The sequence below is a fragment of the Procambarus clarkii genome, chromosome 24 (genome assembly GCF_040958095.1).
Source record: "Procambarus clarkii isolate CNS0578487 chromosome 24, FALCON_Pclarkii_2.0, whole genome shotgun sequence".
NCBI classification, from domain to species: domain Eukaryota; kingdom Metazoa; phylum Arthropoda; class Malacostraca; order Decapoda; family Cambaridae; genus Procambarus; species Procambarus clarkii.
The window spans coordinates 4,846,160-4,968,055 of record NC_091173.1 but is presented as its reverse complement, the minus strand read 5'-3'; the positions used below and the strand labels follow the sequence as shown (position 1 = coordinate 4,968,055).

At 42.6% G+C, this 121,896-nt stretch overlaps 1 protein-coding gene across 3 annotated transcripts; it reads right to left on the bottom strand.

The window, feature by feature from the left end:
• Positions 1-18,662: 18,662 nt before the first annotated feature.
• Oga (O-GlcNAcase) lies at positions 18,663-97,047 on the bottom strand. 3 transcript variants are annotated; one of them, XM_069330495.1, is made up of 13 exons: positions 96,593-96,730; positions 85,738-85,789; positions 85,499-85,529; positions 66,320-66,836; positions 62,507-62,762; positions 59,014-59,822; positions 44,538-44,712; positions 42,185-42,238; positions 41,124-41,209; positions 40,261-40,457; positions 39,895-40,072; positions 20,470-20,668; positions 18,663-19,302 (listed from the first exon to the last, which is right to left on the bottom strand). In XM_069330495.1, the coding sequence occupies exons 2-13, from the start codon at positions 85,781-85,783 to the stop codon at positions 19,178-19,180; spliced, it is 2,673 nt and encodes an 890-aa protein (XP_069186596.1). In that variant the 5' UTR covers positions 85,784-85,789; positions 96,593-96,730; the 3' UTR covers positions 18,663-19,177. The 3 variants fall into 3 exon arrangements, with proteins under 3 accessions (XP_069186596.1, XP_045603949.1, XP_045603950.1); XM_045747993.2 differs by lacking the exon at positions 85,499-85,529 and having other exon boundaries at positions 96,593-97,047; XM_045747994.2 differs by lacking the exons at positions 42,185-42,238; positions 85,499-85,529 and having other exon boundaries at positions 96,593-97,047.
• Positions 97,048-121,896: the final 24,849 nt, after the last annotated feature.

Here is a 121,896-nt window from a genome sequence, read left to right as displayed (position 1 = left end):
TACCTCGAATCCTACCTTACTGACAGGCTCCAATTTGTTTCTGTGAATAATACAATTTCTCCCACCCTACTCATCAACATTGGTGTTCCCCAGGGCAGCATACTTGGCCCTCTCCTCTTTCTCATCTACATTAATGACCTTCCAAATGCCTCCCAACACCTCAAACCAATTCTATTTGCTGACGACACAACCTTCATTTACTCCAGTCCTGATCCCCTTGCTCTAAATGCCACAGTAAATACTGAGCTAAATAAAGTCCATCTGTGGCTAACTGCCAACAAACTCACCCTTAACATTGACAAAACTTTCTATATTCTGTTTGGCAATAAATCCTCTAATCAAATAAATCTCAAAATAAACAATACCCAAATTTGTAACAAATTAGATGGCAAATTCCTTGGCATTCTCATCGACCACAAGCTGAATTTCCAGGGACACATTCTAAACATATCAAAAAAAGTTTCAAAAACTGTGGGCATTCTTTCTAAGATCAGATATTATTTACCACGCCCTGCCCTGGTGACTCTCTATTACTCCCTTATCTATCCATATCTCAACTATGGTATTTGTGCTTGGGGCTCTACTACCCAAAATCACTTACGTCCTCTAATTACTCAACACAAAGCTGCTATTAGGACAATATCCAATTCTGGCCCCAGACATCACTCGGTACCCCTACTCAAATCTCTGAATATGTTAGACATTAAGTCACTGCACATTCTCTCATGTGTATTATACATATATAAAACGCTAAACTATAATGCCAATCCTGATCTCAAAAGCTTCATAGAAGGTTGTAACAGAACCCATGAGCATCACACCAGAAATAAATACAGTTTTGATGTTCCTAGGTACGACTTAATCAAACTAGAAATGCTCTACAAATCAAGGGGCCCAGAATGTGGAATGACCTTCCCAACCATGTTAAAGACTGTACCTCTCTCAACCAGTTTAAGTTAAAAACGAAGCTATACCTAATAAATTCCCTGTAACCTACCTTACCCTTCTATTGTCAACCAATGTCTGTTTTTCTTTAAAGAGCGCTGTTTGTCGACATAATTGTATTTACTTGACTCTGAAACTGGCGAAGATATACTCCCCATAGCAGTCTCTAGTTCTAATTATTTTTAAGCATGTTAGTTCTTGGTGGTAGTAAAGAGCAGTGCCACCACCTCTCTGCATTTGACGACAGTTGTGAATTGCCGAGTAGTTAGGCATGTTAAAGAGTTGAGTAGTATCCTCTTTCAACCAAAGGTTGGTATTTCATCCAAGTACACATTTTACTGTTGAGTTAAACAGAGGCTACAGTTAAGGATTTGCGCCCAGTAAATCCTCCCCGGCCAGGATACGAAACCATGCCATAGCGCTCGCGGAACGCCAGTCTTACCACTACACCACGGAGACTGGTAATTGATAGCACATAAAAGAAGACAGCAATGATCACAATGGTAAGGTTATTTGGATTAGGTACATAAGATTGGGAGATTGGGTAGCACTAGCTACAGTGCAATTTTAAAGCAACAAAGTAGGCAACTATGAAAATGAAATTAGGTACTTTTTAGTTTGTTTTTTTTGAATGACGCAAAAGTTGGACAGCTTTTCAATTCAATAGGGAGTGAGTTCCATAGACTGGGTCCCATTATTTGCATAGAGTGTTTACACAGATTAAGTTTGACTCTGGGGATATCAGAGATATTTATTTCTGGTGTGGTGATAATAGGTCCTATTATATCTGTCCAGGGAGAGTTTCAGAGCAGGATTTGCATTTAAGAACAAGGTTTTGTATATGTAGTTGACACAAGAGAATGTGTGGAGTGAGATTATGTTTAGCATGTTTAGGTAGTTAAACAAGGGGGGCTGAGTATTGTCTGAAAGCAGAATTTCTTATAATTCTGATAGCAGATTTTTGCTTGGTGATGATGGACTTGAGGTGGTTTGCAGTGGTTGAACCCTATGCACAGATACCATAATTAAGATAGGGATAGATTAGTGCATAAAATAGCCTCTGATTTGAAATACAAATCGGAGATGTTTCTGAAGAGGGGGACAAAGAAACAGTTGTGCAGTGCGCCCCGCGCAGATGCGCGGGAAGTCTGGGGCCATATAAATTCTGGGGCAGAGAGGGGCTCTCTCTCACTCCGCCCGACCGTCGCAGTACTCGAAACTGCGCCGCGCTGCGCCTCAATGACACGTGGACCAGTACTCAGTCCTGCATTCATCAGTCTGTCGATCAATACATGTTTTTGTATCATGGGGCTGGCTGCAGACTCCGCACCTCACTGGGCGTTGGCAGCCATCTTTGTGATGCCCAAATCTCTGACATCTAAAGCATACTCTTTCAAGGCAAACCACCCTGTTCAGGCAAAATGCCCAAATTGTTCCAAGGCACATCATGCCTGGAACTTGAAATGCCCTGAAAGGCTCAAAAGGCTTCAAACGAACCCCACCACGCCAACAGCGGAGCCGAAACCCCCACCAAAACGAATACCAGCTCCCATGCCCACTAAAACCGCGTGGGGTCTACCCATTCAGGAAGAGGGGGCACACGGCCCTTCACCATCGGCCATGGTGAAGGGTGAGAAGACAGTACAGGACAAAAAGAAAGATGGAGGACACAAGACTCATGTTCAAAGCAGTCGGCCTCCCATTTCATCCAGCAAGCACACTGGGGCCAATAGGAGTAGCAATTCCAGTGTCAAAGTTACCACCGAGAAGGGTCTAAAAGCCACTAGGCCCTCAACCTGCACAACATTAAATAGTGCTCCCACTGAACTGAACGCTCTCTGGCCAATGCTCAAAACTTTGGTCACTGAGTTAATCGAAAGTCTGCTGTCTTCACATGGAATCAAGCAAACCACAGAGACTCGGAAGACAATTGAGCACAAGCTCAAAAAATTCGAAGATGTAATATCCACACCGTCAAGACAGCAGGGCAAGAGGCACCCCCATAAAAAGCAGATAGAGTCCAGGTCGTCGGAAAGCGACATTGATGAGGCAATTTCAGGACCACTAAGAACCTATACCCCAATTGCAACTTCCATGGCGTGTTCATCAGACTCCATGGATACCACGGAATTATCAGCACATTCCAAGAACCTAGAATTCTAAAGATCCTGCAATGGAATGCGCAAGGACTGCGCACTAAATTGCAACACTTGCAATGCATAGCAGCAACCAAAGGCATAGACATCCTGATACTACAGGAGAGCTTGCTTCGAGCCGGATTAGAACCTAAAATCTCAGGCTATCGAGGCTTCTTCCTTCCATGGATCAATGGGCAATCCAGGGGATGTGCAATCTATGTAAAATGTGACCTGATCTCCAAATCCATAACCAGCCCACCCAATTGTGGAGCAGGGACAGAGGTAATGGGAGTCACCATTGAGCTAAGGCAAGACAAACTTGAAGTGTTCAATGTGTACAGGTCTCCACAAGCCGAAATGGATCTCTCTGTGTTATTTGGACACGCGACAACAACAAACACAATCATTTGTGGAGATTTTAATGCCCATCATCGATTGGCACTGGGCTCGAACAAAACAAATGAAGCCGGCATACACATTACACATCTACTGGACCAGCTTCCAGAAATACAAATCCTAAACAAGAATGAACCTATCCACATCCAAGGAGGCAGATTAGACCTAACCTTCGTGTCAGCCTCCCTAAGAGATGCAGCAACATGGTCAGTTGAGCCCACACTCACAAGCGACCACTATGGGGTCCAAATTGATCTTCAGTTAGACCTACCCACCCCACCTCCGCCTCCATCTGAAGCCTGGAACTTTGCTTTAGCAAACTGGGACCGATTTCAAAACCTCATTTCAGAGTGGCAAAGAAACTATGATCTTCCCGAAGACATTAATCAGGCAGAACAAGAATTTGTCAAAGCGATTCAAAGTGCAGCCAACCACTCAATCCCACTGAAAAAACAGTCCACCGGACACCATAAAGATCATTGGTACTATTGCGAACGTGTCAAAGAACTCAACCATAGACTCAATAGAACAAGAAAGCTATACAAAAAGCAGCCAAGTGACCGCAACAGGATCTTACTTTGTGAGGTCAAGGAACATGTACATCGAGAGACCAGACAAATAAAAGAACAAAAGTGGCTAGAATGGTGTTCACACCTGAATGAACACACCTCTCTCGGGGAGATGTGGCAGCAAATTCACCGAGCCAAAGGGAATAAAACACCTAAAGCTCCACACCCCAAGGATCCTCAACAGGAAGCCGAAGTACTAGCAACCAGGTTTGCAGAGAGAGCAGCCAGCAATCAACTTCCACCAGATGTATTAGCAGTACAGACCGGACTAGAGGAAGAAAGGTGGCACAGAATCCTTACAGCATGTGAAGAAGTCTCTGACACTAATGCCCCCTTCACACTGGATGAGCTCAATCGGGCTAAGAAAAACTCCAAGGATACATCCCCTGGAGCCGACAAAATAACCTATAAAATGATTAGAAACCTCGGCCCAGAGGGAGACGCTGCATACCTAAGGTTAATTAATTTAGCCTGGACTTCTCAAACTAGACCTTCTGCTTGGAATAGAGCAGACATAGTGCCGATCCCAAAACCCAAAGATCCAGCTAATCCCAGGCTCATCTCTCTCCAAAGCTGTGCAGCCAAGACGGCTGACAGAATGGCACTCAACAGACTGGAGTGGAAAATGCCTAAACTGCACCATGATATGTATGCCTATAGAAGAGGGGTTGGCACAGTGGAATGTATTACAACTCTGTTAGCCCACTTGAATGACAGACCAGGAATGCTGATATTCCTGGACCTCGAAAAAGCCTTTGAACTGGCTAGCGCCCCAGCTATTCTCTGCTGCCTCATTGACAAAGAGGTCAGAGGCAACCTGCTCTCCTGGACCAAAAACTGTCTCATAAACAGAGAAGCAAGAGTAAAACTTCATGGCACAGTCTCTGAGTACAAAAGACATGAAAATGGTACACCGCAAGGGGGTATTCTCAGCCCTCTTCTCTTCAACTGTTTAATGGAAAGAATAATGAGGTTGAAACTCCCACATCACTGCAGGCTGCTAAACTACGCGGACGACTTTGTCATCATCATAAAAGGAAGGGATGCGGCGCGCCTTGCACCCAAATGCTTAGACTGCATCAGTAAAGAGGCAGAACAGATTGGGATCAAACTCAACCCCTCAAAGTCAAAGGCCAAGGCCATGCCCATAAAAATAGCGAAGCCCAACATCCAACTCACAGTACAGGGTCAACCAATAGAATGGGTCGACACCTATCAGTATCTAGGAATCATCCTGGACACACACATGAATTTTAATGCTGAGGTCACATACTTGAGAGAGCGAACTGCGGCCCGGACGGCAATCCTCAGGTCGCTAACCTCCCTTTCTGGAGGAGCCAATCTGCAAGTCCTTCGCACATACTATGTACAGGCAGTCAGATCAGTGATCGATTATGCCGCACCTGCACTCACAAATCTATCACACCAACAGTGGAAAAAGCTTGAAGTTGCCCAAAACAATGCTATGAGAGCTGCACTGGGAGCCCCCATGTGGACCAGGCTTGAAACTCTTAGACTGGAGACGGGTTTGCCCTCTCTACAAGAAAGAATATCACAAAGGACAGCTACAATTATCAGTAAGATAATTATTTCTTCTGATCCAATCCCAGTACGGCAGGCTTTGGTGGTTGGACTAGGCCAAAACAATGGAAACTCTTGGGTTGCAAGAGCAGGAAAAGTCCTGAACAGACTACATTTAAAAAATATGATTCTTGATAGAGAGGGTGATCATCCACACCCAAATTACACTCCTTCCGCGCCGTGGGAAGAGCCTACTTTCAAAATAGTCTCCCAATGAAAAAGGCTGCCTATGATCCGACAATCCTAAGGCGCATAATAGAAGAGCAAATGTATAGCATAGCAGTAGCAGGAACCACCCACATCTTCACAGACGGATCGGTGGACACAGAAAATGAGAGTGCTGGCGCTGCTCTTTGCACGACCAGCGTTCAGGCATATTGGAGACTGGGAGGACTAGTATCATCAACCCAAACTGAGCTGTTCGCCATACAACAGGCATTCGCATATGTGATTGCACAAAACACTCAAAATGCAATCATACACACAGACTCAAAAGCTGCACTTCAAATACTAGGACAAAAACAGTGGAAAGATAATGTGGAAATAATTACCACCATTTTGTATCAAGGAGCAGTCGCTAAAGGGAAAGGACTCAACATAACTTTAAACTGGATCCCATCCCATATTGGAATCACATTAAATGAAAAAGCCGATGAAATTGCTAAATTGGCAACTCGTCATCCAGTGATACATAAAACAATTCAACCCAGCCTAGAGAACAAAAAAAAACATCATCACCAAAAAACTCTCACATCTCAACAAAGCCTACCTGCACCAGAGAATAGCTGAAGGTTCGCCATCTGCAACATGGTATCTTCAGGCAACCAAATTAGAAAGGTTAAATATCCCAAAAGGAATCCACAGGGAAATAGCAGTTAGGCTATATAGACTACGTCTAGGTTACAGATGCAACTGGAAGATTGGTGAACCCCGACAGAGAGAGTGCATCTTCTGCCAAACTGTCACAGAAAAGCCATTACTTCACTATCTTCTGGAATGTGAAGCAACCAATGACCTTAGAAGAGCTTTAAGAGTTCCTGAATCATGCAGTGGCCACCCTGAAGCCATCAACACAGCCACTCTCCTGGTCAACAAAGGTGTCCAGCAGCTGGACACCCTCATAAAGACTGTGAAGCAGTATCCTCCCCCACGATAACAGCTTGATGGTTAAATGCAACCTCAGAACACTGGGGAAAAAAAATTGTACCACTTACGGGCTATTCATGCCCGTGCCACCTCTTGGGTGGCTTAATCTTTATCAATCAATCAGTCTGTCGATACGGCAGGGGCCCCTGCCCTACTCATCCTACTCTAAGGTAATGTAAAAATGTTCTGTTAAAGTTTAGTCAGGACTGTCCAGTGTTTGGCGTGTGTTGGCGCCTTTCCCTCGCGGTCCGTGTGGGCCGCCTTAGTTCCCTAGTGCCTTCTGCACGTTCGCCTGTCTTGAGGTATGCAGGCGCGTCTTTCAGTCTGTCCCAGGTGCTGCAGCGGCTGCTTTTTGCTGCTGCCACAATGCCCCGGGTCGGCGTGTGTTTACGCCGTGTCCCGAGTGAACCGCCCTGGTAGTGTTATCTCCCAGGCGTGCACTATGAGCACTGGTCAGCTGTGTTCCCTCTGGGTGCGCCTAGGGGCCCCGGTTCGTGCCCCGCTCGGACGTGCCTGCCTGGCCGGGCCCCCTGCGAGCGGCCCGGCGTCGCCCTTGGAGGCGCCCCCACGTGGACAGGTTGCTGTGGTCCTATGCCAAGGGCCATGGTGCGTGCCGCACCCGGACGTGCGTGCACGGCGGGCTCCCTGTGAGCGGCCTGGCGGCCGCCAAAGAATACCTGATCAACCAGGCTGTGACTTATACGTCAGGCTACGAGCAGCCGCGTCCAACAGCCTGGTTGATCAGTCCGGCTACCAGGAGGCTTGGTCGACGACCGGGCCGCGGGGACGCTAAGCCCCGGAAGCACCTCAAGGTAGGCCCTTGGCGGGGGCGCCACGTGGTCAGGTTGCAGTGGCCTATGCTCCTTGGGCCCGACCTTTGGGGCCCATGCCCGGTCGGTGTCGCCCTCGTGTCATGGCGCTCAGAGGAGCGCTTCCCCTGGGTTGTGTCTCGCTTCCTTCCTGTCCCTCTTGGGTGCTAAGCCACGCGGATTAGCGGCGTGGTCTTCCCCGGGGCGGGGGTTTGTCTGCATTCATGTCGTACCCGGGCGTGCCCGCTTGTGGGGGGCCTGCCTCACGCCCACGGGCTGGAGACGCCCACGCCTGGCGGCGGTGTCCCGGTCGGCAGGCCCTGAGGCTTCTTTGCCTAGGGGCTGCCTCGACGTCAGGTTGGGCTTAGCCGCGTGCCTCCCCGTCCCCTGCTGTTTTGGCCCAGGCTATCCACCGTTCTATGGTCCGTTCTGTTCTATGGTCCCCTGTTCTGTTTGGGGGTGTCTTGGTGAGCCAGGGCGCGCTCAGGCGTGTTTTCCGTTCATCAGGTATGCAGGTATGTTTGTATGGTAGGTATGGTAACATACCTGCAGGTATGTTTGTCTCCAGACGTCTCGTCTGGCCGGTTTAGCCCGGCACGTTCGTACCCAGATGTTTTCGCCTAGCCGGTTTAGCCGGCACGTTTGTACCCAGACGTTGTCGTCTGTCCAGTGTAGCCCTGTATATTTGTTCCCAGACGTTTCGTCCGGCTGGTATAGCCGGCACGTTCGTACCCAGACGTTTTCGTCTGGCCGGTGTAGCCCGGTACGTCAATTCCACCACATTTTGTTCGAACGCTGTAGCACAGTACTCCCGTGGTTTTTCCTCGGTTGCGTGTAAATGTTGAGTAGCAAATTTGCCGATGATACGAAAATCGGTAGGGAAATTAATTCGGAGGAGGACTCACTATCACTTCAAGTTGATCTAGATAGGGTTTTGAAATGGTCAAAGGATTGGCAGATGCAGTTTAATGCTGATAAATGTAAAGTTCTGAGGTTAGGTAATGATGATAGAGTTACAAGATACGAGCTAGATGGTGTTGAGATTGCGAAGTCGGATTGCGAAAGGGATCTGGGAGTTATGATTAGTAAGAATTTAAAACAAAAGGATCAATGCATAAATGTTCGTAATAAGGCAAATCGGACACTTGGATTTATTAATCGCAGCGTTAGTAACAAGACACCTGGTGTGGTTCTCAAGCTATATCTTGCTCTAGTTAGGCCCCATTTAGATTATGCAGTTCACTTTTGGTCGCCATATTATAGAATGGATATAAATTCACTTGAACGTGTCCAGCGTAGGATGACTAAGTTAATTCCCCAAATTAGAAATCTTTCATATGAAGAAAGATTAACAAAGCTTAAGTTGCATTCACTGGAAAGGCGAAGAGTTAGGGGTGACATGATAGAGGTTTACAAGTGGGTGAATGGACATAACAAAGAGGATATTAAAAGTATCAACACAAGACAGAACACGAAACAATGGGTATAAATTGGATAAGTTTAGATTTAGGAAAGACTTGGGTAAATACTGGTTCAGTAACAGGGTTGTTGATTTGTGGAACCAATTGCCGCGTAACATTGTGGAGGTGGGGTCCCTCGATTGTTTCAAGCGCGGGTTGGACATGTATATGAGTGGGATTGGGTGGTTATAAATAGGAGCTGCCTCGTATGGGCCAATAGGCCTTCTGCAGTTGCCTTTGTTCTTATGTTCTTATTTGTTTCTGGTGTGGTGCTCATGGGATCTGTTACAACCTTCTAGGAAGCTTTTAAGGTCAGGATTGACATTGCAGTTCAGCGTTTTATATATGTAAAATACGCATGAGAGGATGTGCAGGGACTTAATATCTAACATATTCAGAGATTTGAGTAAGAGTACCGAATTAAATGAATTAAATATAGGTCAAGATACCCTAATGGGTGAGCGTGGAAGTGGGGATAGGGGAAGAATTAGAATAGGGGGTATAGATAGATATACTAATAGAATAAGAATAGGGGGTACTTAGCTGCCAGAAGGCAGCTAAGTACCCAGTGACCTAAATGTGACCGAAATATTCGACAAAACCTAACCTACTACCTCATCTCGACCTCATTAGTGTTGCTCCCTGGAGGAAGCTAACCTGACGTTTGCTGCTGCCATATCAACAAGTCTACCCCATCTGCTGCATACATCTCTGCTGCTACCATGCTAAACAATTCTAAGCTCGGCAAGGCCGTAAAGAATGATAGCACACCTATCAGGATGAACCCAACCAGCCAAGCTAGCAACAGGAATAATGCGGCTGTCTCCCCCTTAGGGGCTACCGGGGGGAGTACCGACCCTCCCTGCGTCAACAATAACAAACCTTCCCAGCTGATTGAAGCGTCGTCACTGACTCGAGCCTTACAACAGTTATGTAACCATATGGAGCAACTTAAACGAGCTGCCTCCCCATGTACTGACTTTAAGCGTCCCGCTGATAATCCATGGCTCAGATTATTGACTCAAATACATGATGACCAAAAGTCTATAATCCGAGAGCAGTCGGACCTGATAATGAAGCTTCAGAGTGATGCTTTGGCAATGCACAAGGCTAACCAAGATCTGTCTGCCAGAGTCGGCCACCTCGAACATGAATTAAGCTCTCTTCAGATCTCGGTTACTAACTTTAAACCAGCAGAAACCTCTAAGAAGCAAGAAGAGATGTTACAAAAGTTAGAGAATCACTTTAACTCCCTACAACAGCAACACACTGCAACCCAAGACGAATCAGACCAACTTAAGCTCCTTGATTCTGTCATCATCTCATCACAGGATTTTCCCCATGAAACTGACAGAGAAGACTGTACTGCCATCGTGATCCAGGAATTGCGTACTAAGTTGAATTATTCAATCGAAGCAAGAGACATTAAGTCAGCTTATAGAGTGGGTACCAAATCATCTGGTGCAAACAACAGAAGGATACGCGTGAAGTTAGATAGCTGCTCCCGCAAGTCAGACCTTATCACTGCTGCAGTCGCTAGGAAATCCAAGGTTTATGTGAACGAATGTCTTACCAGATTCAGACAAAATCTCTGATTTAAACTACGTGGAATTCGCAATAGATCCACTGTTATTAAACATTGTTTTGTGCGCGATGGTAAAATAATAGCTAGGAAGACTGACTCTGGAAAAACTTATGTCATAACCACTGAAGCACACCTCACTTCTTTCCTGGATGACTGTGGGATATCAGCTGAATAACCAGAACATAATTTGTAGTCTCACATACAACCAAAGTGTACTTAAGCTCTGCCTTTCCTTTCCAAAGGTGTTTATTTTTATTTTTATTTTAATTTTTACTTTATTTTTTGTTTGTCATCTTTGCCTGTTTTATACTCTTAATTATTTGTTCTTAGTTAATCCCCTTGTCACTAAACCTAGGGCTTTTATTACCCTGTTAATTAACCATTACTAAGCTAATTATCTTCAAGATCATTTTTTTATGATTATTATTTTTCTTATTATTTTTTATTTTACATTTATATTGTCAGTCTCTACTGATTTTTTGTGTTTTATTTTATGTAACTTCTGTGTCCTCCCTGGCTATCTATTGGATCTTTATTTTACTTCTAAATTGTTACTATCTGCTCTTATTCTTGTGTTTTGCCTTATCGTGTATCTTGTATCGTGATCCCTCTGCATCTCTATGCACACTGATATTGATCCTGATCAAAATCTTCTGTCTCATATCTATACCAACCAGCACATTGATCATCATTATTGTAAGTATTTCACAGCACACCAGGCTAAAAACAAACTCCAAAATAGCACCTATCTATCAGTTTATAACCAAAATGTTAGATCACTTGGTAAACATTTTGACGATTTAAATGCACTACTCACAGCACTAGGTACTAACCTATCGTTCATTATTTTAACAGAAACCTGGCTAAATAAAGACTATACCCAACTCTACAACTTAGCTGGTTATAAAGCCATTCATAACTGTAGGCCTAATAAAAAAGGTGGTGGCACAGCTATATATTACCGAGATACATTTATCTGCAACAGTGTTATTAGTGACAGAGATGACTACTGTGAATATACTTTTGCTCAGTTTACAATTAAATCCCTTAAATCCTCTTTGACTGTTGGAGCCATCTATAGATTTCCCAATACTAACATAGTTTCTTTCTCAGACAACCTAAGGAATCTTATTATAAACAACAATCTCAACAAAAACCACATCATTCTGGGAGGAGACTTTAATATTGACCTGGGTCAACAAAATTGCTCTCAAGTTGACTATTTCCTTAACAGCATGAACTCCTGTATGCTAATCCCCACTATCACCAAACCTACCCGAGTCACTCAAACATCAGCCACTACCTTGGACCACATATGGACAAACATAACAGCTCCCCTTGTATCTGGTATAATCTACGACAGAACAACTGACCACTATCCTACCTTTCTCATAGCGAACATGGACATAACACCACCAAAAAGCAAGAAACTTTCATTTAGGCTACACAGTGAATCAGCTTTAGACAATCTTACAGAGGCACTTCACAATATTAACTGGGATTCTGAATTCAATAATACCCATGATATAAATTCATTAGCTAACCTCTTCCTCTCCAAAACTCTAAGCCTCTACAACCTTCATTGTCCCCTTCTTACAAAGCAAGTAACTGACAAAAGATTAAACAATCCATGGCTCACAAGTGGCATTCTCAACTCAATCAACAAGAAACATGAATATGAAAAGAAAGTTAGGATTGGCCTAGTTTCAAAGGAAGTAGCTAAAAGGTACTCATCAATGCTTACCAGTATCATAAGAAAGGCAAAACTTGCATATTATGTGAATAGATTCAATGAAGCAAAAGGCAACATGAAAAACACTTGGAAAACTATCTCTAGTATCCTAGGAACTAAACAACACTCACATAACCAAATAAAACTCTACAAGGATGGGGGTATACCGTCAACTGATTTAGAAATGGCAAATGAATTTAATAGTTTCTTTTCATCGGTTGGTGCTAATCTTGCCAGTAAAATCCCACAGACTCAGACACATATTAACACATATCTCTCAGGCAGCTATCCAAACTCTCTTCTCCTTTCACCAATCAGCCCGGCAGATGTTGTGTCCATCATACACTCTCTAAAAACCAAGGCAGGGAACACCAGTGAAATTCCGTCCATTGTGTACAAGAGAGCCTCCCATGCCCTTGCCCCACCCATAGCACTACTGTTCAACAAATCTATAGAGTGTCACACCTTCCCTCATATCCTCAAAAAAGCAAGAGTAACGCCAGTCCATAAAGGAGGCAATCCGGCGGACATAAACAATTATAGACCAATATCAAATCTACCCATTCTATCAAAAATATTTGAAAAAATTATTTACAAACAGCTCTATTCCTACCTCGTAAAATTCGACATACTCAGCCCCTGCCAGTTTGGCTTCCGGTCCCAAAAGAGTACCAATGATGCAATCATTAGTCTCCTTGACATTATCTACTCAGCCCTTGACAAAAATGAGTTTCCGATTGGACTCTTCATTGACCTAAGAAAAGCCTTTGATACTGTTAATCACAACTACCTCTTACTTAAACTCCAGCATTATGGAATCCGAGGCCTTGCCCTTGACTACATCCGATCCTATCTTAGTGACAGACACCAATATGTAACCATCAATGATACAACTTCTTCCACTCTACCAATTACCGTTGGAGTGCCACAGGGCAGCATCTTAGGACCTCTTCTATTTCTTATATATATAAACTATCTGCCTAATGTCTCTAATATTCTCAAACCTATATTGTTTGCTGACGATACTACCCTTATCTACTCAAACCTCAACCCACATACACTAAATAATGTTGTGAATAATGAATTAAAAAAAGTCCACTTATGGATGTCAACGAACAAACTAACATTAAACATCGAAAAGACTTACTACATCTTATTTGGAAGCAAATCATCAAATGCAATTCAGCTACAGATAGACAACATTAACATCAGTAATAAAAATGATGGCAAGTTTCTTGGCCTATTCCTAGACAAGAGACTCAACTTCAGCACCCACATTCAACACATAACCAAGAAAGTCTCTAAGACAGTTGGTATACTCTCCAAAATCAGATATTATGTTCCTAACTCTGCTCTCCTCTCACTATATTATGCACTAATCTACCCCTATCTTAACTATGGTATCTGTGCATGGGGGTCTACCACTGCAAACCACCTTAAGCCCATCATCACACAGCAAAAATCTGCTATCAGAATAATAACAAACTCTGCTTTCAGACAACACTCAGCTCCCTTGTTTAAATCTCTAAACTTGCTAAATATTAACTCGCTCCACACATTCTCTTGTGTCAACTACATTTACAAAACCCTGTTCTTAAATGCAAACCATGCTCTGAAACTCTCCCTGGACAGATGTAATAGGACCCATTATCACCACACCAGAAATAAATATATCTTTGATATCCCCAGGGTCAAACTTAATCTGTGTAAACACTCTATGCAAATTAAAGGACCTAGTCTATGGAACTCACTCCCTAGTGAATTGAAAAACTGTAAAACTCTTGCCTTATTTAAAAGCAAAACCAAAAAGTACCTAACTTCATCTATTTAGTTTCCTACACTGAGCTTTAAATTTGCTCTGTACCTAGTGTTACCCAATCTCCTAATTTTTATGTAATATCAAACAACCTTATCATTGTGTTCATTGCTGTCTTCTTTTATGTGCTAGCCATATGCTGTATTGTGACTACCAATTTTTGTCAACTACCATTCAAGCTGTCATTGCAATCAATCTTATATTGTTTCTGCTGTATTGTGCCTACCAATTTGTTGTCAACTACCATTTTAAACTGTCATTGAAATTGAAATTGAAATTGAAATAAGTTTATTAAAAAAAAACTGTCATTGCAATCAATCATAGCTACCTATGTGCTTTAATATACTGTACCTATAATTTTCTCTCATCTTTTTTTTTCATTCCATGTAATCTGTTATCATTTTTTTGTCTATAAATTTTGCAAGTATTTACCTCCTTAAAATTTTCTTAGATTAAGGACCTGCCCGAAACGCTGCGCGTGCTAGTGGCTTTACAAGACTGTAATTACCATATTTGTATCCTCACATTCCTTATGTACATTCTTGTATATGCATAAATAAATAAATAAATAAATAAATAAATAAATAAATAAATAAATAAATAAATAAATAAATAAATAAATAAATAAATAAATAAATAAATAAATAAATAAAGTGCCAGGGCTAGACCCAGCTGCATGGCATTGAAATCGTTATGACCAGACTAGGCAATGAAGGCAAGGAATCGGATCTTTGTGACAACATTTCGTCTTTCTGAGCACCCACGGAGACAGAAGCCCTCAGCTGGGTGTGCCCTGGAGGCTCACACCAGATGTGGTCTTAGATTCGCTAATCAGCATCGTGCCCCACCCAAGGCACCAGAAAACGGGAGCTATCTGGTCCCCCCCACTTCCTAAAGAGGGGGGAGAAGAGTTAGGAGGCTATAGTTGGAAGTTTGGTGATTTGAGTAGTGGTATATTAGAGGAGAGGGGTTATGTAAAGGACGGAGCAGGAGGTGGATCGTCGATCAGGTTAAAGAGGTTGTGTGTATGTCTGGGTCTGCTTAGGACGTTTCTGAGGAACGCGTCGTAGTTGTCATGATAGGTGAGAATTCTATTAATCTGTTTCTTCCCCATAGTATCCCAGGTTATGTTCAGAGGTGGGATGTTCGCCCACTCATGCAGGGACTCACAGTGGTGAAATCCTGCCAATGGGTATCGAACACCCATCTCAGAGCCCTGTTCTGGGTACGCTGGAGTTTCTTCCTATTTGTTGGTGCTGCAAGTGAGAGTGGGATCGGTGCATATGTTAGGAGTGGGAGAATAAGTGTTTTGTATAGATAGAGCTTGGTGGCTTGGGAGGCATGTTTGAGTGGGAAGAGTTTTGATAGAGCGTTTGAGGCTATAGCTTTCTTGGGTGTTATATGTGTGTGAAAGCGAAGGTTAAAGTCTAATGTGAGTCCAAGTACTGTGATGTTGTTGACTCTTGGGATCTGGGTTGCATCTGGTGATTAAGAGTAGAGTTTTACTGGGTCAGGGTTACGTCGTTTGTTGTAGAAGAAGTATGTAATTTTAGATTTGTTGCGGTTTGTTTTTATTCGCCAGTCGTGTTCCCAGAGGGTGACTGTCTATTTCTTGCTGTGCTTTCCGTGTGAGGGCGTTAATCGTATAGTCCGAGATCAGTTGGGTTACGTCGTCAGCGTAGCAAAGGGTCATTGATGTCCAGTATATTGGGTCAGGAATGTCGTTTATATAGAGTATGTATAAGGTTGGTGAGAGAACTGAGCCCTGGGGGACCGAGTGATGTCTAGGGCCAGAGTGAGTGTTGGGATTGAGTACTATAGATGTTGGAGGTAGCATGTTTGGAGCAGATGCTCTTTTGTTTATGATCTTGTTAATAATATTTGATGTACCTGATAATTGTTTTGTCGTTGTTACTGGCGGAGAATAAAACCATGTGGACGAAGATTGTTTCTCTTACCACAACCATAACAGTGGCGACGAGGATTAAACATCTCCGGCAGAGAGCCTGGGTACGAGACGTGGTGTGAGGATCAAGAGAGAGCAGGGTACGTCGTGTGGACGCTTCGCATTTTATCATTTTATCATTTAGGACAGTGAAGAAGAGGTGCCGACGTGGTGAAGAGGCCCTCCTGTGAGAGAATGTGGGACTCCTGTCTTTCTGCCCAGTTGAAGGAGTGTTGGAGGTCGTGGAAGAAGAAGAGGCTGACGATCTCCAGACTTATTATCCTTATTTTCATATTCGTGTATTACTTGTGATTGTATGTGTGTTCATGTAATTTGTGTCAGTAAATTCACACATTTTATCATTGTGTTTAAGTGTGCCTCCATTTATAATATTTCTCTATGAGCATACACGAAGGTTATCATAGTACCACCTAGGAAACACCACGTTCTCTATAGAGGTTCTTATTGCCTGGAGAATGGTAAAAACAGCACAGACTTATATAAAAGTGTACCCTCAGCCATCCGAGGGGACTACGTCTAGGTTACAGATGCAACTGGGAGATTGGTGAACCCCGACAGAGAGAGTGCATCTTCTGCCAAACTGTCACAGAAAAGCCATTACTTCACTATCTTCTGGAATGTGAAGCAACCAATGACCTTAGAAGAGTTTTAAGAGTTCCTGAATCATGCAGTGGCCACCCTGAAGCCATCAACACAGCCACTCTCCTGGTCAACAAAGGTGTCCAGCAGCTGGACACCCTCATAAAGACTGTGAAGCAGTATCCTCCCTCGTGATAACAGCTTGATGGTTAAATGCAACCTCAGAATACTGAGAAAAAAAATTGTACCACTTACGGGCTATTCATGCCCGTGCCACCTCTTGGGTGGCTTAATCTTTATCAATCAATCATCATCCAATCAGTATCAGTGCCTGAATGGTGGCAACTAGTAACGTAGTGGCTAGTGAGAGGTAAAGCCGCACAGACCTTCCTGGGAGAGTACCCTGGGCCGACAGTCTAATAGCAAATCTATGGGAGTAGCAACCTTCTGGCAACAAACAATATATAATACACCCACTGAACTGCATCGCTGGGGTGCAGATATAATAACCCAGCTGGCGACCTTGTTTAGAAGAAGATAGAGAAGACAGGCGGGAAAGGACTTCCTGCAACCTTTTTGTCTGGCAGGCAAGACTCAGGGAGGTTATGGTTATAAGGTAAGTCTAATGTGTCTTCCTTCACTCCTCCACAGGTCTAGGCCGAAACTGTTAACAGTAGTTTCCCCGTGTTTGACTGAAGGGCTTCCAGGGTGAATCAGTAGCACCCCCTTTTGTGGTGGAAGCAAAGACCTGCGGAGGTGGGCATTATTGGTCCTCTCCTATGTGACCAAGGAGATTCCAGTGAATCCCGGGAGTCGGAGGGTCTGAGTATTCAGCCTTTTGAGCCCCTAGCGGCTGAGTGCTAGCAGAGCCCCGGCCCACCCCCCCCGTGACAGTATCCAAAGAGTTGCATCTTTCAATTTATAATTTGAAGGTATATACTGCCCAAACTGAGATACTGTACCTGCTTGATGGGGTTCTGGGAGTTCTACTCCCCAAGCCCGACCGAGGCCAGGCTCGACTTGTGAGTTTGGTCCACCAGGCTGTTGCTTGGAGTAGCCCGCAGGCCCACATACCCACCACAGCCCGGTTGGTCCTGCACTTCTCTTAGAAAACAGTCCAGTTTTCTCTTGATGTCCACGGTTGTTCCGACAATATTTCTTATAGTCGCTGGGAGGACGTTGAACAACCGCGGACCTCTGATTGTGCCTATGGCACCTCTGCTCTTCACTGGTTCTATTCTGTATTTTCTTCCATATCGTTCACTCCAGTACATTGTTATTTTACTGTGTAGTTTTGGGACCTGGACATCCAGTATTTTCCAGGTGTATATTATTTGGTATCTCTCTCGTCCTCTTTCTAGAGAGTACATTTGGAGAACTTTGAGACGATCCCAATAATTCAGGTGTTTTATCTCATCTATGCGTGCTGTATATGTTCTCTGTATTCCTTCTATTTCAGCAATCTCTCCTGCTCTGAAGGGGGAAGTGAGTACTGAGCAGTACTCAAGATGGGACAACACAAGTGACTTGAAGAGTACAACCATTGTGATGGGATCCCTGGATTTGAAAGTTCTCGTAATCCATCCTATCATTTTTTCTGGCTGACGCAATACTGTATTTGCTTGGTTATGCTCCCTAAACGTTAGATCGTCGGACATCATTATTTCCAAATCCTTGACATGCTGTTTTCTATGGGAAGATTCGATTGTGTTTTGTACCCTGTATAATGTTTCAGATCCTCATTTTTGCCATACCTGAGTACCTGTACAGTAAAGTATGTTCATAGCCATTAAAATACTTTTTTCAGTACTCAGTTTTCAGTACTTTTTCAGTACTATTAAAATGATAATGCATTAAGAAAATATTACAATTATTGTGTTTATTAAGAATATGAGTCATTAATCCAATACTTTATTAATTTAAGGTGAGAGAGAGAACAATCATAGAATAATTTTATTGATAAAAAGATTTGCAACTATACATGACTACATATATTCAAACATACTCTCTTATATGTACGACTAAAAATAAAAGTAAACAAATTGTTGGCAAAGAATAATTGATGAAAAGAAAACTTTCATATTCCATCATCAGGAACGATGACTGAAATTTGCTAACAACTTGTCAACATATCACATTTACCAGCTGCAATAGCTTAAACTGAATGAAGACAGCCTCAAGATTGATCACTCAAATCCAACCTCAGACCATTGTCCAATGGTCACCAGACCATGGTGACCATTGGCACCAAAGACTATTTGAAAGTTTGTTAAAATTAGTACTCTGAAACCATTGAACACAGTCTATTGCCAAAGACCACAAAATGCCCTGGGTAATTGATTTCATATCAAAGATAACCCTAGCATGTAGCCTGGGATGAGTTTTCGGTCTCAAGAGGCTGCAACACAGCAGGTACTGGCAGCGCCTGACATTCAATGTAAGGCAGATGAGGTCATCAGAAGGATCTTCCCAAGAACAGTGTTGTACTCTGTGTTGTCACTTCAAGGAACCCATGACGACTGTAGAGTTCTAAATAATTCTTTTCTCCTACATTTACACTGCAGTGTCCACCAAATATACCTGAAATATTATTCAAACGTTAACAATTGCTCTCACACACACACGAACAAATTTAAGAAGAATCAATTTATAATTTTTTTGCAGTCAAACTTCAATTCAGCAAGCTACGTGGGACCAATCGCACTTTATTATAACCATAGATACCTTTAGGAGGCATTTGTATGATGTTTTTTATTTAACCTGCAATAATCGTCTGTGATAATCGCAGATTATCGGCTGCGATTATCGTCTACTGACGATCCCTAAGACACTGCAGTTATCAAAAGACGATTTAAACCATTTCTCTCTGGGTTTTACACGTATGATGCAAATATGAATATAATAGCTCTCTGGATTAAATAAAGAAAAAACAAGGAATAAAACAACCAGTGAAACATCCAAGGATAAAACAGGAATCATTAGCAGTCAAGCACCAGGCAATGAACAAGTGCCAAACGCAGCCTTGCTGAGAGCCTCCACCATGCGAAATGATAAATATTTACTAATTTGTGTGTTTTCTTACATTTTGCATACAAATTAATACAGTAATTCAATAATGAACATTTTTATTTTTGTGTGTGTGCATAGTCAGATATGACTATTTCTCCATAGCAGATATCAACAAAGCTTAAGAGTAAACTGCACTGCTATGCTTGTTTCTTTTAGGGTTATATTCACTTATGAATATAAATTAAAAAAGCGATTGGAGCCATTTTTAAAGTTATCATTCTTTAATACTGTATTTCCCACACTCTAGGGCAAATTTCTTTAACATTTTAATTTTAACTGATCATAAGATAACCTACTACTTTCCACAGGTTTGTGAACTCTGGCTCCTGCAGCCTAAGCAAAGCTGCACATTACCCCTTTGCCAAACACTTGTTTGGCAAAAAGAGCAAGTAAATCTGTCCTAAAACATGTGCAATGCAACCGGTGATTCACCATATTGAAGTTGCATGTTTGTGTTATTTCTTCCATGATTATCTATTCATGAAAAGATAAAGTAACAAGGCATATACTAAGTAAATTTAAATGACAAGCTATTAACTAAAAGGAATTATAATTGCATAGGCAATTAAGTGGAAGCTTTGGAGAAAAAAAGGCAGGTAAAAGTTTCAACAAGACAGAATCGGGTACCACTTTGGAAATGTTTCCAAACAGCAGACTCGATATACAATTCAAACTTACCACGAGCTCTGACTGATGCTAGCATGCAAGTTAGCAGTCTCTTGCTAATAGATTCATCAGTAACAGAGAGAAGGCAGGCGAGAGAGACATTGGCAGGGTGAGAGGCAACAAGCATTTTGGGTGGAGACTGAGGTTCGGAAGCCAATGATATTAGAAGCTCTTCACATGGTGTCAGCATCATCCCTTCTTCTCGAATGACCTGAAAGTATTACACATTTTAGTATTGAACAATTCAAATAAATAAATAAGTACAGTACAGAGGAACTTTGAATATCTAGTTGAATATCGGGAGGGAACAAAAGCACAGAGGAGCCTCGCTTGATGAATGCCCCCTCTATGAATTTTTCGGTACACGTAGTCAATTTCCTAGTAAAATACAACTACTGTATTCAAAGTTTGCCTCAGTTTTCGAGTTGATACTGTACACGTATGGGTCGACGAACGAGTGGTTCTGCTGGGCACGGGGCGAGGCGTGCTCAGTTTACCAGGGAATCCCGCCCAATGACAACCGCGCTTGAATTTTGTGAGGAGTTTCAGTATTTATCTGCTTTTTTGGGTTTCTGAACATTAAGGTTCTCATTATAAATCATGCCATGAGTACCAAGAAAGTCAGTGGTAAAGTTCAACCTAAGAAAATAGTTCTGAGTAGAGGATGTCCCTTTCTCGTTAAGAAAATGTGTGCAGTATGGAAAGATTTGCAGTTCTGCTGAAAAACCTAACCCAGATAAAGCTGTAGCAGGCTGTAGTGCTTACCTTTTTAATGATAATGTGATGTCTCACTACAGGCAAGTGTTAAAACCTAGGGAAAACAAGTGTCTTTAGACAGATTCTTAGTGAGACAAGCAAGCAGTGAGCCACAACCAGGTCTTGAAGCTATCTTGAGATGATTTCGGGGCTTAGCATCCTCGACCAGGCCTCTTTTTTGTTACACACTCCCAGGAAGCAGCCGTAGTAGCTGTAACTCCCAGGTGCCTATTTACTGCTAGGTGAACAGGGGCACCAGAGTGAAAGAAACTGCACATTTGTTTCCGCCTCCACTGGGGATCGAACCCGGAACCTAAGGCCAACGAATCCCGAAGGCTGTCCACTCATCTGTCAGCCCCCCCCCCCTAATGGCATGCCTGCAAAATGTAGGTCTGTATCTCAGAAATGTCATCAGTGCCTGATGTTATAATGGAAGGGTAACCCCCCCCTTTCCAAACACTAACACCTCTCCCTCTCCTTACTGTTTTCTATATGCCAACAAGAGTCCTCATTAAAGGTAAGGTACAATACTTATGAGTAAGTAATTATCAAAGAAGGCACCAAGCCGGGAAGGCTATATAGCACCATCAAATGTGCGGAATAATCAGAGGGCGCTAAATATCACTAAGGATGCCAACAAGAGAACAGAAACGCATAAGGCGAACGATATAAAAAGTATCCGATTCACCAAGAATTCTATTGAGGGACACGTGAGTGAGAGGGATGGTCGGAAAGCAAGACGCGCGCCTCCTGGAAGTCAGGACATTCAGCAAGGATATGCACAATGGTAACAATGACAATAAGGAGCAGGGCGGCACTCCATTAAGTGACCGTGAGTTAAACATCTACCTGTATAGCGAATACGTAGCCTTGCCAGAGCCGTTTCCCACCGCCAGTTACGGTGAACTCATTAGACTTTCCTTTTAACTACTTTTTCTTCCACCTCTCTCTCATCTCCTACAGCCTCCTCATATGCTGTTTTTCACACACACACACACACACAAGGCTCAAAGGAAAATGTCAGTGATTTTAGAAGAATAGGAAAATATGAGAAAGAAAAGAACCGCCCCTTAAGGGTGACGTTTAATGGAGTGAAAAACATGATGGATGTGCTAAGACATGCCAGGAAATTGCAGTGATGAGGTTGGCAAACTTTGGTCAATAAGACAAGACCTCTCCAAGGAAGACAGAGAAAAGCTGAAAATGAACCTAATTGAGGCAAAACGTCTAAATGGGGATAGAAATGAAGACAGAAATTCTTTTTTTTTTACAAAGTGACAGGGACAGGAAAGCTTGTGAAATGGTACATAAAAACAAAGCAACAAGATCAGTAGTGGAAGGGGGAGTAAAGAGCAAAGGAAAAGGGAACATGTTCTTGAAAATTGTATATACCAACATAGATGGAGTGAGGTCAAAAACTTTGGAGTTGCAAGATATAATCCAGCTTAGGGTCCCAGATATTGTCGCATTATCAGAGACGAAACTTGAAGGAAATATAATAAATGAAGTCATATTCCCAAGAGGCTATTCAGTTTGGAGACGTGACAGGAAAACTAGGAAGGGAGGAGGAGTGGCTGTACTGGTGAAAAAACACCTGAAGGTAAGAGTTAATATTTGAAAACCCTCGAGATATTGACATAATGGCATTGCAGGTCTGGAATCAGGATGATAAGCTGATAATTTTAAATGCCTACAGCCCACCAGCAAGCAACACATGGACAAAGGAAGAACTAGATGACAAACGAGAGGGCCTCATAATGGTCATGAGAGATATTATTGCACAAGCAGATAAAGATAAATCACGACTGTTGATACTGGGTGACTTCAACTTTAAAGCAATAGACTGGGAGGCCTATGAAGCAAGAACGGAGGACTTTTGGACATGCAGATTTGTGAACCTCATTCTGAAGACATTCTTGTATCAACACACAAAGCAGGCCACAAGAATGAGGGAAGGAGATGTACCATCAGTACTGGATCTAGTATTCACCAGGAAAGAAGAAGAGATATTTGACATCCAGTACCTTCCTCCCTTGGGAAAGAGTGATCACGTCCTGTTAGACATTGATTATGCTTTAAGATATCATCTAGAAGAAAATGGGGACATTGAAACAGTTGATAAACTCGATTTAAGGAGAGGACACTATGGGGAACTTCAAAATTTTTTTAATGAGTGTAATTGGACAGAATTGTTGCTAGGCAGGGAAGTAAATGAAAAGTATGCCAAATTTTTAAAAATATACGAGGAAGGCACACAAACATTCATACCACCTCATTCATTCATAACATTCATACCTCGCCGAGGCAAAACATTTAAATGAGAGCAGGAATGAAGAAGAAATAAATTCTTTTTTCTACAAAGTGATAGGGGTAGGCAAACCAGTACAGTGGTACATAAAGGCAAACCAACAAAATCAATAGAGAGAGGGGGAGTGAAGAATAAGGAGAGGGGGAACAAGTTCCTGAAGATTGCATACACCAACATAGATGGAGTGAGATCGAAGATACTGGAGTTAAGTGATGTAATACAGCTGCAGACACCAGACATTGTTGCACTCACGGAGACAAAACTTGAAGATGTAATTTTAAATGAGGTCATATTCCCAAGGGGCTACTCAATTTGGAGACGGGACAGAAAAATTAGGAAAGGCGGTGGCGTTGCTGTGCTGGTAAAAGAACACCTAAAGGTGAAGGAAATAATGACTGCCAATCCACAAGAAGTTGACATAATAGCACTAGAGATCTGCTATGAGGATGATAAACTAATGATGATAAATGCATATAGTCCACCGCCAAGCAGCACATGGTCAAAGGAGGAGCTAGATAGTAAACGTGAAGGTCTTATAACAATAATGAGAGAGATTATAGCGAGAGCGGATAACGATAGATCACGACTGTTGATAGTCGGTGACTTCAACTTGAAATCCATAGACTGGGAAGCATATGAAGCTAAAACAGAAGATTTTTGGACCTGTAAATTTGTAGACCTCATCCTGGAAACATTCTTGTATCAACATGTTAAACAAGCTACGAGGATGAGGGAAGGGGACGTTCCCTCCATGCTAGATTTGATATTTACCAGGAAGGAGGAAGAGATATTTGACATTCAGTACCTTCCTCCCTTGGGTAAAAGTGACCATGTCTTTTTGGGAATAAAGTATGCAATGCGTTATAAGCTGGAAGAAAATAAGGAGGTTGAAGCAGTTGAAAAACCAGACTTCAGGAGAGGACATTATGGTGACCTTAGAAATTTTTTTAGTGAGTATAATTGGACAGACTTGATGCTAGGCAAGGAAGTGAATGAGATGTATGGCAAGTTTTGTGAAATATATGATAAAGGCACAAAAAAATTTATACCAAAACAGAGATGCAGGACCAGAAAACAGGATTGGTTCGACAGAAATTGTGAGAGGGCAAGAGACCAAAAGACACAAAAATGGAATCAGTATAGGAAGAGGCCAAACCCCCAAACATACCAGCGATACAAAGATGCGAGAAACAATTATACAGCAGTAAGGAGAGAGGCAGAAAGAAATTTTGAAAAAGGGATAGCAGATAAATGTAAAACAGAACCGGGCCTATTCTACAAATTCATAAACAACAAATTGCAGGTAAAGGATAATATCCAGAGGTTGGAAATGGGAAACAGATTCACGGAAAATGAAAAGGAAATGTGTGAAACATTAAATGAAAAGTTCCAAAGTGTGTTTGTACAAAATGAAATCTTCAGAGAACCAGACACAATAAGAATTCCAGAGAACAACATAGAGCGGATAGAGGTGTCTAGAGATGAGGTGGAAAATATGCTAAAGGAGCTCGGGAGGAACAAAGCAGCTGGCCCAGATGGCGTTTCACCATGGGTTCTGAGAGAATGTGCATCTGAGCTCAGCATTCCACTTCACCTGATCTTTCAGGCATCCCTGTGTACAGGAATCGTAGCAGACGTGTGGAAACAGGCTAACATAGTTCCAATCTACAAAAGTGGCAGCAGGGAAGACCCCCTCAATTATAGACCTGTATCATTGACAAGTGTAATAGTGAAAGTATTGGAAAAGCTAATCAAAACTAAATGGGTAGAACACCTGGAGAGAAATGATATAATATCAGACAGACAGTATGGTTTTCGATCAGGAAGATCCTGTGTATCGAATTTACTCAGTTTCTATGATCGGGCCACAGAGATTCTTCGATTCTTACTTCTTACTTACGATTCTTACGATTCTTCGCGGCAGGGGATCGTATTCCAGGGACCATAGGATTAAGGACTTGCCCGAAACGCTACGCGTACTAGTGGCTGTACAAGAATGTAACAACTCTTGTATATATCTCAAAAAAAAAAAAAAAAAAAAAAAAAAAAAAAAAAAGATATTACAGGAAAGAGATGGCTGGGTTGACTGCATCTATCTGGACCTAAAAAAGGCTTTCGACAGAGTTCCACATAAGAGGTTGTTCTGGAAACTGGAAAATATTGGAGGGGTGACAGGTAAGCTTCTATCATGGATGAAAAATTTTCTGACTGATAGAAAAATGAGGGCAGTAATCAGAGGCAATGTATCGGAATGGAGAAATGTCACAAGTGGAGTACCACAGGGTTCAGTTCTTGCACCAGTGATGTTTATTGTGTACATAAATGATCTACCAGTTGGTATACAGAATTATATGAACATGTTTGCTGATGATGCTAAGATAATAGGAAGGATAAGAAATTTAGATGATTGTCATGCCCTTCAAGAAGACCTGGACAAAATAAGTATATGGAGCACCACTTGGCAAATGGAATTTAATGTTAATAAATGTCATGTTATGGAATGTGGAATAGGAGAACATAGACCCCACACAACCTATATATTATGAGAGAAATCTTTAAAGAATTCTGATAAAGAAAGAGATCTAGGAGTGGTTCTAGATAGAAAACTATCACCTGAGGACCACATTAAGAATATTGTGCAAGGAGCCTATGCAATGCTTTCTAACTTCAGAATTGCATTTAAATACATGGATGGTGATATACTAAAGAAGTTGTTCATGACTTTTGTTAGGCCAAAGCTAGAATATGCAGCTGTTGTGTGGTGCCCATATCTTAAGAAGCACATCAACAAACTGGAAAAGGTGCAAAGACATGCTACTAAGTGGCTCCCAGAACTGAAGGGCAAGAGCTACGAGGAGAGGTTAGAAGCATTAAATATGCCAAAACTAGAAGACAGAAGAAAAAGAGGTGATATGATCACTACGTACAAAATAGTAACAGGAATTGATAAAATCGACAGGGAAGACTTCCTGAGACCTGGAACTTCAAGAACAAGAGGCCATAGATTTAAACTAGCTAAACACAGATGCCGAAGAAATATAAGAAAATTCACCTTCGCAAATAGAGTGGTAGACGGTTGGAATAAGTTAAGTGAGAAGGTGGTGGAGGCCAAGACCGTCAGTAGTTTCAAAGCGTTATATGACAAAGAGTGCTGGGAAGACGGGACACCACGAGCGTAGCTCTCATCCTGTAACTACACTTAGGTAATTACACTTAGGTAATTACCAAAACAGAGATGCAGGGCCAGAAAACAGGATTGGTTCGACAGAAATTGTGAGAGGGCAAGAGACCAAAAGACACAAAAATGGAATCAGTATAGGAAGAGGCCAAACCCTCAAACATACCAGCGATACAAAGATGCGAGAAACAATTATACGGCAGTAAGGAGAGAGGCAGAAAGAAATTTTGAAAAGGGGATAGCGGATAAATGTAAAACAGAACCGGGCCTATTCTACAAATTCATAAACAACAAATTGCAGGTAAAGGATAATATCCAGAGGTTGAAAATAGGAAACAGATTCACGGAAAATGAAAAGGAAATGTGTGAAACATTAAATGAAAAGTTCCAAAGTGTGTTTGTAGAAAATGAAATCTTCAGAGAACCAGACACAATGGGAATTCCAGAGCACAACATAGAGCGGATAGAGGTGTCTAGAGATAAAGTGGAAAATATGCTCAAGGAGCTCAGTAAGAACAAAGCAGCTGGCCCAGATGGAGTTTCACCATGGGTTCTGAATGTGCATCTGAGCTCAGCATTCCAATTCACCTGATCTTTCAGGCATCCCTGTCTACAGGAATCGTAGCAGACGTGTGGAAACAGGCTAACATAGTTCCAATCTACAAAAATGGCAGCAGGGAAGACCCCCTCAATTATAGACCTGTATCATTGACAAGTGTAATAGTGAAAGTATTGGAAAAACTAATCAAAACTAAATGGGTAGAACACCTGGAGAGAAATGATATAATATCAGACAGACAGTATGGTTTTCGATCTGGAAGATCCTGTGTATCGAATTTACTCAGTTTCTATGATCGAGCCATAGAGATATTACAGGAAAGAGATGGTTGGGTTGACTGCATCTATCTGGACCTAAAAAAGGCTTTCGACAGAGTTCCACATAAGAGGTTGTTCTGGAAACTGGAAAATATTGGAGGGGTGACAGGTAAGCTAACATGGATGATAAATTTTCTGACTGATAGAAAAATGAGGGCAGTAATCAGAGGCAATGTATCGGAATGGAGAAATGTCACAAGTGGAGTACCACAGGGTTCAGTTCTTGCACCAGTGATGTTTATTGTCTACATAAATGATCTACCAGTTGGTATACAGAATTATATGAACATGTTTGCTGATGATGCTAAGATAATATGAAGGATAAGAAATTTAGATGATTGTCATGCCCTTCAAGAAGACCTGGACAAAATAAGTATATGGAGCACCACTTGGCAAATGGAATTTAATGTTAATAAATGTCATGTTATGGAATGTGGAATAGGAGAACCTAGACCCCACACAACCTATATATTATGTGAGAAATCTTTAAAGAATTCTGATAAAGAAAGAGATCTAGGAGTGGTTCTAGATAGAAAACTATCACCTGAGGACCACATTAAGAATATTGTGCAAGGAGCCTATGCAATGCTTTCTAACTTCAGAATTGCATTTAAATACATGGATGGTGATATACTAAAGAAGTTGTTCATGACTTTTGTTAGGCCAAAGCTAGAATATGCAGCTGTTGTGTGGTGCCCATATCTTAAGAAGCACATCAACAAACTGGAAAAGGTGCAAAGACATGCTACTAAGTGGCTCCCAGAACTGAAGGGCAAGAGCTACGAGGAGAGGTTAGAAGCATTAAATATGCCAAAACTAGAAGACAGAAGAAAAAGAGGTGATATGATCACTACGTACAAAATAGTAACAGGAATTGATAAAATCGACAGGGAAGACTTCCTGAGACCTGGAACTTCAAGAACAAGAGGCCATAGATTTAAACTAGCTAAACACAGATGCCGAAGAAATATAAGAAAATTCACCTTCGCAAATAGAGTGGTAGACGGTTGGAATAAGTTAAGTGAGAAGGTGGTGGAGGCCAAGACCGTCAGTAGTTTCAAAGCGTTATATGACAAAGAGTGCTGGGAAGACGGGACACCACGAGCGTAGCTCTCATCCTGTAACTACACTTAGGTAATTACACTTAGGTAATTACCAAAACAGAGATGCAGGGCCAGAAAACAGGATTGGTTCGACAGAAATTGTGAGAGGGCAAGAGACCAAAAGACACAAAAATGGAATCAGTATAGGAAGAGGCCAAACCCTCAAACATACCAGCGATACAAAGATGCGAGAAACAATTATACGGCAGTAAGGAGAGAGGCAGAAAGAAATTTTGAAAAGGGGATAGCGGATAAATGTAAAACAGAACCGGGCCTATTCTACAAATTCATAAACAACAAATTGCAGGTAAAGGATAATATCCAGAGGTTGAAAATAGGAAACAGATTCACGGAAAATGAAAAGGAAATGTGTGAAACATTAAATGAAAAGTTCCAAAGTGTGTTTGTAGAAAATGAAATCTTCAGAGAACCAGACACAATGGGAATTCCAGAGCACAACATAGAGCGGATAGAGGTGTCTAGAGATAAAGTGGAAAATATGCTCAAGGAGCTCAGTAAGAACAAAGCAGCTGGCCCAGATGGAGTTTCACCATGGGTTCTGAATGTGCATCTGAGCTCAGCATTCCAATTCACCTGATCTTTCAGGCATCCCTGTCTACAGGAATCGTAGCAGACGTGTGGAAACAGGCTAACATAGTTCCAATCTACAAAAATGGCAGCAGGGAAGACCCCCTCAATTATAGACCTGTATCATTGACAAGTGTAATAGTGAAAGTATTGGAAAAACTAATCAAAACTAAATGGGTAGAACACCTGGAGAGAAATGATATAATATCAGACAGACAGTATGGTTTTCGATCTGGAAGATCCTGTGTATCGAATTTACTCAGTTTCTATGATCGAGCCATAGAGATATTACAGGAAAGAGATGGTTGGGTTGACTGCATCTATCTGGACCTAAAAAAGGCTTTCGACAGAGTTCCACATAAGAGGTTGTTCTGGAAACTGGAAAATATTGGAGGGGTGACAGGTAAGCTAACATGGATGATAAATTTTCTGACTGATAGAAAAATGAGGGCAGTAATCAGAGGCAATGTATCGGAATGGAGAAATGTCACAAGTGGAGTACCACAGGGTTCAGTTCTTGCACCAGTGATGTTTATTGTCTACATAAATGATCTACCAGTTGGTATACAGAATTATATGAACATGTTTGCTGATGATGCTAAGATAATATGAAGGATAAGAAATTTAGATGATTGTCATGCCCTTCAAGAAGACCTGGACAAAATAAGTATATGGAGCACCACTTGGCAAATGGAATTTAATGTTAATAAATGTCATGTTATGGAATGTGGAATAGGAGAACCTAGACCCCACACAACCTATATATTATGTGAGAAATCTTTAAAGAATTCTGATAAAGAAAGAGATCTAGGAGTGGTTCTAGATAGAAAACTATCACCTGAGGACCACATTAAGAATATTGTGCAAGGAGCCTATGCAATGCTTTCTAACTTCAGAATTGCATTTAAATACATGGATGGCGATATACTAAAGAAATTGTTCATGACTTTTTGTTAGGCCAAAGCTAGAATATGCAGCTGTTGTGTGGTGCCCATATCTTAAGAAGCACATCAACAAACTGGAAAAGGTGCAAAGACATGCTACTAAGTGGCTCCCAGAACTGAAGGGCAAGAGCTACGAGGAGAGGTTAGAAGCATTAAATATGCCAAAACTAGAAGACAGAAGAAAAAGAGGTGATATGATCACTACGTACAAAATAGTAACAGGAATTGATAAAATCGACAGGGAAGACTTCCTGAGACCTGGAACTTTAAGAACAAGAGGTCATAGATTTAAACTAGCTAAACACAGATGCCGAAGAAATATAAGAAAATTCACCTTCGCAAATAGAGTGGTAGACGGTTGGAACAAGTTAAGTGAGAGGGTGGTGGAGGCCAAGACCGTCAGTAGTTTCAAAGCGTTATATGACAAAGAGTGCTGGGAAGACGGGACACCACGAGCATAGCTCTCATCCTGTAACTACACTTAGGTAATTACACACACACACACACACACATATTGCAGCAGGCTCCAGGAATATCAACTTGCCTAAGTATTGAGAACAGATTGAGGGCTGTAAGTGGTGTTCCAGGTTATATAATGGTATAGGGAAGTTTAAATAAAGTACTATTTATTAGTAAATAAAAAATAAATAACATACAAGTAATAAGTGAAAGCGAGTGAAAATTCGGAGTTTGAAAGGTTTATATTCCACATCAAACAATCATTAATAACAAAGATGGCCACCACCATGGGGAAGGGAAACACACCAACATCACAAGATATAACGTAAGGTTTTCTTGGCAGGTTAAAGATGATTCAGGATATATAATTCAGTGTCGGGGGACAGGAAGCCAGAATATATTCCTACCCTCCCCCCCCATTAGGGTCGAATTACTGACCCCGCCCAGGATGTAACCCAACAACAAGCCGACTACCGTATTTGCAGGCGTAAAAGACGCACCCCAATTTTACAAGGATATTTTGTAGAAAATTTTTTTTTAGTATGTTTCATCATACATGTATTGAAAGTTATTATAAATTGGATTTTGTAACCAAACTCTTACCTACTCTTAAGATCAATTATACAGTACAACCTCAATTCAACGAACGTTCGGCTTGTTCACACACTTTTCAGGCCGGATTTACTCACCCGAGGGATGAGTAAATCTGTGGGGGATTTACTCATTTATTATGATTTATTCATTTATTAGGGGGAAAGTGGGGGGATGTTCAGATTTGCTTATGTCGAGACAGAGTTCACAGACTGGTGGAAAACTTTCCCATTCCATCACAGGTTACAATTAATAATTCCTTCATATGACAAGTTAGATCACACAAGTGAACCACATGTTGATCACAAGTGGTCCACAAGCTTACGATGTTGGGACAGTTCACAGTGGTGGAAAACTCTCTCATTCTATCACAGATTACAATTAATAATTCCTTCATGAGACAAGTTGGATCACACAAGTGGACCACACAACAAGTGAACCATATGAACCAAACACCAGCCAGAGTGGTACACACAAGTGAACGACCGAGTTTCCATGATTTTCATTCACCGACTTGTGGCACGTATTTTTGTAAATTAATTTAAAGGCTAAGTGTGAATAGCTAGCTAATGTGTTGAAATTATCTTATATACACTTTCTGTGATGAAACAAGATGAGTGAGAGTGGACAGATAAAGGAATACTGTACAGTAAACCTCAATTTACAGTGAGATTTCACTCACTTTCGTCTGTGTCGTCATTGTTCAGTGACCCATGACTTTGAACGTTTCAGATTAGTAAATTATTTCTAAAACTGGTGTTTTAGTAACTATTATCCTAATTAAATTAAACTAAATAAAACCAAAAATATACTGTAATATGATAGATATCTGCTATTTGATTAATTATTCATGTTATTGGCGGCACAACTCCAGCGCGAGTGGACGGGTCTATTCCGTGCACACAACACCATGCATGTTTTATTCGATTTCGTCGCCACAGTTGTGACCTATGGCTTCAAAATAATTAAATTAATAAATCAATTCTAAAAAGTATTTTTTATAGCTCTTATTATCGTAATAATGTTGCTAAACTAAATATATAACCCAAAAATATATAATTTGATGTAAATCCAATATTTGAGAGAAATTTATGTTACTGGATCTGGCTTAAACGCCAGCCTACTGTAGGGTGTGATGTAAATCCAATATCTGAGAGAAATTTATGTTACTGGATCTGGCTTAAACGCCAGCCTACTGTAGGGTGTGATGTAAATCCAATATCTGAGAGAAATTTATGTTACTGGATCTGGCTTAAACACCAGCCTACTGTAGGGTGTATAGACCTAGTCTGCGTTCGTACAGTAAGCACCCAGTGCCCTTAGTTTTGTCTGCAATTGACGTATGTATTTATCCGCCGGTGGAAGAATAATCGTGGAATTTACCATTTTTTGACTACAGCTGTATTGTTTAACAAGTCTCAGGAGCTTACTAATAGTGTCTTATTAATGCCAAAAATGAAGCAATGTTTTGCAAGAACTAGTAGTAGAAAATCAACCAGCACGAGCTTGTAGAGTGCCCAAAGAGCATAGTGGCCACCCTCTATACAGCTAGACAAGTCATGCAGACGATGCCATCTCCGTCACCCAAATGCCTCCTCCCAACATAATCCTTTTGCTATTATTACATTAATACACATATTATATACAAGTATCTACATTTGTGTTCACCATAGAGAACCACTGAGCTGGTATGGTGAATGCAGACAATAACAGGTGGCCACACAGTCAGTAAACGATGCAATCTCCCTCCGTCCCTCAGCATTACTCCTCCCACAGCGCTAATTATCACAACAATCCTGCTATTATCACAATCCTGATCAATTTTATGACACTCGGGGATCATCTGTAATACTGTCGTCGCTAAATAATAGCAGTTATATATTTATTTTGACATTTTTTGGCGATGCTGTGGTCACAAGCTGAACAGCAATGCTGTTCACTCATGCTGCGTGCGCCAGCCTTGGTTGCTCCAACAGTACTGTGGTTCTCACACTGGAGAATATTGCCCACGATTTTTTTAAACATGGGGTCTGTATACAAGAGCCCTGAGGAAGCTAATGTGAACCTCGTGTAGCCGCAGGCCATCTGAATCATGCCTGGCACCCTATGGCGTACATATACGCCATGCACACTGTGGGACATGTTACTCATGGCATATATATACGCCATGCGCAGTTTAAGGGTTAGGGTTGTAGTACAGAAATTTTTAGTGTAAAATAGTTTTCATAAACTATTGTAGTACTCATCATACAGCAGAACTATTTATCAATACACTGATAACGGCATAATACAGTACAGTACAGGGGTATCTCGGATTACAAGCGACCCTGGTTACGAGCAGGATTTGCTTGGAAAATTTAGATCGGGATATGAGCGTTGCCTTGGGATACGAGGGTGCTGATACACATACGGGCCGACCTAGCGCGTGGTGGCACGGTGATCGCCCCTCAGTTTACCAGTGCCTTGCACCCAAAGACTATCCCGCCTGAATTCTTCACCAGGATTTACAGTGTTTTGTTGGATATTTGGCCATTTGATCATAAAAAGTTTTGTTATATATCTCTCAATGGATCCCAAGAAAGCCAGTGGTAAGGTTCAAGGCAAGAAATCACATGTGAGGATGACAATAGAGAAAAAAAACAAGAGATCATTCAAAAGCATGAAAATGATGCACATGTTGTTGAACTTCGTAGGCAGTACAACAAACCCACGTCAACGATATGCACTATACTTGCCAAGAAATAGGACATTATGAAAAAGGACATATTAGCAAAAGGACTTTTGCTAATGTGGCAAAAGGTGTAAGAACAATCACGAATCAAAGACCACAAATACTTGAGTATGTGGAAAAGTTGTTTTAATTTGGATACACAACAAGGAGTTAAAGGATGAGTGTTTCAGAGGTCATCATTTGTGAGAAAGCCAGGGTATTGCACGAAGACCCTGCAAAGAAAACCCCTGGAACGAGTGCAGATACAATAGACTTTAATGCAAGCAGGGGATGGTTTGAAAAATTTAGAAAAAGAAGTGGTATTCATAGTGTTGTGAGGCATGGGGAGGCTGCCAGCTCAGACAAACCAGCGGCTAAAAGATTTATTGAAGAATTTAAAGAGTTTGCAGAGGCTGAGGGATACCTACCACAACAAGAGTTTAATTGTGATGAGACAAGACTGTTCTGGAAAGATTGCCTAGGACATACGTTATTAAACCCTTGCTTGTGTATCATTCTGAAAATCCAAGGGTTTTCAAAAAGTATAAAGATCAGAAAAGCCAAATGTGTGTGATGTGGAGGGATAATAATAAGGCATGGGCGACTAGGATTTTTTTTTCGGAGTGGGTGAATGAAGTGCTGTGCCCTGCTATAGAAAAATATCTGCAGGAGAAACATCTGCCACTCAAGGCCCTGCTTCTCCTCGACAATACTCCTGCTCATTCTCCAGGCTTGGAAGATGAATTGTTACACAGATACAATAATTTTCTCACGGTAAAGTTCCTTCCTCCTAACACCTATGGACCAGAAAATCATAGCGAATTTTAAGAAACTTTATGAAAGAGCACTTTTCCAGAAATGTTTTGAAGTGACTGAAGCCACAAAACTCACCCTCAAAGAGTTCTGGAAAGATCATTTTAACATTTGTAGTGCTTTAAAACTCGTTGACAAAGCCTGGCAAGAAGTGACTCAAAGAACCCTGATCTCTGGCTGGAAAAAATTGTGGCCTGAATGTGTGCCAGAACTAAACTTTAAAGGGTTTGAGCCTATAAATTAAGTGCCTATTGTTGAGGAAATTTCTGGGCCAGAAAATGGGCCTGGAATTGGATAGTGATGATGTGGCGGAGTTGGTGGAAGAACACAATGAAGAACTAACCACCGAAGAACTCCAAGCCCTTCAAAAGGAATAGCAAGAAGACACAGCTATCTTCTCTATCTTGAGGTTATCTTGAGATGATTTTGGGGCTTTTTTAGTGTCCCCGCGGCCCAGTCCTCGACCAGGCCTCCACCCCCAGGAAGCAGCCCGTGGCAGCTGACTAGCACCCAGGTACCTATTTTACTGCTAGGTAACAGGGGCATATGGTGAAAGAAACTCTGCCCATTGTTTCTCACCGGCGCCTGGGATCGAACCCAGGACCACAGGATCACAAGTCCCGTGTGCTGTCCGCTCGGCCGACCGGCTCCCCTACTGAGCCGAAACATCCTCAGCTGAGGATGTTTCTCCAGTGGAAGAGGATGAGGCAACAGAGAATGTCCCTTCTGCAGACATTAAGAAGTGGTGTCAGATGTGGGAAGAAATGCAAACTTTTATCGAAACAACACACTGTTACGAACCAAAATTCCTCGCCCGAGCACAAAGCTGTGAAGTCCACGCCATCTGTGAGTCCACTCCCGAAAATCTCACAACATGGACAACGCCATCTAGTGATGACAGGAGATGCCAGCAATAAGTGCTGGATGCCTGTCCTAGTCGGCTCGTGACGTAGCCGCTGCTGACCTCTGGTGAGGTGGCGCTTAGACAGTGAACGCCATCTATGGAGCGAAGAGGTGGACGTTTGTGTCTAAGCTAGTAAGTGATGTTTCCTAGTGGTCCCATGTAATGTCCCAGTACTGATGACGAGTCTGCTTTCACATTGTCACCCTAGGACGGCTGTGAGGTACGTTGAATCAGTCTACCCAAGGCAGCCAAGGTCTCTTCACCAGTCTGCTTTGTGGAAGCTGTGAGCCACCCCCGGACGAACTCTGCCGAGTGTGTGATTGCCTGCCTGAGGAGTGGCAGTGACGGGATTCGCAGTATCCGGGGCTGGCTGGTGGAAGAGACCACCCACTGCGGTGCCGACCGAGGAGAGTGACCAGTGAGTCATACGAGACTCCGGCCTAGGGCTCGCAACCCTAGTATTAGTCGTGGAGTGGCCTAACAGCGAGGCTGACTAGTACCTGCCAGCTACAGGCTGGACTGTGGTTGTAGGCCATCACGACGAGGCACCCAGTGGGATTGTAATTTGGCTGGCCTGTGGCCAGGGTAGATTCTTCGTGGGTTCTGGGCCACGGAAGAGGAAACCAGGAAAGGCTACCCAGAATGAGCATCGCCAAGTGATCAGTGTCTTCAGAGGAAGACGAAGATGTATATACTGTGTAGTAATAACTCCCTTTTGTGACTTTAATTTACATATGGTGGTGGGAAAGAAATATATATATATAAATTAGTATACTTGTGTATTTAGTGTACCTCCCCCGTTGATTTTACTTGCGTTACAGAGCTCACCCCTTGAAAGCCTCTACTAACTTGGGGACGGATACCCAAAAAACTAATACCATCAGAAAAGAACCCGATTGCATCCCAGTAGGGCTGTAACACACACCCAGAGAAAGCTGTAGTAGGCTGTTGCCTTAATCTTTTCATTGACAATGTGATGCCTCACTACAGAGAAATCTTGTGAAGGAAAAAATAATCTTCAATAGACCGCTTTATGAGAAAATCGAGCAGTGAGCCACAATCAGGACCTTAGTGGTATGTAGGCAAAATGTGCCAGAGAATGCACTCCAGAGAGGTCCTCACTGCCTGATGTTATAATGGAAGGAGACTCCCCTCCCAAACAGTAACACCTCTCCTCCTCACCATCTTCCATTCGCCAACAGCAGTCATCAGCAAGGGTAAGTAATAACTTGAACATACTTTTGTTGTGTAGATTTCGATGAATTGGGTATAAAATTTAGTTTGAAGTGAGGTTTTTGGGTAGTCAGGAACGGATTAATTCATTTCCCATTATTTCTCATGGAAAAATTATCTTCAGTTTACGAGTTTTCGGGTTACAAGCCGTCTCCAGGAACGGATTAAACACTTAAACCGAGGTACCCCTGTACGTATTTACTGTACACCATTCACAACTCCATGAGAAATCAAGATGGACATACAGTAACTCCAACTATAAGGTAAATAACAACACAGCATTTTTTAGTATAGTAGTAATATATAGGTAATGTACATATGATAATGCATTTTTGTTGTGTACAAGAAAAAAAGAGACTGATGCAAATGCCTCTTGAAGGTCACCTCCTGCAATGAATCCAACGCTCCAACACACCGGGGTTGGTCCCATATAGTATGTTGAATCGAGGTTGTACTGTATAGTTTATATTTTGGACAAGAGAATTGCTAAACAGGATGTGAAACTTGTATTTCTGGATGTGATGATGTGTTGCTGCATCAGGCCACCATGGCTGTGCTCCTGGTGGTGGTGCACCATCACAGTCCTCTGGTATTGTCGTCATTCACTCATTACAAATGGCTGACAGCCAGATGAAAGTTTATACCTTTCAAATTTCTAGCAGCATTTTTCATTTAGGTAACGAATAAATATTTCTTAACCACTGTGCTCCTAGCCTTCCAAATATGGCACCAACCCGCTGTACGCAGGAAATAAATTCTCGGGAATCTTGTATTTTTTTCCCTTCCCTGAATACGGAAATGTGAACAAAAACTCAAAATTGTATGCACTTACTTTGGCCGCAATGGGGGTCCGTAACTTTGTGTGTGACGTCATCAATCCCTGGTCGCCCGTGGTGTACGCCCCCGGGGCCAGTAGCGAGCGCCCGGTTCAAGATACGCGAGTTTCCACGAATATATTTTTGTTCATTTTTTGCACAGTTCCAAATACATTTGTCTTGTTTTTTTCTTGCCAATCCTATGTATAATGAACACGTACACCATATTATGGCAGTAGAACATCCATACTGTCCGAAGACAGTGTTACGTGCATCACATGTGTTCACATATCTTGCACACATTTCCAATGTATCATGCTAATTTATGTATATATACAATATATTTACACATTGTACAGTATCACACACTATATACACACACCATAAACGCACTCAGAACTCAGCGAGTGTGTGATATGCTGCAAAACAGCCAACGGGGCATAGTGGAACCTTGCACTCAACGCACCAGGTGCTGATGTACCTTTGCTTTTGTTCTCTTCAGGTAGTGTTCTTGCATACTATACAGGCACGTTTACCCTTTTCCCGTGATATTGTGCCTGGCATATACTCGAGCATGTGGGCACCGAACATCTCGTTACCCCACAGTCTGTCTGGAGCTGCGTGTGGTATTGTTGCTTGCACCCCGCACAGTGCAACAGAGCCCTCCTTGCCATACTTTACGAGCAGTTGTGACAACAGCAACACTGAATGTCCGTATTGGCGGTCTCCTGCCTGATTTTACCAGGTAGATATTGAAGCAGTTGAGCACTGCAACATCTATTAGGTGGAAAGATAACTTTTTCCTCCACTTCACAGACTTCCGCACGCACTCGGCGGCACCGAGCATCATGTCACATTTATCTACGAGGCGCATGTTCACGTTGTAGTCTATGACACAATCTGGTTTATATATTGGGAAGCACGTTTGAAAGGGACTTTGCCACTGTCCAGCATGGCACCGGTGTGAATGGTAGTTAGCATATTCACCTCGCGTCTGTCCCTCCATCGCACTGAGAGCATATTATCACACTTGCACAGCTGGCAATCACCCACTGCCATACCTATGCCAAACACTGGCATTTCCTTCCTGTGGGCCTTCACAGCGCCACATACGCCAGTGTTGTGGGGAAGGAGGTATCTGGTCATCAAGGGGGTGGTATAGTAGTTGTCGGTGAACAGTCTTGTCTTTGTTCAGCAACGGTTCCATCATACAACTGGCCAGTGAACACAGAAGGCAAGCAACACTTGATTCTTATATGATATGAAAATCAAACCAAGTGCCTTCGACAAGTGAGGCGTCACACGCAACCCAAGCACCTTCAACAAGTGAGATGTCACAGGCAAGCCAAATGCCTTCAACTAGTGAGGCTTCCGCAGCTGGCAGTGAAAACGAACTTTGCCTAATGAACTGTACAGTAATTTTGTGTGTGAATTTTAGTGTTGTGTTACTATAAGGTACGTAAATTGGCAAGAATTTTTAACTTCAAGATGTGTGGCATTAATCAAGAAGATGAACAACAACAAGGTAAGTTGAGGTTTCTAGTTGAATATTTAATAATTATATGTGGCAAGGCAATTCAAATTATGTTGTTTGTAGTATAAAATAGTTGGAAATAGTTAGTTTTGGACTCGTAGGTGAAAAAGTACCATTATCCGGAAGACGTGATAATCCGGCAGGGAGGCCTTCCCATATAGTCCGGATGATCGAGTTGAGACAGTAAAGAATGAATTTTGGAGATTTAATTTATCAATTACCCTCGACAGTTAAGAAGAACGTAGGAAATATTGAGAAGATTTGTGTTAGAATTATTAATCTTACCCTATCGGTCATATTCAACAACATATGTTTACAAGAAAGATTATACACAAGATATACATATGTACATTATTATACCCAGAATAATATATTATACATATTATATTTTATATAATATATATTGTATACTTGTACAGTATAGTATGTATTATATATAATATAGGAGGACCACACGTCCCTCAGGCAACTTTACACATTTCCTGTCCTCAGTTGATCTCATGGGGGTAATCAAAACATTCATTCCCAGAATATCAGTCTCAATATGTCATATGACCTATTACAGGGATGAGGATACAGGAACTTAGTTCTCATACTGTAATTATATAATGTTTCTAGAGCATACCTTAGGATATTTATCTTTAATCTTATCACGGAATGCAGCATCCCGGGCTGTTTGTTCTTCTGCATTACCAGAAATTGAACTGTAAGCCACAATGTCACCCCACTCATCTTCAACCACCATAACAGCTACATCCTTTACCAATTCATCTTCAAGAGCTTGCAAGTAACTTCCAACTGCCCTGTAACAAAAATTTTTACTGTAGCTTTTTATTTTTAAGATTGTTAGATTATTTATTCATTGAATAAATATTTATCCAGGGAATAATATTGCAATATTAACAGTTAAGTTGAACAAAATTACAACAAAGTAAACACTGGAACAGTCACCAAGTGGACATGTACACAGAAAAACACACTCTTGACTTACAAGTCCCCTGGTAAGTCTGGATGGGCAGCATACAAAGCTGTACCATCCCTCCGATCGTCAGATGTCCGCAGAATCAGGCTATAAACTTTAGGTTTGTCTTCAGGAAGATATGGCCGGATGCAATAGCAGTGTTTGGTTGGGACTTCTGGCGCTTTGTATACAAAGAGGTCGTTGCTTGCATCTACAGGTATGAGCCGCTGTGGGCAGAGTTATGAGATTAAGTTCGGTGTCATCATTGACTACGGCGAGGGACAAGTTGGAGATATTCCAGTTAGGATTTGTGTTCGAATTTATAAGACAATAACTGTCTGTGACTTTTTACAATGCCTTCTTCAATAAAAAGAAGCAACTATAAACCTTTATCCACATTTTCTCTTGAACAACAAATACTGGTTTATGTCAACTTATCCCTGGGTAAGGCGAGAAAGTGTGCCCGAGTACCACATTTCATCTACACCGTATCAAAATAGTTACTCATTTCAATCAAGATTAGGCTACACGATGCCTAGATATAAATGGAAAAAATGCTAAAGCGCAGATAATGGTAAAACGCTGAAGCGCGGCTGATGGCGACCTCATCACGTAAATTCTTCTTCTGTTTCCTCTCGTACCTGCAAAAGCTAGCTACTTTTAAAGACTTGATCCATTGTAGAAAAGTGGTACTCAGGTCGCAAGGCAGCTCAGCGCACATGAGGTAAGGCAAGGTGAAATCCCTGACTGCTTCCTTCTCTTTAAGACACCAAGTGACAAAAAGCATTAAGAAATAACAGTAAATTTATAATACTATGGCATCAGGAGAGAGGTTTTCTGCATCATCATCAGGATTTCCAGACAAGCCTTCCTCAAGTTATATTTATACATACTTGCAATTCGGCGGTCAGTCCTCCCCTGAAGATCCATGGCTCCTGGTCGCCAGACATAAATACCTCGCGCCAGCCCTTACTGAACCCTGCAGTGACGATGCAAATGGTAACCACTCACTACACGCAACTCAGCGCTTTGGATTAAATCACGCTTATACAGTATATCATTCAGAGCAGCCAGCAATGTCCTGCTCTTGCTTATTTAAGAACCTTAGTACTTATAAGCAATGCTAGAATCAAAACAATTACACCTGGTGAGAGAGGCTCATCCAACTGTAAGATTAATAAAAATATTTCAAGAGCAGCTCCAGACACATTCAAGGGGGCCTAACATCAGCCACATAACTAAGCAGCTGCAAGGGGAAGGGGCTGTGTCTGAAAGTACAAAAGTCGCATATGCGCCCTGTCTAACTCAGCCTAGCGCAAATGCAGGATGCGCACATGTTAATGAGAATACTGAGCATGTCTCTTCTTCCCTGTCTCCTAAAATTCAATAATGGTTAAAACATTTTTGTAGCAATTGCAGTTCCTGATTACTGTGCATACATATACTGCTGCACCCTCAAAAAAACTGACTTGCCATAAAGAAACTTCCAGGGAGTGGGGGTAAAACAAGTCAGTCCATGAGGTTAGGGATTTACACTATGAATAGAAAAGGAGGCAGAGGACAAGAGAAATGCTCTACCATCTGGAAGAAAAGCCATTTTAATATTCTTATTACGATTCCCCTCAGATGTTCCTGGACATGAAGCCCAATCATGACTAGTGAACTATGGAGGAATGAATAAAAGGGACTTGGACACAGTTGTGTGCCTAGATATTTGCACTTCAAGTCAAAGAATATCTGAGACAGGATGCATAGGTTAAGTTTACCATACCTGTTTGCAGTTCTCCTCAATGTAACGCAATACCCAAGCGCGGGCTTGCTAGCGCACGCACTGCTCGCCCTACAGCGCAACGCAAGCGCATGTGGCTGACACTAGCTAGGAATGACTAAATTCTCATTTTATTTGAGTGTTTGTATATATATATATATACTACCCATATGCCGAGTTACGTACAGGTATAGTTGCCATGAACGTAGTTGCCCACAAGAGGTGAAACCTGGCCCAAAGCTGTAAGGGAGAAAGAAAGAAGAGTTGCTGATTAATAGAGCTGGTTCCTGAGAAAGTGTAGATATCTTGGCTACTCACGGCTTCTAATATCTTTTTCGCTTTTCACCACAACCAGCAGCTCTCAAATCATTAGCCATTGTGAATGCTTAGTTATAATTAATTTTGTACAAATCAGCTACTCCCCTATCCTTATTCAAAAGGATATTTTAGTAATAATATACAGTACTATTACAATGGCAAAGTCAGAGAATGGCCTCTGGTCTTTCATTCTACTCACTCTTTTATATACTGTATATATAAAAAAAAAACATGAACAGTAAATTAATGAGTAGAATAAAAGGAGCACTCACAAAGAAAAAGAAACTTGTGAGTGAGTCTATGGCAGCAGAAATTGTACACACAACAACACACCAATAAAATTAAGGCTCCTAAGTCCACTTCCCTTCACCAGTTATAAAGCTAGTAGCAATGTTGTGCCAGGGCAATACTTAACATGAAATAAGATACCAAAAAAGTAAATATGAAAAGCACACTCCTCAGTGGTTCAAAGGAATCTGGAGAGATCCCATTTCAGTGCAATCAAATTTTGATTCAGAAGGGTAAGTACTACCGAATGCAACTATAAACCTTATATTCAAATGCATAGAAATATCATAGCTTCACACTTTAACTAACACTAAGTTCTTACATTCTTCAGTCATCAAATTAATTAAATTTGATGACCGAGGGCTAATTAAAAAAAATAACAATTTAACAATGCTACCTTTTGCTAGATTAATAAAAGTTGTAACAGTCCCTTGCATCTAGCACCATGCCCTATTATAAACACAAGCCCTGTTTCTCAATGATAGATCTCTTAATGCTTTTATAGCAAAATGTCACACTTTGTTGTATTTTTCAAAATTACTCCACACACACACACACACACACAGAGGAACTGTATAAAACAGTGTATTATGTTGACCAGACCACACACTAGAAATTGAAGGGACGACGACGTTTCGGTCCGTCCTGGACCATTCTCAAGTCGATTGTCTTCAGCCACGTTATTGTGACTCATCGCCTGCAAGTGTATTATGCCTATTGCATAATGAACATTTGTCTACCACAGAGCTGCTTCATGCCTCATGGGTTATTGGTTGAAGCTTCTACTTTAACTTCAATATCACCACAACCCTACATTATATTATTTACCAATCCACAGCCAATGTCTCAATATGAAGCACACAAAAGTAAAATAATTGTTTACTACAGTCATACATTTGATGTAACAAAAACCTATATATCAACCCTACTTTACAAAAGAATAAAAATTGATGGCAAGTTTATTTTCACTGTTGAGGAATGAACAACACACAACCTACAGGCAGACAACTAATAAATTTACTACCCTCTAAATGAGAATTGCTGAAAAGATTCAAATTATGCACAAAACCACTGAGGACTGAATAGATAAAAGAAAACAAAATGCATGAATGTATTAAATGTGTTCAAGATACTGTACTCGGCAATAAGTAAATGATTTCAGTGGTAGGTGAAGTCTTGGTATATTGTTTCCTAAGACAATGTGCCATTTTGTTGACAAAAAAAAAAATGTTGATGGTTATCTATTAAAAGCTTATTTTATGTATTTAAAAATTACTTACTTGCATTTCTGTGGCAAGGGTTTTCTTTAAATCATGCATTTATGAATGAAATTTGGCATGCACATTTAAAGGCATGTACACTAGAGAATGAGGGTGTTTAGCTTCAGTCACACACTTATTCTGGAAAAAAAATTCAAACACACACACACATTATAATATTATATATATATATATTATTATATAATATATATATTATATATATATAATATATATATATATATTATTATATAATATATATATTATATAATATATATATATTACATAATATATATATTATATATTATATAATATAATTTATATATATATATATATTATATAATGAGGAATACTGTGACTAGCTTCAGTCATTAGGTGTCCTGCAGTAATTATGTACATGCCTAACAAGGTGTCTGCATTATTCCTTGTGCTTTCCACTGGCGACAAATGATATTAAGTACTACCCTTAACAGATTTTGAGGATGTGTTGTTGCATGAATAGTGAAAGCTTCCAAGGCTCATCTTAGGCTTAAAACAGATTTTGTAATTCTTAATGAGCCTTGCTGCTTGCATAGATATAGCATCTTAACATCACACATCTTAAGAAAATACTCAAGATAGTCAAGTTAAGAGTGCTGGAGTATCCCTCGAGGTATATAAGGCTACCATTCAGGTACCTAGCCACTCGACGTAGGAGTTGAGAAGAGAGATGACACCATTCATGTCCCAAATATATGGGTAGATATCATACAAGAGAGATCGATTCTTCACTTTGTTTAGCCTGTTTGCCATTCTTTTCACATTTTTTGCCAGTTCATCAAATTTCGCTGCTCTGACAAACCATTCTTGCACCTGAAAAAAAATTACATAAAAATAATTACATGTCTGGCATTATTTAATGCTAATCATAAAGGAATACCAAGTGCTGAAAAATGTATAAATTCATATAAATGTTAAACATAAGACTGAGTTGTACATTATATTATCACACTAAACAGGTAAATATTCAACAGATCAATGAGTAGATAAAAATCTTTAAGGCAATGAGATTTTCTTGGGTCAATATGAAGGTAAATATTTAGTTTTCCTCAATTTAATATCTATTAGTACTAAAAGTAATTATCAAAAGAAGGCACCAAACCAGGAAGGCTATGTAACACCACCAAATGTGCAGAATAATCAGAGCGCGTTAAATATCACCAAGGATGCCAATACGAGAACACAAGCGCATGAGGTGAACGATATCAAAAGATTCCGATTCACCAAGAATTCTATCGGGGGACAAGCGACTGCAGAGGACGGTTGGAATACAAGACACGCTCGTCCCGGAAGTCAGGACATTCAACAAGGATATGCACAACCGTAAGAGGGAGACTGCAATTTTCACATAAGGAGCAGGGCGACACTCCATTAAGTGATAACGAGTTAAGCGAGTATGGCCAATGCTCAACTCGCCAGAGCTGTTTCCCGTTGCCGGTTACAGTGGTAGGAGGACAGCCACGAGGAAACAACATTTAAGAGTACGCAGTTTGTTATCAGTAACAGAAGACCAACAAGCCTGCCAACGGGTAAGGATAGAGGAATGAATAACTGGGTAAAAGTTGGAATAAGGAATACCTTTATGGGAGATGGGACAAGAGCAGACAGCTTCCCAAGTGGCAGCATCCGAACGCTCATTTAAAGACACACCAATGTGAATCCAGCAAGTGCAGTCATCGGGAGGACAAACCCTTCATGCAAACTGCACCTACTATCAAGAAGAAGAAGAACCCAGCAAAACTCAACTATTTAAATTTATTGTGAATAAGTAAGAAATTATCAAAAGAAGTCACCAAACCGGAAAGGCTATGTAGCACCTTCAAATGCGCAGGATAATCAGAGGGCGCTAAATATCACCGAGGATGCCAATACGAGAACAAAAACGCATAAGGCGAACGATATCAAAAGTATCCGAGTCACCAAGAATTCTATTGAGGGACAAGTGACCGCGAGGGGGGGTCGGAAAGCAAGACACGCTCGTCCTGGAAGTCAGGACATTCAAGAAGGACATGCATGACCGTAAGAGGGACAATGCAACTTGGACAATAAGGAGCTGGGCGGCGCTCCATCAAGTGACCATGGGTTAAGCGAGTATGGCCAATACGCAACCTCGCCAGAGCTGTTTCCCATCGCCGGTTACGGTGGTAGGAGGACGGCCACGAGGAAACACAACATTTAAGAGTACGTAGTTTGTTACCAGTAACAGATGACCAAGAAGCCTGCCAACGGGTAAGGACGGAGGAATGGATAACCGGGTAAAAGTCGGAATATGGAATACCGTTACGAGAGACGGGACAAGAGCGGACAGCTTCCTTGGCGGCAGCATCCGCACGCTCATTTAAAGACACCAATATGGCTGGGAACCCAACAAAACTCAACCGACTTAAATTTACTGTGAACAAGAAACAGCCCATGCTGGATCTCAACAACTACTGGATGAACCGGATTAAAGGACCCGAGAGCCATGAGGGCACTATGAGAGTCAACAACAACTACAAAAGAAGACTGACAATGAGAAAGCAGAGACGAAGAGCATAGAGAATAGCATAAAGCTCCGCCGTAAACATGCTAGTCTCCGAAGGTAAGCGACACATATAAGTGCTGTCAGTATTAGTACTAAAAATAACTGCCCTTTCCAGTAGTTCAATGAAAAAAAGGGTCAAGTAACTCAATATCAGGTAATAGGTGTTCCAGTACAGAATACCATTATGAATACAACCAATAAGAATTTGACATCCAAACCACACATCATATCTTGATCACATTATTTTGACTCATTGTCTGCAATTAATTAAGAGGCATTAGGTTGGTGTTGGAAAAGTTGTTCAATGTCAACCAATATTATTTGACTAGTTGTATATGAAAAGTGCTGAAATTGTCCCAAGTTTCAGTACTGCAGCATAACTAGAAAGGGAGATTTTTTTTTTGTTTTTTTTTTTTTCAACTTTTTTACACATTTTCAAGTCTACACTTCAGAACACACGTTTCAGATATAATTATTCTGTGACACTTTTCTGACACATTAGCATATAATAAAGGATTGTGTTTTAGAATTTCCAAAACATCTTTAGTTTTCCTAATACATATGTTCAAAGTTCCCCCCAAAAATTATGCATATATGGCATGTTTATTGCTATTATAAAATCAATAAATGAACTAAGAGAAAAATGAAAACACGCAAATGTAGAGACATGCCCTCCACATATACTGTGTAAGTCATGTAAATTGAATAAAAAATGAATCAGTTTTGTAAACGTTTGTGTCAATTGAAAAAAAAACAAATGAATAAAGTCTAAGGTTCTAAAATCTGTGGCTGGGGTTGACATCAACCAATTTTCTCCAAAATTGGCATCCTTACAGATAGGCTTACGTACAGTCAGGTGTGTAAGTTTGATGCAAATCGCCCAAAAAAAAAGGGGGAAAAAAAAAAATCCAATTAAACTAATTATAATATTTGTTTAATATATGCTATTGTGATAGCAAAGTCATAGCTATGATTTCAGTTGACACTTTTGATTGATAATCAATTTTGACCATTTTGGCATAATTTTCACAACTACAATATTTTTTTCTCCCTTCCTATTTATGCTATGCTGAAACTTGGACCAGATGAAACACTTTTCATATAGAACTTGTCAAAAAAGTTTGATTGAAATCGAACGAGTTTTCATTTTTGCATTTTTGGACCCAAGTAAGTAAGTAATTATCAAAAGAAGGCACCAAACCGGGAAGGCTATGTAGCACCATCAAATACGCAAAATAATCAGAGGGCGCTAAATATCACCAAGGATGCCAATACGAGAACAAAAACGCATAAGGCGAACGATATCAAAAGTATCCGAGTCACCAAGAATTCTATCGAGGGACAGGTGACCGCGAGGGGCGGTCGGAAAGCAAGACACACGCTCGTCCTGGAAGTCAGGACATTCAAGAAGGACATGCACGACCGTAAGAGGGACAATGCAACTAGGACAATAAGGAGCAGGGCGGCGCTCCATCAAGTGACCATGGGTTAAGCGAGTATGGCCAATACGCAACCTCGCCAGAGCTGTTTCCCACCGCCGGTTACGGTGGAAGGAGGACGGCCACGAGGAAACACAACATTTAAGAGTACGTAGCTTGTTACCAGTAACAGACAACCAAGAAGCCTGCCAACGGGTAAGGACTGAGGAATGGATAACCGGGTAAAAGTCGGAATACGGAATGCCTTTACGAGAGATGGGACAAGAGCGGACAGCTTCCTTAGCGGCAGCATCCGCACGCTCATTTAAAGACACACCAATATGGCTGGGAACCCAACAAAACTCAACCGACTTAAATTTACTGTGAACGAGAAACAGCCAATGCTGGATCTCGACAACTACTGGATGAACCGGATTAAAGGACCCGAGAGCCATGAGGGCACTACGAGAGTCAACAACAACCACAAAGGAAAACTGACAACGAGAAAGCAGGAGACGAAGAGCATAGAGAATAGCATAAAGTTCCGCTGTAAAGATGCTAGTCTCCGGAGGCAAGCGACACATATAAGTGCAATCAGGAAACACAACAGAGTAGCCAACACCGTCCGCTGACTTAGACCCATCGGTGAAGACAGAAACGGAGCGGGAGTGAGAAGAAAAGTGCTCGAGGAAAAGGCGTTTTAGAACCGTAGGAGGGGTAAAAGCTTTAGTGATACGGGTCAAGGAAGTACAAAACCGCGGAAGAGGGACCCTCCACGGGGGCAAAGAAGGAACAACACGAGGAGAAACATCAGAAATACGAACGGAGAGAGAATCCTGTAGGCGAGATAACCGGACAGAAAGAGGGAGGTGGTGAAGAGGAACAGGAACCGCAGGAGGGGTAAAAGTTAAAGCACGACAGAGGCGAGAGGAAGGATGTTGCAAGGACCGCGCAAGATAGCGAAGACAGTAGCGATCACGGCGGTCCTGGAGAGACAGGAAGCCAGTGTCAACATACAAGCTAAGGATGGGAGTCGAACGAAAGGCACCAGAACTGAGGCGCAACCCAGTATGGTGCAAAGCATCAAGACGGCGAAGAGTAGAAGGAGAAGCAGACGAGTAAGCAGGGCAACCATAATCGAGCTTAGACAGGACGAGAGAGGAGTAAGTAAGTAATTATCAAAAGAAGGCACCAAACCAGGAAGGCTATGTAGCACCATCAAATACGCAAAATAATCAGAGGGCGCTAAATATCACCAAGGATGCCAAGACGAGAACAAAAACGCATAAGGCGAACGATATCAAAAGTATCCGAGTCACCAAGAATTCTATTGAGGGATAGGTGACCGCGAGGGGCGGTCGGAAAGCAAGACACACGCTCGTCCTGGAAGTCAGGACATTCAAGAAGGACATGCACGACCGTAAGAGGGACAATGCAACTAGGACAATAAGGAGCAGGGCGGCGCTCCATCAAGTGACCATGGGTTAAGCGAGTATGGCCAATACGCAACCTCGCCAGAGCTGTTTCCCACCGCCGGTTACGGTGGAAGGAGGACGGCCACGAGGAAACACAACATTTAAGAGTACGTAGCTTGTTACCAGTAACAGACAACCAAGAAGCCTGCCAACGGGTAAGGACTGAGGAATGGATAACCGGGTAAAAGTCGGAATACGGAATGCCTTTACGAGAGATGGGACAAGAGCGGACAGCTTCCTTAGCGGCAGCATCCGCACGCTCATTTAAAGACACGCCAATATGGCTGGGAACCCAACAAAACTCAACCGACTTAAATTTACTGTGAACGAGAAACAGCCAATGCTGGATCTCGACAACTACTGGATGAACTGGATTAAAGCACCCGAGAGCCATGAGGGCACTACGAGAGTCAACAACAACCACAAAGGAAGACTGACAACGAGAAAGCAGGAGACGAAGAGCATAGAGAATAGCATAAAGTTCCGCCGTAAAGATGCTAGTCTCCGGAGGCAAGCGACACATATAAGTGCGATCAGGAAAAACAACAGAGTAGCCAACACCGTCCGCTGACTTAGACCCATCGGTGAAGACAGAAACGGAGCGGGAGTGAGAAGAAAAGTGCTCGAGGAAAAGGCGTTTTAGAACCGTAGGAGGGGTAAAAGCTTTAGTGATACGAGTCAAGGATGTACAAAACTGCGGAAGAGGGACCCTCCACGGGGGCAAAGAAGGAACAACACGAGGAGAAACATCAGAAATACGAACGGAAAGAGAATCCTGTAGGTGAGATAACCGGACAGAAAGAGGGAGGTGGCGAAGAGGAACAGGAACCGCAGGAGGGGTAAAAGTTAAAGCACGACAGAGGCGAGAGGAAGGATGTTGCAAGGACCGCGCAAGATAGCGAAGACAGTAGCGATCACGGCGGTCCTGGAGAGACAGGAAGCCAGTGTCAACATACAAGCTAAGGACGGGAGTCGAACGAAAGGCACCAGAACTGAGGCGCAACCCAGTATGGTGCAAAGCATCAAGACGGCGAAGAGTAGAAGGAGAAGCAGACGAGTAAGCAGGGCAACCATAATCGAGCTTAGACAGGACGAGAGAGGAATGTAAAGCAAGGAGAGTGCGCCTATCTGCCCCCCAAGAAGTATGGGACAAGACCCGAAGGAGGGTAAGGGCCTTAGAGCACTCAACACGGAGGTAAGAGATATGGGGAGACCAAGACAAACGAGTGTCAAGGAATAACCCCAAAAGCTTCGCGGAATCTTTGTATTCAAGGGGATGACCATAAAGTGACAAAGAGGGACGAAGAACAACCCGTTTCCGCGTAAAAGTCATGGCACAAGTCTTAGAAGTAGAGAACTTGAAGCCATGACCTGTGGCCCAAGACGACACGGCATCAATTGCAAGTTGAAGCCGGCGTTGAAGGAGAGGCGAATCATCACCCTGACAACAAAGGGTAAGATCATCGACATAGAGAGCAGAGAAGACACCAGAAGGAAGAGAGGAAAGAAGACCATTGAGGGCAACCAGAAAAAGAGTAGTGCTCAGAACACTACCCTGGGGCACACCTTCGTATTGCTGAAAAGAGGGAGAGAGAGCGGTACCAAGGCGCACCCGAAAGGAACGACGAGAGAGGAAGCTGCGGAGAAAGAGAGGGAGATGACCACGAAGGCCAAAAGAATGAAGTTGAGATAGGATATGATAACGCCAAGTGGTGTCGTAAGCCTTTTCTAGGTCAAAAAGGACGGCAACAACGGAGGTCTTCGCAGCAAAAGCAGTACGAATATAGACCTCCAAGTTCACCAGGACATCTGTCGTGCTGCGGCACTTGCGGAAACCAAATTGAGAAGGGGAGAGGAGGTGATGGTGTTCCAGGAACCACATCAGACGAACGTTAACCATACGTTCAAAGAGTTTGCAGACACAACTTGTGAGAGCAATAGGGCGAAAGTCCTTAGGGGAAGTACCCAGAGACCCCGGTTTGCGAACAGACGAGAGAGGAATGTAAAGCAAGGAGAGTGCGCCTATCTGCCCCCCAAGAAGTATGGGACAAGACCCGAAGGAGGGTAAGGGCCTTAGAGCACTCAACACGGAGGTAAGAGATATGGGGAGACCAAGACAAACGAGTGTCAAGGAATAACCCCAAAAGCTTCGCGGAATCTTTGTATTCAAGGGGATGACCATAAAGTGACAAAGAGGGACGAAGAACAACCCGTTTCCGCGTAAAAGTCATGGCACAAGTCTTAGAAGTAGAGGACTTGAAGCCATGACCTGTGGCCCAAGACGACACGGCATCAATTGCAAGTTGAAGCCGGCGTTGAAGGAGAGGCGAATCATCACCCTGACAACAAAGGGTAAGATCATCGACATAGAGAGCGGAGAAGACACCAGAAGGAAGAGAGGAAAGAAGACCATTGAGGGCAACAAGAAAAAGAGTAGTGCTCAGAACACTACCCTGGGGCACACCTTCGTATTGCTGAAAAGAGGGAGAGAGAGCGGTACCAAGGCGCACCCGAAAGGAACGACGAGAGAGGAAGCTGCGGAGAAAGAGAGGGAGATGACCACGAAGGCCAAAAGAATGAAGTTGAGATAGGATATGATAACGCCAAGTGGTGTCGTAAGCCTTTTCTAGGTCAAAAAGGACGGCAACAACGGAGGTCTTCGCAGCAAAAGCAGTACGAATATAGACCTCCAAGTTCACCAGGACATCTGTCGTGCTGCGGCACTTGCGGAAACCAAATTGAGAAGGGGAGAGGAGGTGATGGTGTTCCAGGAACCACATCAGACGAACGTTAACCATACGTTCAAAGAGTTTGCAGACACAACTTGTGAGAGCAATAGGGCGAAAGTCCTTAGGGGAAGTACCCAGAGACCCCGGTTTGCGAACAGGGAGGACAACGGCATCGAGCCAGTCCTCAGGGACTGACGACGACTCCCAGATCCGATTATACAGACTCAGTAAATACTGAGACGTGCTCGGAGGGAGATGGCGAAGCATCTCATAATGAATACCATCGGAGCCCGCCGCCGTAGAACCGCAGAGGGCCAGGGCAGAACGAAGTTCAGAGAGAGAGAAGGGATCATTATAGGGAAGCTGAAGATGAGTGCAGAAATCTAAAGGACGAGACTCAAGGACAGGTTTACGAAGAAGGAAAGATCGGGGAAGATGAAGACCAGAGCTAACAGAAGAAAAGTGGGAACCCAGTTCGGAAGCGACCTGCAACGGGTCCGCCACAAGAGTATCATGGAGGTGAAGGACCGGTGAAACATCGGGAACGAACTTACCCGCTATCTTGCGGATACGCTTCCAGATCTGGGCCAGAGGGGTCTCGGACGTAATTGTTGAGACATAAGATGCCCAACATTCACGTTTAGCCGTACGGATGGCCCTATGGGCCACCGCACTTGCTTTCCGAAAGAAAAGAAAAGAATCGGTCGTCTGCCTACGGCGGTGCCTCTTCCAGGCTGCACGCTTACAGCGGACAGCCCGAGCACAGTCCGCATTCCACCAGGGAACGCACTTCCGTGGACCCCGAGAGGAAGAGCGAGGAATAGAGCGGAGGGCAGCGTTGAAGACAGTGTCATGAAAAAGGAGGAGAGCGCGAGAGAGAGGCAGAAGGGAGAGGTCAGGGAGAGCAGCACTGAGGGTAAATAGGGTCCAGTCTGCCTTAGCAAACTGCCACCTAGGGAAAGAGGGAAGGGCGAAAAGAGAAAAAGGAAACAAGGATGGGGAAATGATCACTTCCATGGAGGTCATCAAGAACCTGCCACGTGAAATCTAAGTAAAGAGAAGAAGAGCAGAGAGAAAGATCAAGACAAGAAAGGGTGCGAGTCCGAGAGTCCAAATGAGTGGGCTCACCAGAATTCAGAAGAGACAGGGAAGAAGAGAGGAGAAACGGCTCAAGGAGGCGACCCCGGGTATTCGTCAGAACGTCACCCCAAAGAGAATGACGACAATTGAAGTCACCCAGCAGGAGCCCAGGCTCCGGCAAGGAGTCCAGGAGGTGTTTCAAATCAGGAAGAGAGAGCGGGACACTCGGGGGGAGATAAATGGAACAAACTGTGTACCATTTCCCCACAAAGATACGAGCAGCAGAACAATGGAGAGGCGAAGGAAAAAGTAAAGGAACAAAGGGAACATCAGCCCGAATCAAAAGAGCAGAAGAATTAGAAGCCCCAGCAATGGCTGGGGGGGGGGGAGAGAAAGGAATAGCCACGAAAACGACCAGGACGAGCACCAAGCATTGGCTCCTGGAGACAGACACAAAGGGGCGAAAACCGCGAAATCAGAAGTTGGAGTTCGAGGAAATTGGCGTAATAACCTCGAACGTTCCATTGAAGAATGGACAACGACGAGAAGAGAAAGGACAAAAACAGAGGACAAGGAAGAAACAAAGGCGAAGGAGCAACAGAGCACGTTAAAGAATATCAGGGTCGGGATCAGGGTCAGCAAAGTCAGGGTTAGGGGGCATGGGTAAACTGAGCAAAGACGGAGGGAAGGAAACGGGAGAACAGAGCAGAGGTGGGCGGGCAGGGTCTGGAGGAGGAGGAGGAGGAGGAAGAGGAGGAGACAACGGAGAGGAGCCATCAAGGACAGCAGCAGGAGGAGGGGGAGTAGAAAGAGGGGAGCGCACCCCAGCAAGAGCAGCAACCGAAAGGGAAGCAGGGGCCAAAGAAACCTCCATAGCAGGAACAGGGGGCGCAAGCACTGAAACGGGAGGGGAAGGAGCAACAGAGCCAGAAGGAGGAGCTGAGGAAGAAAGCGAAGCCTTCTTACCCGCCGGGGAAGAGGAAGGAGAGGAGCCAGGCTTACGCTTCTGACTTAAAGAGACCGGTGTCCCAGCAACTACGTACCGGGCAACGGATTCCAGTGTCTCAACAAGAGAAGCCGAACGAGAGCACACACGACGGCCGTTAGGAGAGCGATGGACATCCGCCCGCACCGACAGGCGGTGGGGAGAGCCAATAGATGGAGGAAGAGGATGGGAAGGAGGATCGGAGGGGGACGAGGAAGAAGACACAGAAGACACGACAGACCGGGTAGAAGGAAGGGGAACCCCAGACAGAGGACCAGGAGGAGGATCCTTCGGGAGAGAACCCAAAGGAACAGAGGAGGGGGCAGTGGGCGCATCAGGGTCCAAGGCCCGGAAACGGTTGTGAGTCTGAGGAAGGCGGGAAGGACGAGGAGAGGAAGAGCGCAACACGCGAGCATAAGAGATATTAGCATAAGGCGGGAGCCGGCGAACCTGGCGCCTCGCCTCAGGAAAAGATAAACGCTCCCGGTGCTTCAGGTTGAGGACGGCTGCCTCAAGCTTGTAATGGACACACGCACGGGAGAAGGTAGGATGGGCCTCACCGCAGTTGAGGCAACGAGCCTGGGGAGAAGTGCACTCCGACTTAGAGTGACCTTCGCCACCACACAAAGGACAGAGAGAGACAGTCCCGGAGCAGCGGAGGGCACCATGCCCAAACCTCCAGCACTTGTTGCAGAGCCGAGGAGAAGGAATGTACTCCTGGACAGAGCACCTGGCACCAGCAAGAATGACAGAGGGTGGAAGGGTCCTACCATCAAAGGTAATCTTCACAACCCGGAGGGGTTGACGGCGACTACCACGAGGGGGACGAGTAAACGTGTCCACCTAGAGAATAGAATGGCCCTGGGCAGCGAGGATATGTCGAATATCGTCGTGGCAGTCGCGCAGGTCCCGAACACCGGTTGCAACATGGGGCGGGAGCAAAATAGTGCCAACACTGGCATTCAACTGAGCGTTCTTCGAGACCCGAACGGGGGTCTCGCCAAGGCAGGATAAGGCAGCCAAGCGGGAAGCAGCATCCTGAGAAGGAGCAGCAACGACACGTGTACCGAGACGAGTGGGGTTGAAAGTAATGGAGGCATCCACGGAATCAATGAGATGTCGATGAAGGGAGAAATCGTCAGGAGGCGCAGAATCAAGAGGGAGGAGATCAAAATATTTGGCCCACGAAGCGGGACCAAACAAGGCTTGATAGATAGCAGAACTGGAAGGAATCGAGCGAGGGCGGCCGTGACGAGGACGGCGGTGAGAACCCCCAGAGAGAGAGGGGTTAAAAGGCGCAGTAGTTACAACTAGAGAAGGAGCCGCGCCAGGGGACGAGGTAGTCACCACTGGGGGCTTGGGGCTCGACCCAACCACAGAGGAGGGAGGGGAGCCAGGGGAAGGAGTCAGAGAGGCCAAAGGAGGAGCAAGGTCGGGGCCCAATGCAGCGGAGGCTACAGAGCCCGGTCTTCCAATACGGACCGACTCGGGGGCTTGGTCGCCCACCCCACGAGCCTGAGAAGGTAAGCCAGAAGCAGCCGAAACAGGGGTTATCATCTTGACGAAAGAAGAATTCACTCACGAATGTGCCCCCACACCCACCATGGAGACACAATTAGAGGCAGGACACCCAACAAGAAGCTATCGCCGATCTTGTCGGGGCCTCCTAGGGGTGTGTCGTGAGTATACGCCCCACAAACGCCACCTTAAGAAACCGACAGTCCGTCGAGATCGGGTTCAGTGACGAAGTGGGGATTGACAATAAAAGGTTCCCCTCGCTCTCGACGTCGGGTACTGCAGTTCTACGGGTGCAGGAGTATGCCTCCTCAAGCACCCGGGCGTCAAAATAGAAGAAGGCCATGGAAGAACCAGAACGAGCAAAAGGTCGGCAGGAAACGGCAAGCAGATAGGAGAAGAGGGGGGAGAAAAACGAAACAGAAGGAAAAGGAAAAGGTGCCCAGCAGAATTGGAGAGGACGGCAGCAGGAGCACAAGGCTAGAAAAGGACAGAGGACTGTCCTAAGGAGCATCACACTCCGGCAGCCGCCCACGAAGCCCCCACACGGCGACAACGAGCTGAGCGGGGAGGGGGCAATGCAGTGTAAGAGAATACCACCAAAGGCTAAAGCCTAAAATTGAGGTTACCCTCAGAGACCAGCTGACACGAGAGAAATGAGCCAGTCTTTCCTAGAAGATGCATTGGAATGACAGAGGTACTTACTAAAAGAGGAAAACCCCGCAGGAAAGACAGTGGAAATGGTATCCAGAATGCCACGAACACTTGCACCAGAAAAAGTGGATGCCACAGTCAAAGACGGCGACAAAGCCCAGGCCGAGAGAACATAAATGGAAACCACCCGAGGGTCAAGGGATGAAAGCTCTCAACAAGAGAGAAAAAACCTGAAGAAAAATCTCAACAGAATTCACCTCAAGCACAACAGAACATGCAGCACAGATTCATATAGAAAAACAATGCTCACATGTGAAAATGAAAAAAGGCACTCCACCAGCCAAAAACCAATGATAACACCAGTTCTGGTGTATGGGCAAGTACAAGACTCTATTTAGCTCTATTTAGGTTGGGGGGGGGGGGCCAGTGTGGAGCAGTGGGTGGAAGGAGGTGAGGCAGTGTTGATGGCGTGGTGGGTGTGGGTGGTGTTGGCATGGGGGACGTGGGTGGTGTTGGCGTGGTGGGTGTGGGTGGTGTTGGCGTGGGGGGCATAGGTGGTGTTGGCGTGGGGGACGTGGGTGGTGTTGGCGTGGGGGACGTGGGTGGTGTTGGCGTGGGGGACGTGGGTGGTGTTGGCGTGGGGGACGTGGGTGGTGTTGGCGTGGGGGACGTGGGTGGTGTTGGCGTGGGGGACGTGGGTGGTGTTGGCGTGGGGGACGTGGGTGGTGTTGGCGTGGTGGGTGTGGGTGGTGTTGGCGTGGGGGACGTGGGTGGTGTTGGCGTGGGGGACGTGGGTGGTGTTGGCGTGGGGGACGTGGGTGGTGTTGGCGTGGGGGGCGTGGGTGGTGTTGGCGTGGGGGACGTGGGTGGTGTTGGCGTGGGGGACGTGGGTGGTGTTGGCGTGGGGGACGTGGGTGGTGTTGGCGTGGGGGGCGTGGGTGGTGTTGGCGTGGGGGACGTGGGTGGTGTTGGCGTGGTGGGTGTGGGTGGTGTTGGCGTGGGGGGCGTGGGTGGTGTTGGCGTGGGGGGCGTGGGTGGTGTTGGCGTGGTGGGTGTGGGTGGTGTTGGCGTGGTGGACGTGGGTGGTGTTGGCGTGGGGGACGTGGGTGGTGTTGGCGTGGGGGACGTGGGTGGTGTTGGCGTGGTGGGTGTGGGTGGTGTTGGCGTGGTGGGTGTGGGTGGTGTTGGCGTGGTGGGTGTGGGTGGTGTTGGCGTGGGGGACGTGGGTGGTGTTGGCGTGGGGGACGTGGGTGGTGTTGGCGTGGGGGACGTGGGTGGTGGTGGCGTGGGGGACGTGGGTGGTGTTGGCGTGGGGGACGTGGGTGGTGTTGGCGTGGGTGGTGTTGGCGTGGGGGGCATCACCATTAGAGTGGGGGGGTGCATCACCATTGGAGTGGGGAGGGGGCATCACCATTGGAGTGGGGAGGGGGCATCACCATTGGAGTGGGGAGGGGGCATCACCATTGGAGTGGGGAGGGGGCATCACCATTGGAGTGGGGAGGGGGCATCACCATTGGAGGGGGCATCACCATTGGAGTGGGGCATCACCATTGGAGGGGGCATCACCATTGGAGTGGGGCATCACCATTGGAGTGGGGCATCACCATTGGAGTGGGGAGGGGGCATCACCATTGGAGTGGGGAGGGGGCATCACCATTGGAGTGGGGAGGGGGCATCACCATTGGAGTGGGGAGGGGGCATCACCATTGGAGTGGGGAGGGGGCATCACCATTGGAGTGGGGAGGGGGCATCACCATTGGAGTGGGGAGGGGGCATCACCATTGGAGTGGGGAGGGGGCATCACCATTGGAGTGGGGAGGGGGCATCACCATTGGAGTGGGGAGGGGGCATCACCATTGGAGTGGGGAGGGGGCATCACCATTGGAGTGGGGAGGGGGCATCACCATTGGAGTGGGGAGGGGGCATCACCATTGGAGTGGGGAGGGGGCATCACCATTGGAGTGGGGAGGGGGCATCACCATTGGAGTGGGGAGGGGGCATCACCATTGGAGTGGGGAGGGGGCATCACCATTGGAGTGGGGAGGGGGCATCACCATTGGAGTGGGGAGGGGGCATCACCATTGGAGTGGGGAGGGGGCATCACCATTGGAGTGGGGAGGGGGCATCACCATTGGAGTGGGGAGGGGGCATCACCATTGGAGTGGGGAGGGGGCATCACCATTGGAGTGGGGAGGGGGCATCACCATTGGAGTGGGGAGGGGGCATCACCATTGGAGTGGGGAGGGGGCATCACCATTGGAGTGGGGAGGGGGCATCACCATTGGAGTGGGGAGGGGGCATCACCATTGGAGTGGGGAGGGGGCATCACCATTGGAGTTGGGGGGGGGGGAGGGGGCATCACCATTGGAGTGGGGAGGGGGCATCACCATTGGAGTGGGGAGGGGGCATCACCATTGGAGTTGTGGCAACAGTGGCCGAATTTGGTCCACTATTTAGAGGTCTGGATCTGAGGGTGCAGTGTACTGTACTTCAATTAAACTATAAAATGTGCAACACAGGACATTTTGAAAGCACATGCACTTTCCTGTTTGGGGGCACTATTGTGAAGTGTGAATGATTGTGATTTCTGTTCCAAATCAGCTTGTGTACTACAGGTACTAAAATAAAACACATTTTTAATATGGCTCAAAGACCATTCTAAATATGCTACAGATTGTGCACATCTTTAATGGACCCCACATTGTATGAAAATTAGCTAAGATGCAAAACTAACCTCAGGCTTAGTGTCTTCTTCATCTTTCTTGTGGTCAATTACAAGATGCGAGTTTATTTTAAGCCAGTTAAACTCGTTCATAATATTAATGCCTTGTCTACCATGTTCAAATGGAAGATAAAAGAGATCTGCCAACAGTTGCAAATCATCAACTGTGAGTCCATTAGAATTATCTTGAGTAGCATCTAGTGGTAGAGTAAGTGAGGTTTTGGTTGTGAAGTTCAGCTCATCCTGAGTAGTAGTCTCAATCACCGGGGTTGTGCTGTCTTCATCGCTTTCAACTTTGGCAATTTCTCCATTTTCTATCATCATACTATCTTCATTGTGAGGTGGTGAAGTGGCAGGAGATGGATTACAATCCATTGGTTCTACACCAGAAGTGGATGATGCATCCTGCGAGACGGTAGATGCCGTATCTGCCTCTTCGTGTCCCGTGTCTACTATTACTTTATTTTCAGATACGAGAGAATTCATGATAGGATTCATGGTTGGATTGAAAGTTGTATCTTGAACAACTTCAGCCAAGATATTAATATTTGGTTGGGGAAGTCCAGGAGTGGCTAGAGTAGTCGACGTTAATGACATGCAAGTGTTCACCGAAGGCAATATAGGAACAGGTGTTGGAATTTGTGGTTGCTGTATAGTTCCAAAAGCAGACACAGGATGGTTAAACTCTGCAAGCCAATCTTGGAGAGCCATTCGCAAAGCTCTTCGTGGATGGTAGGCATTTGGGGACAAACCAGTTGGACAATCATCACTGGACTCATCCCCTTCAGTTTCAAGTCTAATATCTGCACTCACTGCATCATCTGCAATACAATTTAATGCATTAGGAATCAAAACTATGTTAATAAAAAATAACAATACAGATTTTTTCATTTATGTCACCTACAATTCCTTCCCCCTTGCAGTCATGGAACACAAATGAACACTTTTATAAGTTTTTTTTTAAATCTTGTACCTGGGCGTGTTGCAGGCTATAATCATAAGAGCAGCCCAGGGGTTAAACACTTCATTGCATTTCACTGGGATTATAGATCTCTAGACTTGAGAAGAATTAGTGTGATTAAAAACACCCGGTTACGACTGAGGAGTTAGTAACACTGCCCATTTAACAATGATGCCCTTACTTCAGTACAGGACATTAAATCTCGAGGAAAATCGTAAAATTTCCATATACAGTGGCACCTCGACTTACGATTGCCCCGAGTTACGATAATTTCGAGTTACGATGTAAATTTGATCGAAAAATGAGACTCGACATACGATGGCGTCGTCGACTAACGATATTTGTTGGTACATGTTCGGGTCGACCGAGCGCGTGGTTCCTGGTCACGCAGGCCGACCTGCCTCGGTTTAATACAGCTGACCGCTTAGTGACAATCACGCCTACAAGAAATTCCGTTTTTGTGGTGATTTTTTGCTTTTTGAACATAAAAGTAATTATTATATATCACGCCATGGGTCCCAAGAAAGTCAGTGGTAAGGATCAACATATGAAAACCCATGTAATGACCACCATACTGGCTTAGAAAAAGGACATTATGAGTGCTAAAGTGGCAAAAGGCATACCAATAATCACAAAACATAGAACACAAATACTTGAGGATGTTGAACAGTTATTATTAATTTGGATACACAGCAAGGAGTTAGCGGGTGATAGAGTTTCAGAGGTCATCATTTGTGAAAAAGAAAGGATATTGCATGAAGACCTTTTAAAGAAAACCCCTGGAATGAGTGATGCAAATGCGAAAGAGTTCAAGGCGAGCAGGGGACGGTTTGAGAAATTTAGAAAAAGAAATGGCATTCACAGTGTTGTGAGTGTTGTGTGTTGCGAGCTGGTGGAGGAACACAGCGAAGAACTGACCACCGAAGACCTTCACAAGGAGCAGCAACAAGACACAGCTGAGGAAATTTCTTCAGGGGAGGAGGAGACAGTACGGAATGTCCCTTCCTCATTAATTAAGAAAATGTGTGCAGCATGGGAAGAATTGCAAACTTTTGCTGAAACGACTCGCCCAAATCACAGTGCAGTAGGCCATTGCCTTAACCTTTTTAACCCTTTAACTGCGCGGCATATAAATATGACACCCCCCAGTGCGCAGAAAATGAAACCTCGGGAAAAAATTCATTTTTCTTCTGAAAGTGTCAAAAAACCCTCCCTGTATATGGGTATAGCAACGGAAGTTCGAAATTGTACTTACTTTGGCTGCTATGGGGTCCAAAAGGTGGGGCGTGACGTCATCATTCCCCGTACACCAGAGCAGTATGCTCTCGGGGCCTACGGGATACTACGGGATTTGTTTTAAAATGCGCGCCAACTTCTGCCCATTCTCTGTATACCCCACGTGGCATCCTGACCCCGCCATGTGGGCGTCCACCCGTGCTAGAGGCTCATCGTTCTCGAGACCTCGCTCGTGACAGCCGCGTCCTCCCAAGTCTAAAAGTGTCCCCATTCTGATTATTTTATCTCGGGTTCAGGCATTTGTTGTTCCCGACTTTATAAACACTGCAAATTGACTTCCAGATGGATACTGATAAAGAACAGAGCCAATCCACGAAGAAAGCATCGAAAGAAACACGTATGAGGGAAACGTTATCGAGTTTACGTAAAAAATATATACGTATAGAAAAGCGAGTTGTTCTTATATGCAGATATGCCTTTACAGCACTCTATTGCAAACAATTTGGTGCCAAACTGAACAACGTCGCACAAAAATTTAGGTCAGAAAGCTAAACAGAATATAAACATTTGTGGGGGCTGGCATGTTCACAACTCTGCTGACTCTGAGGAAGGTGGGTCGCCCGCCAGGGCACCCAAAGTGTTAATAAAAGTGAGTTTTAGATCCTCTCACTATCACGTTAAAAATAACATTCATTCATCAGAGAGATGTGTGTATACACCATACACAATGTTGTTAGAAGGTGGGGGTAAAATTTGTGATCAGCAGCAGTGCTATTTAGATAAATATAAAAGTTCAGAACTCCACCCACTGTATTAAATTTTGTTAAAGCAGTGTATAATATATAACTGCAGACAAAAAAAATATTTTAAAATTTACATATTTTTAAAATTTAAGCATCTCTCGGGCGCCCGACAGCTGGGTGGACAGCACTTCGGATTCGTAGTCCTGAGGTTCTGGGTTCGATTCCCGGTGGAAGCGGAAACAAATGGGCAAAATGTTTCTTTCACCCTGATGCCCCTGTTACCTAGCAGTAAATAGGTACCTGGGAGTTAGACAGCTGCTATGGGCTGCTTCCTGGGGGTGTGTAACCAAAAAGGAGGCCTGGTCGAGGACCGGGCCGCAGGGACACTAAGCCCCGAAATCAAGATAACCTCGAGATCTCATTGAAATCTTAACAAGTACTACATATTTAAATCTGTTCTCGAGAGAAGGATGGCACGATCGTGATGCTTACAAATTAATTTGCACAAGCTCAAAAGATTAAACTGACTTTACATACCAATATCATAAAGAAAGACATCACTTACTATTATCACAACTGGTTAGTGTTGAGGATTTGGACCACTGTGCCAAAGTGTGAATAGCAATGAAATTTGGACCGTATTCACAATTTGGATTTGTAACAACACCCCTGAGTAGAGGAATAAGGTCTGGAGATCGACCACAGTATGGTCCCAAGAAGAGGCGTGCTTGGTCATAATCATTTGCGTGAAGGTTATCCCATATAACAGGAGGTCTTCGCATTACTTCTGTAACTTCTCGGATGTGTTCCACACTCAAAATCTGAGGAAAAATAAAACCATATATGAAAAATAATTAAGCCTTCTTAAGGAGTTTTCAAACTATTTACAGTAATGATATCCATTTATTACAAAGCTAAAAAATAAAGCATAGGGGAGAGCATAATGGATTTTCTAACATGTTTTGTAACACTTAACTGCTACACTGTACCTCATCTAGAGCCAAACCTTCATAATACTTTGTGCATTAACCCTTAAAATGCAGTTACCATATGCTAATTTTAGAAAATTATGGCCTGATTTTTATGCAAGTTACATAAATATAGCTACAACTCTTAACTATATGGATATAATGACATTAGCACAGACTAATGTAAATGCTCTAGTATCATCATTTTTAATTACTTCCTATACAATGAGGTTATTGTGTACCAGTAGCCAGCAATTATATCACAATTGGGTGTTTCCTATCAGTGTTTGAAGATATTTCTGGATGACATTACAAGAGAGGACGGCAGCAATGGAATAGTTTAAAAAGGAGGCGAAGGGACAAGTGAGGAAGTGGGGGGAAGGGGAGCAGGGGCAGATAGGAAAGGAGGAGGAGGATGGGGAGGGGAAGATATAGGGAGGGATGAGGAACGGAAGGGGGAAGGGATGAGGAGAGGAAGGAAGGGTTTGATCCCGGGCGCCAGCGAGAAACAATGGGCTGAGTTTCTTTCGCCCTGAAGCCCCTGTTACCTAGCAGTAAATAGGTACCTGAGAGTTAGTCAGCTGTCACGGGCTGCTTCCTGGGGGTAGAGGCCTGGTCGAGGACCAAGCTGCGGGGCAACTAAGCCCTGAAATCATCTCAAGATAACCTCAAGGAATGAGGAGAGGAAGGGGGGGGGGAGGGAGGGAGGGATGAGGAGAGGAAGGGAGGGAGGGAGGGATGAGGAGAGGAAGGGAGGGATGAGGAGAGGGAGGGAGGGATGAGGAGAGGGAGGGAGGGATGAGGAGAGGGAGGGAGGGAGGGATGAGGAGAGGGAGGGAGGGATGAGGAGAGGGAGGGATGAGGAGAGGGAGGGAGGGAGGGAGGGATGAGGAGGGAGGGAGGGAGGGAGAGAGGGAGGGATGAGGAGAGGGAGGGAGGGAGGGAGGGATGAGGAGAGGGAGGGAGGGAGGGAGGGAGGGAGGGAGGGAGGGAGGGAGGGAGGGAGGGATGAGGAGAGGGAGGGAGGGAGGGAGGGAGGGATGAGGAGAGGGAGGGAGGGAGGGAGGGATGAGGAGAGGGAGGGAGGGAGGGAGGGAGGGATGAGGAGAGGGAGGGAGGGAGGGATGAGGAGAGGGAGGGAGGGAGGGATGAGGAGAGGGAGGGAGGGAGGGATGAGGAGAGGGAGGGAGGGAGGGATGAGGAGAGGGAGGGAGGGAGGGATGAGGAGAGGGAGGGAGGGAGGGATGAGGAGAGGGAGGGAGGGAGGGATGAGGAGAGGGAGGGAGGGAGGGATGAGGAGAGGGAGGGAGGGAGGGATGAGGAGAGGGAGGGAGGGAGGGATGAGGAGAGGGAGGGAGGGAGGGAGGGATGAGGAGAGGGAGGGAGGGAGGGATGAGGAGAGGAAGGGGGGAGGGAGGAAGGGGGGAGGGAGGAAGGGGGGAGGGAGGAAGGGGGGAGGGAGGAAGGGGGAGGGAGGAAGGGGGGAGGGATGAGGAGAGGGAGGGAGGGATGAGGAGAGGGAGGGAGGGAGGGATGAGGAGAGGAAGGGAGGGAGGGAGGGATGAGGAGAGGAAGGGAGGGAGGGAGGGATGAGGAGAGGAAGGGAGGGAGGGAGGGATGAGGAGAGGGAGGGAGGGATGAGGGGAGGGATGAGGAGAGGGAGGGAGGGAGGGATGAGGAGAGGAAGGGAGGGAGGGATGAGGAGAGGGAGGGAGGGAGGGATGAGGAGAGGAAGGGAGGGAGGGATGAGGAGAGGGAGGGAGGGAGGGATGAGGAGAGGGAGGGAGGGAGGGAGGGAGGGATGAGGAGAGGGAGGGATGAGGAGAGGGAGGGAGGGATGAGGAGAGGAAGGGAGGGAGGGAGGGATGAGGAGAGGGAGGGAGGGATGAGGAGAGGAAGGGAGGGAGGGAGGGATGAGGAGAGGAAGGGAGGGATGAGGAGAGGGAGGGAGGGATGAGGAGAGGAAGGGAGGGATGAGGAGAGGAAGGGAGGGAGGGAGGGATGAGGAGAGGAAGGGAGGGAGGGAGGGATGAGGAGAGGAAGGGAGGGATGAGGAGAGGGAGGGAGGGATGAGGAGAGGAAGGGAGGGATGAGGAGAGGGAGGGAGGGATGAGGAGAGGAAGGGAGGGAGGGAGGGATGAGGAGAGGAAGGGAGGGAGGGATGAGAAGCACAGGACAGTCTCACCACCACCACCACCACCTCCCTCCTCCTCCTCCTTGCCTCCCCATACACCACAACCGCTCCTGCCTCCTCACCCTAGGCCAACAAGAGTCCTTCAATAAAGGTAAAGTACTGTACAGTTAAATACATGTTCACTTATTTTACTTATGCTTTATATTTTTACCCGATTGTTTTGTGTATGAAAAATCTGAGTAGAATTTTGTATATAATGTATTTTTCAGATAATATTTTTCGGGGTGTGGAACGGATTAATTTAATTCACGTGGAATTCTTATGGGAAAATTTGTTTTGGCGTACGAATTTTTGGTGTAGACGCATCTCTGGGACCGGATTAGGAATGTAAACAAAGGTGTCACTGTATTTACTATTCTGATGGGTGTGGTGGGCAATATAAAAATAGGAACAATTTTATAAACCTCTGCAATCACAAAGATTTTGGTGTTCAAGCCGAATGACATTTATGACAGATAATGGTAAGAATGCCATTGATGGTATTGTAAGGAACTATGAAAAGGTATAGCAATGGTTAGTCACTGAGCACCAATGCAGGACACATTGACACCAAAAGCTATGTATGATTTTAGTGCTATGTATTTCAATGCCGTACATTTTTTTTTTTTTGGGGGGGGGGGGGGGCAAAGCAAAAGGTGTAGCCAAATAAATTACTACTGTTCAATAGGTTGAATGAAGCTATTTCAGTGAGGGAGACAAAAAGCTTTTGTAAAATAATTCCCAAGACTCAAATAGAGGCTTACTGAACATCTAACTGCAATCATCAGTGTTTATGATAAATAAAATTAACCATATTGAGAGTAGTACACCTGCACAAAAAAGGTGTCAATATATTGCCTGTGGGTATTATGATAATATATGGCTAGGAATGATCATGGCAATTTCAGAAGAATTTTGCCATTTTAAAGTTAGTCTTCGAAGATCTTTAGAAATAGCAAATATGCAGTTTACTAGAAAGAAAAGAAATTCACCCAGGTGTTAAAATTGCTTACTCCTGTCAGAGGAGAGAAAGACGAGGACGAGAAAGGCACGGGGAGAAAGATAGGGGAGAGGAAGAGAAGGAGAGGGGGAGAAAGAACGGCAGGAGAGTGGGAAAGAAAAAGGGAAAGCTGAAAGAGTAGAGTAAGAGAGACGGAAGACTAGCAGGAGTGAGGAAGAAGAGACTGCCAAGAAGGGTGGGGGAGGGGGAAGGCAGGATGGATCAGAGAGTACTAACCTTGCTTATGACTTTTGGTCCGGTCCACATGATATCTATTTCAGGAGCCAATTTTTGGCCAATGGTATTAAGATATTCAGAAGTCTGGACATTTGGCACAGCTCTTGTAGAGCAATACTGTGTAGGACAGAACATAAATTTAGGTTGGCTTAAATGGGTAAAAACTTCATTGGTAACTGACACTTGTGCATGTGCAAATGACTGAAACACTTCTTTGTCTGCACCACTCATTTCAGGATCAATGTCGTCAAACAGAATAGCAAAAGCATTGCAGCCTAACTGTGCAACTTGTTCTAGTTTCCTCTTCAGAGCTGAAACTTCCTTTTGACTTGAATAAGTAATGTCTAAACCAGGAGAAATGGCATAAAAGAAGGTGACACCATGCAAGCGAGCTTCAGTTATAAGGGCCGTAAGATGTTCTGCTTCTTCAACTGTATACAGCTCACGCCAATTTGCACGATGCTTGTAGTCATCTTTAGGTGCATACAGGTAACCATTCATGCCCCACTTCTGCTGCCTGGAATTAATTTAACTAATTAGAATGACCATCTTCCATCTTTGGTAACACAGCAGTAACATAATTATACATTGTAATCTGTCACTAGACACCATGTACAATCAAAAAATTTAAATACTGTAGTATTCTTATTCTAAGATGAATAATTAAACTGGGCTCTTTGAAAATCTAATCTATTATGAATGATTAACTTCTATAGTATTGTGCCATAAGACAACACCAAGTGACCTAGGCTGCTTTTAAAACTTTTAAAACTTTTATTCAAATTAAATTCAATTTATTTGAAAGTCAAGCATAAATAACTGCAAGTTCACTTAATTTTGTGCACACTCACACGAGCACCATCGCGCACGAGTGCGTACACGCACACACACGTGCATTATCGCGCACGAGCGCGCGCGCACACTATTTTTCTAGAATGTGATGGGGACTATAAAGCCTGTGAAATAGTACATGAAACCAGCTTTGAACATAATGAAACGCCATTTTCTGAGCAAGTTCAAGGGGTTTCCCGGGAGCTTACCGGGCTCATATGTATTTATTAGACCGTAGCATCAGTAAATTCAATTGGAATTCTTGCCTACCGGGGACCACAAGCCAGAATCTGGCCCTCTCCGAGAGGCACAAGGAGCAATGGCTTATAGAAACCTCCATGTCATTGGAAACATTCTGTGTCTGCCATCGACCAGGTTAGGCACCCAGAAAGGTATATGTCCCAAAACACACTCCACCTGGTTCAAAATTGCTACAGAAAGCTGAACTATCAAGCAGAACTCCCCAATATGAAAACAAGCAAACAAGCATGACGGCACAACCGCCGCCGTGCCGCTGTCTCCTCAGCTTCCCCCTCCCTGGGAGAAGGAAGAGGGAGCCCTAGACCCCCGTACCGGCCATCCAACTCCAGTTCAGACTGGAGATTAAAAAAAACACGAGTACCACCAACCAAAGGGAGGGAGGAAGGGAAGGTTGCTGGGAGCTTCCGGGACTCTCCCAGAAAATGGCATTTCATTATACAATATTCAACACTGGTTTTCTGTGGAAGGCCCCTCCAACTCCCCAGAGCTACCTAACCACAGAAAATGTAAGAGACTTATCCGGGAGGTGGCCGCCACTCGCAGCTCAACACAAAGTCGAGACAACTGGCTACAGCTTCCAAACCAAAGCGACACATGCCTGACTAGGGCAAGGAACATTAACAAGGTAATGGACTGCAAAGACCCTATTCGACCTCCAAAGCCCTTGCGCCTGAATGTCAGCCCAAGATATATTACCAAAAATGGTAACCATAGCACCAAATTTACGAATGTCACGAGCACGGGGATAGATAGCAGGCTGGCTGGACCGAATAACCCTGGGGATGACCTGGGAGACTCGACAGGGAATAAGGGAAACTGGGTCAACTCAAAGCATGTCCTCAGCCACCAAGACCATAGCGCACAAATAATGGGGAAAGCCGCAATCGGACAAAACACGTGATGCACCTCCAGCCGAACCAACTAAGCATCAACCACCCAAGGACCTTTCCGGAAAGCCGCCGTCTTGTTCTTCACCAGAAAGGAGGAGACGGCTGCAAACAAACCAACCTACCATCAGGACCGAAAGAGCAGAAACCCGAGCAGGAGGAAAGCATGAAGCCACCCCGACCTGAATCCCAGAGAACAATGCCAACAGGAAAAAAAACTAATCAAAACAATTCCGAACCAAAAGGGCCACTACAAACTGAGAAGACAAAAGAGAGCAGCCGGTTCAACGACCAGAGCGACTCAGGTGGCGCATGAGCAGGCCAGAGGTGAAACAAAGCACGAGACAGCTTGCAAAACTGAGCAGAAGTAACTTTCACCCTGAGCGCAAGCTGGAGCGGCTCCACCAGCACCACACGATACGAGGAAAAAGTATTCGGCATAAGATGACAGTCCTGAAACAGCCAAGAGAGAAAGGACGAAGACAATCAACGAAGAGACAAAAATGACAAAAGGATCACCAGGAAACTTCATACTGCTGCCGAGACAAAACATGCAGGTAGGACACCATCAACGAAGCCACCTAATCACCAAACGAATGGTAATAGACCTGCATCAGAGAGACCAGACGCGAAGATCAGAGCAGAAGATTGAACTAGCCATGTACTGGACCAGACCGATCTGCTGGAAGAGGCGGAGCCGCAGAAAAGTCCCAAGGTTCGGACACTGAGCAAGCATTGCCCGAAACCAAAGCTGGGCCGGCCACCAAAGGGTCAACAGGAGAACTCTCCCCTGGCAAGTCTCCAACCGAGCCAGAACTCTAAGTAACAGTGGAACCAGGGGGAAGAGGCAAAGGTAACCCCACCTCGACCAGTCCTGCCGAAAGGCATCGACTGGTCAATGACATCTAAGGGCGCCACATAGACCATGCCAACGCGAAGAGGAACACCTCCGGGCACCCGTGTGTCCAGCAGAACCAACTGTACGAGACGGCGTTGACCGTCCATTCTGTGGAAAGGTGAATTAACTGGGATAGGCCATCCGCCTGGACATTGGACACTCCCTGGATGTGAACCGCCAGGAGAGCCAAACCCCGAGAACTCACCACACAAGTCACCTGAAGCAACCAGCCCGAAAAAAGCAAAGTGCCGCATCGAACCCCCTCGGTTTAGGCAATGAACCATGGTGGCGCAGTCTGAATGGAGCCCGATCGTAAATCTGCAAGAGGCATGAACCCTCTGAAGCGACAGCCACACTGCCGCGAACTCCCACACCGGGCTGTGAGCCTGATGATAGAACGGACCCCACAGACCCTGGCCAGCCTGGCGAGCACTGGTCACAAAACCCCAGCTAAGAGACGATGCATCCGTGTGTATACATTGAGCAAGGACTCAGGTAGGCACAATGGCCCTAAACCCCAAAAAACCCAAAAGGAAGCCGGTGACACAGCAGCCGACGCAAGGCCCCCGAAGACCATACCCAACAATCGCGTAGAAGGCGGGACCGCAACCACAGCAACGACACCGGAGGGAGAGACAGAAAGCGGTCCGAGAGTCCCATACAAGACCCAGCCAAGTCCGAACCTGGGAGGGACCCAGATGGGACTTCCTCCAGTTCAGAAGGAACCCGAACCCGGTGAGCTGGGAAAGAACCAATCTCCTGGCAAGCAGACACGCAGAGAGACCACACCCGCCAGTCGTCGAGGTAGATCAAAACCTGAACCAAGCGGAAGCAAGCGGGTCACCATGACTCGGGTAAGAGTCTGAAAACACGAGGTGCCAGATTCAAGCCGAATAGAAGGCAATGAAAGCGGTAAGCTTGCCGCCCCACAAAAAAATGAGCCAATCCCTGGAACCCCAGATAATTGGGACATGCCAATATGCATCCCGTAGGTCCAGAAACATCAAAGCATCTGGTACCAAAAATAGCCGGACCTGGGACAAAGTGGTCATCCAGGGGTTCAGACGGGACAAGTCCAAAATGAACCTCAGATCTGTACAGTCCCGTTACGGGACTGGAAATAAGCGGGAAACCCACCTGACCGATGAGGGCCTTTTGACCACACCCAAGCTAAGATAACCTGACAGCAGGAGAAGAGGCCTACCCCCACCCCCCCAGGAGGAGGAGCCACCCATTGCCACCGCAAGCCGAAGGAAACGACCCAAAACATCCACAAATAGTAGGACCAGGAGTGAGCAAACAGCACGAGCCTCCTCCATCATCACTCCGTCAATGGGGCAACCCGCAAAAAAGTCGATGCTCCTTACGAGAAGTCGACCGACCAGACACCACCGGCTGCGAGGGCAACGCCTGTTCTGAAACTGGCACCACTGGTCTACCACGACCGAAGGAACCCCGAACCCTGGTACGACCCCTCTGGGAAACAGCCACCACAGAGAACCAACACGTCAGACATAGGGAGACAGCTAGCCAAAGCCACCAGCAGATACTGCATAACCGCAGAATTTGCAAATGTCAACGGACAATAGGGCGATGAACATCCAAGAGCCGCCCTCGGGCGCACAAATCCTCAGCCACCAGAGACGACGAAAGGACAAGAACCTGCATGTGAAGCTGCACCTGGACAATATCTTTACGAAGAAGACACAAATAAGCACCTACTGAAGTGCTCCAACTCGCCCCCAGGTAAACCTGAACGAGCATAGAAGTTTCCCGCCATTCAAGCATGCGGGTCCGACAGAACGAATGCCACACCCCAAAGAAAAGAAAGGGCAGTCTGCCAACCAGGATGACTTCAGCACCTCATAATGTACCCAATAAGGAAAAGCAGAACCGGACTCAAACGAGAAAGGGTCAATTATCGAGGAAAAATTTGGGTCATACAGGAAAATATTTAGGAGGCCGCAATGGCCTCCTGAACCTACTTAAGGGGGCGTCAGGTTGTCAGAGTCAAAGTTGTTCAATGTCAACCAATATTATTTGACTAGCTGTATATGAAAAGTGCTTTAATTGACCCAAGTTTCAGTACTGCAGCGTAAATAGAATGGGTGATTTTTTTTGTTTTTGTTTTTTTCAACATTTTTTTACACATTTTCAAGTCCACACTTCAGAGCACACGTTTCAGATATAATTATTCTGTGACACATTAGCATATAATAAAGGACCTTGAGATATAGAATTTCGAAAACATCTTTAGTTTTCCTAATACAAATGTTCAAAGTTACCAAAAATATTTTTGCAAATATGGCATGTTTATTGCTATTATAAAATCAATAAATGAACTTAGAGAAAAATGAAAACTCTTGAATGTAGAGACATGCCCTCCACATATACTGTGTAAGTTTCATGTAAATTGAATAAAAAATGAATCAGTTTTGTAAACGTTTGTGTCAATTGAAAAAAAAAACAGAAATTAATAAAGTCTAAGGTTCTAAAATCTGTGGCCGAGGTTGACATCAACCAATTTTCTCCAAAATTGGCATCCTTACAGATAGGCTTACGTACTGTCAGGTGTGTAAGTTTGATGCAAATCGCCCGTAAAATAAAAAGAAAAAAAAAATGCTTTTTTTTTTTCTTAAAAAATTTTTTCAATTAAACTAATTATAATATTTGTTTAATATATGCTATTGTGATAGCAAAGAGTCATAGCTATGATTTCAGTTGACACTTTTGATTGATAATCGATTTTGACTATTTTGGCATAATTTTCACAACTACTTCAATATTTTTTTTTCTCCCTTCCTATTTATGCTACGATGCTGAAACTTGGACCAGATGAAACACTTTTCATATAGAACTTGTCAAAAAAGTTTGATTGAAATCGAACGAGTTTTCATTTGTTGCATTTTTAGGGCAAATTGGAATCTGAGGCCCAGGTTGTATCGTGTGTTGTTACACCTCCAGCCTGCTAATGCCTGTGTCATCCTGGTCTTTGGACAGGGTGCTCTCCTGTTTTTCTTCTCCTTGGTGGTTGTGGCTCCTTGGGGTCAGGTTTGCTTTGCCTCGGTTTTCTTTTTGTGTTGGCATTCGCCTCTGGGGGCCGTGTGGCAGAGCTTCTTGCTCTTCTCAGGCGCAGTGGTTTTTGGCTCCTATTGTCGTGATCTTAGGTTTTTTTCGTCTGCGGCCGTTCTCCCTTTTTTCTGGCGAATGCTATACCTTGGGTTGTTGTCTCGACTTCGTGTTGTGGAGTGTTTCTCCGACCGCCTCCCGGGTATGTCCCCTTGTTTTTAGGTAGTCTTTGGTGAGGTAGCTCCGGGGAGCCGTAGAGGCTCCCCCCAGAAAACCAGCGTTGAATGTAATGAAACGCCGTTTTCTGGGTGAGTCCCGGAGGCTGCCCGGCACCCTCCCGCCCTCCGGTCGGCGGGTTTTTTTTTCACGGTTTTGATATCCAGCCTCAGAACTGGGGCGGGGATCGCCGGCGCGGTAGTCTGGGGCTCCCCCTTCCCCCTCCCGGGGAGGGGGGAGCTGCGCAGACATGCGGCGCGGCTCGCGTGACGTCATGCTTGTTAGTTCGTTTTCCTGGGGGAGTTCTGTCCACTCGTTTGTCGATTTTTGTTGTTTAACCAGAATAGGGGTTTGTTTTGTGGCGCTTACCTTTCTGGGTGCCTGTCCCGGTCAATGGCAGATATAGAATGCTCCAAATCACATGTGCATTTCTATGCTCCCCGTGCCTCTCTGAGGGGGCCAGGTTCTGGCTCATAGTCCCCGGTAGGCCTAGAACTCCACCCACATCGACTGATGCAAAACAGTTAGGGTATCCATATCAGCCATGGATAGCTCCGGGGAGCCGTAGGGGCTCCCCCCAGAAAATTGATTCATCTTCTAAACATCTGAACAGTGAACATCGTGTTCACTGAGCACGGGAAAAAAAATCATAGGTGACATCTTTTGGGCGCAATAGGCCGAGGAAGTCTGGCAAAATGTGGGCATTGACAGCAGTTGTCAGAGGCGGTCAGCGTCACCCGAGCTGACAGGTGAGAGTTGCCACAAAGATATTATTACCTAATTATTTCAATGTCTCTGATTGATTTTGTAACAAACTAGGTTTGTTGTAGGGAATTATTCAGTATGGTTTTTCATAGACTATGGGAGTTTGGAAAGTTGGAGTCAAGCGGTAGTGACCTGACTCGGGAAGCACGGGACATCTCTCCTGGGAGGTTACCTGGGGATTAGTGGTTTAGATCACAAAATGGCCGGTGCCTTTGTCTTAAGCAACATATAATGAATTATTTTACAGAATTCAGTAATTTAGAGAAATTCAAGTCTTCATTCAAAGGGTATTCAATAGTATTCCTGTTCAAGTATCAAACGTATTCTCAATTGCCGAAATAATGAGTAAATCACCGTCAGTGACATCACTAGCAGGGGACTAACTTCTGACGCGGAGGAATCCTGACGACCCTGGGTCAAAAGGTCACCAAAGCCTTCCACATTTAGAAATTCTCAAGAGGTCAAATAGCCATATTTTAATCGGAAATAGCTTTTCCCTACGATGCCTGTGCAATTACCATCAGTTTAAAAAGAGTTCAACCATCTGGGTTGTTCAGTACAATAGAGATTAGTTGTTCAACTTAAACCCTGCTAGTAAACTTAGTAAACCTGGCATAAGAATACCCCTAGCTCTGGCTTCAGTGAGGAAGGCAGAGCGACGGAGATTCAGTGTCTGCCGGTCAACAACATCCACTCTCACCCCCTCCCATATAGATCAGTTGAACCCCAGCTGGTCGCAGTAAAAGGTATAGTTTGCTACAGTTTGTATAGGGAAATAGTTCATTTCATGCCTTGTTAGGGAGTGTTAAGTATAGGGAGTCATTTTATTTAGTCTTTGTTTAGATTTGGCATTAATAAATATTTAGCTTATAATTTGCATTTTATTATTTCCATGTTGTATGTCTCTCATGTCCTTGTCACATGGTCTCCACGAGCGAGTTTTAGTTGGGCCGCAAGCCTAACAAAGTTTAAGAGTTCAGTTATCCCTTTTGTTTGCTATAATTCCCCCACACTTAACGTAGATTCTTCCCTCCTTTTCCAAGTAATTGGGGATCAAGCCCCAAGGTTGTAATGATCGATTAATTGGTCCAGACCCTAATTAATTGACGCTTCTGGTTAATTGTCTGGTGGTGGCGGCATAAAGGGATCCCTCGAGTTTGCTAGAAAACCTAGTACGACGTCACGTGGCTGTAGAAGCTTAGCCGAACAAACAGCTAAGACCACGTGGCGTGGGACTCTACTACCAGAGTATACTCTGGGGGTCTTTGGAATTCGGTATAAGTTTCAGTTTGCACATTCACGGGCAGGGTAGAGGACAGTAGAGCCGATACCTGTCCCGTGTTTCAATTTTTACTTATTTTTTGCAGTAATATTATTCAATAGTGTGTAGTGTGATAGATTTATATGATAAAATGTGTGAATCATCGCTATACTCAAAAGTGTGGTGTTCATATTAGTGGTTCAATTATTACGTTCATAAAACAAACAAATTTGCTGTTATTACACTATACTGTATACACACATTACATATAAGTATCTACAAGTTTTGTTCACCACAACTGTACAACTAAGCTGATATAGTTAGTTCAGGCACTAAGAGACATTGCTACACACACACACAGTCAGCTGGTGGCTGCTTCCCTCACTCATTCAAGGTCAGGCGCACTAAAAATTTCTCCCCCAACAATACTGTTTGTGGTGTTATTACACTATATACACACATTATATATAAGTACCTACATGTTGTATGCACCGTAACTGTGCACCTAAGCTTGTAGGGTGCTCAAAGAGAATAGTGGCAACCCTCTACACAGCTAGACAAATCATGCAGATGACGCCACCTCTGTCACCCAAATCGCTCCTCCCAACATAATCCTTTTGCTGTTATTACACTAATACACACAAGTATCTACATTTGTGTTCACCATAGAGAACCACTGAGCTGGTATAATGAATGCAGACAATAACAGGTGGCAACACAGACCGTAAACGACACTATCTCCCTCCCTCAGCATTACTCCTCCCACATAGCGTTAATTATCACAACAATCCTGCTATTATCACAATCCTGGTCGTGTGTAAATCACAAAAATTAGCACGTGATGAAAAATGTGACAATATCAGACCACGGAGAAAGAATTGAAACAGAAATTTCCGTAAATACTTTTGTATATTAATACATTGTATTCCTTGCATTCCATACATTAATTGCATTCCTTCTGAAATGTATTAATATAAGTACTTCAGAAAATTCCTGTTTCAATTCTTCCTCCATGGTCTGACATTGTCACAATCCTGGTCATTTTTATGAAACTCAGGAGTCATCTGTAATACTGCCATCCCTAAATAATAGTTACATATTTATTTTGACATTTTTAGGCGATGCTGTGGTCACAAGATGAACAGCAATGCTGTTAGCTCATGCTGCATGTGCCAGCTTGGGTTGCTCCCACAGTACTGTGGTTCTCACACCGGAGAATATTGCCCACGATTTTTTTTTAACATGGCGTCTGTTTACAAGAGCCCTGAGGAAGCTGGTGTGAACCCTGTGTAGCCGCGGGCCATTTGAATCTTGCCCGGCACCCAATGACGTATATATATATGTCATGCGCACGGTGGGACATGTTACTCATGGCGTATATATACGCCATGCGCAGTTTAATGGTTAACAGGCATGAGAGATTATAGTAAGAGCCTCTTCTTACTTAGAAGCAGCTCTTCTATAGTAAGAGCCTGAAGAGCCTCTTCCCCAGAGCAGATAGATAAATTGAGACTGTCACTACTGGGGAACTTCAAAGCAATAGACGGAGACCTATGAAGCAAGACCCAAGAACTGAGGACACTTGGATAGGAAGATTTATAAACCCCATCCTAAAGACATTCATGCATCAACACAAGCAGGCCAAACGAATGAGAAAAGGGGGATGTTCTGCCAATACTTGGATTTGTTATTTACTAGGAAAGAATGATATTTAACATTCAGTACCATCCTCCCTTGGGAAAGTGACCATGTCCTGTTAAAAATAAAATATGCTTTGCGATATAATCTAGAAGAAAATGGCAAAATTTAAATAGTTGATAAACCATATTTCAAGAGAGGACACTATGGAGAACTAAGCAAATTCTGTAATAAATTTAACTAGAAAGACTTGTAGCTAGGCAAGGAAGTAAGCAAGATGTAAGCTAAATTCTGTGAAATATACGATGAAGGTACAGAAAATAAACACTATACACCAAAACAGATGCAGAACCACAAAACAGGCCTGGTTTAACAAAAATTTAAATGGCCTAAGAGGAAAACACAAGAAAATGGGTACAATATAGGAAGAGGCCTAACCTACAAACATAACAGCTTACAAACAAGCAAGAAACAAATACACAGCAGTGAGGAGGGAGACAGGAAGGAACGCTGAGACAGGGATAGCAGACGTGTGTAAAACAGGTCCAGGGCGCCTAACAGCTGGGAGGACAGCACTTCGGATTCGTAGTCCTGAGGTTCCGAGTTCGATCTCCAGTGGAGGCGGAGACAAATGGGCAAAACGTTTCTTTCACCCTGATGCTCCTGTTACCTAGCAGTAAATAGGTACCTGGGAGTTAGACAGCTGCTAAAGGCTGCTTCCTGGGGGTGTGTAACAAAAAGGAGGCCTGGTCGAGGACCGGGTCGCAGGGACACTAAGCCCTGAAAGAATCTCAAGATAACCTCAAGATAGGCCTTTTCTATAAATTCACTAAAAGCAAGCTACAGTGGTACCTCGGAATGCGATTGTCCCTGTATGCGAGGTTTTCGGAAGGCGAGGTGTATTTACTCCAAAAATTTGTCTCAGAAGGCGAGGGTTACTTCGGGAGGCGAGTTTGGACGCGAGTTTGTTGATACGCGTACAGCCGACCTAGCGCGTTCGTCGCCCCTCCGCCCCTCAGTTTATTATTGTCTCGCGCTCAGTGACTACCCCCACATCAATTCTTCTCGCGGATTTTCAGTGTTTTGTTGGATTTTTGGTGATTTGTCTATACAATTTGTTATTATATATCTCACCATGGGTCCCAAGAAAGCCGGTGGTAAGGATAAAGGCCAGAAAGCTCATGTGAGGATGACAATAGAGGAGAAACAAGAGATCATTCGGAAGCATGAGAACGGTACACGTGTTGTTGAACTTTGTAGGCAGTACAACAAAGCCACATCAACAATATGCACTATACTTAAGAAGAAAAATAAGATTATGGGTGCTAAAGTGGCAAAAGGAGTAAGAACATTAACGGCACAAAGACCACAAATACTTGAAGAAGTGGAAAAGTTGTTATTAATTTGGATACACGACAAGGAGTTGAGGGGTGATAGTGTTTCGGAGGCCATTATTTGTGAGAAAGCCAGGGTGTTGCACGAAGACCTTCTAAAGAATACCCCTGCAACGAGTGATGCAGATAAGAAAGAGTTTAAGGCAAGCAGGGGCTGGTTTGAAAAATTTAGAAAGAGAAGTGGTATCCATAGTGTTACAAGGCATGGGGTTATGTGATGTGATTATGGAAGGGGACTCCCCTTCCAAACAGTAACTCCTCTCCTCCTCCCCCCTCCTCACCATCTTCCATACGCCTACAGCACTCGACAAGAAGGTAAGTAATAACTGGAACACAGTTTTGTAGGTTTATTTAGATGAATTAGGTAAATTAGGTATAAAAATTTAGTTTGATGTGGGGTTTTTGGGGTAGTCAGGAACGGATTAATTCATTTCCCTTTATTTCTTATGGGGAAATTAACTTCGGAATGCGAGTTTTCGGAAGGCGAGGCGTCTCCAGGAACGGATTAAACTCTTATTCTGAGGTATGCCTGTACATGTAAAGGATAAAATTCAAGAGATTGAGAATGGGGGAACAGGTTCACAGAGAATGAACAAGAAATGTGCAAAACATTAAATGAATTGTTCTAAGGTCAACATCAAATCATATATCAGACGTCGCCCTATCCCCACTAGATTTTGAAGAAGCCATAAACAGTATGCCTATGCACTCTGCACCAGGCCCGGATTCTTGGAACTCCATATTCATCAAGAACTGTAAAAAACCACTATCGCAGGCCCTTCACATTCTGTGGAGACAAAGCCTAGATACTGGAGTTATCCCTGACATACTAAAAACAGCAGAGATACATAGCACCACTCCATAAAGGAGGAAATAAGGCAGAGGCAAAAAATTACAGACCGATAGCACTAACATCGCACATCATAAAAATTTTTGAGTGCACACTAAGAAGTAAGATCACAAAATACATGGAATCACAGCATCTCCATAAACCCGGACAACATGGTTTCAGAACAGGGCGCTCTTGCCTGTCGCAGTTGCTGGACCACTATGATATGGCATTAGATGAGATGGAAGACAAACAAAACGCTGATGTAATCTACAGAGATTTCGCAAAAGCTTTTGATAAATGTGATCATGGCGTTATTGCACATAAAATGCGTTCAAAAGGAATTACCGGGAAAATAGGCAGATGGACCTACAATTTCCTGACTAACAGAACCCAATGTGTAATAGTCAACAAAATAAAATCCAGCCCATCCATCGTGAAGAGCTCAGTCCCCCAGGGTACTGTGCTTGCTCCAGTACTTTTTCTCACCCTCATATCGGACATAGACAAGAACACAACCTATAGCACTGTATCATCCTTTGCAGATGACACTAGGATTTTCATGAGAGTTGGCAACATAGAGGACACGGCATACCTCCAATCAGATATAGATCAGGTCTTTCTATGGGCTACAGAAAATAATATGGTGTTTAACGAGGATAAGTTCCAGCTCATGCGCTACGGAAAAATTGAAAATATAAAAACAGAAACCACATACAAAACTCAGGCAAATCATAACATAGAACGAAAAGGCAATGTAAAGGATCTGGGTGTACTCATGTCGGAAGACCTTACCTTTAAAGAACACAATAAAGTAGCCGTCACAACTGCAAGAAAAATGACAGGTTGGATAACAAGAACTTTTCACACTAGAGATGCTATACCGATGATGATACTTTTCAAAACGCTTGTGCTCTCTAGAGTGGAGTACTGCTGCACAATGACAGCCCCTTTCAAAGCTGGGGAAATTGCTGACCTGAAATTGCTGACCTTAGGCCTCCTTAGGCACATCTGGAGAGCGTGCAGAGATCCTTTACTGCTAGAATCCACTCAGTAAAACATCTAAATTACTGGGACCGACTAAAGAGCCTAAATCTGTACTCCCTTGAGCGCAGGCGGGAGAGATACATAATAATTTACACGTGGAAAATAATTGAGGGGCTGGTCCTGTCTGTTCGACAGGAAATTGAGTATCCAGCGTCCTACTTTTCCAGTTATTCCCACTGACCTCATTTTGTGAGCTATCACCCCATGGTCACATTTGTCGAACACCTTTGCAAAGTCTGTGTATACAACATCTGCATTTTGCTTTTCTTCTAGGGCTTCTGTGATTTTGTCATAGTGGTTGAATAACTGTGACAGACAGGATCTTCCCGCTCTAAATCCATGTTGTCCTGGATTGTGCAATTCATTGTTTTCCATAAAACTAGAAATTTGATTCCTGATCACTCTTTCAAACACTTTTATTATGTGTGATGTTAGTACAACTGGCCTATAATTTTCTGCCAAGGCTTTACTCAACCCCCTTGTGCAACGGAGCTATATCTGCAGATTTAAGTGCTGCTGGTATCTCCCCTGTATCCAGGCTCTTTCTCCATATTACGCCGAGTGCTCTCGCTACTGGTACTTTACATTTCTTTATGAATATTGAATTTCATGAGTCAGGCCAAGGAGCTGAGTGCATAGGCATATTGTCAATTTCTCTTTCAAAGTCTTCAGAGTTTGTGGTAATATCCGTTATATTACCTGCAGCTTGAATGTCATTCATAAAGAAGCTGTCTGGGTCATCAACTTTCATGTTATTTATTGGTGTGCTAAACATAGCCTCATACTGGCTTCTTAGAATTTCACTAATCTCTTTGTTGTCCTCTGTGTACGTACCTTCATTTGTAATTAACGGTCCAATACTGGTCGAGGTTTTGGATTTTGATTTTGCATGTGAAAAAATATTTCGGATTTTTCCTTATCTCTTGTATAGCTTTCTGTTCCAATTCCATTTCCTCAGACTCATATGATCACTTCAACGTTTGTTCTATTTCTTCGATCTCCCTGCTTAGGCTTGTTTTCCTTGCTTGTGATAGTTGTGTCTGCCGAAGCATTTCCGTTATTTTTTTCCTTCTGTACAGTTGTCTGCGTTCTCTTTCTAGAGTGGTCCTCTTCTGCCCCTCCTCACAGGTACGTGCTTCAAGCAGACCTTGTAAGCTTCAGCTGTCAGTTGAGCTATTCCCTGTGTGGGAGTTTTGTCGCTTAAGACCGTCTCCCATTAAATGGTTGCAAGGTCTACATTTATTTTTTCCCAGTCAATCCTCTTATTGTTGAAATTGAATTGATTGAATATTCCTTCTCGCTTGTTGGGTCTCTTAGACCTACTACCATTATTTATGCTAGTTCGCATTTCAATGAGCTTATGGTCCAAGTATGAAGTATCTGAGATTGTGATGTCTCTGATTAGTTCATCATTGTTTGTGAATAGCAAGTCTAGTGTGTTTTCATTCCTAGTTGGCTCTGTAATCTGTTGATTGAGCGAGAATTTGTCACAGAATCTCAAAAGTTCTCTGACCTGTGGTTGGTTATTTCCCGGGTCATTCCCTGCTATGATATTTGTATTTGCCATTCTCTATTTTAGACTCAGTAAATTGAAATTTCCAAGGAAGATAATACCTGGAGCTGGGTTTGCTAGGTTATCAAGTATGTTCTCTATTTTGTGCATCTGCTCTGTGAATTCCTCAACCGTTGTATCTGGCGGTTTATATATTAGAATAATAATTAGGTTTAGTTTCTCTACCTTAATTCCAAGTACCTCTACCACCTCATTAGTTGAGTTTAGTAGTTCTGTGCATACCAGTTCTTCTTTAATATACAGACCTACTCCTCCATTTGACCTAGTTTTTCTATCACATCTATATAAATTATAATTTGGAATCCAGATTTCACCATCCATGTAATCTTTTGTATGAGTTTCCGTGAATGCCCCAAATATTGAGTTTGACTCTAATAGGAGGCCATTTATGAACTTAACTTTATTTCTTGACTTTGGCTTTAAACCTTGAATGTTTGCAAATATGAATGATTGTCCATATTGTGTCACTTCTGGAAGGTTTTGGTAGTTCTCCCTCCTCTCTACCCTGACCCAGGGTGTGTTGTTGTGGCAATGGTTTGTCCAGTTTTGGAAGTGATACTGGGGAGTGTGGTAGTCTCTGTGTAGTTGGGGGGTGTAGTATGTGTGGGCTTGATGACAAACCGTAGTCCAGTTTTGGGCATTTCCCCCCTCTCCATCCGTACTCCTGCCACGTTTCAGCTTGTCTGTTTCTCCCTGTTTGTGCCTGCCTCTAAAAAAATTTCAGGGCCATTATATTGGACTTCCTCTCTTATATAGCGCTGTGTACCTCTGACGTGGAAATCAGGGCAATGAAGATCGTAGCATTTCCTCTCATTAACTGGGAGTTTGCATAGCTTAGGGTGAACATATCTACACTATCAAAACGACATCTGTCTTTCCCTAACCAGTTTTGGCATTTCCGTGGGTGCATGAATGAGCATTCCGTGCCTCTTGGCCCATATCTGCACTGTCCTTTTGCATAATACCTGCAAATATTTTCATCTGTGATTGTATTATTCTTGTTTGTACCCGTGCACGACTTTGCTACCTCTGTGTTTTTTGTTCCAACTTTCTCGTTTCTGCATTCATTCTCGGTATTGCCCTTATCTTTCTCCTTGTTGCTTATATAGTAGTAGCCACCCTTACCCAGTATGACAAATCATGCAGATGTCGCCACCTCCCTCACCAAAATGGCTTCTCAAAACTCCTTTTGCTGTCATTACACTACATATACATGTTATATATAAGTATCTACATTTGTGTTCACCATAAGGAATCACTAAGTTAGTATGTTGAGTCAAACAGCTGCAAGGAGTGACCACCAGACACCAGCTAGCCCGCCACTGGCTGCCACTCCCTCCCTACCTCATCTCACCTGACTTGCCAACCTTCTCTTCCCACCATAATGTTTTTTGCTTTTATTCACTATATACAGACATTATATACAAGTATTTGCATGTTTTGTTCACCATAGCAAAAGACTAAGCTGGTATAGTAAGTCCAGACAGTACAAGGTAGTTACACAGAGTCAGCAGACAATGCTACCTCCCTCTCCACCAAGATTACTCCTCCCACTACAGTGCTAATTATCACAACAATCCTGCTATTATCAGAACCCTGGACATTTTTATCACAGTCAGGGGTCTTCTGTAATACTATCATCACTAAATAATAGTATGTACTTACATATTTTGACATTTTTAGGCGATGCTGTGGTCACAAGAAGCACAGCAGTGCTGTGAGCTCAGTGCACCAGCCTTGGTGGCTCACTCAGTACTGAGGTCCTAACACCCGGGAATGTTGCCCACGATTTTTTATAAATAGCATCTGTTTACAAGAGCCCTGATGAAGGTGAGGTGAACCCCGTGTATCCGCAGGCCATTTAAATCTTGCGTAGTACTCCAATAAATCATATGATGTGATGCGCAATTTATAGCAAGTTACTCAACACATCATATGATGTGTTGCGCAGTTTAAGGGTTAAACTAACGAAACAAAGCTCCCGGAGAAATATAAGAAAATTCACTTTTGTAAACAGAGTGGTAGACAGTTGGAACAAGTTAGGTGAGGTGGTGGTGGAGGCCAAAACCATCAGAATTTTAAAGCGTTATATGACAACGAGTGCTGGGAAGACGGGACACCACGAGCGTAGCTCTCATCCTGTAACTACACTTAGGTAGTTACAAAACACCGGAGAGCAGAGAAAGATACCAGAGAGCCAGAAATGATCATGTCAGTGTGAGAAGAAAGGCAGAGACAGTATGAAAATAACAACAAATGAAGCCAAGACCAAACCAAAGCTGCTCCACAGTCTCATCAGGAGGAAAACAATTGTGAAAGAACAGATGAAGACTGGTATGGAGAAAATGACGAAGAGGTGTACGAAGAACTCGACGAGATTCCAGGTGGTCTTCACAATGGAACGAGGAAAAGTTCTTGAAGTAGGAGAGGTGGCAGTAAACCAGGTAGCTTGAAAGGGTTTGAAATTACAAGAGATGAGATTAAGAGGCTTCTGTTGGATCTGGACATGAGAAAGGCTGTTGGACCAAACAGAATCTCACCATGGTGCTAAAAGAGTGCAAAAGCACCTTGCACAACACACTATGGTATATATTAAGTCACTGGAGACAGGAGACCTACCAGAAATATGGAAGTCAACTAATGTAGTCTTAATATACAAAAAGGGGGACAGGCAAGAGGCACTGAACTATGCGCCAGTGCCCCTAACTTGTACACCATACAAGGTGATGGAGATCATGAGAAAAACCTAGTAGGGCCATCTGGAGAGAAGGGATTTCATGACATACCACCAACATGGGTTCAAGGATGGCAAATCTTGCCTTAGAGATTTAATACAATTATACAACCAGGTGACAAAGATTAAGCAAGAAAGAGAAGGGTGGGCAGACTGCATTTTCTTGGACTGTCAGAAAGCCTTTGACATAGTACTCCAATAAGAGGCTCGTGCGTAAGTTGGAGAAACAAGCAAGAGTAACTGGTAGGGTACTCCAGTGGATATGGGCATACCTAAGTAATAGGAAGCAGAGAATTATTGAGAGGGATTAGACTTCAGAATGGCACGAAGTCACCAGTGGAGTCACAGGGTTCTGTACTCGGTCCTATCCTGTCCTGTTTGTCAACAATGCCAAAATTATGAAAAGGATTAAGACAGGACAGTACGAGGCATCAAGATGACCTGGACAAACTGAAGGAATGGTCCAACAAATGGCTTTTATAGTTTAACCCAAGCAAATGTAATGAAAATAGGTGTAGGGAGCAGGTCAGATACAAGGTACCATTTGGGACATGAAATTCTTCAAGAATCAGAAAGTGAGAAAGACCTGGGGGTTGATATGATGCCAGATCTGTCTCCAGAAGCCCACACCAAGAGGATATCATCAGTGGCATATGTCAGGTTGGCCAACATAACAACAGCCTTTTGAAACTTCTTTAAGGAATCATTCAGAAACCTTTTACACAACACATGTTAGACCAATCCTGGAGTATGTAGCTCCAACATGGAGTCAATATCTCATCAAGCACAAGACTAAATTGGAGAAGGTTCAGAGATATGCCACAAGACTAGTACCTGAGCTAAGGGGTATGAGCTATGAGGAGAAACTACGGGAACCAAACCTCACGTCGCTGGAAGCAAAGAAGTTAGGGGATCACCACATACAAGATACTGTACCCAGAGGAATTGATAGAGTAGATAAAGACAACTTATTTAACACGGGGGCACACGCACAATCAACATCCTGTTGTTATATGACAAAGAGTGTTGGGAAGACGGGACACCACGAGCATAGCTCTCATCCTGCAACTACACTTAGGTAATTACAAGGGTAGACAGTACAGCTGATCAAGGGAGATATTACTGGGCCCTATGATTTGCTTATCTCACAATACAGACATTATGAATAATTGACCAAAAAAATGCAATCCCATTCCCATTGTACATATACTATACAGAATTGTAAAATTAGAGGAATACCAATGTATTGGTATCAGTGTTATCAACCTAGTTTTGCAACAACAATTTCACCTGATACACAATGTGTATAAATATTTATTATAAAGTATATAATTGATAATTATAATGGCCAGTGACTGAATACTACTAAGTTCCCTTTGTATAAACGGATTTACTAAAAACTTCATAGACCAATTATAACTATAAACCATTAAAGAATAGTTTTAAATATGTAATTCCTGATTCCTTCCTTTAATTTAAGCTTGCGTAGATGGCTACCACAATGATCAGGACAAAATGGTTTATTACCCAAGAAGTGTATCAAATAGATTGTTAGCGTTAGATATTTTAACCAACCAAAACTGAAGTACACTACAAATAATAAGCCTGTGAAAACCACAAACTATTCCTAAAAGTGATTAATAATAAAAACAATTAGACCATCAGCTATAGTTGCCCTAAGGATTTCTGGGTATGGCCAATAAATGGTTTGGAGCATCTAAAAGCCCTTCAAATATATTCCAAGAGTGCACGTGAGATATACATCATAATCTATACCTGGAAAAAGCTGTAGAGTCTGTCTTCAAATCTGCAATGTAAAATAATTCCACACGAAGGTGGGATGCAAGATACAATACCTGGTTTGTGTAATAGGGATAATAAAATGTTATTGTACATTAGAATAATGTACATTAGAATAATGTATATCAAATAGCCAACAGCTCTCAAAATGTTGAATAATTCACCCACCTTTAGTGTAATTTTTTATCTAAATATTCAAAAGAAAACAGACTTACTTTGCAAAGAGATCCTTTCTTTGTTCCGGTGTCCATGGTCGACCATAGAAACCTGCAATTCAGGACACGTTTAAGGAACTGGCATGTGAAAAAGAAGAAGGGATAGAAGACATACCAGGCAAGGCATAGCAGTGGCAAATATATTACATGGGGGTCATATCTGTAATTAGATACAGTGAGACAATACACTGCCCTTTATTATGTTAATTAAATGTTATGACACTCAATTTTATAATTGTTTATAAGATACAGTAAATAGAAATCATTTCTGTGGTTGATGAGCTTTAGAAAATACAATTCTTTTGTTGTTGAACAGCGCACAATTTCAAAGGAAACAGGTTAAGGATGCAAAACACTAGTGACGCTGCATTTACTGTACATGACAACCTAACCACAAGGCATCGTTATAGATGCAAGTTACAATCTTTTTATTTCTTCCCATGACAGTTTTCTGTGGAATATTTGGTAGCTGTACTTCACTAGTTGGTTCTGAAGAAAACCTCTTATTAATTCCTTGTTCCTGTTATAAAAGCTTCAAATGTTTGAGTTCCAGGTGCCTAGCTTCGTGTCATCTGTGTAACAACTTATTCTCCATTATTTCTTGTTGACACACACACACAGTTTGTGTTCTGTTCACTAACAGAAGCTATTTAAATTTCTTTCCTATAGTTGTCACATATTTACAGTATCTGCTTCTCACAAGTAGTAGTTTTTAAATCATGGTAACACCTTCCTCAACTGTATTTATATACAGTACTTCATATCCATTGCCACACTATCAACTTAGCACTAAAAATTAAAAGTTGAAGCTACATGTGAATCAACCAACGCATCCTCTGATTAGACAGTACGTTTTAATACTAAATATAATAAGTACATTCCTTACTGTCTACATAGTACATACACACACTTAATTGTGCCGTTATATTTACCTACCTATATATTTTCTGCCCGAAACGCTGTGCGTACTAGTGGCTTTACAAGACTAATTACTATGCTATGTATCCTCACAATCCCAATGTACCTTCTTTTATGTATATATATAAATAAATAAATAAATAAATAAATAAACAAACAATTCTCCTCATTTTCTGTTGAGACTCAAAATTTTAGGATGAAGTTTTCATGTTCAATTCTATATACACAAGTTTTAAATATAATGAATTTCTTTTTCAGTTTTATTAAACAATAGAGATTTTACACAAAATTTGAAAATATCCTGAGTTACGTTACAAATTTATTGAAAGAATTTAGTTATGTACATTAGTTTTATAAAACTGTACAATAATACTGTATCAATATAGCTATAGGTTAAGTACTAATTGTAATTAAGAAGCAATAAAATGCTTGTCCTCCTACACTAAGATGATTAGGTAAGGTCGTGGTTTTCAATACAGCTTTTCAGGTAAACTCTAATATTCACAATATTTTGGTGCGATTCTGGTGATTAAGTGTATTTATGTACTAAGCCGGTAGTCAGAATTGTACTTATTACCTTTTACCTTTAAATTAAAACGTACTGTCTATTCGGAGGAGGGGTTGGAATCAACTGATGCTAAGGGTACAAAAGATCTAAATTTACCTCTAAAGAGCTAAATTGGTAACCCTTGCTGAGAAATACAAAGACTATCAGAAGTCAGAACTTGCTTGATGCAAGTTTGGTGCAAGAAGTGTTTATGGAGCAGTCCCCCATGGTGCAGTGATAAGACACTTGCTCCATGTTTCGAAAGCGATTTGGCCTGGGTTTGTATCCTGGCCGGGAAGGATTGACTAGGTGCCAATCCTTAACTGTACGCCTCTGTTCACCCAGCCATAAATGGGTACCTGGTTATTTAAACGACTGGCAGGTCAAATTCCAAGGAAAATTAAGATTAAGAACCTGCCTGAAATGCTGTGCATGCTAGTGGCGTTACAAAAATGTAATGTAAGAACTATTACATACCTATACTTTATATTTAATCCTGTTACCAAAGCCATCCCAAAATGAAACTTGAACCAAACATTTCACTAAAACATTTTTCCCCTGCATAAATTAAGAGATGTTTATAATAATTTATAATATAATTTTTATATATTCAAGATCAATGGTCTTCATGTGATCTTGAAATTAAAAATATTCAATATAAAAGTGGTTTTAATGTTTACTTAGCTTCAAAGCCAGCCTAACATGAAGAGTTATGATTATTTTTTTGTTGAGTTTTGTAAGCCAAAAATGGTGTATTTGTTTATCACGCTGACAACCCTGCTGTGTGTATATCATGAGTTATGATTACTAAAATTTTGCACATGTAACATCATGTACTCTACATCTTTACCAAATTTCATGAAAATTTGAGACAGTCAGGTTGGGATCTGTGATGATTTGGCATGGAATGACCCAGAGACACCAGGTGAAAGGAAACGTGCCCAACCATTTCTGCTGCACCTTGGCATCAAACTCAGGATCCTCAATTGAGAGTAGAGGATGAATCACGCAGCCATGTGTGAATATGGGTCATCATATTCAAGACTGCAGATTTTAAAACCTGTCCTGGCCAGCCTAATGATATACAATATACAGTTTTAACAAAACAAGCTTTGTAGAAATGCATGTGTATGATTTACGAGTATCCCTGTATGCTAATACAGTACTGAACAGTAATACAATTGAGCACCAGCTCACAAGCTATTATCAGATTCGTCATTAAAATGTTAGCTTACTTCTCAGTAAAATTGCATCACTGACATTTCTATATTTATTACCAGAGTAATATTATATTTATAATATATTTATAAGTAATATTATTTATTTATAATATTATTATTATATTATATATATTATTATACAGTACTGTACTGTATTTCAAATTCTACTGCTTATGGAAACCCTCGATTTACCAAATGGCAACCAGTTGTAGTGGACTATCCAGGAATAAAGCGCCAGTTGCTTATGTCACCACTCCATTATTTCTAGGATTTTTTTCCAGCTGAATTTTGTACCGGAGTGCTGTTTTTTAGGCAATTCCTTAGGTACATTACACAATAGGTGAAAAGTGTAAAACGTTGTTTTCGGTCCTACATTGATGATTGTTATACTTATTCAGCTGACCTCCGACCTCTTTAGAGTTACACTGGGCCTTTGAAAGTAGCAGTGTACTGTAAGTTAGATTAAAATTAACATCTTAATTGTTCAGAAATTTAAGACTCCGAGATCAGCCTTATGTCTATTTTGTACAGTAGTACAATAATGTTAATCCTGAAGCCCTCAACCCTTCCTGGTGTAGATTTAATTCTGGGATGATTTTTATCACCGAGCTAAACTTTTTACAAAGCAGTTACCTCCTTTTGTAGGCAAGTCTCCAAGCTTGGATGCAGCAAACCAAATGGAGGTGCAATAGAGATTAGTTTAATATAACGGAATGGCCACTATTTTCCTCCAAAGTCAAAGGTTTGTTTAATTACTCCTAATGTTTGGTAGGCTTTTTTTTACTGCAGCTCCCTACTTTAGAACTTTCAGTGACTTTCAGTCACAAATCAAATCCATCTTCCAAAAAATGTAGCACCTATAGATAAGAAAGGAATGTACAAAATATGGACCATTGTAGCCAAAGATAGTCAGAGTTTTGCAATATTGTATTGGAATTCTAAAGGGCATATCAAAAACTGAAACATACTACCCGCAAACCTAACAATCAATTCTAGGCCTAACACAATTTTATGTATAATTTTGTCCAGTAATACAGCATGTACCATACTAGGTGCAGTGGAATGCATAATCAAGTCACAGCTGGAAGGTCCCCAATTCAATTCCTGTAGCAGGACAGAAAAATTTGGTCAACATTTCCTTTTACCTTATGTCTATTCACGTAGCAGTAAATTGATACCCAAGAGTTAGGCAACTGTTGTGGGTTGCATGCTAGGGAAGATCAATACTGTTTAGAGGGACTTTGATACACCTAAAAGGATTCCTGTTCCCGAGTACGGGACACCACAAATGCTAGGTATTTTACTTTTTCAATCTACTAGAGGGTTCCATTTTTTTATAATTAATGCAAGCTAACACACACACGAAATGGTTCTTATGTACGTAACCAAATCTTGGCGATTCCATACCCTGAGGCGTGGGAAACGTTTGGGCTTTGCATTATCATTACCATTTAAGGGTCTGTAGTACAGTTGGATTAAGTCTCGATTCAATTGAGAATCCCAGGTTCAAATCCCGGATGAGACAAGTGGCTCGGCACATTAATTTTCACTTAGTACCTCTGTTCACCTAACAGTAAATTGGTAGCTGGGAGTTAGTGAACTGTTATGGGGGTTGCATTTTAAGAGGGGTCAGTAGTGTGACCTTGGGGGATCAAGCCGCTCAACATAAGCCTAATGTGTGTGTATGTGCATACTTCCCTATTTGTCCTTGCAAGGGTTGAGCTTCAGCTCTTTGATCCCAAGCCTCAACTATCAATCTGCTGGTAATTACCCGAGTGTAGTTACAGGATGAGAGCTACACTCGTGGTGTCCCGTCTACCCAGCACTGTCATATAATGCTTTGAAATTACTGACCATTTTAGCCTCTGCCACCATCTCATTAAACTTGTTCCAACCGTCTACCACTCTGTTTGCGAAAGTGAATATTCTTATATTCCTTTGGCAGCTTTGTTTACTTAATTTAAATCTATGACCTCCTGTTCCTTAAGTTCCAGATCTCAGGAATTCTTCCCTATCAATTTTATCGATTCCTGTTACTATTTTGTACATGGTGATCATATGGCCTCTTTTTCTATCTTCTAGTTTTGGCATTTTTAATGCCTCTAACCTCTTGCCCTTCAGTTCTGGGAGCCACTTAGTGGCTTGTCTTTGCACCTTTTCTAGTTTGTTGATGTGCTGCTTAAGATATGGGCACCATACAATTGCTGCATATTCTAGCTTTGGCCTAACAGAAGTCTTGAACAATTTCTTTAGCATTTTGCCATTAGCATTAGCTTTAGCATTCTTGTCTTCTAGTTTTGGCATATTTAATGCCTCTAACTTCTCCTCGTAGCTCTTGCATTTCAGTTCTAGGAGCCACTTAGTAGCATGTCTTTGCATCTTTTCCAGTTTGTTGACGTTTCTTAAGATATGGGCACCATACAATTGCTGCATATTCCAGCTTTTGTCTAACAAAAGTCATGAATAATTTCTTTAGTACATCACCATCCATGTATTTAAAATCAATTCTTAAGGGGGCGTTATTCGGGTATATTAAAGTTGTTGTTTAGTGTCAACCATTATTTTTGACTGGTTGTATATGAAAAGGGCTACAATTGTTCAAAGTTTCAGTACTGTAGCCTAAATAGTAAGGGAGATTTTTAATTTTATTTTTTTCAACGAATTTTACACATTTTCAAGTGTAAATTTACAACCACACCTTTCAGATATAATCATTCTATGACACTTTTCTGACACATTAACATATAATAAAGGATCCCTTGCAAAAGATTTTCCAAAACGTCTTTAGTTTTCCTAATACAAATAGTCTAAGTTCCCCTCCAAAATTATGCAAATATATCATGTTTATTGCTATTATAAAGTCAATAAAGAACAAGATAAAAATGCTTGCAAACGATTTTAGAGACAAAATTTATATATAATGTGTAAGTTTCATGTAAATTGCATAAAAAATGAAAGATTCATTTTCAAGTAACAAACTTTCAAGTAAAAAATAAATTCTAAGGTGTTGCCCTCTGTGGCTGAAGTTGACATAACCAATTTCCTCCAAAATTGGCACCCTTACAGATAGGCATACGTGCAGTCAGGTGTATAAGTTTCATGCAAATCGCCCTATAAACAAGAGAGAGATAAAATTAAAAAAAAAAAAAGTAAAATTTGACTTTTTTTAACTAAATTTTTTGTTAATAAAACTAATTATAATTTGTTTTTAATATATGCTATTGTGATACCTGAGAGTCAGACATGATTTCAGTTGACATTTTTGTTTGATAATCTTTTTTGACCATTTTTGAAAATTTTTGACACATAATTCAATATTTTTTTTCACCCTTCCTATTTATGCTACGATACTGAGACTTGGACCAAATGAAACCCTTTTCATATACAACTTGTCAAAAAAGTTTGATTGAAATTGAACGAGTTTTCATTTTTTGCATATTTTGTGAATAACGCCCCCTTAAGTTAGAAAGTGTGGCATAATCTCCTCGCACAACGTTTTTCATATGGTCCTCAGGTGATAGTTTTCTAACTAGAACCACCCCTAGATCTTTCTTTATCAGAATTCTTTAAAGATTTCTCACAGAATTTATAGGTTGTGTGGGGTTTATGTTCTCCTATTCCACATTCCATAACATGGCATTTATTCACAATAAATTCCATTTGCCAAGTGGTGCTCCATATAATTATTTTGGCCAGGTCTTGAAGGTCATCACAATCATCTAAGTTTCTTATCTTTCCTATTATCTTAGCATCATCAGCAAACATGTTCATATAATTCTGTATACCAACTGGTAGATCATTTATGTAGACAATGAACATCACCGGTGCAAGAACTGAACCCTGTGGTACTCCAATTGTGACATTTCTCAAGTCCGATACATTGCCTCTGATTACTGCCCTCATTTTTCTATCGGTCAGAAAAATTTTCATCCATGTTAGAAGCGTACCTGTCACCCCTCCAATATTTTCCAGTTTCCAGAACAACCTCTTATGTGGAACTCTGTTGAAAGCCTTTTTTAGGTCCAGATAGATGTAGTCAATTTCTTTCCTGTAAAATCTCTGTGGCTCGATAATAGAAACTGAGTAAATCCAATACACAGAATCTTCCAGATCGAAAACCATAATGTGTGTGATATCATATCATTTCTCTCCAGGTGTTTTATCCATTTAGTTTATAATTTTTTCCAATATTTTCACTATTACACTTGCCAATGATACAGGTCTATAATTGAGGGGGGGTCTTCCCTGCTGCCATTTTTGTAAAATGAAACTATGTTGGCCTTTTTCCACACATCTGCTACGACTCCTGTACACAGGGATGCCTGAAAGTTCAGGTGAAGTGGAATGCTGAGCTCAGATGCACATTCTCTCAAAACCCATGGTGAAACTCCATCTGAGCCAACTGCTTTGTTCTTACTGAGCTCCTTTAGCATATTTTCCACTTCATCTCTTGACACCTCTATACGCTCTATGTTGTTTTCTGGAATTCTTATTGTCTGGTTCTCTTTAGATTTCATTATGTACAAACACACTTTGGAACTTTTCATTTAATGTTTCACACATTTCCTTTTCACTTCCCGTGAATCTGTTTCACATTTTCAACCTCTGGATATTATCCTTTACCGGCAATTTGTTATTTATGAATTTATAGAATAGGCCCGGTTCTGTTTTACATTTATCCGCTATACCTTTTTCAAAATTTCTTTCTGCCTCTCTCCTTACTGTTGTATAGTTTCTCGCATCTTTGTATCGCTGGTATGTTTGGGGGTTTGGCCTCTTCCTATATTGATTCCATTTTTGTGTCTTTTTGGTCTCTGGCCCCTCATAATTTCTGTTGAACCAATCCTGTTTTCTGGTGCCGCATCTATGTTTTGGTATGAATGTTTATGTGCCTTCATTGTATATTTTGCAAAATTTGGCATACATATCATTTACTTCCCTGCCTAGCAACAAGTCTTTCCAATTACACATTAAAAAAATTTCAAAGTTCTCCATAGTGACCTCTTTAAATCGAGTTTATCAACTGTTTCAATGTCCCCATTTTCTTCTAGATAATATTTTAAAGCATATTTAATGTCTAACAGGACATGATCACTCTTTCCCAAGGAAGGAAGGTACTGGATGTCAAATATCTCTTCTTTCCTGGTGAATACTAGATCCAGTACTAACAGTACATCTCCTTCCCTCATTCTTGTGGCCAGCTTGATGTGTTGATACATGAATGTCTCCAGAATGAGGTTCACAAATCTGCATGTCCAAAAGTCCTCCGTTTTTGCTTCATAGGCCTCCCAGTCTATTGCTTTAAAGTTGAAGTCCCCCAATATCAACAGTCGTGATTTATCTATCTGCTTGTACAATAATCTGTCATGACCATTATGAGGCCCTCTCGTTTGTCATCCAGTTCTTCCTTTGTTCATGTGTTGCTTGCTGGTGGGCTGTAGGCATTTAAAATTATCAGCTTATCCTGATTCCAGAGTTGCAATGCCATTATGTCAATATCTCGAGGGTTTTCAAATATTAACTCTCTTACCTTCAGGTGTTCTTTCACCAGTACAGCCACCACTCCTCCCTTCATAGTTTTCCTGTCACATCTCCAAACTGAATAGCCCCTTGGGAATATGACTTCATTTAATATATTTTCTTCAAGTTTCGTCCCTGATAATGCAACAATATCTGGGACCATGAGCTGAATTATATCTTGCAACTCCAAAGTTTTTGACCTCACTCCATCTATATTGGTATACAGTATACAATTTTCAGGAACATGTTCCCTTTCCCTTTGCTCTTTACTCCCCCTTCCACTAATGATTTTGTTGCCTTGTTTTTATGTATCATTTCACAAGCTTTCCAGTCCCTGACACTTTGTAGAAAAAAGAATCTGTCTTCTTCATTTCTATCCCCATTTAGACGTTTTGCTTCAATTAGGTTCATTTTCAGCTTTTCTCTGTCTTCCTTTGAGAGGTCTTGTCTTACTGACCAAAGTTTGCCAACCTCATCACTCTGCAATTTCCTGGCATTTCTAACCACTTCCAAACACTGTAATTGTTGTGGCCCAGTTCCTGGACCCTTTATGTTACACTGAAACCTTTCTCCACTCGCCTACAAGATGGGACAACCTGGTACTCACCTAATTGTGCTTGCAGGCGTTGAGCTTTGGCTCTTTGGTCCCGCCTCTCAACCGTCAATCAACGGGTGTACAGATTCCTGAGCCTACTGGGCTCTATCATATAATCTACATTTGAAACTGTGTATGGAGTCGGCCTCCACCACATCACTTCCTAGTGCATTCCATTTATTAACTACTCTGACACTGAAAAAATTCTTTCTAATGTCTCTGTGGCTCATCTGGGTACTAAGTTTCCACGCGTGTCCCCTTGTTCGTGTCCCACCCGTGCTGAAGAGTTTGTCTTTGTCCACGCTGTCAATTCCCCTGAGAATTTTGTAGGTGGTTATCATGTCTCCCCTTACACTTCTGTTTTCCAGGGATGTGAGGTTCAGCTTCTTTAACCTTTCCTCGTAGCTCATTCCTCTCAGTTCCGGGACGAGCCTGGTGGCATACCGCTGAATCTTCTCTAGCTTTGTCTTGTGTTTAACTAGGTATGGACTCCAGGCTGGAGCTGCATACTTCAGAATTGGTCTTACATAAGTGGTATACAGGGTTCTGAAAGATTTCTACCCCCTGGTGTATAGGTTCCTAAGCTTACTAAGCTCTGTCACATACATACAGGCTGCCTGTCCCAAACAAAATGAATTATGGTGTGCACAAGATGCACAATAGCATAGCTTTACTGCAACTTTGGGTTTCAGGCCTATTACTTATGTCAAACTTGACAGGCCTTAAGTGGGTGATTTTACCTACTTTGTTGGTATTGTTCACTATGCTGACATAGTAACAATACTGTTTAATAAATAATTTCTATACAGGATTTTACTAGATACGAGAGTAGGAGGTTGGGCAATAATCACATGCTGTCAGAGTAGGCTTGCCACACCTCACTATTTCCCACCACACGTCCCGCCCTGACACCCACGTCCCGCCCTGACACCCACGTCCCGCCCTGACACCCACGTCCCGCCCTGACACCCACGTCCCGCCCTGACACCCACGTCCCGCCCTGACACCCACGTCCCGCCCTGACACCCACGTCCCGCCCTGACACCCACGTCCCGCCCTGACACACACGTCCCGCCCTGACACACACGTCCCGCCCTGACACACACGTCCCGCCCTGACACACACGTCCCGCCCTGACACACACGTCCCGCCCTGACACACACGTCCCGCCCTGACACACACGTCCCGCCCTGACACCCACGTCCCGCCCTGACACCCACGTCCCGCCCTGACACCCACGTCCCGCCCTGACACCCACGTCCCGCCCTGACACCCACGTCCCGCCCTGACACCCACGTCCCGCCCTGACACCCACGTCCCGCCCTGACACCCACGTCCCGCCCTGACACCCACGTCCCGCCCTGACACCCACGTCCCGCCCTGACACCCACGTCCCGCCCTGACACCCACGTCCCGCCCTGACACGTCAAAATTTGCATGCAGAATGAATTTTAATACTTCTCCAAAATTTCAGGGTTTCAGCTTCCATCACTTAAAAAATTGCATTTAATTTTACTTCACTGTGTCAGGGGACAGGAAGCCAGAGTGTATTTAAACACGTTAGGCTTATATCGAGCCCCCCCCCTCTCCCCCTCCAAAGGTGGAATTACTGACCCCGTCCAGAGTGTAGCTGACTAACACAAGCTGACTAACTCTAGAGAACGTACATACTGCTGGGTGAAGAGGTGCATTAGGTGAAAGGAAATGAGCCCAACCATTTCTGTCCCGTTCGGGATTCGAATCCGAATTCTCGAATGGTGGTAGAGAACGAACCCGACTGTACTACCACGACCCGTAATATATATTACATATATAAATATTTTGAATTTATTATATAAACACCAAAGGTGTTGTGTGTGTTGGGCGGAGACGTGATAGTGAGTGTTAGTGTCGTCACGTGTGAGTGTTGAGACATGTTAAGGGTGTAGGAGAGAGGCCCCGCAGACAAGGGCCCCCAAGAGTACAAGATGGCGGGCGGCCTCACTGACACTTGGGCCCTCCACCTGTGTGTGTGTCTCCCTCGCCCTCACCCTCTCCCTCACACACCACACTAACCTTCCACTACTCCACACACAAAGTTCTTCCGTTCATTAAGATTGTTAATATTATCGACGACGACGACGTTGCTGTTGGCGTCGGCCATTTTCCTGGCTTGTGGCGGCGGCGTCGGGCTCACTCCGGGGCTCACCACCTCCACCAACACCTTCAACAACCCGCAGATAACTTCGCTCGCTGCTAAAAATGTCGACTGCAATTTAACAAGCGTGACGCGCGCGATAACATGACAGAGGTACGCAAAGTTATAAAATGGAGGACGAATTGTTAAGAGCGTAGTTGTGTGTGATGAAAACTGGCTGAGCTGGAGCTGAAGCCCGACGGGACGGTACTGGTGACGACACGCTTCTCCTACCCTCTCACTGGTTCTCCGCTCAATGACGACACACTTCGTCCTTCTTCCCATTGGTCCAAGTTCCAATGACGACATATCTCCTCGGCCTTCTGATTGGTTGAGTACCCAGTGACGACACCCTTGGACCCTCCTATTTGTTGCCTACTCAGTGATGTCATATCTCTCCGACCCTCGCATTTGCTGCCACCCCAGTGACGGCTCTCTATTGGTCGAGCACTCTCTGTTGACATCTTTTCAACCTGCCACTGCTGTCCTCAGTTACGTGACTCCTGCCACCAATCAATATTGCATCTTTATCTAAGACAGTAAAACTACATCCTTATGTTAACCCCAATGTTGATATGGCGATGTACACTAAATGTTGTAACTAGCGCATTAAGATTAAATTGCTTAGCTAAATGAATTTTGGGGTTCAATCCCCGAGCCCATTCTGTGCCTTCATAACCCTTTATTTTCCACTACTGTCCATACGATGGGTATAGGGTGCATAATAAGTTAACTACATTAACTTATGTTCTTATTGGACGGATTCTTAAGGCTTTTATAGAGGGAAGCTCCATCCCGGGAAAATGTTCTCGAATTATGGCTGCAAATTGACTCTAAACAGATCTTATTGGACAGATTGCAGAAAACCACTGTTATATATTTCTTGATGTCGTGAATACGTCACAAGTTCGTGGCTCAGAACCCATGGAACAGCTTAACCGCCGAATCCGTAAATGCTAAAACACTTAATTTTAATATCCAGCTCGAAAAATTCTTAGAACAAATAGAATAACACATTTGACAAGCCGCCGGCGTCCTGACCTCGTCGAGGCCCTCAGGTAAACTCGGGTAAATAAAGGGTAACATGAAAAAACATGGATCATTTGAATTGAATTGAAATTGAAATAAGTTTATTGAGGTAAAATACACACAAAGGGATGAGGTAGCTCAAGCTATTCTCACCCCATTCAGTACAACGTGTTAATATATACATAGACACACATCACAAATAAACACATTACCAAACATTTTGAGAGGTAAAAATATACATTTCCTCCTTCACAAGTAGTATGTTATCAGACGTACACACAAATACTTTTATGACCTAGGTATACTGTATAGACAATGGATCATTTAATCCTAACTAGTCTAATTAGACTAGTCTAATCCTAATTCTCTAATTCTAACTAATCCTAATTAGCCCCTAATTTGCCTGAGGCCCGGGGGAGGGCAACTATCTTTAGTGGCCTCGACGAGGGCAGGAAGCCGGCGACTTGTCGAAGGTCCCCTTCCCGACCCCCCCCCCCCTTCTCCAGATGGGTTTCGAAATTCACCAGCGTTTTGGCATTTAATGATTCAGCGTGTAGGCGGTTCCACGGGTTTATAACTCTAGCTATGGGTGAAAAGGCATCTCCTATTTTCCCTCCTGCACTGTAACCTGTTGAGCTTGACACCGTTACAGCTGACCCCTTTGAGGAAGGAAATAGTCTGAGTCAATATCCTCCAAATTTTTCAGTATTTTAAAAGTATCATTCAGGTCAGTCCTGTCATGTCTAATTTGCAGTGTAGTTAGCTCTGTGGCCTCAACCGTCCCTGGCATGCGAGTCGACTTAGTTCAGGACTGATTTTAGTCGGCCGTCGTTGAATTTTCTCCAAAACAGTTATGTTTTTCTGATGATGCGATCTCCATGCTTAGATATATTAATCCAAGTGGGGACGCAGCAGAGATTTGTACAGTTATATAACTAAGTACAGTACCTTATTTTCGTTAAAGTCAGTTTCTTTTGGCTATTCCTAGGGTGTTTTTTTCCTACAGCTCCCACTTGTACAATTCTCAGTGATTGGTGGATATTGACTCCAAGTTCCTTTTCTTCATCAACCTGCGGTAAGGAAATGTTGTTGAGTTAATAGTTGTGATGCACATTGCTAAGCCCCACATGCAAGGACTTGCATTTTTCGATATTAAGGGTCCTACCAGAGGACCCTTAACTTGCTGTTTTGGAAAACAAAATACAAAATTATTTTCAAATATTTATAATTTTCAAACTACGTCCATTTTCGGTCATACGAGCAGACGGCCAAATTCGGATGTAATTTGTAAGAGGACAGGTAAGTAAGTAATTATCAAAAGAAGGCACCAAGCCGGAAGGCGATGTATGTAGCAGCATCAACTGTGCGGGATAATCAGAGGGCGCTAAATATTACTGAGAATGTCAATACGAGAACAGAAACGCATAAGGTGAACGATATCAAAAGTATCCGATCCACCGGGACGCCTGACAGCTGGGTGGAAAGCCCTTCGGATTCGTCCTCCTCGTCCAGGTCCTGAGGTTCCGGGTTCGATCCCCGGTGGAGGCGGAGACAAATGTGCAAAATGTTTCTTTCGCCCTGATGCCCCTGTTACCTAGCAGTAAATAGATACCTAGGACTTAGACAGCTGCTACGGGCTGCTTCCTGGGGATGTGTAACAAAAAGGAGGCCTGGAGGCCTGGTCGAGGACCGGGCCGTGGGGACGCTAAGCCCCGAAATCCTCTCAAAATAACCTCAAGAAGATTCACCAAGAATTTTATCAAGGGACAAGTGACCGCGAGGGACGGTCGTGAAGCAAGACTCGTCCTAGAAGTCAGGACATTCAAATCAAATGTTTATTTAGGTAAGGTACGCACATACAAGAGATTTTACAAAGAGTGATGGATTTATAGATAGGGCTAGTACATACAATGCCTAAAGCCACTATTACGCTAAGCGTTTCGGGCATGAAAAACTTAAATGACTAAAGCTTAATACTAATTGAGCATAAAGAATAAAATGAAAACATGGAATGAAAACATAGCTGAAAAAGCAGCACAAATACAATTCTGTCGACAAACAGTGCTCTTTAAAAAAACCAGACATTGGTTGACAATAGAGGGGTAAGGTAGGTTACAGGGAATTTATTAGGTATAGCTTCGTTTTTATCTTAAACTGGTTGAGAGAGGTACAGTCTTTAACATGGTTGGGAAGGTCATTCCACATTCTGGGTCCCTTGATTTGTAGAGCATTTCTAGTTTGATTAAGTCGTACTCTAGGAATATCAAAACTGTATTTATTTCTGGTGTGGTGCTCATGGGTTCTGTTACAACCTTCTATGAAGCTTTTGAGGTCAGGATTGGCATTACAGTTTAGCGTTTTATATATGTATAATACACATGAGAGAATGTGCAGTGACTTAATGTCTAACATATTCAGAGATTTGAGTAGGGGTACCGAGTGATGTCTGGGGCCAGAGTTGGATATTGTCCTAATAGCAGGTTTGAGTTGAGTAATTAGAGGACGTAAATGATTTTGGGTAGTAGAACCCCAAGCACAAATACCATAGTTGAGATATGGATAGATGAGGGAGTAATAGAGAGTCACCAGGGCAGGGCGGGGTACATAATATCTGATCTTAGAAAGAATGCCAACAGTTTTTGAAACTTTTTTTGATATATTTAGAATGTGTCCCTGGAAATTCAGCTTGTGGTCAATGAGAATGCCAAGGAATTTGCCATCTAATTTGCCATCTAATTTGTTACAAATTTGGGTATTGTTTATTATGAGATTTATTTGATTAGAGGATTTATTGCCAAACAGAATATAGAAAGTTTTGTCAATGTTAAGGGTGAGTTTGTTGGCAGTTAGCCAAAGATGGACTTTATTTAGCTCAGTATTTACTGTGGCATTTAGAGCAAGGGGGTCAGGACTGTGTAACACTGTAAAAGTGTTTGGTTTAGTTGTATTTAATACATACATAGAGTACATGAGTCACAGACAGGAATTTGAGAAGGCGCCAGCTTGGTCGGCCTGAGTTTCACACCTCTAAGAGTTAATGACCCCAAGTGACCTGAGGTCAGATCATGCAGAATTTCACCTTACTCCTACTAATCTTATAATTGGAGCCTGGTAGCCTTCAAACATGCCGACGTTTAAGGAGTGGCTTGGTAGAGAGCTGGAGGCTATCTACTTGTGGGCGGAGTTAGTTACTAGGTTCCCCAATATATACTCGGAGAGCTATGGATTCGAGAGCATTAACAGAACAGCAGCCAGCAGAGGAGAGGAGACGGCCTAGCAGGGAGGCTGTCGGCTGGCAGGGCGAGACAGTCTCTGTCCACTACAGACCCCCCCCCCCCTTCTCAATCCAGCTATAGGCAGGCACTTGGTGAGTTGAACATTAAGGTGACTTGGTCGTGTTTTACAAGTGTTGTGTGATGATCAGGGGCAGTCAGTTGTAGTGTTCTCAGATTCTTGGAGGATGACTCACTTGGCATATTAAACTTGAACATTTGAGTTGCTTAAATTATGATACTTATCATGTGAAATATAATTGAATCTATTATTTAAATGGTCTTTACTTTGTGCCCTAAAGTTTTGAGTTGAGGTGAGAAAGCCTCTGTGATTACTGGTTTCATGAGTTAATGAGTACATGATAAAGATGGGACATACTAATAATGACCTTGATAACGTCTTTTGTGAATATTGTGATACAGACAAGTTCCATTCCTTGTCTTGTAGGTAATGGTCTAGAATGGATGGTGGCAGCATTTCGTCTTCTACTATCTACTCTTCTACTTCTACCTATTTACACCTCTCCCTCCACCCCTCTCTAAACTCTCACTTTCAACTAATGACCCTCCTCGCTCCTCCCACCTCCCTACCTCTTACCCCAAACCCTCACTAATTACTTCACTATTCATTTCTTTGCTTTCGTTTTCTCGTATACGTTTGTGGCAGTGACATGTATTCTAGAGTTCTCTCTAGAGTTTCGGGTAGCTGATAAGTTACGGCGCCTTGTAGCCGTAGCACCTAGGTAGTCAAATACCTAGGTTACAAGGTGTTGAACGAGAGAGGCTGCCTTAGGAACTCTGGGAGTGCTCTAGAATAGTTAGCTAACTGGGGACGGAATAACGGACTAGAGAGAGCTGTTTCCCCCGGCCTCGTTAGTTAACTGGGGGGTGGAATAATGGACAAGATAGAGCTATTTCCCCCCCCCCCCCGTTACAACTGGAGTAAATGAAGGTTGTGTCGTCAGCAAATAGAATTGGTTTGAGGTGTTGGGAGGCATTTGGAAGGTCATTAATGTAGATGAGAAAGAGGAGAGGGCCAAGTATGCTGCCCTGTGGAACACCAATGTTGATGGGTAGGGTGGGAGAAATTGTATTATTCACAGAAACATACTGGAGCCTGTCAGTAAGGTAGGATTTGAGGTATTGCAGGGAGTGTCCTCTGACTCCATAATGATGTAATTTAAGAAGAAGGTTTTGGTGGTTGACAGTATCGAAAGCTTTACGCAGGTCCACAAATAACCCAACAGGGAACTCATTTTTATCAAGAGCTGTATGAATCGAGTTAATCATACTAATAAGTGCATCGTTAGTGTTTTTTTGGGGTCTGAAGCCATATTGGCAAGGGCTAAGTATATTGTGTTTGGCTAGATAAGAGTAAAGCTGCTTGTAGATTAGTTTTTCAAAAATTTTTGACAAGTTTGGCAGGATTGATATAGGTCTGTAGTTGTTAACATCTGTGAGATCACCACATTTGTGGACAGGCGTTACTCTCGCTTTTTTTAGAATATCTGGGAAGGTTTGGAGTTCAAGTGACTTGTTGAAGAGCAAAGCAATAGCAGGGGCTAAAGATCTGGAGGCTTTTTTGTAAATTAAAGTTGGTATCTCCTCAAGGGCACCAGACTTGGTTTTAAGGGAAAGGATTATCTCATTGACGTCAGTAGAATTAATAGGCTTTAGGTACAGAGACTGTGGATAGTTACCTGTAAGATAGTCCTTAACGTCAGTACTGGAAGTACTCAGTACGTCAGTACTCAGTATTCAACATGAATATGCACAACCGTAAGAGGGACAATGCAGTGTGAACAATAAGGAGCAGGGCGGCGCTCCATTAAGTGACCGTGAGTTAAGCGAGTATGGCCAATACGCAACCTTGCCAGAGCCGTTCCCCCACAACCGGTTATAGTGGTAGGAGGACGGCCACAGGGACACACTACTCTTAAGAGTACGTAGTTTGTTACCAGTAACAGAAGACCAACGACTCTGCCAACGGGCAAGGATGGAGGAGTGAATAACTGGGTAAAAGTCGGAATAAGGAATACCATTACGGGAGATGGGACAAGTGCAGATAGCTTCCCTACCGGCAGCGTCTGCACGCTCATTTAAAGAGACACCAACATGGCTGGGAACCCAGCAAAACTCTACCGTCTTAAATCTGCTGGAGATAAGAAACAGCCAATATTGAATCTCGACTATCACCGGATGGACTAGATTAAAGGACTCCGGAACCATGAGGGCACTACGAGGGTCAACTACAACCTATAGCGAGTAATCCTTATATTCGCTTCATTATCTCATTATCTTAATGGCGTAACTAATTAGCACTAACTACACAAGCTATAATCTTATCTCTAATTACAGGTAACAGTTCTCACATCCTCCTATCCTAGTAGAGAAAGGTGAGGGGTAGTCATCAAATATAAGGAAGCGATATGAGAATAGACAGAGTACGGGAGACATCTCCCGTCACGCAGGGTGCAGTCGCACCTCCACAGATCTCCAGTATCATCTATTGATACTGGTAATGGCTCAAAAGGGCCACCACTTTCGGGCTATTTATGACTGTGCCACTTTTTGGGTGGCTTCATCTTCATCTTAACACATTCACAAGGGAGACATCTCCCGTCATGCAGGGTGCATTCGCACCTCCACAGATCTCCAGTATCAGCTCTTGATACTGGTAATGGCTTAAAAGGGCCACCACTTACGGGCTATTCATGCCCGTGCCACCTTTTGGGTGGCTTAATCTTCATCAATCAATCGATCGAATGGATAGAGGAGCCGGCCCCGCTCTTATGCCAGGTAAGTTACGGGCTCACCATAGCCCGTGCTACTAGGAACTTGTTTCGAGTAGCTGAATCTATAACAACAACAGCAGCACAGTTCACCCAGTGAGCCAACTCCACGCTGACTTTGTCTCCTGTAGCACAGACCATCACCTTCACTCACCAGACATCACTCCACAGTGAGCATTTGACTAATAGAATGGAATACGAAATGAATCGTGATAGAACCAGCGTTGCTGCTCAGTGTCGAAAAAGAAAATATATATTAGATACAAGTTCCGAAAGTGACGGCGATTGGCATCCTGTGACTAAAGCAAACAGGAAAAGTCACTCTATGACGACCCATCTACCGACAAACACTCCAATTCAAATTCAAAATTCAAATGTTTATTCAGGTAAAGTACATATATACAAGGTGTGATACAAACATTGATGGATTTATAGATAGAGCTAGTACATACAATGCCTAAAGTCACTATTACGCAAAGCGTTTCAGACAGGAAAAACACTAAAGACTAAAACTTAATACTAATTGAGATTAAAGTATAAAATGTGTTGAGAAAATATAAAATTAAAAAAGGGGGAACATGGCAGAAAAATAGCAAAAATACAATTTGGTTGACAAACAGCATTGTTTAAAAATAACAGACATGGGTTGACATTTTAGGGGTAAGGTAGGTTACAGGGAGTTAATTAGGTAGTGCTTAGTTTTTATCTTAAACTGATTGGGAGAGGTACAGTCTTTAGCATGATTGGGAAGGACTCCAGCTTCTCCAGCTCTACCAACAACCACTCCAGCTCCTCTGACTAAATCTGCACTGCCAGTCTTCAAGGTGCAGCATACCGAAGGTAAGTCTTCCTACGTCACTGTAGTGGACCTCGAGAAAGAGTACCCCCAGCTCCAGATCAGAGCAAAACTAAATCTCAGAGGAGAATATATTCTGAGGCCCAAAGACGAGTCAGTCGCAACGATTCTGAAAAATTACACAGAATGTGAGGAACTCAAGCTAGAGGATAAAATATGAAAAATCATTGTCCTCCAATATCCCTTGCATATGGCCCTTGACCATCTCGAAAAGCTGAACTATGTGGTGTCAGCAGAGAGATGCCTGGTAAAAACCACAAAGCAGGAAACTCGACAAGTCCTTCTCACAGTAAGAGGACGGATCCCAGAGAAACTTGACCTTGGAATCTGGGGCGTGTTCCAACACAGGCCTTACACCCCAGAGCCTCTAAGATGCTTCAGATGTCAGAGATTTGGACATCACAAAGATGGCTGCCCAAGCCCAGTGAGGTATGGAGTCTGCAGCCAGCCCCACGACACAAAAATATGCATTGATAAACACAAGGCAAACCACCCTGTCCAGGCAAAGTGCCCAAATTGCTCCAAGGCACATCACGCCTGGAACTTGATATGCCCTGAAAAGCTCAAAAGACTTCAAACGAACCCCACCACGCCTACAGCGAAGCCGAAGCCCCCACCAAAACATATACTAGCTCCCCTGCCCACTAAAACCGCGTGGAGTCTACCAAAACCAATTCAGGTAGAGGGGGCACACAGCCCTTCACCATCGGCCATGGTGAAGGGTGTGAAGGCCTCCGTACAGGACAAAGGGACAGCTGGGGGCCACAAGAAACATGTTCAAAGCAGTCGCCCGCCCATTGCATCCAGTAAGCACACTGGCGGCAATAAGGGTAGGAGTAACAATTCCAATGCAAAGTATCCACTGAAAAGGGTCAAAAAGTAACCAGGCCCCAAACCTGCGCAACAGTAAATAGTGCTCCCGCACAACTGGACACTCTCTGGCCAATGCTCAAAACTTTGGTCACGGAATTGGTCGAAAGTTTGCTGTCATCACACGGTATCAAGCAAACCACAGGGACTCTGAAGACAATTGAGCACAAGCTCAAGAAATTCGAAAATATAATATCCTCACCTTCAAGAACGCAGGGCAGGAGACACTCCCCTAAAAAAACAGAGTCCAGCTCGTCTGAAAGCGACCTTGATGAGTCAATCTCAGGTCCGCTAAGATCCTCTACACCAATTACAACTTCCATGGCGTGTTCATCAGACTCCATGAACACCACGGTAATACCAGCAAATTCCAAGAACCTGGAGGTCTAAAGATCCTGCAATGGAATGCGCAAGGGGTGCGTACAAAATTGCAACACTTGCAATGCATAGCAGCAACCAAAGGCACAGACATCCTGATACTGCAGGAGAGGCAGAGTGAGCAGTTCATAACCAGCCCACCCGATTGTGGCGCAGGGACAGAGGTAATGGGAGTATCCATTGAGCTAAGACACGACAAACTTGAAGTGTTTAATGTGTACAGGTCTCCACATGCTGAAATGGATCTCTCAGAGTAATTTGGACATGCGACTACATCAAACACAATCATTTTCAACGAAGAGCAATGAAGCACAGGCCCCTCAAAGTGCTCAGAAAGTTAAGGAGGTACCTAAACGAATTTTGGTTGTGGGAGATTCGCAGGTGAGGTATTTAGACAGGACGTTTTGTGCCAGAGATAGGGGGAACAGGTTAAGGGTCTGCTATCCGGGAGCTGGAATTGGTGATATTGTTGACAACATGAAAGATATGACGGGAAATGGGAACAAACCCATTATTTGTATTAGTGCGGGGGTAATGATGTTGGACGAGTTAGGAGTGAGGAACTGATAAAGAAATTTAACAAAGCCATAGAATTAGTTAGGAGCAAGGGAGCAATCCCGATCATATGTGGCATTCTTCCGAGAAAGAGCGTTGGGAATGAATGGTAGTCGAGGGCACTTGGTGTCAATTGCCGACTGGAAAGATATTGCAAATCAAATGCAATATCTTTCATAGACAACTAGGAACACTTCTATGGAAGAAATGAAATGTATGCTCGTGATGGGGTGCATCTATCCAGGGCTGGGGTTATTGCTGTTGCGAACTCGTTGGAACCAGTGGTTAGAGGTGTTTGTTTGGGTTTAAACTGTTAGTAGATAGTGATATGGGAATTGATTTGGAAGAAGGAGGTAATAAAAGTATGTGTTCGCGGGAGAAAAGAATTTGCAAAATGATCAGGGAAAGAAAAGGGCCTCAAAATAACAATTCACTTAGGATATATTACACTAACAGTAGAAGTTTAAGAAATAAAATTAACGAATTAAATGCTCTTGTCTGCACAGAAAAAAATAGATATTATTGCACTTACCGAAACGTAGATGAATGTAGAAAATAGAGAACTATTAGCTGAATATCAAATAAATGGATTTAAACTATTTCACACAGATAGATATATTAGACGAGGAGGGGAAGTAGCCATATATGTTAGGGACAATTTGAAATGTAGTCTCAAAAAGGAAATCAAAACTGAGCCACACACAGAAACTATTTGGACAGAATTAAACGAAAAAGCAAATAATATTATAATAGAAGTTATATATAGGCCACCAAATTTAGACAGAATGGAAGCAAAGCATCTATGGGATGAAATATCTAGAGCATCTAGATCTAACAGTATTTATGTCATGGGTGACTTTAACTTTAGTGGAATAAACTGGTTGAACAAAACAGGGAATAGTGAAGCAAAAGATTTTCTAAAATTAATTGACGATTGCTTTCTTACTCAACACATTAAGGAACCAACGCGGGAAAATAATATTTTAGATTTAGTGTTAACTAACAGGGAAACACAAATTAATGACATCGAAATAGGGAGTGAGCTAGGGAACAGTGATCACAAAGAAATCAGATTTAGCATAGAATGGAATAGACCTGTAGGAGAAAATTCTGTTAAAGTGCCAGATTTTCGAAAAGCTGATTTTAATAGCCTAAGAAATTTTTTGGGTCAAATATATTGGAAAGTCTTGGGTATGGGGTGTGGGCCGGTCTTGGAGCGAAACATAAACCCAGCGATAGGTGACGTAAAAGGGGATTTCGATGTGGATTTAATATATAACTTATTTAAGAATATTCTAAACAAAGCACAGAAACGTAGTATACCATACAAATTGAATAGATCGAATACTAATGACCCAAAGTGGATAACAAAGAATTTAAAGAATCTTATAGGTAAAAAGAGAGCTTGGCTCAAAAGGATTAAAAATGGGGAAATCAGTTTAGAACAGGAATTCATACAACTGGTTAGAAATGTTAAAAAAGAGATTAGGAAAGCAAAAAGAAACTATGAAGTTCGCATAGCAGAGCAAGCAAAGTCAAATCCTAAAGGGTTTTTTCAGTTATATCGAACTAAGACTAGGGGAAAGGATAGGTCCATTAAAATCTGAGACAGGTCAAATAACGGATAATGACAAGGAGATGAGTAGTATTTTTAACAAATATTTTATATCTGTATTTACTAAAGAAGAACTTAACAATATGCCTTCAGCCGAACAAGTCTATGTGGGTGGGGATGAGGACAGGTTGATTGGTTTAGTAGTTATCAGGGAAGATGTAATTAAACAATTAGTAAAACTAAAACCAAACAAATCCCCAGGGCCAGATGAAGTGTTTGCCAGGGTGCTTAAAGAATGCAAAGAGGAGCTTTCCGAGCCACTTTCTACCATATTTAATAAATCAATAGAGTTAGGCAGAGTGCCAGAGTCATGGAAGGTAGCTAATGTGGTACCAATTTTTAAGAAAGGAGATAGATCACTTGCGTCAAACTATCGGCCAATTAGCCTAACTTCTATTGTGGGAAAGTTACTTGAATCAACAATTGCAAATAAAATTCGTCTTCATCTTGAAAAACACAAATTAATAAATGAGTCGCAACATTGTTTTACAAATGGCCGTTCATGTTTAACAAATTTGCTATCTTTTTATTCTAGCATAGTTGAGGCAGTTGATAGTGGTAAGGATTGTGATGTTGTGTACCTTGACTTTAGCAAAGCTTTTGATACAGTGCCACATGAAAGACTAATTAAAAAGGTAGAGTCTCATGGTATTGGGGGTGCTATATTAAGCTGGATTAGGGCATGGCTATACCAAAGGACACAGAGAGTTAGTATAAATGGAGTCAAGTCAGAGTGGGAAAATGTGGTAAGTGGAGTGCCTCAAGGCTCTGTCCTGGGACCTCTGTTGTTTATAATATATATAAATGATTTAGATTCAGGTTTGAGTAGCAACATTTGCAAATTTGCCGATGATACGAAAATCGGTAGGGAAATTAATTCGGAGGAGGAATCACTATCACTTCAAGTTGATCTAGATAGGGTTTTGAAATGGTCGAAGGATTGGCAGATGCAGTTTAATGCTGATAAATGTAAAGTTCTGAGGTTAGGTAATGATGATTGGGTTACAAGATACGAGCTAGATGGTGTTGAGATTGCGAAGTCGAATTGCGAAAGGGATCTGGGAGTTATGATTAGTAAGAATTTAAAACAAACGGATCAATGCATAAATGTACGTAATAAGGCAAATCGGACACTTGGATTTATTAATCGCAGCGTTAGTAACAAGACACCTGGTGTGGTTCTCAAGCTATATCTTGCTCTGGTTAGGCCCCATTTAGATTATGCAGTTCAGTTTTGGTCGCCATATTATAGAAAGGATATAAATTCACTTGAACGTGTCCAGCGTAGGATGACTAAGTTAATTCCCCAAATTAGAAATATTTCATATGAAGAAAGATTAACAAAGCTTAAGTTGCATTCACTGGAAAGGCGAAGAGTTAGGGGTGACATGATAGAGGTTTACAAGTGGGTGAATGGACATAACAAAGGGGATATTAATAGGGTATTAAAAGTATCAACACAAGACAGAACACGAAACAATGGGTATAAATTGGATAAGTTTAGATTTAGGAAAGACTTGGGTAAATACTGGTTCAGTAACAGGGTTGTTGATTTGTGGAACCAATTACCGCATAACGTGCTGGAGTGGGGGCCCTCGATTGTTTCAAGCGCGGGTTGGACAAGTATATGAGTGGGATTGGGTGGTTATAAATAGGAACTCCCTCGTATGGGCCAATAGGCCTTCTGCAGTTGCCTTTGTTCTTATGTTCTTATTATAAACAACAGAGGTCCCAGGACAGAGCCCTGAGGTACTCCACTAACAACATTATCCCACTCTGACTTAACCCCATTTATACTAACTCTCTGTTTCCTTTGGAATAGCCATGCCCTAATCCAAGTTAATATAGCACCCCCAATACCATGAGCTTCTATTTTTTTAATTAGTGTTTCATGTGGCACTGTATCAAAAGCTTTGCTAAAGTCAAGGTACACAACATCACAATCCTTACCACTATCAACTGCTTCAATTATGCTGGAATAAAAAGTTAGCAAATTTGTTAAACATGAACGGCCATTTATTTTATTTTATTATTTATTTATTTTATTTATATATATACAAGAAGGTACATTGGGTTTGTGAGAATACATTGGATAGGACAGTAATTACATTCTTGTAAAGCCACTAGTACGCGCAGCGTTTCGGGCAGGTCCTTAATCTAGCAGATAATTTTAAGTAGGTAAGTTCAATCAGAATTGATAAATGAAAGATACATTACAAGAGAAAAATGAGATGAGAGAGATAAGTAAGTATATTAAAACACATTGTTATATTGAAGCTCTGATTGATTACATTGACAGCTTGATTAGTAATTTAAACAAGATTAATAGACACCATACAGCAGATTGACAGCACATATAAGACAGTAATGATCACAATGGTAAAGATGTTCAGATTGGGTACATAAAGATTGGGAGTCTGGGTAGCAAAAGATATAGATAAACAAGATTTATAAACACCATACAACAGATTGGCAGCACATATAAGACAGCAATGATCTCAATGGTAAAGATGTTCAAATTGGGAACAAAAAGGTTGGGAGATTGGGTAGCAATAGATACAGTGCAATTTTAAGGCAAAAAGAGAAAAACTATGAAGATGAAATTAGGTACTTTTTAGTATTGATTTTGAATGATGTAAAAGTTGGACAGCTTTTCAATTCAGTAGGGAGTGAGTTCCATAAACTGGGTCCCTTTATTTGCATAGAGTGTTTACACAAATTAAGTTTAACTCTTGGGATATCGAAGAGATATTTATTTCTGGTGTGGTGATAATGGGTCCTATTACATCTGTCCAGGAAGAGTTTCAGACAAGGATTTGCATTTAAGAATAGGGTTTTGTAAATGTAGTTGACACAAGAGAATTTGTGGAGTGAGATTATGTTTAGCATGTTTAGGGAGTTAAACAAGGGGGCTGTGTGTTGTCTGAAAGCAGAATTTGATATTATTCTGATAACAGATTTTTGCTGGGTGATGATGGACTTGAGGTGGTTTGCAGTGGTTGAACCCCATGCACAGATACCATAGTTGAGATAGGGATAGATTAGTGCATGATATAGAGAGATGAGAGCAGAGTTAGGAACATAATATCTGATTTTGGAGAGTATACCAACTGTTTTAGAGACTTTCTTAGTTATGTGTTGTATGTGGGTACTGAAGTTGAGTCTCTTGTCTAGGAATATGCCAAGAAACTTTCCATCATTTTTATTGCTAATGTTTACATTGTCAATCTGAAGCTGAATTGCATTTGTAGATTTGCTTCCAAATAGGATGTAGTAGGTCTTTTCTATGTTAAGTGTTAGTTTGTTGGTTGACATCCATAAGTGGACTTTTTTTAGTTCATTATTAACAACACCATTTAGTGTATGTGGGTTGGGGTTGGAGTAAATGAGGGTAGTATCATCAGCAAACAAAATAGATTTCAGAATGTTAGAGACATTAGGCAGATCATTAATGTATATAAGAAATAGTAGGGGTCCCAAGATGCTGCCCTGAGGCACTCCAACGGTTATTGGTAGAATGGGAGAGATTATATTATTGATGGCTACACATTGGTGTCTATCACTAAGATAGAGGTCTAAGAGGTCTCACTAAGATCACTATCACTATCACTATCACTAAGATAGGATTGGATATAGTCCAGTGCATGGCCTCGGATTCCATAATGATGGAGTTTACATAAGAGGTAATCGTGATTAACAGTATCAAAAGCCTTTCTCAGGTCAATGAAGAGTCCAATTGGAAACTCATTTTTGTCAAGGGCAGAGTAAATTATATCAAGGAGACTAATAATTGCATCGTTGGTACTCTTTTGAGAGCGGAAGCCAAACTGACAGGGGCTAAGAATGTCGAATTTTACGAGATAGGAGTAGAGCTGTTTGTAGATAATTTTTTCAAATATTTTTGATAGTATGGGTAGGTTCGATATTAGTCTGTAGTTGTTTATGTCTGACGGATTACCTCCTTTATGAACTGGCGTTACTCTTGCGTTTTTAAGGATATCAGGGAAGGTATGACACTCAAGGGATTTGTTGAACAGCAGAGCTATAGGTGGTGCAAGGGCTTGGGAGGCTCTCTTGTATATAATGGATGGTATTTCACTGATGTTCTCAGCTTTGGTTTTTAGTGAGTGTATGATGGACACAACATCTGTCGGGCTGACTGGTGAGAGGAGAAGAGAGTTTGGATAGCTGCCTGAGAGATATGTGTTGATATGTGTCTGAGTCTGTGGGATTTTACTTGCAAGGTTAGCACCAATCGATGAAAAGAAGCTATTAAATTCATTCGCCATTTCTAAGTCAGATGACGGTGTAAGGCCATCCTTAGAGAGTGTTATCTGGTTGTGGGAGTGTTGTTTAGTTCCCAGGATGTTAGAGATGGTATTCCATGTGCTTTTCGTGTTGCCATTTGCTTCTTTGAATCTAGTCTCATAATATGAAAGTTTTGCTTTTCTTATGATACTGGTAAGCACTGATGAGTACCTTTTAACTACTTCCATTGAAATTAGGCCACTCCTAAATTTCTTTTCGTATTCATGTTTTTTGTTGATTGATTTAATTATGCCACTTGTGAGCCACGGGTTATTTTTTCTTTTATCAGTTACTTGTTTGGTAAAGAGGGGACAGTGAGTGTTGTAGAGGCTTAGAGTTTTGGAGAGAAAGAGGTTAGTTGATGAGTTTATATCCTGTGAATTATTAAATTCAGATTCCCAGTTAATATTGTGAAGTGCATTAGAGAGATTGCCTAAAGCTGATTCACTATGTAGCCTGAATGAAAGTTTTTTGGTTTCTGGTGGTGCTGTGTCCATGTTTGCTATGAGGAAAGTAGGATAGTGGTCAGTTGTTCTGTCATAAATTACCCCAGATGTAAGGGGAGCTGTTATATTAGTCCATAAGTGATCCAGAGTAGTGGCAGATGTTTGTGTGACTCAGGTGGGCTTGGTGATTGTGGGGATTAGCATACAGGAGTGCATGCTGTTACGGAAATAGTCAACTTGAGGGTTGTTTTGAAGACCCAGGTCAATATTGAAGTCACCTCCCAGAATGATGTGATTTTTGTTGAGATTGTTATTTATGATAAGATTCCTTACGTTGTCAGAGAATAAAGCTATGTTGGTATTAGGAAATCTATAGATGGCACCGATAGTCAGAGAGGATTTAAGGGATTTACTGGAGAACTTGGCAAAGGTATATTCACAATAGTCGTCTCTATCACTGATGACACTATTGCAGATGAAGGTATCTTTGTAATATATTGCTGTACCGCCACCTTTTTTGTTAGGCCTGCAGTTATGAATGGCTTTATAACCAGCTAAATTGTAGAGTTGGGTATAGTCTTTACTTAGCCAAGTTTCTGTTAAAATGATGAAAGATAATTTAGTACCTAGTGCTGTAAGTAGTGCATTTATATCATCAAAATGTTTGCCAAGTGACCTAACATTTTGATTGTAAACTGATAAGCATGTGCTATTTAGGAGTTTGTTTTTTGCAAGATTTGCTGTGTAATACCTGCAATAGTGATGATCAATGTGCTGATGAGCGTGGATATGGGACAGAAGATTTCGATCAGGATCAATATCAGTAAGCATATAGATAAGATAATGTCACGATACAATAAGATAAGCAATTACAGGAACAGATGAAAACTAAATCTGCTGTAAAATAGAAAGTAATTATAGCAAAACACAACAATATAATAATATAACAATACAATAAGAGCTTACAAAGTATTGAGTCTGCTAAATTAGAGAATAATTATGGCAAAACACAACAATAAATGCAAGTAAACAAAAGAATTGAAACAATTAGAGGTAGAATTAAGGTCACTAGATAGCCATGGAGGATACACAAGTTTGGTGGAGAGAACTGTAATTTGTAAAAATTTGTAAAACCATGTTGCGACTCATTTATTAATTTATGTTTTTCAAGATGGAGACGAATTGTATTTGCAATTATTGATTCAAGTAACTTTCCCACAATAGACGTTAGGCTAATTGGCCGATAGTTTGACGCAAGTGATCTATCTCCTTTCTTAAAAATTGGTACCACATTAGCTACCTTCCATGACTCTGGCACTCTGCCTAACTCTATTGATTTATTAAATATGGTAGACAGTGGTTCGGAAAGCTCCTCTTTGCATTCTTTAAGCACCCTGGCAAACACTTCATCTGGCCCTGGGGATTTGTTTGGTTTTAGTTTTACTAATTGTTTAATTACATCTTCCCTGATAACTACTAAACCAATCAACCTGTCCTCATCCCCACCCACATAGACTTGTTCGGCTGAAGGCATATTGTTAAGTTCTTCTTTAGTAAATACAGATATAAAATATTTGTTAAAAATACTACTCATCTCCTTGTCATTATCCGTTATTTGACCTGTCTCAGATTTTAATGGACCTATCCTTTCCCTAGTCTTAGTTCGATATAACTGAAAAAACCCTTTAGGATTTGACTTTGCTTGCTCTGCTATGCGAACTTCATAGTTTCTTTTTGCTTTCCTAATCTCTTTTTTAACATTTCTAACCAGTTGTATGAATTCCTGTTCTAACCTGACTTCCCCATTCTTAATCCTTTTGAGCCAAGCTCTCTTTTTACCTATAAGGTTCTTTAAATTATTTGTTATCCACTTTGGGTCATTAGTATTCGATCTATTCAATTTGTATGGTATACTACGTTCCTGTGCTTTGTTTAGAATATTCTTAAATAAGTTATATATTAAATCCACATCGAAATCCCCTTTTACGTCACCTATCGCTGGGTTTATGTCTCGCTCCAAGACCGGCCCACACCCCATACCCAAGAGTTTCCAATCTATTTGACCCAAAAAATTTCTTAGGCTATTAAAATCAGCTTTTCGAAAATCTGGCACTTTAACAGAATTTTCTCCTACAGGTCTATTCCATTCTATGCTAAATCTGATTACTTTGTGATCACTGTTCCCTAGCTCACTCCCTATTTCGATGTCATTAATTTGTGTTTCCCTTGTAACACTGTAAAAGTGTTTGGGTTAGTTTATTTAAAATATATATAGAGTACACGAGTCACAGACAAGGATCTGAGAGGCGCCAGTTGTCTGCCTGAGATCTCACACCTCTAACCGTTAATGACCCCAAGTGACCTGAGGTCAGATCATGATAATTTCACCTTGCTTCCGCTAAGCGTATAATTGGAGCCGGGTAGCCTTCAAACATGCCGACGTTTAAGGAGTGGCTTGGTAGTGCCGGAGGCTATCTACTTGTGGGCGGAGTTAGCTACTAGGTTCCCCAATATAAACTCGGAGAGCTATCGAGCATTAAGCAATAGGAGACCGGCCAGCGGAGCAGAGCAGAGGCCAGCCGTCGAGATAGGCCGTCACCAGACGGGGGGTGACGCTGCCTGAAAATTGCAGACCCCCCCCCCTCTCTATTCAACTTAGACTCAGTCCTCGGTGAGTGAACATTTAGGTGACTTGGTCGTGTTTACATATGTTGTGTGATGATCAGGGGCAGTCAAGTTGTAGGGTTCTCGAATTCTTGGATGATGACTCACTTTGCATATTAAACTGGAACATTTTAATTGAATTGCTAAATTATGATACTTCATGTGAAATATAATTATGAATTTATTATTTAAATTGTGTTTAACTTTGTTCCCTAGAGATTTTGAGTTGAGATGAGAAAGCCTCTGTAGTTACTGGTTTCATGGTTTAGAATGAGTACATGATAAAGATGGGACCATACTAATAATGATCTCTTGATAACATCTTTTGAGAATTTTGTGATACAGACAAGTTCCATTCCTTGTCTTGTATGTAATGATCATGAATGGATGGTGGCAGCATTTCGTCTTCTTCTATCTACTCTTCTACGTCTACTTTCTACCCCTCTCTAAACTCTCACTTTCAGCTAATGACCCTCCTCGCTCCTCCCACCTCCCTACCTCTTACCCCAAACCCTCACTAATTACTTCACTATTCATTTCTTTCCTTTCGTTTTCTCTTATACGTTTGTTTTTATGATTCTGTATTCTAGAGTTCTCTCTAGAGTTTCGGGTAACTGATCAAGTTACGGCGCCTTGTAGTCGTAGCCCCTAGGTAGTCAAATACCTAGGTTACAAGGTGTTGAACGAGAGAGGTTGTCTTAGGAACTCTGGGAGTGCTCTAGAATAGTTAGCTAACTGGGGACGGGATAACGGACTAGAGAGAGCTGTTTCCCCCGGCCTCGTTAGTTAACTGGGGGGTGGAATAATGGACAAGTTAGAGCAATTTCCCCCACCCCCCGTTACACCCTGTTAGTTAACACTAAATCTAAAATATTATTTTCCCGCGTTGGTTCCTTAATGTGTTGAGTAAGAAAGCAATCGTCAATTAATTCTAGAAAATCTTCTGCTTCACTATTCCCTGTTTTGTTCACCCAGTTTATTCCACTAAAATTAAAGTCACCCATGACATAAATACTGTTAGATCTAGATACTCTAGATATTTCATTCCATAGATGCTTTGCTTCCATTCTGTCTAAATTTGGTGGCCTATATATAACTCCTATTATAATATTATTTGCTTTTTCGTTTAATTCTATCCAAATAGTTTCTGTGTGTGGCTCAGTTTTGATTCCCTCTTTGAGACTACATTTCAAATTGTCCCTAACATATATGGCTACTCCCCCTCCTCGTCTAATATATCTATCTGTGTGAAATAGTTTAAATCCATTTATCTGATATTCAGCTAATAGTTCTCTATTTTCTACGTTCATCCACGTTTCGGTAAGTGCAATAATATCTATTTTTTCTGTGCAGACAAGAGCATTTAATTCATTAATTTTATTTCTTAGACTTCTACTGTTAGTGTAATATATCCTAAGTGAATTGTTATTTTGAGGCCCTTTTCTTTCCCTGGTCATTTTGCCAATTCTTTTCTCCCACGAACACATACTTTTATTACCTCCTTCCTCCAAATCAATTCCCATACCACTATCTACTAACAGTTTAAACCCAAACAAACACCTCTAACCACTGGTTCCAACGAGTTCGCAACAGCAACAACCCCAGCCCTCGATAGATGCACCCCATCACGAGCATACATTTCATTTCTTCCATAGAAGCGTTCCCAGTTGTCTATGAAAGATATTGCATTTGATTTGCAATATCTTTCAAGCCTGCTATTGACACCAAGTGCCCTCGACATCCATTCATTTCCCACTCCCTTTCTTGGAAGAATGCCACATATGATCGGGATTCCTCCCTTGCTCCTAACTAATTCAATGGCTGTCCTAAATCTCTTTATTAGTTCCTCACTCCTAACTCGCCCAACATCATTACCCCCTGCACTAATACAAATAATGGGTTTGTTCCCATTTCACTTGAACGTGTCCAGCGTAGGATGACTAAGTTAATTCCCCAAATTAGAAATCTTTCATATGAAGAAAGATTAACAAAGCTTAAGTTGCATTCACTCGAAAGGCGAAGAGTTAGGGGTGACATGATAGAGGTTTACAAGTGGGTGAATGGACATAACAAAGGGGATATTAATAGGGTATTAAAAGTATCAACACAAGACAGAACACGAAACAATGGGTATAAATTGGATAAGTTTAGATTTAGGAAAGACTTGGGTAAATACTGGTTCAGTAACAGGGTTGTTGATTTGTGGAACCAATTGCCGCGTAACGTGGTGGAGGTGGTGTCCCTCGATTGTTTCAAGCGCGGGTTGGACAAGTATATGAGTGGGATTGGGTGGTTATAGAATAGGAGCTGCCTCGTATGGGCCAATAGGCCTTCTGCAGTTACCTTTGTTCTTATGCTCCTCCTCACTGCTGATGCGCCTTTGTTCCTATTTTCCTTGCCAGACGTAAGAGGAACCTTGTTACATAACATAAGAACATAAGAACAAAGTAACTGCAGAAGGCCTATTGGCCCATACGAGGCAGCTCCTATCTATAACCATCCAATCCCACTCATATACATGTCCAACCCGCGCTTGAAACAATCGAGGGACCCCACCTCCACCACGTTACGCGGTAATTAGTTCCACAAATCAACAACCCTGTTACCGAACCAGTATTTTCCCAAGTCTTTCCTAAATCTAAACTTATCCAATTTATACCCATTGTTTCGTGTTCTGCCTTGTGTTGATACTTTTAATACCCTATTAATATCCCCCTTGTTATGTCCATTCATCCACTTGTAAACCTCTATCATGTCACCCCTAACTCTTCGCCTTTCCAGTGAATGCAACTTAAGCTTTATTAATTTTTCTTCATATGAAAGATTTCTAATTTGGGGAATTAATTTAGTCATCCTACGCTGGACACGTTCAAGTGAATTTATATACATTCTATAGTACGGCGACCAAAACTGAACTGCATAATCTAAATGGGGCCTAACCAGAGCAAGATATAGCTGAAGAACCACACCAGGTGTCTTGTTACTAACACTTCGATTAATAAATCCCAGTGTCCTATTCGCCTTATTACGAACATTCATGCATTGATCCGTTTGTTTTAAATTCTTACTAATCATAACTCCCAGATCCCTTTCGCAATCCGACTTCGCAATCTCAACACCATCTAGCTCGTATCTTGTAACTCTATCATCATTACCTAGCCTCAAAACTTTACATTTATTAGCATTAAACTGCATCTGCCAGTCTTTTGACCATTCTAAAACCCTATTTAGATCAACTTGAAGTGATAGCGAGTCTTCTTTCGTGTTGATTTCCCTACCGATTTTTGTATCATCTGCAAATTTGCAGATGTTGCTACTCAAACCTGAATCTAAATCATTTATATATATTATAAACAACAGAGGTCCCAGGACAAAGCCCTGAGGCACTCCACTAACAACATTTTCCCACTCTGACTTAACCCCATTTATACTAACTCTGTTTCCTTTGGAATAGCCATGCCCTATTCCAACTTAATATAGCACCCCCAATACCATGAGCTTCTATTTTTTAAATTAGTCTTTCATGTGGCACTGTATCAAAAGCTTTGCTAAAGTCAAGGTACACAACATCACAATCCTTACCACTATCAACTGCCTCAACTATGCTGGAATAAAAAGTTAGCAAATTTGTTAAACATGAACGGCCATTTGTAAAACCATGTTGTGACTCATTTATTAATTTATGTTTTTCAAGATGTAGACGAATTGTATTTGCAATTATTGATTCAAGTAACTTTCCCACAATAGACGTTAAGCTAATTGGCCGATAGTTTGACGCAAGTGATCTATCTCCTTTCTTAAAAATTGGTACCACATTAGCTACCTTCCATGACTCTGGCACTCTGCCTAACTCTATTGATTTATTAAATATGGTAGACAGTGGCTCGGAAAGCTCCTCTTTGCATTCTTTAAGCACCCTGGCAAACACTTCATCTGGCCCTGGGGATTTGTTTGGTTTTAGTTTTACTAATTGTTTAATTACATCTTCCCTGATAACTACTAAACCAATCAACCTGTCCTCATCCCCACCCACATAGACTTGTTCGGCTGAAGGCATATTGTTAAGTTCTTCTTTAGTAAATACAGATATAAAATATTTGTTAAAAATACTACTCATCTCCTTGTCATTATCCGTTATAAAAGTATGTGTTTGTGGGAGAAAGGAATTGGCAAAACGATCAGGGAAAGAGAAGGTCCGCAAAATAACAATTCACTTAGGGTATATTACACTAACAGTAGAAGTCTAAGAAATAAAATTAACGAATTAAATGCTCTTGTCTGCACAGAAAAAATAGATATTATTGCACTTACCGAAACGTGGATGAATGTAGAAAATAGAGAACTATTAGCTGAATATCAAATATATGGATTTAAACTATTTCACACAGATAGATATATTAGACGAGGAGGTGGAGTAGCCATATATGTTAGGGACAATTTGAAATGTAGTCTCAAAGAGGGAATCAAAACAGAGCCACACACAGAAACTATTTGGATTGAATTAAACGAAAAAGCTAATAATATTATAATAGGAGTAATATATAGGCCACCAAATTTAGACAGAATGGAAGCAAAGCATCTATGGGATGAAATATCTAGAGCATCTAGATCTAACAGTATTTATGTCATGGGTGACTTTAATTTTAGCGGAATAAACTGGTTGAACAAAACAGGGAATAGTGAAGCAGAAGATTTTCTAGAATTAATTGACGATTGCTTTCTTACGCAACACATTAAGGAACCAACACGGGAAAATAATATTTTAGATTTAGTGTTAACTAACAGGGAAACGCAAATTAATGACATCGAAATAGGGAGTGAGCTAGGGAGCAGTGATCACAAAGAAATCAGATTTAGCATAGAATGGAATAGACCAGTAGGAGAAAATTCTGTTAAAGTGCCAGATTTTCGAAAAGCTGATTTTAATAGCCTAAGAAATTTTTTGGGTCAAATTGATTGGAATGGCTTGGGTATGGGGTGTGGGCCGGTCTTGGAGCGAGACATGAACCCAGCGATAGGTGACTTAAATGGGGATTTCGATGTGGATTCAATATATAACTTATTTAAGAATATTCTAAACAAAGCACAGGAACGTAGTATACCATACAAATTGAATAGATCGTATACTAATGACCCAAAGTGGATAACAAAGAATTTGAAGAACCTTATAGGTAAAAAGAGAGCTTGGTACAAAAGGATTAAAAATGGGGAGGTCACTTTAGAACAGGAATTCGTACAACTGGTTAGAAATGTTAAAAAAGAGATAAGGAAAGCAAAAAGAAACTATGAAGTTCGCATAGCAGGGCAAGCAAAGACAAATCCTAAAGGGTTTTTTCAGTTATATCGTACTAAGACTAGGGAAAGGATAGGTCCATTAAAAACTGAGACAGGTCAAATAACAGATAGTGATGAAGAGATGAGTAGTATTTTTAATAAATATTTTGTATCTGTATTTACTAAAGAGGAACTTAACAATATGCCTTCAGCCGAACAAGTCTATGTGGGTGGGGACGAGGACAGGTTGACGAGTTTAACAGTTACCAGGGAGGATGTTCTTAAACAAATAGTAAAACTCAAACCAAACAAATCCCCAGGGCCGGATGAAGTGTTTGCTAGGGTGCTTAAAGAATGCAAAGAGGAGCTTTGTGACCCACTGTCAACCATATTTAATAAATCAATAGAGTCAGGCAGAGTGCCAGAGTTTTGGAAAGTTGCTAATGTGATACCAGTTTTTAAGAAAGGAGATAGATCACTTGCGTCTAACTATCGACCAATTAGCCTAACGTCTATTGTGGGAAAGTTACTCGAATCTATAATAGCAAATAAAATTCGTCTTCATCTTGAAAAACATAAATTAATAATTGAGTCGCAACATGGTTTTATAAATGGCCGTTCATGTTTAACAAATTTGTTATCTTTTTATTCTAGCATTGTTGAGGCAGTTGATAGTGGTAAGGATTGCGATGTTGTATACCTTGACTTTAGCAAAGCTTTTGATACAGTGCCACATGAAAGACTGATTAAAAAAATAGAGTCTCATGGTATTGGGGGTGCTATATTAAGCTGGATTAGGGCATGGCTATACCAAAGGAAACAGAGAGTTAGTATAAATGGAATCAAGTCAGAGTGGGAAAATGTTGTAAGTGGAGTGCCTCAAGGCTCTGTCCTGGGACCTCTGTTGTTTATAATATATATAAATGATTTAGATTCAGGTTTGAGTAGCAACATTTGCAAATTTGCCGATGATACGAAAATCGGTAGGGAAATTAATTCGGAGGAGGACTCACTATCACTTCAAGTTGATCTAGATAGGGTTTTGAAATGGTCAAAGGATTGGCAGATGCAGTTTAATGCTGATAAATGTAAAGTTCTGAGGTTAGGTAATGATGATAGAGTTA

What these genes read in the sequence shown, in the direction of transcription:
- Oga (XM_045747993.2), bottom strand. Translation starts at nt 97,022, where the DNA reads ATGTCGTCATTGGAACTTGGACCAATGGGAAGAAGGACGAAGTGTGTC. An exon ending in GACCAAAAGTCATAAGCAAG is followed by an intron (nt 62,763 to 66,319) that starts GTTAGTACTCTC and finishes ATTTTTCCTCAG; the next exon opens with ATTTTGAGTGTGGAACACAT. An exon ending in CGTTCATGGCAACTATACCT is followed by an intron (nt 41,210 to 42,184) that starts GTACGTAACTCG and finishes TCGTCACTGCAG; the next exon opens with GGTTCAGTAAGGGCTGGCGC.